The sequence below is a fragment of the Diuraphis noxia genome, unplaced genomic scaffold (assembly GCF_037042655.1).
Source record: "Diuraphis noxia isolate RWA-SAM2 unplaced genomic scaffold, SU_Dnox_SAM2 contig0003, whole genome shotgun sequence".
In the NCBI taxonomy this organism is placed as follows: domain Eukaryota; kingdom Metazoa; phylum Arthropoda; class Insecta; order Hemiptera; family Aphididae; genus Diuraphis; species Diuraphis noxia.
Genome location: NW_028301713.1, coordinates 49191823 through 49336001, shown reverse-complemented (window position 1 = coordinate 49336001; position 144179 = coordinate 49191823). Strand labels below are relative to the sequence as shown.

The following is a 144179-nucleotide window of genomic DNA, read 5'->3' as shown; positions in this document are numbered from 1 at the left end:
AGGTACCTACCAAACTACTATGTGCCATTGTGCCAATCGATAAGTGTAGCACACACGGTATCATTATTTTCGTACAATGTTTACAATAATTATATGCACCGTGCCATCTATCAAGAACATTAATAACTAAGTCGTCAACAAACGAACAAAAATAATAATAACAATAAACCACAATTATAATCAGAAACAGCAGCGTAATTAAGGGTGACGACTGACGAGGAGGATAGATGCCCCAAAACTTTTATTTGACCACCTACTAACATTTTATAATTTGTGGGCTAAGTTACAACTGTATGACCCATGAGGATTACAGATTTCGCTAAAAACATATAATCCTCACCCAAACCAAATTCCTAATTACGCCACTGATCAGAGAACCTATTGTAACTATTTTTATAAATTTATAAAAATACTACATCGATCCTTTATTCCTATAGTAATGAGTAATGACTTATAATAATTAATATCATCTTAATTATCACACCATATTATTACAATTAATAATTGATGTATAATAAATTATCTCTTACTTTATAATCTGTCTGATGTAATAATTTAACTAATTTAAGTGAGTACCTACCTAGTATCTATAACAATTTAAAAGATGAGATAAATGTGCTGATTTTTTTATGAAAAAGGCTTAAGGATTTGCTTAAATCTATACTTGAAAAAGCATGAATTATCAAAAAAGGCATCTTATTATTATCATTAGAGAGAAAAACAGGATGAACATGTTGTTCACAGGGCGACTGGATTTAAGATCCACTTGGGTGACTGTGAACCACACCGAGACCACTTGTCCACAATAGTCCAATAGTTGCCACTGATACTATTTTAGATTCTGAGTGGAGCGATGAATGTATTGATTTTACAATAATGAGTGTCTGTATTTTTGTGCCTGTCTACACAGTAAGTGGTAGAAATGATCCTTCGATTTTCAACTTTAATATTCTATAATTGAAAAATATATCCATTTATAATATCATATACCTACTTATAATCAATACCATATAGTCAATAGACTATGGACTGTATAGTTAGCTCTAAATTTAGACTCCTAATCGTGGTTGTCGTAGTAATGTTATGAATTATATCTTCTTTATATGACTCATATATAACATCGAATTTTTTATTTTCAGTCTCATTTTCATACTCATGTCAGCTTGACTTTGGACTTAAGGACTTAGGCCAGACCACAATTGCCCGGTTATATTATTTTAAACATTAAACACAATATAAATGATAAATATAGAGTGCTTATACGCAATTAAGATAAGGTAGGTACTAAGGGTAATAATATGGATTATAAATACCTACTAAAATTAATGGTAATAGGTACCTAGTACCTACTAGATAAGTATTAAGTGCTTACCTCTATATATGCTTTCATTTATTTACTTACAGTTTAATCTGAAAACATTATATTAGTTATTACCAAGTACCAACTAGCTATTTTAGGAGGTAATTAAATAATTTACAGCCAAAATTGTATTGATGATTAATTTTAAAATGACCTAGTGAAACCATCTCTACTGCGTGTGGTAGGTATTTAATTTTAAATAAAATTTTACAACACATAATAGGTATAGGTATATTCTTTATAGAATCTAGGAACAAACGACACGGAAATAAACGACAGTAAAAAAAAAAAAAATGACAAATGCATTTTACTAAAAGATCACAAATATTAGTTATAAGTATGGGTATTATCAAATTAAAATATTAAAATTATCAACTACTTATTGACTTTGAAACATAGGTATATCTATTATGATTAAATTTTTAAATTACATATATTAACATAACATATCATCATCGCGACGTCGCTCGCCGAAACAATCGAAACGTGATTATATTATGTTAGTACCTAAGCATAAACTATAAAATATTACAGACGAGATTGGAAAGTCTTAAGCCCTAATCCCCATCTAAACCAAAAACAAAATTGTCAACATTTTCCGCCATTGTTGTCAACAATGTTTCTGATTTTCCGTTTTAAGCGGTAACATAAATATTTGTCGACCCTCGGCGACAATGCCAGAAACATTATATTATGATGTATTGTTTCCAAAAAATGTTTTTTGGTTGAACTGAGGGCTGAGCCTTACAAGTATTACATTTAAAGATCAAAATTGTCCATATTAATAATATGAAAGATGAACAATTAAAAACACTCAAATCAGTGGCCTAAAACTTCGTACGGTAAATTCAGTTACGAGACATGGTCACTCTGCGAGTAGTAGCAGCTACGGCAATCAGATTATCAGAATAATAAATAATAATAATATTATTATCTTAGTCCGTGATTATTAGTTATTACTAAATTAGTAATACTAATTACTATACGACTACGTCTTTATAATTCAGCAATAATTGCCAATTAGTCATTCTCGTTTTACAGAGTTTTGTGTTTGCAATAAACAAAAACAACCCAACCAGTTCACGGTTATACGGACGTTTGACGGATGTGGATGAGTCATACCAAAATCCATCTCTCATGCTAAAATGAATAATGATAACATAGCAATATAGCATTAACATATTGTATTGTATAGAACATTAAGACGATTCATAACAATTTTGTTGCAGTACGACTGAGTTGAAGGTTGTTCTTACTTACGTTCTCATTTGTATTCTGTGCTATCTCTGGAAATTTCAAACTTTTAGTTTACAACAAAAGCGAATAAAAAAACATTTCAGTAAGTATGTATTGTCTGGTATTTAATTTTGTTCTGAAAATAATATCAGATTCTTTTTCTTTCCTAAACGCCATATTAATATCTGGGTACATAATATGATACCGTAATGTGTATATATTGTCAATTTAACATTGATTCACCTCAACATAAATATTATTGAGATCCACTATATAAGGGTTAATTTTATAAAATCTACAATTTTATTTTTTGTTTAAAATTATTATACAAACTGCCTATATTATTACTTTAAACAAAAGCAAAGAAAATTTTGCAAAATATTATGTAATAAATTCTTATGATAAGTACTTACCTAGGATACTTAGGTAAAGTATAAAAAAAACTTTTTTTAAATAGTCTCATTCATAGAAACCATATGTAGAACCATTATTTTAACTAAAGAAATATTATTTAAATTTTATTAATTGTACCTACATGATACTGTATGAAAAAATTTCTATTTTTTCATTGTTTTGTGTACATAATATTAAATGTAATTAAAAAATACCAAATAATTAGGCTAATGTTTCTTCAAAAAACAACAGCAAGTGTTTTTCTAATTGTGTTACTCATAATAATTTTTCAAATCAAATAATAATATCTCGTAGCTTATAAAATAAAAAAAAAACAATACATAATTTATACTTAAGAGGACGCCACACCCGCATGTGTTGTCTTCGTCGTACAAGTGCGTAGCATAGCAAATTTTACGCTCAGCGGATCACGTTTATCTCCGTTATTTTAAAATTTAGAGTGAATTGACCTATTATAAAAATTAAAGGCAAGATTATTACCGAGTGCATCTCATAGGCTTTTTATTATATTTTAATTTTAAGCCGAGTTATGAGTATTTTTAGATATAAAAATTATTTACAATTTTTATTTAACATTTAACGTTTATATTTAACAGTTGAGTAATACTTATTTCTGATTTTGGATCTTACAATGCTTTTTGAAATTTGCATTTTAATAAATAATTTTTTTTTTTTTGTATACCTAATTATAATTTATAAATCATAATCAATTAATAATTAATAAATATAGTAGATTTTTTGTTCTTGTGACCCCCCCCCCCCTCTGACGTATATAATTTAATATATCAGTCTATTTTATTGATTAAAGATGACGCCAAAAAAATGTACAGTTTAAAAATTGTTATGACTTACTTATTTAAAAAAATATTTATCAATAAAAACCTCCAAGATGCTCTAGATACTAATATTACCTTCATACTTTATTATGAGTCAATTCACTCTAATCTTAAAAATGATTATTATTTTGAACTTAAAATCTTACATTTTATACATCTATAAAATAGACAAAATTTAAGGTTGTGACGTCCTCTAAACAAAACACATTTTACTTTTCTAATCTACGGTTTTGAATATTGTAGGTATTGACAATTCAATTTAAACAGTGCCTATGATGGAGTCACAAATAAAAAATCAGAATGACTTATTACAGAAATTAAAATCTTTACAAGCAGAAAAAGAATTATTAGAAAAACAAGTATTTTTACTCAATGAATGTTTGTCTGTGGAGGAATTAAAAGCTAAAATATCTAATTTGGAAAAAAAAAAAGAGAAGTTGGTATCATTAGAAAATATAATTGGAAGATTACGTGCTGAGATTGAGCCGCTAAATTATTTGAAAACTATTTTAAAAACTAAATTAGTTGACGAGAATAAAGTTCAATCAAATAATATTGGGCCAGAGTTTGGTGCTGTCTTGGAAGCACATGCTGAGATTGAGCCGCTTAAGAATTTAAATACTATTTCGACCACTGAGTCAGATGTTGAGAAAAAAATTCAGTCTAATAATATTGGGTCAGCATCTAATATTTATTTAGGATCTTATCCTCGAGTTCCTAAACTTAATAAGGAAGTTCAAAACAGTCCATCTGTTGATTTTAAATTAGTACAACCTGTTGGATTCAAAACTTCTATTTCTCAAAGTGCACAAAACATTCCTACTGACTCAGGCAAAAGTTATTTGGCTTTGAACCCAAAGTTAAAAAATGTTAACCCCATTAACACATTCCAAACACCAATACCATCTAAATCTAATTCAGTTTCAACTGAAAATGATGGCTGTCTTGATGAATGTATGCAATTGTTAGATCAATACGATGTAGTTACTGATCAAGAAATATTAAACTTCCCTTCAGAAGAAGTCAGTATAATTTTATATTTTCTTAACAGTTTTAAAATTCAAGTTTTAATATTTTATTTTTACAGAATGATTTGAAAAGTCGAAGTGTTGACCAAGAACCTACCAATATTGCTATTGATGTTGAAAATGGAATACAGGATACACAAATAGAAACCAAAACAACTTATTGTTTTGATACTGAAGGCAATTTACAATCTCAAAGCCAAGTACCTATAAAAGTAAAGTTTGTTTTATCCATCAATTAAAAAAAAAAGAAAAAATGTTTCCTGTGTGGCATTTTTATTGTTTAAAGTTATATTTATCAAAATTATATTTTTATTTTTAATAGAAAGATGTAGAATTGTGTCTAAACAATTCAGTTAATTCTGTCTCTGTAACATGTGAAAATCCGAGTAGTAAAATTCATGAAGCTAGTACATCTCAACCAACTCTAAACAAAGAAAGTTTATGCTCAGATTCTAATGTTAATATTGGTGATTTGTTACTAAAAATACCACAACTATTATTGCAACAAGGAATGGACTATATTCAAGTTAGTCCATATTATCAAAAATGTTTATTAATTTATCATCTTACACTTATCCAGATCTTAATTTTAATACTAGTAGTTAAGAGAATGCTACACCTGCATAGGCTGTTTCCGTCTTACATAACATGGAAAATTGTACATTCTAAATAATTCATTTAACTATGTAATGATATTATATTGGAGCAATTATCAAATAAAGAAGTAAGAGTATTATCTGGTGATCCTCATAATGGTTTTTGTATAAGCAATTAATGAGGATTTTAAAATTGTTAATTGTCTATGCATTTAAAATAGGTATTCATTATTTTAAAATTCAAAATCTAAAAAAAGCTTTTAAGTTTCACTAGATAATATTTAAACTTTTAAATTGTGTATTAGATCAAATCTGTCTGATATTAAACATGCCCAAGTTAAATAGATTATTCAGACGTACAATTTGCTCTGTTATACTTTTGTAGAACAGAGACAACACATATGTCTCCTTAAGATATAACACAATTTACCTCTTACATTATATTCTTAATTATGTCAATTTACTTGGTAGTAGAACAGTTTTTCTAAAATAAACTAATCAAAAAAATGATAAATTAATAGTATTTTTATCACTGTAATTTTAATTTTATACTATAATAATGTATTTTTGATAACAAATATTACAGGATGAAGACGTGAATCAGTCTTTGAAAAATGAAAATGTTAGTACAAACATCTCATCTAAAGAGCACAATAAAAGCAACAAGAAAAATGAATTAAAAACATTTAAAAAAGAAGTGAATACATTTTTAAATGAATATACAAATTTATTGCAAAACAATTTACATGTATGATGTTTATTTTTAAATTTTTCTCAATTTAAAAATACTTTTTTTTGTTAACAGATAATAGGAAACAATAAGGTATCATCTAATAAAACAGAATCAGGTCAACCTGATGAATTGTCGCCTAGTGCCAGTAATTCTGAATGTAGCATTAATACCTTTAATGATATGAATCTAAAGATTGATATCTTGCGCGGCTTATACTCTCTTGGTTTTATCAATCCAACTGCTTTACAACGACGCACTGCTGTGCACTGCATCAATGGACGAGACATAATAGTTTTTGCTGGACCAGGTAATGGCAGAACAATAATGTTTACCATACCATTATTGCAATGCATTAAGACCAACTTATATGAGTGTCAAGCATTAGTATTAGTACCAACCCGAGACCTTGCTGTACATATTCAAAAAGTATGCTATAATTAAAATATGGATTTTCATAGCTTTTATGTTTGTTAGTAACCTTATTTAACTATTATAATAACACAATTGTTGAGAATAATAAGTACAATATAATTGTACTTGTTATTATTTCAATTAGAATTTATGATTGTTTTTTCTTTTAATTTAGATCATTATGTGTGTTGGAGACTTTTTGGGTGTTAATGTGTGTATTGGTGGTGACAATGTTCCAAGAAAACTATCTGTTATTCCTCATATAGTCGTTGGTACCCCGGCTGGAGTGTCCAATATGATTTCATGCAAATCTCTCAGTACTACAACCATTCAAACTGTTGTAATCAATAAAGCTGAAGAAATGTTGACTAATAATTATACTATATTAATTAATGAAATAATGGAAAAACTAACAAGGACCAGACAAGTCATTTTACTGACATCAAACAAACTTGATCAAGTATTAGACATTTACATGGAATCCCTACATGATCCATTGGTTATTATTAATGATCAAGAAATAAAATCTGATCTACCAAGTGGTATGTCACCATAAATAATTGTTAATTAGTATTTAGAAATTTAAATTGTTGAATAGCATATAATATTATTTCTTAATGATATGTGTTATTAATACCTTTCAATTTGTTCTGTTTTAATCTTAGATCTTCCAAAACAGTTTTATTTAAACATTCAAAATGAATGGAAAATGAATGCACTTTGCGAAATTAACGAAACATTAAAAATACAGAAATCTATTATTTTCTGCAACACTTTAGATAGAGCTCAACAACTGTGTGAGTCATTACAAAGATTAGAATATGCAGTATCACTTTTTCATTTGGATATGAATGCTCATGAACGCAAGCAAAACCTTGATATGTTTTCTTTAAACAATATTAAAATGCTTATCACCACAGACCCAATCAAAGGCAGACAGTTTCAGCAAGCCGCTTGGATAATAAATTATGATTTGCCTATAAATCCTATTTGTTATCTAGATAGAGTGGCAAAATGTGCTGAAAATATAAAAGTGATAAATCTCATTGATGAAAATGACGACCAAACAAAATTGGCAATTGAAACACACAACAAATCTTATATGATTCAGATACCTCTGAATATGATTGATTTATTACAATATTAGATTCATAATATGATGATTATATTATTATTTTTGAAATTAAGTAGTATTATAACCTACTATTGAACTATTCACAAATCAACTTTTCTAGTAAATGGGTTATTATTTTCCATTATTTTATTATTACTTAGATTAATATTTTAATCCTATTTTTTATGGCACAAGTGATGTTTTTAAAGTTGATTTTTTATTTTATTATATATATATTTACCTTTGTGATTGATGTATGAGTAATACAATACTATTAGAATGTTATTAAAGACATTATTTTAAAAATTATAATTTATAAAATCTTAGTTTTTTTCTTGATTATTATTCATATTATATGTAAAGTATTTTTAAAGTTTGAATATTAAAAAAATAAAGAAAATTTGCAATTTATTTTAATTAGAATTTCACAAAAATGTATCTATTTAAATCTAAGATTTAAAATTCCAATACAAGATTCTCCATAAGTTTGTATATTTTTATCAAATAAAAATCATCTACTGGAATGTTAAAATAAATTTTTATGAACAACTGAATTTCAAATTTTTATATCATTGGATATTCACTCAATTTTTCTTGTATCGATATTTGTAGGCTTGCCATTCGCCCTGGTTTGACCAGGACAGTCTCGGTTTTAACAGCATGTCCTGGTGTCCCGGACGGTCATTAATTTTGTCCCGGTTCATGGAAGACAAGAGAAAATAACTTTAGTATTATTTTGTTTAATAATAAAACATAAAATAATATTGTACATAGAATTTGGGTTTAACTTGCAAAGAATTTTATTTAAAAATTAAAAGTAATACAGCTGTATTGAAAACAATTCATTCAACCGAAAAGTATGAACATTAGGTTATTACTAACAATTAATAAATGTAAATGCAGTAAATGTAGTTTATGTAAAAAATTGTATTGGTTAATACATTTTTCAATTAAAATATGGGATATTATTAATTTCCATATAATTATACAAAAGAAGGTTTTTACTATTTTTATTTTTTATTTTTATTAGCTTCTAGTATTAAATTATGATAACTCAACTATTACAATTGAACATAAATAATAAACAAATTATACGAAAAAAAAAGGTCATTCAATATGATGTCCCGGTTTGACGTTATTAAAATCTGGCAACCCTAGATATTTTTATTTTATTGTAATTCAAAAACGAACAAATGTAGAGACTTTAAATTTACATCATAATATGTTTATTTCAATATTTCATCAATTCCTATACTTGATACAAATGTTCAAGATATTTTAGTTATTTATAGACATTTGACTTTTTCTAGTTTTTATTCTATTAATAAATATCTATAACATTTTATTAATTTTATCAAAATCTCAAAAAGCTTGAAAGCTTAATACAACGTTCCCCATAAATTTTACAGGGTGTAGCTGGTCTATTTGACTAATGGTGATGGTATGCATCATGTGGCCATGTTAAATAATCATAAAATATATGTATTTATTATTGATTTTCCTATATTTTAAATATTTTTTATGATAACAAAATACTGATTAGCTAGAAATAAATTTGAATTTCAACAAACTTTGAAAATTGTTTAAAAATCAATGACATAACCAAATTAAAAGCTTTAAACGCCAAAACTGTTTTTAAATACTTATTTTATAAAATAACTTTCATGGATTATAAGAAAAAAATTGTAATTATTTAATTTTAGTTGTAAAAAAAATATATATATAACATAAAAATTATAGCGCGTAGAGCTCTAGAAATTATTACAATAAAAAAAAACTTAAAAATATTGAATTGAAAAAAGTCATAGCATTATTCAAATAGATCTTTCAAACCCTGTGTAATAGCAGTTGAATTTGAAAATTTATAAATTATGTAGTTATTAAAAATTTATAAAATGTTTAGCTTTTATAGCTAAGGATTGAACATTTAAAATAAGGCTTCACATAAGTAGTTAATTCTGCTACAGAAAAAATCTAAAAACTATACAAACACAATTTTTTTTATAGTAATTTTAAGTTCAAATTTGGATACATAATACATAATAAATAACTAAGAATAGCAATTTCAGTTATATTGTTGTAGGTAATTTAAAAATATTATTCGTGGGTTCTCGAATAATTTCTAGAATACACATTATACTTTATAATAAATTGTATATACTACCTATGAATGATTGAGTGAGTCTGGTACTCTGGTAGATAATGAATCTTATTTGATTAATTTGGAATTTATTTTATTGGTATCTAATTTTTTTTTTTTGAAATTATAACAATATAATTAATATAATAGTAGGTATAAATTTCCTTGATGACAAACCGTCTCCGCTTAGAATCGTTTTTCGTGTAAAATGATATTATATCATTGAATTAAAATTAAATACCATCCATTACACCACAATTATTACAGTACCTATACCTACGCCACGTCTTGTAACCTACTGTACTTCGACAGTTCGACATCCACTTCCCCGCTTTTTTTTTAACAAGTGATAAAACAATTTAAATTAACTACATTATGGGGGAAACCTCCCTGTGGGTACCCATGCCTGCGTCCTTTGTACAACCAAAGGACATATTGTTCTATGATACAAAATATTACCTATAATAATCATTCATCTAATATTTTAATATAGATTAATATTTGTATTTAAAAATTAAAATAATCATTTGAAAAACATAAATATTAGAATAAATAAATCATATTTTGAGCCTATTCGTAATATATTTTAACGCTTATTATTGTAACATTAATCATTTATCATTGATTAGGTAGGTAATAATAAATGATAAAAAAATCAATATGACTGTTTAAAATGTGTTCGGGCTGCTTTATTCGCTGTACCTACCTATGCTAAATCTGTGATTATAGTCTACGCACGCCTATAAGTACCTACGTACAGATTCAGTAAAGGCTCTTAAAAACGTATCTTTCCTTTATTCAAAACACCTATGTAGGTAGGTACAAGATAAAGTAAGAGTGTTTCCCTCCTATTTATATATTTGGTGCGCAGTGATACCAAGAAAGTGTCAAAAGCTTGATACATCACACGTACATGGCTTACTGATGCCATACAATTTACAAAACAACTCTATAGTGAAAATATGTGAATAAAAAATAATATTCAAAACATTTCTTGTAGAGCCAAGAGGTTGAGAGTGTTGAGACTATAAAAGTATAAAATACATCTCCTTCCATTATAATATATCATGATTGCCAAATTCATAAAAATGTATTTCCAATAAATAAATATTTTAAATCAAACAATTTTTTAGTATAAACTAGTTAACTTTACGGATTATGGATGACTACGTAACACGTTGGTCTTACAAATTATCGCAATATTTATCACCGTGTTAAAGAGTAGTTATATCGAATTGTTATGAATCCTATAGGCTATAATTCTATATGGCAGTCATTCATGATCCTAATGTGAGATCAAGATTATAATGACTATTATTTATTAGCATAGGCATTGCCGCAACTAGGGGAGTGCACAGGGGACTTGTGCACCCCCAAGTTTAAAATGTGCACTCCCAAAAAATATATAAGCCTTTTTCTTTAATATGTTGTACCATAATGTAGGTAGGTAGGTACCTGTTTTGAGAAAAAAAGGTACCTAGTTACCTATTATGTTATGTAGTATGTACCCACGGATAGTAGACATATGTCTACTATCCGTGGTATGTGCCTACCTATATTAGATAATATACTATATAGTCATATAGACATATTGTATACCTAATATACAAATAAATACAATGTGTTCCAGGGGGAGTAACTGGCCCAACGTCATATGAAAATATATACCTCAATAAATACCCCCTTAAGGCTTTAAATAGTGGGTCTAACTTTTTTATCAAAACCAAACCTATAACTCATTTGTTTATATATCTCTAAGACTTTTCAATAATTTGACTTAATTTTGGTATTACAAAGATGTTTTTTTTTATTCTGTTAACAAAATGTCTACCAGAAGGAGTGCTTCGATTTCCACATATTATATAGTATCTTTTTTTTTAGCAAATTGGATCCAGGTGGTACTTTAGGAAGGTAATTTTTCTATTTTCTCAATAGTTATTTAACGCCACGGTATAAAACCACCGAAAAATTAAGAAAGAACGGGAAGGTTATTAGGGTTTGCTTTGTAAAAAACGCTTTGTTCATCACCTTAGTAACAAATAATATTTAAATATCAAATAAATAAGAAATGTTCTTTCGCCGTTCAGAATCGTTTTTTCATCGAATGTGATCATTGCGTTCTGTAAGATTACATCACTATTGTTATATTTAAGTATATATAGTATGTAGCTATATTAGAGTAATATGATATGTATACTGGCGGCGAAGGTGCGTGACTACGAAAACGGACGTTCGAGCTGGAATCTGTTGATCCAGCAATTCCTACCCTGGCCGTTTCGCAGAGAGACCCCTTGGTCACGGCCGCCCAGGCAGTCGTTGGGTTAGACGCACTCAGTATAAGGACCATAAATATACAGATAATCTAAGTAATAAGTCAAGAGTATAATAAGCAATAGATTACAGTTAATTATAGTTTTCGTAGTAATAAACATATCTTTTATTCATTTAATAAACATCTTTACGTAAATTCTTTCAAAACACGTCCTTACTCTCTCTCATCACTAAGGATAACAACGCGCCGGTACACATCATTTGGTAGCAGCGGGAGTCAATATTACGTTTAGCAAAATATGTATATTATATTTATTTAACATTAGGTGTTATTTTTTTTTTATATATATATAAGCGTAATATGAAAACTAATGGGATGAATTGTGTGGGAGTGTGGGGGCTTTGCCCCCACTGGTCAGTAAGCTCTTCACTATTTGTGCACCACCAAAATTATTGGTCTAGTTGAGCATAGGCACTTACGAAGCAAGTTTAACTATAAATTAAATTTAAGTACCTACCTACCTACAGATTATTACTTTACATTTTACGTAAACGACAAACGGACTTGAATTTTAATAAATTATATGTTGGTGTTAAAAAAAAAATGCAATATAGGTACATATACTTATATATAATTGTACAATTACAAGTAATTTTAATATCCGCTCATATTATAGGTAGGTACCTAACGAGTAAATTTTTCATGGAAAGAAATAATTTTTTTCTAAGCTGTTCAATAATTTGATCTCTATCCCAATTGAAAAACTGACTCATGTTTCTATTTTCAAGTAAGTGCCTGCTTAATTTATTTTTATTCAAAGAATATATAGGTTGGTTCTCATATTTCTATTTTTTATTCTGCATTCCAATTATTTAATATTTCTGTTTTTTTAATATATTTATTTTTGAGTGTTATGGGAAATCGCATTTTTTACCTTCCTGTTTTTATTTGACTTACATCCTTTTACGACGGAAAAAATAATTCCATGGAAAGAAAAAATGTATAATATCATAATAAACTAACTCTAGTTATATTAGGTAGTTAACTTAACTCTAAGATTGCACAAAAATCGTAAAAAACTATTTTAGATGTAACGTTTAATCTGTGTCACGTGTTGGTCTGAGAGAGAAAACAAATATTGCACTGATATCCTCTTAAGAATAAAAATATAAATACAAAAATAATTATTGTATCGTAAATTAAAAGTTATAATACATTTTAAAACAACAATAATTTTTACTATTTTTAATAGTATAAAATAACGCATATAAAATGCGTTGTTTCATTAAGCTATTATCGTATATTTTAATTGTAAATCACACAGTTATTATATGTTTACAAATTTCATAATTCATATTGGTACTTAAGTAATTACTAATAAGGTGTATCTTACATAAAATGACTACATAAATAATTAAAATTACATTGACTCATTTAAAAAAAAAAAAAACTATCAAGACTCAGATGCCTATTATATTTTCAATTGTGAGTTCAAGTTGCTGTGGTAATATTATATTAAAATATTTTTTAAATTATTTAACGAGCATTTAGCCCAATAATAACACAGTAAAGCCAAACAATAAATTTTAATTAAACTATACAACACAGTTAAAGAAAAACAATGTAATATATTAAATTAATATGCGGTTTGTGCAGGGGTGGATCCCACGGCATCTTCTCTCAAGCCCATATTTAAAAAAAAAAAAAAAAAATGGTATTCCTATAATGTTAAAAACAAAATTACCAAAAAAAATAATTATGACGTTCCTTCAATACCCAGGGGATAACTTGATAAGTTCTGTTTTAAATGAGTTTGACATTGAGAAAAAGTTAGTTGGCCAATGCTACGATGGAGCAAGTGTAATATGGCAGGACATTATTTGACAGGATTACTAGCGAGAGTAAAAAATGTTGCTCCCAATGCAATATTTACTCACTGTTTAGCGCATAGGTTAAACTTGGTATTGCAAAATGGCTGTAATATGAATTCAAAATGTCGCATATTTTTTGCAAATTTAACTGGCATGTCAGCCTATTATTATAATTCTACCTCACGCACTAACGTTTTTGATTCTATCGTAGGAAAACGCATTCCACAATTTATCCAAACAAGATGGTCTTCGCTCTCAAAATTTTGAATTTGTTAGTAAATGAGTGGTTTAACTTTATAACCGTTTTTGACACTATTAGTATTGATCTAAAATCATCTGCAGAATCTATTTGTGGTGCTATAGGAAATTCAAAAAATGTAAAGTCTTTTGAGATTGCTTTTATAGCACACATTTTCAATGATATATTTTTAATCATTTAATCACTACCTAACGACTTATTCAATACTTTACAAACTAAATCTTTTGGCATAGAATATTGTCTTAGACAAATAAAAACAACAAGTGATCTCATAGAACAAAAAAGGAATGATGAACATTTTTTAAACTATTTTAATACAGCAGTTAAATTAACAAAACATACCACAGAAACAAGACAAAATTCTAAAAATGAATTAAGTTATAAAATGTTATTTTATGAAATAATAGATAGTATCATAATGTAAATAAATACAATATTTAGTGATATTGATAAATTAAAATGTTTAGTTAAGTATCACAATCTTCAATATGTTTATGACCTGAATAAAATCTTTGAGATAATGGGTTAAAAGAAGTTATGCCAGAAGTCTATAAATTATTTGCATTAATTTTAACTATTTCATCAATTAGCATTTCAGTAGAAAGAAGTTTTTCTTGTCTTAAAAGACAATACGCTAAACACTATTTGCCAACAACGGTTAAGTTCTTTATCAACAATATCAATTGAAAAGTTATTAATACAACAACTCAAAAAAATCTAACCATTTTATGAAGATGTCATAAATTTATAATATGCTAGTCAGAAATAAAGCGTTATTGAACTTAGATACGAAACTTAACAGTCTTTATTTTTTAAGCTATGTGTACATAATTTTGTTATTTTTATATTAGAAAGCTTATCTGGTCAGTAATAAAATTGATGATAAAATATTTTATCTATAGTACTTAATATTTATGTATTAATTTATAACATAAAATAAGAAATCCATTTGTTTTGTTATACTTACTATTTAGTTGTCAATTAGTTTTAATAAGTAGGTAATAACTAAAAATATTTTGTTGAATAATGTTGAGATTTATTGAATCATTTTTTTTTTTTTTAATTACTTTTCCAGTATATATATCAAAGTTAATTTTATTTCTTTTTAAACAGTATTGGCCATTGGGTATTTGCCCCCAATTTAGGTATTGTTGTGGATTTTGCGACCTAACTTTTTCTCTGTATTTCAGCCGTTGGTTCCGGCGTTGACGGGCGTTCTGGAAAACCGGTGCAGCTGGAGTTGGGGCGGTGGGTGTCCTTGCTGTCACCGTGTTGACCAGCGGATTGACTGCCATCATTGGCGGCATGATGGTCGCTGTAATTTGCAGAGTTTTCATCAACGGACGGAGTGGTGGTCGCTCAGATGCGCGCGCTGACGGCCGTTTCGTCGATATTCTCGGTGTTTCGGCCTGTCGTTTCACGTGTTTGAGACTATACGAGACCTGTTATTCCGCAAGGACGTTGTCGGGTAGCCACTTATTGCTGTTTTGAAGGCCATCCGGTTTTCCCGACCCCGTTTGTAAGCGGCCCACAGCGCTGGGTCCGACTGTAGCTCCGCTGGCGTCATCTGCTACACTATAGTTCTGCCTGCATTGTTGTGTGGGTTGCCGCGTCCGTGCAGCTGGTTGCCCTGCTGATCGGTTGCTGGTCGCATTCCAACAGTTCGGCCACTTGTTGGTGGGTGGTGGCGGTGGTGGTGTTGGTGTAGCGCTGTTTAGACTGGTAATTAAGATAACTACAATATTATGCTGTTGTTGGTTTGGTGATGATCGCTTCCGCGTAAAGCGTCAATGTGTGTATATCCCATGAATTCAATTTATATAGATAAAAAAAATTCAAAAAATTCTCGTGTATCTTGTCCAATTTAGAATTCATCAGTGTCTCCGGGGCAGCCAGGCCTGCAACGATTTGTTCGACGTGCACGTCCGTTCGCTTGATCATCACCTCGTCGTTAGTGGACTGTGGGATAGCCATTAATATCGGTTTGCCGTCATCCACACAAGAACCGGTATCGACTTCACTAACTACGGGTTCTGCAGCCTGCACGCCGAGGCCACCGGAACTAGAACGCTCAATCGTTGGTCCGCCGCAACAAAATAAGCGCCGGACGAAACGCTTCGTTTTTTTCCACGATGAAACGTTCTCAGTCTTAGCCACTGTGATGTCTTCGGGCCTATTACTTCACACTCGGAATCTAATTATATTGTCGGTGTTGTCGCGGCGCATTGTTATCATTACTATGCGATATGCATAACAACACGGCGGCAACTTGTCTGTATCTGTTCCCTCTTCCTCGTCCCCAACCATTACACTCGTTAGGTATTTATGGAAATTATTTTATCATTAGTGTTATCATATGTGGCATCTAGGGGGGGGGCATGAGGGTGCAGTTGCACCCACGACAATTTTTCTGGGGTGGCAAAAGTATCATTTTGCAGTAATTTGCATCCACACACAGACAATCACAACAGTAAAAAATATTTTAATTATTTTATTGTTAACAATTATACTGATATAATGTAATTTTGATAATAAAAAATGATCATGGATCATTTTAATATTTTATATCTGCTTACTCAATTAATTGTACGTACTAAAATCTTAGTCCGTGATTAAATGTTAAAATAATAATAATAATAATAATAATATGATAATAATTAAATAATGCAGGAAGCTAATTCGTCACTAAATAACGATATGGTTCAAAATAGATCATATTGTTTATGTCGAAATAAAAAGTTGTTTTTTAATAATATTTTTACATATTCATGTAAATATTTAAAATACAGAGACCCAATTAATAATAGTTATTAATAAAGAAATTTTTTTCTAACTACATATGTTGTAGCAATAGTTATATATTAGGGGGTACTGGGGGGCAACTTTCCTATGGATTTGTGAATGTTATTACCATAAACGTTTGCACCTACATAATAGGTTTCTACCAAGTGCCGCCTATGAGTGTTATCGTTGTCGTAATATTGTTTTCGTTTTAATGTCATCTGTTAAATGTTTGTTGTGATTATGCGGCCAACGCCCTTTTTGTTATCGTTAATTTTTAAAATATGTTCATTGTATAATACGTATTAGCAATGGTCAATAAGTATCGTTTTGTTTTTTAATATATTCGTTGTTAATTGTTCAGCTATTGAAGCAACACGAAATTATCTTGTTTAATTTTACTGCCACTGCGGCAACACATCAATAAATACGATTTATACCACATTATACCTGTTCCGTCATTGCGACACCTACACAATTTGTACCGGCCGAGTCACTGCGACAAGTTATTGTTATTATTGTTCTAATAAGCACCACCACGGCCACTATTCACGTAAGTTTAGTTTACTGATGTGTGTGTAGTACTACCGCGTATTGGGCTACACCAACTCGTTATTGAGACGACGTTGGACGAGATTGAGATCGCCTAAGATTGGGATTGGTGCCACATTGATTGCGTAAGACCGCCAGCACCCACCGTGGTGTGTGAGAGGCCGCCAAGGTCTTCAAGTCCATCTGCCTTCAGTCGTCCTTGCTGCTGTCATCATCCATGTTATTTGCGTAAGACCGCCAGCACCCGCCGTGATGTGTGAGAGGCCGCTAAGGTCCTCGAGTCCGTTTGTCGTCGTTAGTCTTGTGAAGTCATCTTCCACATCGCTCATCATCATCGTAAATTTAAGTTTAAATATTAAGTATTTGCCTGATTTGTGTGAGCTCGGTGGTCATTGCACCAAACCGATTCCGACCACCGAGACATTCCCCCCATTATAACTAAACTCATCTTCCTCATTCCCGTGTATAACTTCAACTTCCTTGGTCCCGTAGTTGTAAGTTTATTTTAGTCCCTTCCTATAGTCGTCATCGTTATCGTCATTGTGTCTTGTGTTGCCGACCTCGTCAGTTTCAGAAGTCGCACATTTGGTTGCCTATGTCAATCATATCAGGCGTCGACATCTAATCGTAGCAAGCCCAAGTGGCAACAATCGGGTTAGGAGTTTCCGGCGGTTCTACATAATCGGTGCAGCTCGGTTGCTGCATGCTGGTTTCCGCTGAGCCACTGATTTGAATATCTATTTGTGAGATTCACTTTTCAGCCCACGGGCTACGATGAATTCTGTTTATCGATCTCAGAATTTGTAGTGTGCACGGCAATGTTGCAGGGCTTCGAATTAAGATTTTTGATGATCTCCGAGATCACCATGACCTACCAATGAGGCTTTGTCCGCCGGGTCATCTGTTTTATCTACAAGATCATCGGACAACACGATCGGACCGGACGACGTTTTTACACGAATATTATACATGATAGAAAAACTGATGATATTATAATATGTACTAGTGAAATATTATAATGAAAATATATTTTGAATATACGTATGAATTAATACGATCGCAATACTATAATTAAGTCTTTATCAAACTTTAGAACTGTATGAGACTGTAAAATGTAGATCACTGATCAATATTTATTTCGAACACTTTAGTTCTAATGGCGAAAATTGTCTCACCAATTGCCATTATAAACAAGAACAAAATTAAAAAAAAGAAAACGGTAGAAAATTCGTCAAAGAGAGCTCTATCGTCAACTTCAACCAACTCACAAAAAGTAAATTTTTTGTCTCGCCAAACCGATTCCAAGCCTTGGCAACGGATGAAATGGATGATCAGGATAACTTCTTCGTCACAAAAGAAGCTTACTCGTCACACAACCTAACGAAACCTCAACAAAACAAAGTAATGTTAAACTTCCGAATATCGTCCTAACAAATATAACCGATTTTAGCACAATACATAAAGATCTAACTCCGTGGTGTGCCCTGAGGGGTTCACATGTAAAGCAATTAAATCTAATATTATCATACGGTCAAATACATGGGTCAATTTCATGGCAAAGTCATACCTAAACCTAATAGAAACCGACCAGGAATATCATTCTTATCTCCCCCGTTCCTCTCAACCATTCCGTGTGGTACTACGCCACCTCCACCAATCAACTCCAACCACAGATAACATAAACTGTCTAAACGACCTCAGGCATAAAGTAATCAGCATTACAAATATAACACACAGTATGAACAAATTGCCACTTCCACTATTTAACATCAGCCTAGCCCGTAACACCCATAACCATGAAATATTCAAAATCACCAAATTATTAAACTAAATAATAAAATTCGAATACACAAAGAGACAACTTGGTCCTCCCCAATGTCATCACTGCCAAAAGTATGGACATACACGCAACTACTGCCACCGAAAACCGTGATGCGTGAAATTTGGAGCTGAACACTACACCGATAATTGCACAAAACAACTGGAGGAACCAGCAAAATGTGCTAACTGTGATGGAAACCACACTTCCAATTATAAAGGTTGTTAAACTTTCAAAAAAATATTAAGCCGCATCAAATCCAAAACTAAAACAACAAAAATAGATAATCAACACACTCAAACTCAAGCTGTACCACCTGCACCCCACAGAAGTGGGCATGATACGCTACGCTTAAACCCGAGAGAAAAACCCTCATATTCTGAAGCCACAGCAAATACACTACCATCCGATCAACTTCTCCAAATCGTCACAAGTTTCCTTAACGAGCTAAAATCAATCCTAAACCCCCTCCTAGCTGCTCTAACATCCCTAATAAATTAATTTCCACTCCTCATCACTTCCACTCCTTAACTAACACACGTATCACATATCTTCTGATCATCCATACCATATCCTAATAACAAATTCTAAATTCTAAATTCAGTTCAGCTCGAGCAACCGTACAGCGCATATGTGCAGTTCATTGTTCCCGAGCTATGTTTATACATTATTCGTTAATCTTATCGGTTTACGATCTAATTTTTTTTCAAATTCAATATAAAGTCGCAGCAAACTTTCGACTCATACTATCAAACCACTTTAGCACCTTCAATCATCGCTACATCAAAAGAAGTAATATATTTAATTCATTCATTCATTCATTACAAATAACAAGAGAGAAAAATTATACTCCAGGCACCGTTAACGCGGTGACCTTTGGACTGCAAACCAGATAACCGCACCATGCAATCAAATCCGCCTAAAAGTAAACAAGCTAAAACGGTACAACCAATTAAAATAGTTAATAATCAAGTGATTAACAACGCTCTTCCATTATCAAGCCCCGAATGGCAGCAACAACAAAAACCTTCGAAACGTAGTCTCCCCTGTTCACCAAATAGCCCGATCAATATCCAAGAGAAAAAATCAAAATTTTTTTCCTCGCCAAACCGATTCTCCGTATTATCTGAAAACGAACCCAATACAATTGATAACGATGACACTAATAATCAAAACGAACCCGCAATCACACAAACAAACAAAAAAGACCAACCACCACCAATATATGTAAAAGGAATACTTAACTTTTCTAATCTTAGAAATGCAATTGGCGATCTAATTGGTCAGGATAGCTTCACTTGCAAATCAATTCACTACCACGCATATAAAAATACAACCAGACACTCAGTGGCGGCGCTAGGCGTGGGCGGTGTGGGCCATTGCCCACGGCCTCACACCTCAAAGGGCCTCGCGTTCTATAGGGTTTTATAATTAACCATAGAGAAATATGACAGAAGTTAAAAAATTTTTTAAAAGGGCCTCTTTAAGTCTACTTCGCCCACATGTAACTTTTACCTCGACATGCCACTGCAGACACTCCTGATAACTACAGAACACTTATACACTTTCTAAAAGACGAAAAAGCAGAATATCATACCTTTCAACCTCAATCAGATAAATCACTCAGAGCAGTTATAAAAAATATTCATCATACAACCGAACCCACTAAAATCACTTCTGCTCTAGAAGAGATCGGCTTTACCGTAAAGCAAGTGACTAATATAAAACAACAAAAAACCAAAAAAGCTCTACCATTATTTTTCGTTGATCTTGCTCCCGAAACTATAAGTAAGGAAATATTTAATATTACTTCCCTACTAAATACAAAAATCAAAGTAGAAGAACCTTATAATAAGCGCCGCGAAATTCCCCAATGCCTAAACTGTCAGACCTACGGCCACACAAGGAGCTACTGTTCTAATTCTCCTCGCTGTGTTAAATGTGGTGGAACTCATCCTACCACAAACTGCACAAAATCACCTGAATTGCCGGCAAAATGCGCGCTCTGCATCGGCGAACACCCTGCAAGCTACAAAGGTTGTATTGTATACAAAGAGCTTCAACATCGTCGCCGCCAACCTTACAACTCAAGAAATAACAATCAGCAGCAACAACCACCACCAACCAATCACCATTCGCAGTCCATCAACCAGCCAACACCACATCCATCGACACAAACTCCAAGAACTCAACATCACTCATACGCAGAAGTGGCAGCTACTAATACAGGTAACACACCACCGCCAAACTTCCCGGACACCCAACAAACATCTAGCATTGATAACAATGTACTAACTAAATTTTTAGAAGACTTCAAATGCATAATAAACCCACTTATCTCTCTCCTCACAACAGTCATGACCAATCTTTTAAATGTCAAACACAACATATAACTCATTTACCAACAACTCTCTCACGATCCTCTCATGGAACGCAAATGGCCTAAAAAATTACAAAGACGAATTCTTAATCACTTTACAAGAAAAAAGAATTGATATTGCATTAATATCTGAAACGCACTTTACAAACAACTATTCACTCAACCTACCAAGTTACCGCTCATATCAAACTAACCACCCAGATGGAACTGCACATGCAGGTGCTGCTATTTATGTTAGATCATCACTTGCATCGCACCAACTTACTAATTTTCAAACAGACTACATCCAGTCTTGCGCGGTATCCATATCAATAAATAGTATTCCTATCTTAATAGCAGCTATATACTGTCCTCCCAAACACGCCATACATTCAAATCAATTCGATCTTTATTTTCATACACTTTGTCATAACTTCATAGTTGGTGGCGATATAAATGTCAAACATATTCAATGGGGATGCCGCACCACAAATCCGAGAGGAAACTCACTCTTACAAAATATCACTCACAATACCCTACGAGTCATCTCACCTCCCAACCCCACCTATTGACCAACGTCTCCTAGAAAGAGACCGGATATTTTAGATATATTTATAACAAAAATCTCTAGCACGCTCCACTCCTCAATTATAAATCTCCACGCTTCATGCTCAGATCATTCCCCCATTCTACTCACAATAGACTGCCAGCCTTTGCCCAACCAATACAAAGCACCACCGTTACATTCTCAAATCAACTGGGAAAATTTTCAAAAATCAATCCTACAAAAAACTAGTCTAAAAGTCCGGCTGAAAACCACAGCTGACATTGATGACGCGGTGAATCTCTTAACATCCAATATACAAACCTCAGCATGGGAATCAGCTCTACCATCGAAACCACACACACCCACCGCAATTCTTCCTTTATATTTACGTACCCTTATAGTACAAAAACGTTGCACTCGCTGTTTATGGCAAAGAACTACCCGGCTGATAAATGCCACTATAATGCACTCGCACAAAATCTCAAACACATCCTAGCAAATGATCGAAATGAATCTTACACTAAACACTTAAAATCACTTACGACAAAAGACGGTTCTCTCTGGAAGGCAACGAAACAACTACTTCACTTGCATAACCCTCCAGCTATCCTACGCGACGCCAGTGGCAATTGGGTACACTCTGACATGGACAAAGCTAATATATTCGCAAACCACCTAGCTGACACATTCCAACCACACAATACCATCCTTCTACCGGAAAAAATGAATGAAGCAATTTCTTGACATACCGTTACAAATGTCCCTTCCTCCTAAACACTTCTCTCCAGCTGAGGTAAAATATACAATTTCGAAATTTCCTCGAAAAAAGTCTTCCGGATACGACCTAATAACAGCAGAAGTACTTAACCAGCTCCCCAAAAAAGTTATCATACTTTTGACCACATATATAATTCGATGCTCAGATTATCCTACTTCCCATTACTATGGAAGTATTTCCTCTGTTATACTTATCCTGAAACCAAAAAAACCTCCAGTCTATCCTACCAGCTAGCTACTACCTAATTCTGAAATCCTACTTAGAAGATCGCTTCTTCTCGGTACGTTACGGATCATCCACATCACCACCGAAACCAATCAACGCAGGAGTCCCTCAAGGTGCAGTCATTGCTCCTCCTTTATTCAACATTTTCATATCCGACCAACCAACAATACCCACTTCCCTTGTTGGTGATTTTGCCGATGATAAGGCAATAATAACCAACAATATCGACCCAATCACTGCCTCCCTCAACATTCAAGAACATCTCTCCTTCCTCGAACAATGGTATAAGGAATGGAGAGTAAAAATTAATGAATCTAAATCCATACATTGCACCTTCACTCATAGGAAGAAAAATGTCCACCTATCATCTTTAATGAACAAATTCAACTTGTCGCACAATGCATTCGCTACCTAGGCATCACCATCGATCAAAGTCTCACCTGGGCTCCACATTTACGTAACAAGCTCTTAACCCTAAACGATCGTTTTCGTCTTCTCCGTTCTCTTCTTATAAATATCATATAAAATCAATTATATGATCATCTATCATATAAAATTATCCACTAAATTATTAATATATAAACTCTACTTAAAACCAATTTGGACGTACGGAATCCAATTATGGGGCTCCGCAAAACCTACAAATGTCAACCGTATTCAGCGTTTCCAGGCCAAAGTCCTCCGCGCTATAACCAAAGCACCCTTCTACGTATCAAATCATACATTACATAACGACCTAACCATCTCTCCTGTCAACGATGTAGCTAAGACCTTCTACAGACGTTTTAATTTCAACCTACAAAACCACAAAAATCCTTTAATCAAAGAACTTGCGTCTATAAATATACCCGGCAACCCACAAAAAAGGTTGAAAAGGCGGTGGCGTAGGGACCTATTAGTTTAGACCAATCTAAAAATTCAGAATTAGTTGAGCGTTCTCTAGGTTTCCATAAAATGTTAATGATGATCATAAAGCCAGCTTCAATTATGCCTCTTAAGCTGCCCCTGGGTTTATGTTAAGTTAAAGAAACTTTCCAAGAATGCCTAGTCGAACACCAATAAATGACAACAATAGCTCATATCTAATGTATTAACTGTCTCAATATGATCAACTTTCACCAATAGATAATGACTTTAATGTGCCTGCCTATTCATGATTGAGTTACCTAATTCTAATTGGTTCCATTTGATCAAACAAATAATGGTACACAGGTATGATTTTTATCTTAGAAAACATAATTTACATATTGTATATTAAATTAATTTAAAATACATATTATGAAAGTTTTTGGTACAATAATATTACGACAAGTTTACACAATTTTTAGTTGCAACGCTTGGCACAAGCAATATTCTTCTAACTAAATTCACTTATTTTGGAAGATAATTATTCATCCTAGATACTATACATAATACATACAGTACTTACAATTTGATCCTCAAATTCAATCTGCAGGACCATAATCTTCTATAAATTAATTTACATGACGTTCAGCCGTTATGAAAAAAAGCAAAAAACGACTTCCAGCATAATCCTAATTGAATATATATTTTTTATGCTCGATAAAGTTTTAAGTAGATGGAGTTTCTTAAAAATGTACCTCACTCGACAAACAATGTGAGATTTAGTATAATAAACGATGAAACACAGTATATTAAGTTTCAAGATACCTTTAGAGGAAAAAAAATGTATTTTGATATTTTGCATAATATGTAGACTACCTACAATTAAAGCTATCCGTCGCGGGATGTCTGCATAAGGGTATGGAACATCGAAATTATTTTATATAGAAAATATGCATGGAAATTGAAAGGATGGTTTGTTAAGGGAAATAAACATGGCATAATCAAAAACAAAATATGTATTCAGATGTGTTTAAGAAAAATTATTTTGTATTTTAAAGGCGCTTTAGATGTTTTGCGTGTGTGGCGTACCGGCGTCTGCATTAGACGTTTTACAATAACAAATATAATATCAAATGTAAAATTTTATATTATTATTATAGCATCATACTATCACCAGTAGATATAATCCTCACACAACGCAAAATTTACATTTTATATTGCTTGTATCAGTAGAGTAGCTTGAAAATAATTTGGAGGGGTGTTTTACGTGATGGTACCATTGACCATTGACCTATTATAATTATAGGTTAGGTATGGTTCCAATATAATAAATACATAAAATATAATAACATGCAGCAAAAGGAGAATATTTCGGGGGGGGGGGGGGATTAATGAGCCCAATCATCACCGGCTTTATTGCGTCCCTGATTGCAGGTATAATACTACGTTTCTATATATTATACTTGTTTAAGATTTTAGGACATATAATCCAAATCCATTATGACGTATTTAAATTTTTAAAATATATATAAAATAAAAAGCTATTTCAATTTTCAATATATTTAATTTTTTTTTTTTTTTTTTTTTAACTTAAATAATTATAAAACGTTCCTAGCCTATGGCTATCTACATCAATATATTTAATAATTAGGTATCTATTATTTAAAAAATAATGGGTACCTATACCTCTTTCATTTTTTTTTTTTTTTTTTGAAACGATTATTCAAAAGAAACAAAGTTTTACATATTTACCAAGCTTTATGGTTTTGTTTTATTGTTACAATGGTTGATTAAATTCGTGACGATTTTATAACTGGTAAACTGCGTAGTTTTACTACTGCTTGGACTACCATTAAATGCATGCGCGTGTATTAAAAAAGCATTTTAGCAAAATAAGAACTTATTATTATATGTACCCATGTAATAATATAACTATATAACGCTATACTTTTTTTCGTTGCAATTTTATTATACCTATTATAGTCTATTGTAATAAAAATAATTTAATGTTAAACGGTATGTTACCTCTATAACAATGTTTTACAATAATATTATAGTGCTGTTATAAATGGTAATAATTATTGTTAAATATTTAAATATACGCATCATTTACTATGTATAACATTCTAAAACGTTTATACCAAAAATCATCACAGTGGACACTTTTTATTTTTGTAATTTACAATACATAGTATATTATTTATTATTTAATAACCATAATAATATATTAATATACAATACAGTATAGTACATACACGAGCTTGGCGTTAAAATATGAACATCATAACTCACAGTTATTATGCACGCATTGGAATAATATAATTGAAAAAGGTTTCTCGTATCCAATCCGCAGGGTGCCTTTACCTATAGCGATTAATAATAATAATAATAATTTTTTTTCTCGTGTTACCTATTGTAATTTAATATTATTATTATTATTATTTCCATTCGTCCTTTTTTATCTCGTTTATTCATTACGCCTTCGCGTAGCGGCTAAATACAAATTTCAGCAGAATAATAGTATTAAAATATACCATTTTTTTTTGGTCACACGTATATAGTATCTATAATGTAGGTACATGGTGTGGTGATAGTCATAATCGTAAGTAAAATAATGAAAGATTAGTCAGCTGATAGGAAAACAGTCGACTATATAGAGTCGCAGTTGCTGCAGTCGTATATTATGTGTATCGTATCTGACCGAAGCAGCAGCAGCAGCGACGGTATAAAAGCTCAGAAGGCCGAGTGACGTCTATTTTGGTCCGCATCGCCGGAATGGTGCCAAAAAAATGTTTTCCAAACACTCGCAGTCCGTTTGCGTCAGTACGATTCGCACGCCCCTCGCTAAACTATTTTCGTATTATCATAAGTACGGTGCGGTGTTTGTAAATGTAATTAATTTTTTCACCAATATTTAAATTTACACGCATAAGTTTATACGTATAGTTCGTAATCTGTATACGTACTATAATATTGATATAGTAACACATTTGTTTGGTTTGCGAGTTTATACAACGTATTTACATTCAAATTATAATAATTTTACATATTTTTCGTCTGAAACGGTTTCCAATTAGTTTTTTTGGATGTCTTTTGACGACCGCCGGCTGTCCGAGGCCAGAAGGGGCAGCATTAGTGGTTATATCAACAAAAAGGTACAATATTGTTACTATCATTATAATTATTATATAATACATATTAATGCTATATAAAGTATATTTTTTTTTTCATTTAGTCAATATAAGAAATTATTTTCAATACTTTTTTCTGTACATCAAAATAATATTTGAATAAAAATAACCATAATTATTCAATTATAAAACGAAATACGAAGTACAATTTACTATTTGTATATTATAATGTCTATAGCATAGGAAGTAGGTTTAATTATTTTTAATGTTGTTAGACGAACTAAGTATACGTTTCTAGAAATCATTGTAGACAGTGGCATAAATTGGGTTAAATTGTTAGGGTTGCAATCAGTTTCTAGGCTGGACAGGCTTACCACAGGCTAACCACACACCCTAATATGTTTTATTTTATTCTAAATTTAACATTACAATCAGTACATAAATTCAACAAAACTTTTTTAGCACATATTGGATCTATTAGTAATTGGTTTATATTATATACATACACCTATAAACATTAAATAGGGTATATATAATTACTTACTGTCAATAAAATATGTATAATTTTCTTAAACAATAAATGAATACATAAAAAAAAAAACAATTTCTTTATTTTATAAAATTCATGTTTTAAATAACAGCTACCAATTAGATTTTTTTTTATAATATAATACTTAATACCAATATAATAAATATATATATAGGGGAATACGGGGCAAAACCGATTAAAGAAATGAATATATAATATATAATTCCTATATTTTGTAGACGCCCAAAAAGAAAATTGAAACTGAAATACGACCAATAAAATAAAAATGTCACTGAAGTTATAGTAGTTATACCTTTGACAGTATTGCATATTAAGTTACAAATTAGTGTTTTATGAAAATTAATCTGTCATTCGAGGATTTGGTCCGATTGTATTTACAGTTTAAAGTTTCCACCACGTCGACCCTGTTTGGTCCATTAATCTTGTGGCTATAATATGTTCACCCATTGAAATAGAATAGTTGCACACTTGTACATTTATATTTCGGTGTGAATGCGAAAAACACAATCTCCCACCAATCACAATGGACATGAGTATTTTTAAAATTACGAAAACTTATTAGGTTTTGTTGTTGTTAAGAATTATAAGTAAATTATATTTCATTATTCTATAGAATATAAAAATAAATATAAAATGTTCTAACATTTCTAAAGTTTCAGTTTCTATTTCTAATGATATCTTAAAATATAATTAACTAATAATAATTTATTTTTCTAATAGTAAGATATTTGTAAAAACTTAGCTGGTTGTAATGGTGGAAATTAATTTTAATTTTAAAATGGCACGGTAAAAAGTGTAAAAATGTTATTCACTAGTTTTATTTTTGTGGGGTGGTTTTAATGTGTTTTATCTAATTTAGTTTATTACCTACATAATAATTAATAATATTTTACTAGACCAGTCAGAAGTAATTTCTTATTATAATAATATATGTCTTATCGGTGTATTTATGGAGTTCCGATGGTTTACCATCACTCCTATCGATATAAAGCACATTTTATTTCTATTCAATATATTTTTGGAGTATTTGAAATAAACGATAATGATTTTTTCAATAAGCATCTTATTTATTTCAACAAAATAAATTAAGATTTTTGCTTACATTAAAAAGTTAGTTGGTAGATAAACTTAATAGAATACCTACCTAAATGGCTTGACCTAAAGATTTAAAATTTTCATAGATTATCTATGTATTAAATAATAGATAGTACAGATGAAAATTATTTTTGAAAATTATTACATCGAAGTTTCATTATAATTTGTAATTTTTAAATTGTTTATCATTTACATTCTAATAAAACTAGTATGTTCACAAAAATCTTAACATCCCGAAAATCATGATAAATAAGTATTTTCATGAAGGTTTAAATCTTAACAAACCAGAGTGCATTTTTAGATATTATTTTTAGATCTCTTTTTGTAAGATTTGTAGTTTTGGATATTAAAATATCAACATGACATTTATTATAAGATAACACATAAAAACTTAAAATATCTCACCTTGCAGTTTTTATTTTTTATTTGATAACTTAAAACAGAAAACTGTTTTAATTAATCAATAATAAACTTTTATATGTTTGTGGTGAAATATAATTTAATAATAATACAAATTTATAGTTTCATTTAATACATTTAATAAAAAAACATTAAATAATATTTTATTGATTATTTGTCGCTTTAACATTTAATAATATGAAACTGTTACGCACCGTAGTATGTGAAAACCTAAAAAAGATGTTTACTACTTATTAATTATGATTTTATACTTATATTTAAGACATATTTTTCATTTCATATCTGTTAGATGAATATAGTTTCTAAAAAAATTGTAATTATTTTACACACTGCGAATATTGAATCAGTAAAATTGTTTCTTACAAGTATTTAAAATTACGATATCAATGTATACAATTGCAGGGCATATAGTTCCAATATTTTTACATAAATTATTAAAATTTAAATACTTTTAACTAATTATTTACTGACTCAATATTTGGTATTTATACACATTAAAATATCTATAAAAAAAAAATCAACCTCCTTAAGAATTTGTAATATTAATAATAATCAATATACATTTCATGGTTAAAATATCGATGTATTATATTCTATATTCATGAAATATTTTTCTTTGTTAAAAATATTTAAAAAATAATTTGAGGTTTCACGTTATGTTCTATGATGTAGCAATTATATATATATATAAATAAAATACATAGTAAACATTTTTATGTTTGTTGGAAGTAAATTGTTGTTAAAACTCTTTAAAATTCCGAACATTTGAAAATTTTTGTTTGCTGAATTTATATTTAAATTAATTTTTTCACCAATAAATGACCGTTATTGCTGTAGGTTAAATTAATAATAATAACAAAAAAAAAATCAATTTAATATATGGAATGTGGTTTTTCTATGTGCAGATTAATCTTTGAAAAATATGTATAATACAGTTAAAATAAACAATTTTTAGAATAAAATTTTTCTGATAAGCGTAAACAAACTTAATTATTGTAATTTATTATAATTATTATAGTATTAAATGTTTTAATGAATCCCGGTTTCTACATTTTTAAAAGACAACTTTATTCTAACCATCAGACCATTGTTCATTATTACTAATATTAAGAAATAAAATGTATAGTTACAACTTACAATGAATTACAATTTATTTAAGATACCTAGGTACTTAAAAAAAAAAATATAATTAATGTAACGTTTACGACTAATGGCCGTTGTCGCCGATGTCTTTTGATCAATAAAAAAAAAAAGAATTACAATTTAGGTTAATTGAATAAATTAAATTCAGGTAAATTTATAATTTTTTTTTTTTTTTGTATTATTTTTAATATTTTTATTGTGACATTTAAAAGATAAATAATTCATGACACAATTAACTAAATAATTATTAAATTTCATTTATTCAACTTTTACGTTAATTTATGTAAAATTATTAGATATCATTTTAATGACGTTTTTTTATTATTGTAGTTTGTACTTTAGTATCGTCGTTTCGTCCAATTATACGTTTTATAACAATCATTGTTCACTCAAAAAATTAATATTGCCTTATTGGCGTATTGAATACCTTTTAACAGCAATAATACGTCTATACACAATACATCCTTAAGTTATACCTATACATTACACAAGTACAAAATCGTATCCAAATATGTCTGATTATTCTCAAAATGTAGAAAATACAATTATAATATATGTAGCCCGGTGTAGGCATTGGTGAGTGTATGATCAATATCAGGAGTGAATAGTCATCACTCATCGTATGTAACTGATCGAAGTGCTTACAATAATACCTTGAAAGATATTTGTATAGCCGTATAGGTATTAAAATGTTTTTGTGACGTTAATGATTAATTATTTATTTGTACCTATGTATATGCTACAATGTAGACATTTAAAAAAATGTGTAGGCACTATTGTACCATCATAGGTATTATTATAGTACTAATTGATAGTTGCAAATAGTTGTACTGAATTTAATACTGTAAAAATATTTTTAAAGGAACTTCATTTCAAGTTGAAAATTGTTTTTATCTAATTACACCAAAGAAGTTTAACAAATAAAAAAAAAATTAATAATGTTGTTAACAAATAACGGTTTTAATTAAACATTGCAGGTTTGCACTGAATATTAAATAACAATAAAATATAATAATATGTATTCTTTTTATGAATAAAAATTCTTACAATATTATATTGTATAATAATTTATTCACCACCTATTTCAGAAACTCTATTTTAAAGTATCAAGCAACTGGCAATCGTTACAAAATACATATTTAAGTTTTAACTCAAGGTAAACATAAAGTGTTGTTTAGCTCTAAAATATTGGTTATAAATTATACATTAACAGTAAATAATTATTTAAGTAAAATAGTTATACACCTTTTAAAAAAGGTAATCATTTCATACACCTGATCAAAAAATATATGTTCAATTATATATTTAGGTATTAGGTATCACATTTCTGAAATTGCATGAATAACATGAATAATAATAAGTCCTAAAGTAAAATATTGTAAAGAGGATGTCGTACCCATACCTATATGCTGTCTTCGTCTTACACACAATACCATTATACAACATGTCAAATTTTCGTTCACTAGTTTCAAAAATGCACTGTTAGTTTAGATATTAGAGTGAATTAACTTATTTTTTTTTTTTTTTTTTATTGGTTAAGCATCAACTACATAGGTTATTAGCTTACATGTATTAATTTCTACATTAAATGATTATATGCTATTGTACAATTCTATTTTTTTAAAGTATAAAATTATGCTATGAAAGTTTGAAAATGGACCAATTGCTTCGTACAGGTTGTCTGGGATGTTGAAATCTTTTCTAGCTTCGTTGAAGTTTGGGCAGTGGATGATGATATGTTTAATGGAGTAGTTTGTATTGCATGTTGGGCAAAGGGGTGGATCTGTCTTTGCCATAAGATGTCCGTGTGTCAGTTTCGTGTGACCGATTCTGAGTCGATTAAGAATCACTTCATTTTTTCTGTTTATGTCAGTGTATTTCGGCCAGAGTACGACAGAGTGTTTTATTTCTCTTAGTTTATTTTCCGTGGTCGTGTGCCACTGTGAGTTCCACAATTCAATACAGTATTTGTTTATGTTTCTTCTTATATCTACAAGTGAGGAAAAAGGAATGATTTCACCATCAGGACTGTTGACTGCATTTCTAGCCGCTTCGTCTGACTTCTCATTTCCCTTTATGTTGCAGTGACCTGGGGTCCATATAAATCTTATTACTTTGTTTGATTTGGAAAGAAGATTGCTAATTGAAAGAGCCAATGGTTCTGATAGGGTTTTGGATTGTAGATTTGTTAAGGCACTGAGTGAGTCAGAACATATATCGATTTTAGTATTATTGATATCGAGGGCTAATTGAACTCCTTTCAATAGTGCTAGGTATTCAGCTGAATAAATACTGCATAATTTATTGAGTTTGTACTGTTTGGTTGTATTGAGGTGTACTACTGCAAGTCCAATGCCCAAATCGGTTTTGGATGCGGTTTTAGATCTGAGTGCTGGTATTTGAAGTGTGTATTAGTTCATTAAATAGGTTATTATAAATAGTATTTGGTGTTTCTTTTTTAAGGTGTTCTGTTAAGCTTGTATCAACTAGGTAATTTGGTTGTTGCCAGGTGGGAATCAGACTGCTTTCGCGTTGACGAATTAACTTATTATAAAACTTTTAGATAAGAACATTATCTGTGCTTAAAATATGAATCATGATAATTCTCAAATATTAATAATGTTCATACTTATAATTCACTTAAAAATTTAAGTAGGTATCGTAAAAATTCAACGAAAGAACACAAAATACGTTTTTACCTAAAGTATAACAGATTAATTCACTTCAATAATCTAATACTAAAACTAACAGCACACAATTTAAACTGGTAAACTAAAATTTGGTGTGTCACGCGTGTGTAAAAATGGATATAACACATACGGGTGAGATGTGCGACGTCCTTTTAACTGTTGACCAAAGTATCTTCTTTGTTCTTGATAATAATATTATTATAATTTGTTTACTACTATTATTTTATAATGTATAAATGTTTGATTATCAACTAATAATTAGTATTGAATATATACCTATATTAAAATATAGGACACTAATTAACTTATTTAACTATTTCTACTTTTATTGAAAATAATTATATAATTTTTCATGGTCTATTAATTTATTTTGTACACCATTAGTATGTGCAGGTATACAAAGTACAAACATACCAGCCAAGCTAAATGCTACATATTAATATATTATGTTGTACTTCAAAGTCTAATTATATTATTTAAAATGTAAATGTTTAATACAACCGTTGATATTCATCACATTTTTGTTCTTCAAATAACCTTAAACCACTTTCTTAAAAATGGTTAGTATAATAATAGAATCGCTATAATTCAAACGTTCCTTAGCGTCCACTGTCCAACACATTCAGTAGTCCGTTATTATTTATCGCTAGTAAATAATACTCATAAATCGTAACGAACAATACATTATATTTACTATAGAAAAACTAAAAAAGTATTTACAATCATGTCGTGAGATCAAAAATAGAAGTAACACACATTTATGACGAGAAACCAGTTTAAAAAAAAAATGAAAATATTACATTATTACAATGATACGAATCCATGACATATGGGTAGATTATAGTGTGTTTTTTAAGTGCCTTTTTTATTTCGGAAAGTTTCAACTAATAATATGCGTTCAAACATAAACTTTTGATTTTCAAAAACTAATTATAATTTTAATATAGAATTGTTAGGGATAATTTTTTTGGACATTTTTACATAAATCTAATGAACAATAATAAGAACTGACTGCGTATATTAACATTTAGTTTTTACATATTTTTCTTGAATAGTCAAGAAAGCATGTGACTGATCATTTATCATAATATGTTTTATATATATATATTATATATTATTATATTATATTATTATATTATATTATTATAATAATATATAATATTAATATTATAATAATTATTTTAAAATTATAATTATTATAATTAAATTAATTTTATAATTAATTTTTATAATTATAATAATTTATATTAATATTATAATAATAATATTATATTATTATATTATATATCATAATATGCTTAGAACAATGGCATGACAATTTTTTTTTAAATAGTAGACCTAATTAATCACTATTTAATTTTAATTTTATACTTTTTAATAATTTCAAACGTTTATGTGAGATATTTGAAAGGTCTAACATTAGGAGGTCAAAATTGAAAATTGTACCTCTTTCATATAATCAGGAAAAACAAAAATAAAATGTAAAACCTGTTCAACTTGTTGAAATTATAATATTATTATTAAAAAAATATATTTATTGACCTTGTTTTCGCTTGAATCATCTTTGATTAATTTTTGTCGATAAAAAATTTAAAAAGTTCAAAAATGTAATACAAGGTTTCTTATAAGTTTTTATCATAGTTATTTAAAAATGTTTAGGATATATAAGCATGATTATTTTTCATAAGCATTTACAGTTCTAATTTCGACAAAATAATAATAATTGTGGCTTGGTGAGGCGCGGTCGTACGAGCATCTGCGGAAACGCACTGAGCGTACATACCGACCGCAGTTGCTAGCTCCCGGATGGGTGACCACCCGGGATTTTTAGCAACATATCCTTGCCAGTTTGCCACACATACACAAACACGTGTTACAACCCTACCCACTTAAAAACCTACTGAAAAATATACAAAATAACCCCTACCGTACCACCCCACACCCAATGGCCTATGTTTCCGCGGGTTTCACTAAAAAAAAAATATGTGTATATATATAATGTTTCTCCCCTTACAAGTAATTCATTTTCATACATCGACCAAAAAATTACTTATCATTTTAGGAAAATTGATATGCAGGTGCAATGTTTTTGAAAAAATGAATTCGACCTATCTGTAAAAGCGATGTTAAAATTACATAAAATAACCTAGGCTGACACACCACCTTTGAAAAGAATCGATTTTTGTAAACAATGATATATTGTTGAATTAAAATTGAACACATTATTTTGTGATCCATTAAATACAAACTGTTCAGCAGATCGGTACCCACTGTCCTATATAATATTGTTTATGTTTGCTATAGCCAAATCGGTATGACTCGTTTATGAAATACGTCCTCGTTTGCTAGTTGACGACAGTTGAAACGCTATAAACATTTAAAAAAAGTAATAATAATACAGTCAACGGGTGTGGGGAGGTTCACCTTTTAGCCTTCCTGCGTACGTCACTGACTTGGAAGCTATTACATTTTCAATTAATTTTGAATATATATTTTGAATTTTTTGTCAAAACTTCATAATCATGCATATTTGAGTAAATTATTAGAACAATAAATTGAGAACATATTTTGGAATTTTCCAATATAGCAAAGTTAGTGTTGAATAAATTTGGACAAAAAAAACACGTCATACACATTTGAAAAAATGTCAGTGTAAAAATTCATATAATATTAACAATTTTTGTCATACGTTTAATTAGTGTAATTTTTTTTTTTTTTTTGGTCATGTCTTTCTGTTACACTCTGTGTAGCCTATACCTTTAAAAATATTTTGTGTCATGTATGTATTTACTCATTGATTCTAGTATGACTCTTCTACTCCACTAATATAATACATTTATCATGTACGGCTAATGTCCTGTCATTAATTTTTTAATATACTATTCAATTTAAAATACTCAAAGTAATTCCAATTAATTGTTAGTAACATAATTATGTTTACAATCAATATATACGGATATTCAAAACATTAAATTTATACTCATGTTTTTTAAAATTATTAGTTGCTTAATATATCCAATGTATTTTTAGATTAATTTAATACTCACAGATACTATAGATTTGATATATTTTGAATCTATGCGAAAATGGATACAGGCTCTTATCCTTGATGTGGAGTATCTCTACATTATTATTTTTGAAGTATTAGAATGTTATGGTTTGATGACAACAAAAGCATTGACAAATACACGATAGATATTGAAAAAATTTTTATGGTTTTTGAATGCCTGACCAATTGTACACTAACTATTAGAATCATTATATTTAATATGTATATGTATAGCTAGCCATTAGGCATTATATATTTTATGTAGGTCAGACTGCAATATCATATACTTTATAAAACACCAAAAATCGGCAAATCGGCGTCCAATAATTTTCACGTACTATCGTTTATCCAGCCTACATCTGTTTTCTATAAAAGATTACAAAGTCCAAATTTAGGTTTTTTTGTTGAATAGGAGCCATAATAATAAGCTTATAAAGAATCTCTAAATAAACCTAGAGAAGCTTTATTATTATAAACTCAAAAAGTCGTTAAGAGCTTAAGTGTCTCGTACTTTTATTTTCTTAACATTTTTTTTTATTTTAGACTTGTAGCTTATCTTTTAATATATAATGTGTTAATCAATACGCGTAAGAGAAGAAAATGTACAACTTTGGTGTACTATCAAGATTCAAGAAGTACCTACTTTAGTCTGATCCTATGCAAAAAAAAAATGTATATACCAAGAAAAGAATTAGTATCGATTTATTTTATGTGTCACTTAAGAATTTTTATAAAAAATGTCGTACCTAAACAATTCCTGTCACATTAAAATTAAATCTTATAAGTATATATAGGTAGGTAGATAGGTTATATTATGGGAGTTCGATAAAATAAATTTGGTATGGCCCTTCTCAGATAGAATTCCAGTCACTAATAACACAACACCACATCTTGGTTAAATTAAAATCCGTTTTATGCGACTTGTCAATATCATATCAGAATTGTTGGTCAGAAATTTAAATTTCTATAAAAAAAAAAGTAAATTTTAAACGATATGTGTCTATGTCACCATGAGCGACTGCTGCACATAAGTAATGGAAAGCATAAATACCTAATTATAATTGAATATATTCAACTTGTGTTTTTTTTTTTTTTTTTTAAGCCTCAACAACTAAGATTATTGGCTAATATTAACATTAATAAATACATTATAATATTATAATATTATGGTTGTAAAGTTTAGTTCTTTGTAGAAATGTTATAATGTTGCTGTACTTGTATGTTTCGTTACATATATGTATGAAATATACCTATGGAGCACGACAGGGCATAGACAAATAGACTTCTATACTAACTAGATGAGGTATATTATTTACATTGTTATCAGTAAAGCTCATACGGGGACGACCACCATCTTGTTGGTTGGCAAAACATTGTTTGCCATACGCAAAATGTATTAGGAATAAATTGAATTATCTATATATTTTTAAAAGCGAAATAAAATCATAATGACAAAATTAACTATATTAAATATTTTTTTCTTTCTTTTTGTTACAATCAATAATTCTAAAAATAATAAAATACAACACAACATCAATTGATATTTAGCATAATATTTGCAATATATTGTATGTAATAGTTCTTGAAACCAAGAAGATGGCAGAACCTGGCTACAACTAATATCCGGTGTTACTTATCTAGTTAGTATAGAAGTCTGTGCAACAGGATCACAGAGTAATGTGACCTCCACTAGTGACTTATGAAGTTTAGAAACTGCAGCAGAAATATTTAACAGTTACCTGCTTGTAAGTTGCAGTCTGATGAAACGTGGTTTTTTTTAAATTGTACCACTCAAAATACATATTTTTCAAATTATATTTAAATTTACGATTCAAGAATTAACTTCGAAACAGGACAGTTTTCTATATCACTAATGCCAGCCGGAGCAGTGGCGCAACTACGGGGGTGCTAGGAGGTGCTTAAGCAATAATAACTAATAAGTGATAATACCCGGTGGTCCTCGTTTACCAGCAGGCTTGCTAGTTGTTTATTGTTTGTTTCAAATTTGAAAGTGTTCGTTATTTTTTATACATTTGCTAAGATTGACAGAAGATTATGTTTAACACTTTAATAATTTTAAATCATAAAATACAATAAATAAAAATGAAATGTGTTAAAATTGTTTAGTATTTTAATATACCTAATAATAATAGTCAAAATAAAATATTTTAAATGTGTAATGGGGGGGGGGTGTGGGGGGCGGAGCTCCCCACGGCAATATAACGGTTTACCTTTTGTAGCACCCCCAAGATTTGAACTCTAGTTGCGCCACTGAGCCGGAGTACTACAAAAAACGGTAATCTTTACATTGTATATAATTTATACTTTTCTGATCAACCAACAAACCTTGATACTCTATAATTTTAAAACACGTTGATGATAAAATAAGTAATTTATTTCTCTAACATAGATTGTCAAATAGCATATTCATTCACACAAAATCATCCACATCTAGTTTCCTCTTTGTACTCCCGCTGATGGGTAAAAAAAAACAAATCTAAATCTATCCACACAGTTTATATTCACAGTAAATTGTAATACAGAGGCAATCTCACCAAACAACAAACAGATTCCTTCTTAAAACATAGATAAGTATAAGTACTTAGGACTATTTAAAAAAATATACATATATATAAACTGGCAAATACGCATTCATAAAACAAACACCATCTTCAACAAAAGACTTCTCTTACTTAAAAATCTCTTCCATTAAAAAAAAAGTGCAATTTACATAAAATACAACCAAAAAGTAGTACAACTCAAAAATGTAATCTAAAATTGGAAAATTCGGAACAGGTATCATGATTCTGAGACGCCAATATAATAGTTCATATTTTGTAAGTTGTAATCTAACCCAATAAACTGCAGCACATACAATAAATACGTTTATCCATGTCGTGGTTTCGCATAAAATCAATCAAACAAAAGCAGGTAAGTCGTGTATGTCGCTCTGCTGTACAGTAGATTACAAGTGGGTTACTGTAATGGATGGAATTAAATTTGAATCCAATGATATTATATCATTGTATACAAAAAACGATTCTGAGCGAAGACGGTTTATCTGTCTAGGATATATTATAGATTATTAAAAATTTTCAAATCTTAGATTTAAAAGAAAAATTTTTATGAATTTCTAGTTTGAAATAATTTGCGAATTTTCGTGATTTTTACATATGTTGTCAAAATTCAAACTTTGAATGCTTGTAAAAAAAAAATTGTGGCTATATATTTATTTTATTTTTCAATTGCTATTGTAAAAATATATAATGAGCCTTGTATTAAATTTTCAAATCTTAGATATAAAAGGAAAATTTTTTATGAATTTCTAGCACAAAATAATTTACGAATTTTCGTGATTTTTACATAATATGTTGTAAAAATTCAAACTTTGAATGCTTATAAAAAATAATTGTGACTATGTATTTCTTTTATTTTTCAACTTCTATTGTAAAAATATGTTAGGAGCCTTGTATTAAATTTTCAAATCTTAGAATTAAAAATAAAAACTTTTATGAATTTCTATCTAAGGTAATTTGAACATTGCCGTAATTTTTACGTATTTAGTCAAAATTTGAACTTTAAATGCTTATAAAAAAAAATCGTGCCTACGAATTTCTTTTATTTTTCAACTACTATTGTTACAATGTGTTAGAAGCCTTGTATTAAATTTTCAAGCTTTTCTGCCAAACAAATAAATTTTTATCGATATTAATTTTAAAAAAAACTAATAATGATCGAAAATTTGAAATGCCTATGAATAGTTCAGCTTAAGTCGAAATTTTTTGAAAATTGCATGGTGGATAGAATATACTTATATAAACATTAGGTGAAAATTTCATGTATCTATGGTCGTTTGTTTTAAAGTTACATCAAAAACCAAAATCGATTTTGTCGAAAAATGAGTGTGCGTAAAATTTCCCGTTTTTCCCTTAATTTTTAGTTTATTTTTCTCAATTATTTAGAAAAGTATTAAGAATTTTTTACTTTTGACCCCCCAAAATACCAACTAGATTCACTTTCTGATCGAACGAGGTACTGAAGTCAAAAATCGAAGCATTTTTACTGCCCCAAAACGTGATGACAGACAAAAAAAAAAAAAAAACACACATCATGGTAAAATCAATACATTCATCGCTCCGCTCAGAATCTAATACAATATGGCCCATGGCCGCGGTAGACCTCCCACTAGGAGGAATACCGATGCATAAATTCCACATCTTTTATACTTTAAAGTACATACATTTAGGTATGTATATTACAATTTCTATCATTTCTATCTGTAATAATTATCATGAGTAGTTCGACGAGGAGGTGGCTGCTATAAACAAATTATACTATCTCATGTCTGTCGATAATATGGCTGTAAAAACATCGAATTTCAGATCGAAAGATTTCTTCGTTCTTATTATTTCTTCCTCTCGTGGGTTTCCTGCAGGTTCACAGCAAAAAAAATTAAAAATACACGCCTATATTGAGAAGCGACAGGATAACGTGACACAATGATGTAAAAATACTTTACTATATTCTTGTAGGAACCTACCAATATTGCACAAATGCGTAAATTATATTGTACAGTTGAATGGGTGTGTGATATTGTCACGTGCCGTGTGTTGTGTAAGATTACAACATTTAATATCAATATCGTTACGCGTGATCGCAACAGTTCAACGGTGCGAAAAGTTTAATAAATATTAATAATTATGTCCTACTCATTATAACTACTATAATTAGGAATTTTCTAATACCTAACGCCGTGCGCTCAATATAAATATAACTATAATTGGGGGTTAAGATCTAGATATATATGTTCGAAATTCACACAATAAATTATTGATATACTTTTACTAATTAAAAAAAAATAGTTGGATGACAATGAAGGCTGCTGATATCGTGGATACATCAGTGTGACAGTGTCGAATTGTTTCACAACCTTCGCATGTACAATGAAAATAAATCTATAATCAATTGAGAGGTTCCTAAACCAATCTGCACTTTGTTCCCGAGAAGATGATATGTATTTTTTATTTTTATACAGTTGATGTTGGATATGGCTTATGATTATTATGAAGACAGTGTCATGTCACGAAAACGCACATCCTTATAGCGTCCCACAAATTGGATTTAAATCACGACGATCCCAATAACAACGACATCACTGCCTTAAAACGGGTTTCGTTGTATCTGATTTTTATTCATTCGTCTTTTTGCCGTTTAAAAGCGAAAAAATGTAGTAAAACCACGTCACAAAGAGCGCGTAAAGGACAGATTGTGAGTAGGAAGAGTGGCAGACGTTATACAGAGTGGTTCACCAAACACGTTAACCCTTAGTTCTTTATAATCATACATTTATTTTATTTATTATTATTTTTTTTTTAATTTTAAAGTACATTATTAATATACCATATTTTCAAATATTTATAGATACGTTTTCTAGCATATTATCAGGAGTAATTATCAACTTTTTTTAGTTGCTAAAACTTTACATTTTACTCCAAAGTATCAACATTTACTAAATATCATCCAACTAACAATTAGAAACTTTACAAAGGATTACATTCAAAAATCCTCACATATTTGTATATAGTCATGTCGTAAGTCGACAGGACAATTCTTGAAAATCATAAAAAAATCTCTGTATGTTTCGAAATATGGTCTTCAGCTATGATTATATCATTAATATTTTAATATTTATTATAGAATGATATTATACAATGGAACACGATAATTTAAAAGAATAACAGCAGCAGCAGCCGCCATCCACTATTCAATAAGTCGACTGTACTTTTAGTATTTTTTGTGGCAGCTCGATTTTTCCAATTTGTTTTGCGCACAAGAATCTGAACTGATAGGATCTGATAAATCTTCCTGTATACACAGTATTATAAAAGGACTGGAATAGGAAACGCTCACGAGTGGGACGAACGAAGGGGGATCGTTCGGCACCGGTGGCGGCTATAATGCGTCGTTGGTAAATAAGCGCGAGGGCCGTCCGCCGCCGACAACGGCGTCGTATTTAGGTCAACGACAACCGGCCGCCGGCGCTCAGCGTTTGTTGTTGTTGTCTGCGGCGGCGGCGGGAAGCGCGTCGACCCCCGGGCTTTTTGCAACGGTTTGGCCGCCGCCACCGCCGCCGATTCAGTGTTGCCGACCGTCGCGCGCACGTGCTCACCGTTCACAGTTTTGGCGGTGCACGTGCCGTTCCTTTCTGCCGTCGCCGGCCGCCGCAGACTGCGGCCCGCAGTGGCGCAGTTATACATATATCAATATAATAATATCGTATTGTGCTATTGTGTATACAATGCCGTTGTGAAGGGTGTTCAAGAAGTGCGGCACATGCCTAGTGCGGCTTCGTGGTTTTTTTTTTCAGCGGTATAAAATAATATTTGTATTTATTCTCGATATGAACCTATCCTTATGAAGTGTTAGTATCTTAAACTGGAAACAATGGTATAGAATCGAGACAGTAATTATACGACTGTTTAATTGCCCTCGGATCTAACCTAACTCGAAAGCCTCGAATTCATAAATTACACATAATATATTATAATGGCTTGAGCCAACCCCTATTTTTCATAAAAATTCGTACTACACATCTTTTAATGTACCATGAAATAATACAGAACCGTGGGGGGTTAAAAAAATTTTATTTTTTAAAAATGTGTATAATGTATTCTGTACTATACCTATTACTATCTAGCAAGTATAGTCTTATTTATTAGTATTTAGTAGGTACACACTTTTCGAATCCGTAGTGCACACTTTCAATTTCGGATATTACACACTTTGTGTTGGGGTTCACTAAAAAATAGGGCCTGGCTTGCGCCGATATAGTATATTATAAATTATAATATATCAGGTGAAGCCAAATTTTTTTTTTTAAGTTCAACTGAGAATATCATATATATATTATGTTTCCTTCGAGTTTTTAGTTTAAGTGCTTAAAAACTATATCATGTTTCGTGCGCCGCGGCGTGCACGGTGTACGACAAGCGCAGCGGTGGCCGTGGCGGGTGGTGCAGTCTCAAACAGCACGACGGACCAACGTGTCGACCGTCACGTACACCACTATGTATCATCGGCTAAAATATTAAAAACTTGATACGCGGCGGCGACGATGGTGAAGGTACTTATGCGTAATATGTCCTACATTTTATCATCTCGCGGGATGACGAGAGATGACTCGTCGTTACATTAATTATTATATTTTAATATAATAGTAAATAATTTCGTATAAAACACTGTCCGGCCGTGTTATTATATGATAAACCTCCGGGCAGGCCACTCATCCGTCCGTCCACCCGTCGGCCACATGTCCCGGGTGGTCGATTACTATTCACTAACGTAAATAAATAATATCGTGAAACATTGTAATACGCGGACGGCGGCGGTGCATTTACCGTGAATCTCACTACAGCATAATATATGTTGTCTCGCGGGCGTGTCCGTTCCACGGTCTATAATATATTATTAATTATATTATTATTTCTTAACCTTTTAGAGGCGATTTTTTCCCCGAAAACTCATACCTAATTAGATGTTATTTAAAAAAAAATAAAAACATTATTGATTACTACTCATTTTAAACGTTGTTCTGAGATTTGTTGTCACGTTATCATCCACATGAATGAACACTGTAACCATGCGCTGGTTCGATAGATCCGTCAATTTGCATATTAATTTTATATTTTCTAAGAGTAATTATTCTACTCGGTCTACACTCGAGAAACAGCTATTCCCAACTACTGTGCCGTGAAATTCTTCAAGTATGCCGAGTAATCTTTATTTTATTCTGTGTGTTAAATATAATAATTATAATATGTTACATTACAATTAACTTGAACAATATTTGTTGGTTATTTACGTGTGTTGAAATTATTGTACAGATAAATGTTACTTTGTAAATAAATCTAAAAATAAATCACATAAAGACATGCAGTCATCAAAACTAAAACCATTAAAAAATATATTGTATTCCTTTTTGTCTCGTATTCGAATTATTTATGTTTATTGAAATTGTTTATATAAACGTTACATCTCACATTATAATACATCTGTAATAAAAAATATAGACGTATTTTTTTCAATATATGTGCCGTGAAAATGTGTAAGAAAAAAACCAAGTCCATCAAGAAAAAAAATTTAGGAACCCCTGATTCTGGAGTCTAGATGCGCCATAATATGGTAATATAATATTTTTGTTATAAACATAGTCCATAGATCTACCACCGGAGTACGCTCGTAAAAATACTTCTTTTGTTTCACAAGTGACACTCGATTCAAGATGAAAACATCATTAGCAATGATAACCAGTAACCACTAAAACTACTTATAAAAATAAAATATAATTTATATATAATATGAACATAAGTAGGTACATAACATATCGGACGGCGACTACTTATAATAAATATAGGTTTATAGGTGCATATGCTACCAGTTATACCTGCAATTAATCATAATAGGACAGTGACACATATATTAGTATAGAAATATTAACTATATTCTAAATGATAATAATAATCTGTGTATAACTGAGCCTGAAAATTGAGGTACAGCTGAACAAAATATGCGCAGTTGAATACTACATACTACATAGGCCGTTACACTTGTGTAGTTGTGTGCTCTGTGAATAATCGTTTGGGCCAACCACGGCGGTGGTACGACGTTAATGAAAACAACAAAATACAAATTATGTTACCTATGTGGCTATGTGACATAGCGAGATACGACCATCAGCGGTATATTGTACATTATTAGTATTATTATTTTTATTATTATAGTAATAAATTCGTGTGTTGATGGAGTAACTGAAAAATTTAATTTACATGTTGGTGGCATTGTTATCCTGCCGCATGAGGATATAATAAATTAGTAATTTTTTGCAACTGCCATTTTTGTTATCGGAACTATTGAACATAATATTTTCAATTACAATAGTATGCACCAATTTCTTCCGGTAATACCGACCACGATATCTGACGCATATCACGGATCACGTATGGTGATACGTCCAGACACCAGACTGGCATAAATTTATTAATATATCGATTTCACAAGAATGTGTTTTATGCGTATATTAAACAATTTACGAGCAGCGTTTGATGGTTGATATAAGAACAAATAAACACATTATCTTATTAAATTATGCTCTGCTATAATTATCCATCATCACCGCCCAAAAACAGCTATAAAACAATTTTATACCGTAGTTGAAAGCCTTTTATGAGCAGATTAAACTGTAAATGGTATGTTATTAAAATTACAAGCGTTTGGCTACTAATTATAACCAAACATAAATGCACAATTGTGTAAATATTTTTTACGTAACAGTTAAAGACTAGTATACAGTATATTTGAAAATCATCGTGGAGGCGGCTTCTAAGTTTTATTGCAACTATAGGCGGAAACGTTTGCTTTAAGGGTAAATCAATATGATATGGTTGTTATATTCAGAACTCGGATAATATTCCATTCTTAGAATATCATCTGAATGTATTTTAATAATAGTTGTAACCATTTGTGCAGTAGAAAATAAAAAACATGTTGTTGTTGTGATATTTTGTCTATAAATAAGATAATTAAAAACAATATTTATTTCTGGGTTCTTTGGTAAACTGCCAAATTAATTATTCACAGCTTATATCATTTATCCTAAAAATGTTCTAAATAATATGCATTAATTGAGACTTACGTTTTTTTAGTATTTATATTTTCAAACTCATAATTTTCTTTTCTTACTTAGAAAGGAATCGACGCTATTGTTAACTATAAATTATAATACCTATACTAAACAGTATATTAATAATATTTATAATTAATTTACAAAAAAATCTTTATGTGGTTTAAATATTTTAATTAATGATTTTCCATTGAACCTAATTATTTGTATGATACATTTTTTTTGTAACTATGTATAGTACCTAGTATGTACAATTTATTAATGAAAGATGTATTTGAGTGTACCTACTAAATAACTTCTGAATGACAGAATTATTAGGTATATGTATTCAATATATTTAAATGACTAACTTAATGACATTTAATGATAATTATGAATATTGCAATAATTACGACTAAATAAATTGTAAATATTTTTTGATAAATTTGACTCATCATTACGAAATACATATGTTGCTAAAATAATTTTGAAGTATTGAACTAATTATTATTATTATCTAATTCTACTACTTAAATTTCAATATATATTATTTACTAGAGACTTTGCAACATAATAAATATAATAGTATGATTTTTCGCATTTATAATAAATGTATACATATTGTATATCATAAATTATAATATTATATTATTATACATTATACATACATAATAATATTGTATATTATAAATTATAATATTATATTATTATACATTATACATACATAATAATATTGTATATTATAAATTATAATATTATGATAGTTATATATACATAGAACGTTGTATTTAGCTTATGTTTGGTTGTTACACAACACAATCATAATGGCTTAAAACGTATCAAACAAACTATTATGTAGCCAAATTTCTAAATCAACTTATTATAATATCGGGCTCTTCAAGAATTTGCATAAATTAGATTTAAAGATAGGGGTGTTCGGTTTTTAAATTTATATATTTTTTTCAGTAACCGTGTGCGAATAATATATTAAATTTAATTCAATCGCATATATAGGTGTAATAAAAATTGTTGTTCTAGTATAAAAAACTATTGTATACGACTATTGCACTTAAACATACAATTACATTAGAAATGTCTATAATTCATGACCATGTTTATCTATATATTATATATATATATATATATATATATATATATATATATATATATATATATATATATATATATATTGTATGTAGGGTTTATTTGAGTGGTAAATTCACGCTCCGTATTGGCAAAGTGTCTCCAAGGAAACCGATAATTGTATAGTTATTGTCATAATAAATTTTCAGCATACAGTATACCTACATATTTATAGTTGAATAATGTGTATGTTGACGCTAATGGGTTGACGTATGAAAGTCGAGTTTTTTTTTACTTCTCATTATAAATAATACACAACCTGTGGCTATCTACATGGTATAGAATTGCTGTTATTATTACTATTATTAATTATTATATACACAACATACCATTTCGAACTTCAAAAGTTTTTATAGCTTGTCAAGTACCGATAGGTATCGGTTTCTCGATATAAAATAACGCGTATCACAATATATAGAATATAGATGAATGTGGATATTTTAAAAACATAATTTGGACACACACAAAGAGGCTTGCTTACGAATATTAAATAAGCACCTATAGGTTTGTGAAAGTTCTACAACAGCAAACATTTGGCTAAGATTTTTCACCCCTTGTTTTAGTGATTTATATTAAATCATTTAATCATAAACTATACTGAATTATGTGTACATAAGTGTAGAACAACAAAAAAACTTTAAAAATTGCATTATGGAACTAATAAATAATACAAATTCTAATTTAACGAATATGATATGAATATATGATGTAGGTAATATTTGGTGGAATTTCTCACATGTCTGTGAGAAATTCTAAAAATTCTCTCCGTACATAAATACAAATATCTGTGGCACAAACAATGCAAGTAAAAAAATAATATTATTTATGTATGTGTAAAATATATGTATTATATAATATATTATATAGTATTTATAATATATAATTCTAACAAGATATTTAAAAATATTATTTACTTAGATATCTAACACGTAACCAATAGAATATTATGATTGTGCATTGGAAATAAATCTATATAGGTACATATATAGACGATAAACGGTAAATTATGCAAAACAAAAAAAACCTCGTATATAACAACGTATTTAGTAGGTAGGTACATATTAAGTACGAGTATAACGCAACGTGTAAAATGTTTTTGTATACTATACACACCACACACGATGTATACTTACACAATTTACAGGGAATACACGCGTTAAGTTTCGTGGTACAATATAAACAATATATAGAATTATATAATATCGTATTAAGTTTTTGTTGAATTCTGATGGAGTGAGAAATCTGCACCCCGCTCTTCGAGTGTTTTACGATACGGACGATTCGTCCTACGACACCGTGCGCCAATCCCAAAATCTCACGTATTATATAATGCAATCGTGGTCGGGTTGGCAACACTGTACGCCACGTTCAAATTGTCGTGTATTTCCGTCCGTGTTCGCGTACACCATCTACCCCTTCAGCATTAACACAGTAACGCACCCATCATCCGAACGTCTGCCGTCGTTGTCGCTACTACCACCGCCGCCGCCACCACCTCCACCACCGCCACCGTCATCGGAAAAAAAATATCAAAACAAAACGACCGGAAAACCCAACGATCGTGCCGAGCCATTCCGCCGTGGGCACCGTTTGCGTAAAATACGTAAACACGGATTTTTACCGACTTGGCAATCGCTCACGCAATACTAACATTGACTTAACATGAGCGACTCACAAGTAAGAGATACGCCATAGCATGATAATAATAGAAATAGTGGTTGGATGTATATGATTATAATATACCTGTTCGACGATAGTTGTCTATATTGTCATTGTTATTGTTGTTGTTATTTTTATGACAATATTAAGACACTCGCGCCATTTTTCTGCAGGTGTATGTACTACGTAGCATATGGACGAATATTATACAGCGTTCTACCCTTCAAACGATACCCATCACCCCCACTCATGTCAAAGAATCCTCAGTCTCGTCAACAGCACTACATAACATAATTATAACGTATTAATAATTAGAACAGTCTTATCGCTCCTTGAAATGTACCCATTACTACTATTTCTTCTACCTGTATCGCTATAATATTCGTTGCATGGCAATTAGGTACCAAAATTTGTTATTGTACGTTATCAGGAAAACGTTCACCTAAAATTATTTCAATGATCATACGGACGAGGTGACGTCTACAATAATTGACATAGCATACGTTTTTACACAATATGCCATGACGACGGATCTTTCTGCCATTATAAAAATTAATGAAAAAAAATAAAGTAGCCAAACGCGTTGATGAATGGTATTACTCAGAATGATATGGTTGGTGCGCGGGAGGGGTCGACGTGGTACGTAGTGTAGGCGTTTCTAGATGGAGGTGGTAGTGTTTGGGCGGGTGGTCCCCGGGGGTCGTTATTGCTAAGGCGCACATTCGGGGTATTGATTATTTGTCCAGAAGAATGTGATGGCGGGAAACGCGCATATATATAAAGAGTGTGTGTTTAAATACATTTATAAATATTTTTCGTCTTCCAGATGATACACGTAATATTATGTTGTATTATATACGTATATTTTATATTATACGTCCAATAATTATTATTATTCTATATTTTTATATAAGACGTTCCCATCGTATATGTTTATACAATGTCTAATGATAATATACATATTTCAGTACAGCGAATAATTGCATCATATATAATTGAAAAAATATGGCGAATTAATGTCGTAGTCATTGCCTATTATAAAAAAAAATTATTATATTCTATGTTAATACGAGCCGCGTTCCGTCAGAGACAAAACTCTGTTGAACGGCGTAAGCTATAGGCAATTTAGGGGCATCGGTGTTTACAATACACACTTCACGTATACATGCGTGTACACACTACACTGTACACAATACACAACATTATTATAAAAAATATTATTTTACAATTTAGGTACACTTATTAATATTTCATAACATTATAAATTATTATAATAGTATTATAATGATCCCATGAAACAAATAACCAATCAAAAATTATCGTTTCCTTTTTTTTTTATTTAAGTTTAATAATTATCAAGATGATAATATTGCCTAATCAGTTTATTTTAATTTCTTAGCCACGAGTCACGACTATAATTACTGTTTAAGCTTTGAGCTCTGCCTATTTGTACAAAACTCATGACTAATCAGTGACACACTGCACATCTCAATGTACTAGTAAACTTCCATGGTCTATATAAGAACTCAAAGACCAAATTATAATTCAATAAAATCATTGTACAATATTTTTTATTATTTGACTAAAAAATGTCATATTATGAAAATTGGAAATTAAAAATACACAAATCTATAATTTATGTTTATAACAATAATTTTTAGAATTTTGTTACAATCTTCTAATCAGTTACTACTAATCAAAACTTAATTTTCTAACACAGACTTTATCATACGTCATAGTGTTATACTAATACTGTTTTTCAAAAACTACGATAATGTACCTTTAAATTATTTTATATGAGCATTTATGGTTTCACAATAATTGATATAAATATTTTTACTTAGATTTTTTGAAAATGTTTTTTAACTTCAGTAGGCACATCTATAATCTATTATACGTTTGAAATTTAAGTATGAAATACATTCTATGTATTATTCTTATTACAGCTTACATTATTATTACAGTATGTGTGTATGAATACATTAATTCAAAACTTTATTTTTGGGAGGAATTTACAGACATAATTATGACTCACCGGGTCTGGCACGACGGACTCCTCTTTAAATTAAAAAAGTTCCTTCCAGCCCCCTATTTTCTACTATTAAAATCCTATCTATCAGACCGTTTCTTCACTGTTCGTCTCAAAAACAGCTACTCAATATGTCACCCCATAAAAGCAGGTGTCCCACAAGGAAACGACATCGCCCCTTTCCTATACTGTGTGTTCACCCATGATATCCCAAAGACTTTTTACACGTTCATTGGCACATACGCTGACGATACTCTAATATCGGCGTCACATCGTGATCCTGAAATTGCTAGATTAAGGATCCAAAACAACCTTAACATGATTAAGTTATGGGCAAATCGTTGGAAAATAAAAATAAACGAAACCAAATCAATTCACGTAACATTCATTTTACGAAACTCTGACTGCCTTCCAGTACACTCAACAACAAAGTCCTTCCTTCAGCAAACGAAGTTAAGTACTTAGGGCTCACATTTGACAAACATCTTACGTGGGGTCCACACCTAAAACTAAAGCGGAAACAAGTTAACTCCAGGCTGCACCTCCTTATACCACTTTTAAAATCTAAACTATCCCTAATAAACAAGGTTATAAATAAAGCGATAATCCGCCCGGTCTGGATCTATGGCATTCAGCTATGAGAGTCTTCAAAGCCTTCCAACACTAGAACTCTAAAAGCTTTTCAATCAATATGTCTACGCCAAATAACCTCCACCCCCTGGTACGTAACAAATAAAAATCTTCACAAAGATTTAAATCTACCTACCCTTAACGATTTGGCCAAATCCCATTATACCAAATTCTTTTCCAAACTCCACACTCATTACAACCCTTTAATCCAAAAATTACCCTCTGCAACACACGCTCCCAAAAGACTAAAAAGGCTGTGGCCCCGAGACATCATTTAAAAGCATAAACACAAAAAAAAAACAATTAAAACTATACCAAATAATTAACTTAATGTTTCTTATCAGGTGGCACTACTGAGGGCCTTCCTTTTCTAATCTCTTTAATGTCATATAAATAAAATTTTGTCATCATACTTACTGATTACTGTAAAAATAGATTGTAAATATATTCTTCTAAAAAAAAAAAAATAAAAAATAAATAAAAAATATGATATTATTATATTAAATGTATACACAATAAGCGACTTAAAAAAAATTTTAAAAATCGATACTAAGATATGAAATATTGATTTAGCTTATTAATAATAAAATATAAAAACCTTGACCAAAACTTTTTACTGGTTAAATTTTAAAAAAATGGTACAACAATTAAGATCCGTGTATTCTTAAAAAAAACATTTAATAAATATAATTCCTTAGTTTTTTATACTCTTATTAGTTTTTATATTATGTATTACTCAGTTGGATAAATAATTGGAAAACTTTTTATGATTTTTTAAGCTAACTATAAAATATAAACTTATCTGTACTCAATGTTTACTTAATTAAATGTTCACGCAAGAATGTATGATTAAATTTGTTCAGACATTTTATTGAAATTTTATTTTCACCGAGTTTATTTTCTATAAAATATTTTATTTCGACGTATCAGTCGTATCACAGTTGTTCCTATCTGTTCTTCGTTCATAATTTAATTTTTTTTATAACAATAAATACCCTTATAATTTTGTACTTTCTGTTTGATTATACTCTGCTTAAATTGTACCTAGTGTCTTGTTTGAATTAACGATTGACATAACATTCATTAAATCTAATATACCTATTACCAACTATTATTTAATGTATATTTACGAAATCATACAAATGATGAATATAAGCTAAAATTATATTTACAGAAAAATAATTAAACAACACAATATTCAATTAATTTAATTTTCTGATTTAAATAAAATTGTAAGTAATTAAGAATGTATTGTTAGTTAACTGTAAACTTTTATCCTAAAACAAACGAGAGATCGAATGATAGGTGATAGATTGCCTATTATATTGTTTGTGTAGATAAATAATAAATACAATCTCGAAAACCACAAAAAATTTTTTTATAATTTGACAAAACTATAAATATTTATTGTATTTTTACCATAACATTTTAATAATTGATGTAAAAATTTAGTACTTCACATGATTTTTTACTTGATTCGTGTCTTTAATTTACTATCGGTATTGTCATCATACTCTTTTCATACTATTTTATATGTTCACTTGTATAATATATTAATATCTATACAGCCATACAGATAGATAAAAACCTTTCCCTATAAATAATGTGACATGACATGAAAGTAAAAAGGATATCATTATCGGTTAAGGATCTTAAAGAGTAGAGTATATCTTGCTATACTTTCATTTCAGTAATTCAGTTATAAGTGTGTTGATTTTCGTGTCGTGGTGCTATGTGTTATTTTTCGCGCCGTATACAGCATAGTTCATTTTTCATATTACTACAACTTTTATTTTTTTTCAACGAAAACGGATGCTAAAATTATAAATGAATAACAATGATGAAAGTGATAAATGTATAATGTTGTCAATTTTAAATAATAATTTGCTTAATTTATTAATAGCTATTGTAATACAATTTTGATATTGTAACAACTCTTTTTGTGTTTAATTAAATTTTTTTTACTGTACTTACTTTTAAATACATTTTTTTAAATTCTTACACTTTTAACATAAAAATTTTTCTGATTGATTTTGCGTAACCAGTTAGTTTATTTTTACCTTTATGCAGTCAAAAATACACAATATAGCAATATCCAAAAATATATCTATGATATCTCAACTTTCAATGAAAAAATATCAGATATTTTTTTAAATGTCTATAAAGATAATTTGTTAGTATTTCAAAAGCATTAATAACAAACAACACATTGTTTGTGTTTTTTTGCTGTTCCTTTTTTTCGTACAGTTTTTCAAGTGCGTGGGTATATTATAAATATAATAGAGAAAATCGATCAGCCTTAGTAGAATGTGCAACCCTAGTAACAAGTGTTTATCATTTGTTTTTCTAAAGTATGTTACCGTAAGCTATATAACATATTAACATGTTCATTTATTATTATTATTTATATTTAATAACTGAGTTTAATTGAGTAATAAAATAGTATATCTCGTTATATATTAATTATTCATCTAGAGCATTTTTCAACTTACTTTTTTTTAGTTAATTATTCAATATCTGAGGTCATTAGTCTGGATTATTTAGTATTACTATAAGCAGGATAGAGTACCTATGGTTGTTTAGAAAATTTGTGTATGTGCCGAAGATTTGTCACTAAAACCCAGGCGGTCACCCAACAGGGAACTAGTGGCGACGTCCGATACTTGACTTCAGAACACGTTAATGACTGATGCCAAACACCTCTCTGTCACCACTTAACTAGACTGCAAATTTTACTTATTGTTATCAACGATTTAATAAATAACACAAAAACTATACGCTGTACGCGATACATCAATAAAGTATATTCACAATAGTCATAAGTTGAAAAATACCAAACATATTGATCAAAATTTCTAAAGTAATTTTAATATACCCATAAATAATACTATTATTCTGTATGTACTGAATCTCTATAAGTATAGTATAGGTAATTATATAATTATTTAATTAAAATAATCTACATAATTGAGTTAACTTATAATATTAATAATAGTCACTACATATTACTATTAAGATTTTACTTATAAATCATTAATGTAACATTAGTTTAATAGGATTTCATATTGGTATTTGCATAACTTGAAAAAGTGAGGCATAAATGAGGTTAGATAGGTTAACAGTTACGTATTACGTATACAAAATTCTGGATTTAAATATAAAATCAGTTATGATTACATTACTTAAATAAATACCTATAAAATCTAAGTATGCTCGGAATCTTTTAGAGGAGACTTCCCTATAATAACTCATTAAACATAATAATATAATATGCTCCTATATAAATAACAGAATGTGTGATATACTATTGATTGTATTACTATGTACTATGTAGAGTTATTTTTTCTAATTTTCGTATTTAGGTAATAGGTATACTAACACTTAATATTAATTAGGTGATAATAAGTGCCTTTACACCAAGTACCTACCTTATTATTGTAGAACATATTCACTATTCTAACCTAACTTATAGAATTTAAAAATGTAATTAATATTTTATAACGATTGTAGATTTAATATTGATAGTTTGATATAAATAATTAGTATCCTCTATCAATATTCTATATTATTTCCACAAAAGAATTTTTTTATACTGCAAAATATTCATATTAATTAATACATTGTTTTATCTTTTAAAGAAATTCCTCGTCAAGACAGAGAGAAGTGGTAATGTCTACGTTCACGTCCAGGTAAAAATCAATAATTTGAATACAATAACAGTTAAGATTTTCTTTTTTAATTTAATCAGATACCTATTAATTATAAAAATGTTAGACGATTGATTTTAATTAAGCTAATAGTTTTTAAGTTTTTTTTAATAAGAAAAATGTTTAATACATATTGAGAAAAAGATAATATATAAAACACCTGATAATATTTTTTTTAATACGATTACACATTTATATTAAGTCAATGATAACAAATTAACAAATACACTGATATATACCTAGGTATATATTATGTTTTACAAAAAAATATAATAGTAAATATGCTTATATAAAACAATGATGATAGTAAAATTGTTTGAAAATGAGCCAAAAAGAGTTTTAGTATTAAAGTTTTTTTTTTATAATTTAAAGGTTGAAGTATACACAATATATTTTATTTGTTGAATTAAAGATCATAAGAACATAATATAATATGTTATTGTGTTATTTCAATGATTAAAATAAATATTTTTTAAATATAAAAAAATTTTTTTGTTTAAATCCTGTAAGTTATGATGAGACATTTTAGATAATATATTCAAATTTCAAACAGTTTGACATACCTAGGTGCATTTAAATTGTGTAATAACAATTATTCACTTTAATTATATTTTATTTCTTAAGTTACTTTTTAAAATTATTTTAATCGTGCAAACTTTAACTTAAATTCTGTTTTCACAAGTTGATTATATATGTAGGTAATCTGAAATCATATTTTTAACATATTAATTATGATAGGTATTGTATTTAAATATACAGGTGTTCACGATGTGAACTACCTACTACTTAATATTTCAGCTGGATGATCTTGGATTAAAATGGGATTTTCGGGAAATGATAGGGAATACCTAAATACACATTTTCAGGCAAATTAAAAATGTGTAACTCTTAGTACGTGCATAATACGCAATACAACTTACATTTTTTTTAATGACTATCTCTAATTTTTTTCTGCAGATTCAAGTAGAGTACTAGATTTCTGTATTTTTTTTTTCTTATTATGAAATTGGAAAAATTATAGTATGATCAAATTTAAAATTTATGAACAATTTACTTAAAAGACATCGCACACAATCAATATTATTTCAACAAAAATGTACCAAACTTTTGTAAATCGTACCGATGGACCTGATAACATAATATGACTTCTGGAAACCTTTTTGAATTCTTTAATATTTCCACTTGAGATTTATTAGGCTACTTTTTTTTTAAATTTTGTTCCTCAGCTCAAATAAATTTTGTTTGAATGTATAAAATTTAAAGAAATTTTGATTATTTGAAAATTAAATTGAATATCTTAAAATCTGACCTGATCGATCTCAAGTAGACATAATCAGTTTTCAGGAGTCTTATCGCGTACTTAGGTGCATTGGTAAGGTTGACAAAAAAGTAAAAAAAGCAAATTAATAATCTAAAGGATTGCTGGATTAGACATAAGAAGAATGTTAAAATTGCATTAATAGAAGGAGATCAAATAAACATAAAAATTGATCATACTTTTACTTAGCCAATTTCATAATTATAAAAATACTTTTATACAACATTTGTTTAAAAAAAATTACTTTGAAGTTAATACAAATTAAGTTGTATCGCGCATGTGCATGCCTTGAAGGTAGCAAATTTTTAATTTGTCTGAAAATGTACATTTGAGTACCAACTATCACCTCCCGAAAATCCCATTTCAATCCAAGATCATCCAGTGAAATATGGTGATGATGGATAAAAATGTTATGTGGATTAATAACCAGTAGTACCTACATAGATCACTTTACCTATCAGCGACTTTCTTATGTTAACTTTATTAAACTATATGTATTTGTAAAATATTAAAATGTCTTTGAACACTCATATATTTTTTAATTTTCTTTTGAGTTGAATGTGTGTAACCAAATAAAGTATGTTTATAATATGAATAATATATGAATATTTTTTCTTAGGTAGTAATTTGATATTGCCTATTGAGTATTCATCTTAACATCATTACATATTTGCATTTGAAACGGTTATAGCATATTATAAGAAATTCATATTATATTTTAAGAAGTATATAAATAGCTATAATAATATTAGATATGAAATTTAAAATAATTTATGAAATATTTAAAAATAGCTCGAATAATTAAATCAAACACTATTCATAATGTTCATATTATAATATAAACATGTATGAATAACTAAATGTCAAAACGAGTCTTGCAACAGTTTTCAAATTGTACAGGAAGATAGGAAAAATCGTAATGCAAAAGTCTAGCATATAATAGTAAATGAAAAAATTACCTTTGTATTACATCATTGTTATTCACAGCAAAAGTATCTTTTTAACATAAAAAGATTCTACATGAAAAGGTTCTACCTATATTATTTATGATTTATAAAAGTAAACAACAAAAAAAGATTTTTGAAAAAAATGTATAAGTCTCCTTTTATAATATTTAGCGATGCATATTTATATATTTGTTATATAGTTGCTTTGGTTTGATTTTATAAAATAAATGTAGTCTATCTTTATTTCTAATTGAGAATATGTTTATCTAATGATAGTCTTCATTTTATTTAGGGAGATCTTACCCAGCAGGACAAGAGAGCAATATTTCTTACTGTTCATGACCTGGGATGCAATCGTAAGTTTAATCAAATAGTTTAAATATAATATAGATATAAATTTATCAAATAAAATAATTCTTCGTAAATTAATGTTACAATATAGATATATCGTTTGAGAACTTCGTCAACCAGCCATGTATGAGTGAAATTAAAGACCGATCAATATTTATTCATATCGACGTGCCTGGCCACGAGGATAACGCTGATACTCTATCCGACTCGTAAGTATTATTATCCTAATCTTTTGTTAGTTATATAATATTTAACTTTTTAAGATTTTTTTATACGAATATTTATTTATTATACCTAGCTTTTATTACTACTTTTTTTTTTTAAATAAAGTTTTCAGTTTCCATCATTACAAGTGTTAGGAGAAGATTTAGTGGCTGTTTTGGATACTTTGCACATTCGTTACGTTATTGGATTAGGAGAAGGAGCTGGTGCCAATGTAGTAGCAAGATTTGGTTTGGCACATCCTTCACGAGTTTTGGGATTGATACTCATAAATTGTACTGGATCAGCTACATCGGTGAAAGAAAATTTCAAATCAAAAGTGAGCTTGTGCATGATAAAATACTGTAGTTATATCTAAATTATTAATTATACACAAGTCTAATATATTTATATACGTTACACTTGGTATTATTTTAGTTTGTAAACTGGAAAGGAAAATCAACTGTGAGTCAATCAGCAATGGATTATTTAATTTTCCACAAATTTGGACATGTAAGTCAATAATACTACTTATAGCATAATAATTATCTAGTTTCTTATCCAGTATTTGTTTTACCTATAGCAACTTATGAATGAAACAAACCCGGATAAAGAGTTGGTCATCAATGAGTTTGTAAAGCGTCTTCAAGGCACTATAAACTCAAAAAATCTCAAACAATACGTAAACGCATTTCTTAAGTACGTATAATAAATTGTATGAAATTTGTTAATGCGTCAATAAAAATAAATAATTTAATTATGTTGCTTTAAAATATATTACAGCCGAAAAGATCTTATGCTTAAAGACTACAAACAAGACATACTATTGGTAACTGGAGTTTTAGGCTCTTACGCGAATGTTGTTGAGAAGTTACATCGCGATTTGAACAAACACAAGGCAACATTATTGAAAATTGAAAGGGCTGGAGATGTTTTAGCAGAAGCAGTAAGATAACTAATTTAACTCATATTAACATACCGCAAAATTAGTCTTTATAGTATTAAAAATGTATTTATACCCACTACATAAGTTGTTTCTGTCTAACAAACGTACAATATACAATTAGCACATTTGTGTTTCGCAGTAACTATTTAGATGTAATAATTGAGTAGGTATATGAATTTATTGATCTATTTTTGAAATTAAAGATATGAACACCTAATCTAAGCAGTAGCATCTCATGATTTTGATTTTTTTACAATACTTTAATTTTTCAGTGAATAATGAGAATTTTTAAGCTGTAATATTTTATATAACCATAACATGTTTATAATTATATTCAAATACGTTTAATACTGTTAAATACGTTTGTAATATGGAAACAACACATGGAAAGTGGCATCCTTTTATTATCTATAATTTAATGTAGGTATGTTTATCAAATTTTATCGTTGAAAATTAACTTTAACAACCAAAATGTTTGAGCTTATACAAAAATAAATCTAATAAAAAATTAACATAACTTATTAAATTGTATAATAATTCATATCGCAACACATTATTAACGATGACCGTCGGCCATCGTTTATCTAACACATTTTTTTTAAAATCACGATCAATTTATTTTCCGTAGCCGGCAAAAATGGCACAAAGCATCCTGTTATTCTGCAAGGGACAAGGCCTACTTACATCGGTTACGTTGCCAGGTATCGAGAGACAGCGCACATTCTCAGGCAGTTCATCGGATGGCGAACGTCCGAGGCGCAGTTTATCACGCGGCATGAGCATGGAAGACTACGATCGACCAAACATTCGACGACTATCCATATCCGTCAACGAAAACCTACCGTCTCCCAAATAAAGACTAAACGAATAAACCACCCACGCATAAACGATTGGCTAAATTGATCTACATGAGAACGCTGTTTGAAAACATAAATTAAAAAAAAAAAAATCTAGTCATTAACTTCTATTATTACTTCTATTTATACGTGTAATACATTAATCTTGCATGAATTGTCGTTAGTTCCTCTATAGTCACCCGAAAGAGCCAAATATCCTTGTATTGTATAATATATATTATATTATATTATATATATATATATATATATCTTGCCCCTCGATTCCGCCCACATATCAGTATTACAAAATTACACTTAAATAAAAGGCTCTTTTATTGTTCTTACTTTATGGAACGCGTTCCTACAATGACAATATAAGCTAGGGCCAAGAATAAAATGTTTTATTCGTTTTTACAATATTTTTTTATTTTCACCGAAAGCGAGGACGGACTAGAGATGGCATTGGTACATTTTGTCAACGGCCATATTTAAGCAAATAACCGTTGACAATTTTTTTTTTTTTATAATTATTGGTTTGTTTTTTAACAAAATGATTGTGATTTCACTTCATTTTATGCCAAAGTATTTACTTAATTTTTTTCAATTGTTGACAAAATTTTGTTGTGTGAACACATATAAATTATTAATATTTATTTTAGCCACGGGTGAGAAGCCATCTTTTTCACTTTTTTTTTTATATTCCATGATTTTGTTGAAACGAAATAATATAGTGGGGAACATATTATTCAAGAGACTGAAATTCAGTTTTTGCTTGATTAATTTGATTTAATCTAGAACACTTTATACGTAGAAGCTTTTTAAACGACAACGCTCAGTGGCTAAGCACTAACTAAGTGCAAATTATAAATAAAATATAAATACACAAAGATTTATACATGGATATTTTTAAATATTTATAAATACGGTTTATATAATAATGTAGATCTTTCGTTATATGTTTATTATAAATATAATTTTTTTCGTAGTTTTTAAGCTTTTTACACCGGTAGTTGTTATTGTTGCTAAGCTTTATAATAACATTATTATCATTATGAAATATGTAGGCATACATAATATACATACTATACATATACATAAATATAATAATTATAACTGTGTTGAAATACATTTATTATGCAATGTTAGTTGTATTATTATTTATTTATTATGATTATATAATTAATTGTTATTACATAATGATAATCAAGTCTTTGGATTGCTATATTTTTGTTTATGAACACCCCGTGTGTAATTAACACCTATCTCCACACACTTAAAACCTGAAAAAATCAATACGTATTATAGGTACCTGCCTTTATATATTTATATTACACTAATCTAACTACATACAAATGCCACATTAATTGAATTGTCTATACCATCAAAAACATTTTAAAAAATACAATTTTTCAAAAACAGTGTTTAGAAGCATTATCAAATTATATAATTTGCGATTGTTATTAATTATTATTATTTCCAAAATTTAACTATATCGAGTTATATACTACGCATTACTCGGAGTGCATCAATAATCTAATTATATTGTCGCCCAATAAAATCTAAATGAATGAGAAAAAAAACTGTATTTTAGTACCTTAATATATGTTTAATGTTTGGAGGTAAAAGTAATGTTTTTATTGCTTTAAAAATATCGAATACATTTTTTATTTGCTGGTATACTTATTGGGTCAAATTGTTAGAAAAATATATCATAGGCTATCTAATTTATAAAGGCAACGACAGCTTTTGTACTATGACGTGAACCTCCCAAAAAAATATTAGATTCCTATAGGTATAATACGAGTAGTATAGTAAATTATAATTAATTATTAGGTATATGCACATGGTCTATAAAAAAAAAATTAATAAAAAAAAGTGTTTGCAGCTTTTTGTGTTGACGTGTGTGTCTATATTGTATTTACGATTAAACAATTTGCGGAAAACACATTTTTTGTGCTCCGATCAGCATTCAGCCGTGTAAACTACAAATATTAACTACATGCATCGACACATCGGTTAGTAATACGTCATGATTGTTTTATATTTTAATGTGTGCACCAGACTTATTTTATCGTCGAAACGGTGACGCACCACTGAACATTGGTTGTCGATAGTGCGTTCACATGTGCGTCACTTGACATTCTTCTAGGGAGGGACAAAATGAATTTAAAAATTAAACGAAGATTATTTTATGCATACATTTTGAAAGTAATCTTTGTTTACCAAAATTGGCGCGTTACTGATAATACTTTGGAACGAAAAATTAAAATTTAAAGGAAGAACAGTGACCCGTCTTGCCCCCTCCCCTATAGAGGATGCCCGTGGTTCTCAAGTCAACTAATGATAATAAAGAACTGCAGATAATAACTATCTGTTTCTAACAATATTTGCTCTTGCCAAACAGGTTTATCACTGTGGCGAGACTGGCGAGTGCCATAGTTTGGGAGACACTCAGTCTAGTGACATACTTAGAGGGGGAGAGCCAGGCCAAAACAATTGCGCCGGACGACGTATTATTTTAAATTACGTATAAGAGTTCCGGTACTTGGGATACTAAGTAGATACCTTCCTACCTACTATGAAGTATGAAGTACCTACCCATGAAATACAAAATATGATGAATATTTTAATTTTTACTTAACGAGCAAAATGTATATTGTCTATGCATTTATACAGGGTGTCCCGCGAGGATTTACCCATTACGATATCTCACGAAATAATGGAGATATCAAAATTCTGGTTTTATAATAAGATTCACAGGGATAAGAAATAGGTACAATTATTTCAATTTAAAATTTATTTTAATGTTTTTGTAAAAATTTAAAAAATACCTATATTTTTTTATTTAATTATCTCCAAAAAAATTAAATATACCTAGCCATTTTGTAGTATTTATTTTTCTGAAAATATTGACATTTCAAAGTTGTATTTCCATTAACTTCCTGATTTATGATATTTTTTTTCTATAGTTTTGACGAAATAAAATATGATTATAAATGTATAACTATTAGGAATACGGGAGAGTATTCGATGACTGGTTGTATGAGAATGCGCGCGGTGCGGCGGGTCAGATGTTTGATAACATTATGGTGTTAAATAATTCGCAATTTTTCTCGAAACTAAAAAAAATATTAAAAATCAGAAAATTAATGAAAATAAAATGTTGAAACGTCAATATTTTCAGAAAAATAAACTCTACAAAATGGCTATCTTTAATTTTTTTGGAAATAATTAATATAAAAGTATATTTTTAAACTTTTTCACCAAAACATTAAAATATGAAACAATATTGTAGTTCTTATCCCTGTGAGTTTTATTACCAAACCAGAATTTCGATATCACCATAATTTCGAGAGATATCGCAATGGATAAATCCTCACGGGACACCCTGTTTATATTACTATTGTGTTTGTTTATACAGATTTGAGATTATAAATATTGTTTTTATAACAAATAAAAGTGCGTTACATTAATTATATCACAATTTAATAAGCATGAATAATTTAAACGTTCGTGAAAATAAAATGAAAATATATAGGTACAGAATGAGAGTCAAAAGTAAAACTCTGACTGCATACCACTGAATATACCTATCTATTAATTACGTATCAACGATAACTACGAAAAAAAGTCAAACTCGAATTGATTCCAGGTATTTGTTCGTAGAATCAGAGTACCTATTTTGCGTTACACCTGAATTGTGGAAAGAATTTCAGATTAATACTTACTGGTGTCTTCTAGTTGAGGTAAAAATCAAAAATTACTTAATAGTTGCGGTCACCCCTTAAAAATGATAACTTTAATCAGTTTAATCTAAAATTATTATTTGCTACGCTATTTTATTATTTTCCGTTCCATCATTTATATCGATAAGATAACAGACTATTATAGGACTGCCTATAGGTACACTCTTAATAGTTATTTATTGAGTAGATATGGTTAAAAATGTTGATACTTGGTTTATATTTAAATTAAGTGGTTAGACTTGTGCCAGATTGGTTTGTAGAAAACACTGCATTTGAACGGAAAGATTAACTGCACTCTGGTTCAAAAAAGGCGTTGAACTAATGTTTAAAAAATAAAATCAATTTAAATGTTTGTAAAACACTGACATCGTTTCCCGCTTAAAATGCAATAATTAGCATAGGTTGTTATAATTTTCATATTTGTAAATTATATAAATATATTAATTATAATGTATACCATCTATAACATATAGCCATATAGGTATAAAATAAAATGATTGTTAGTCCTAGTAAGTGAAAAGGGAAATTAATTGAAGCTTTTTGAACTATCATCTTTTTTTTAACCCAAGTGCAATTTGACTTTACCCCATTTACAAATGTAATTATGCAATTGAAAAAATATTTTTGAATTAGGTATACCTAACGAAATATTTAGAACAATAATTGTAATCTTCATTTTAACAACTAATTCCCAACAAATTTAAGCTTATTTTTTTTATGTTGTCTGCACATGATTTATATTTTTAAATAGCTACAATAAAACTTAAAAGGAACTTGTCGTGTGAAATGCATATATTATACTAATAAACTTATCCACTTATACATTAAAGTACCTACTGTTACAACACTTATAACCAGGACCCTACACTGCATAGGGCCCACAAAATATCTTCATACGGGCCTAGTTATAATCATTAAAGATACATTATGAAATCATTAACACCAACAAATTATTTTTGTAACAATTATGATCGTTCAAACTAGCATTTAAACCAAATGTACAATACTAACATGAAGTATGAATATATTCAAAATGTTTTAATAATCTAAGTAGATTTAATTAAATACATTGTTTAATTGATAATTTATAAGGTTATATTAAGTCTATTAAGTATTAATATTTTTTGATGAATGTGAAAATACAAATAATTATAATATTTGATAAATTAGAACCAATGTGATATTATACATACAAATGCATAATGCATACTCAAAATGTATTTATTTTTTAACACAATCTAAAAAAAAATTCACAATATTTGGTTTTTAGAAATCCATAACTCTGGCCAACTTCTTTAACCTATTCAACAATATATCGCCTTTTTTCACAGTTGTCTGATATAATATACCACGTTCCAGTCTAGATTCTGGTGCTCCTAGTTGTAAACTATTCTTGGATGTACTACTGGTCACCACAGCTCCAGCAACATGATCAATCTTGCAAGTTAAACGTCCAGCAGCTGCAAACCTGGCTACTTCTTTTTCCACAAATTCTTTAGTCACACCAAATGATTCAGCCATGTAATCCAAACTCAATGATCTATATGCTTGTAATATTTGCTTGTAAGCTAATAGCCTCATCTCTTGAACATAATATTTGTAGTGAGGGTGTAACAACGGATCTTGTTTCATGTTCTTTTCAATGCGTGCTAAATAGACAAGGAATTTAGAGTATTGACCTTCATATAATGAGACAAAGTAATCTTTGAGTTCTTTAGAATCTGAATTTAAAGCCTGAGCCATAACACCATGATGCATCAGTGTTTTTTTCAACTCATATCTAGGAAAAGCTATCATTGATGAATATACAGTGTATTTAATGATAGTGCTGAAATCTGCAAGTTCGTACGATTCAAATGTGGGTACAACGTCTACAAACAGCTTAGCTGCTCGGTTAAAATCACGTATAGCCAAACTCCAAATACCATCATATGCTTTAAGTTTATTTCTGGCACTCCAATCTCCGCCAGATCCTCCTTCAATTAGCTCAGTCGCTTTGTCTATTGCTTTTTTCATTGCTGGAATATCACATCCATGAAAGTATGCAACTCTAAATAGAGCAAACACAGTATCAATTTGCTGTGACTTGGGTACATTTTTTTCTGCTAATTTTGACTCCGCCAGTTTTGTCGCTTCTTCACGGTCACCAATGGAACATAAATAAAGCAACTTTGCTTGCCATATACCAGATACTGGGTCATCATCATCTACCATAGTGGGATTTTTTTCTTGTTCAAGTTCTGCCATTCGCTTAGCATTATTAGCAGCCATTTTATCATAAAGAGTTTGGTCAAATACCCATGACAAATCTGTGCATACTTCTTTGTAATAGGGGGCCATATTATTCTGAACTATACCGGCTAATAAAGATGAAATTAAATCTGGGTCTTCTTTATACTGTGGGAGTGTTAAGCAAAACTTTATCTGAGCCAATTTCAGATAAGCTGGCGTAACACCTTCAGCTATGTCCATATTGGATCTGTAAAAAAAAATACATTCTTTATAACTATATAATGAATTTCTAAAATAATTAAACCATTTTACAACAGTTTTCTCAAATATCGACTACAAATCATCATTATAAATAATTACATTAAATTAGGACAGGATAGCATTATCATACTAAAATTAGAACAATAAGTACAATAAAATCATTTTTATTTTAAATATAAAATACACAAAAAAAAAAAAAATGAAATAAACTAGCCAATCATTTGTCGTTTACGACCTCGAATTCGAACATTTAGATATTGATTAACAACAGCTTGAACATCTAATTCGTAAGAACTTTTATAACCATCCATTATCACTGAAAATAAATCTGACAAATATGAATGTGTACTAACAAATGCTCTTTCTAAAACATATAAATCAACAGCCTTGTCTTCAATACTTGGGTTAAAATGGCTAAGGCCAAAATCAATCAACACCAAAGTATCGTCTTCTTTAAGTATGACGTTAGAAGTTGTAAGATCACCATGAAATACTCCAAGAGAATGCATTTTTCCTATGATAGCTCCATAGTTTGTGAGTAATTTTGTTAACTTTTCCTTCTTATCTTGTGTATCATTCATATTAGTTAGATAGTCATTTACTGTTTGACCATTTATATGTTCCATTATTATTTTGTAGTTTTTTAAATCCAAAGAATATATAACAGGAGTTGCAATTCCACCCAGTTTACATTTCAAAATCGCTTTTGCTTCAGCTTTAGTGCGTTCTTTTCGTATATTTAAATCCAACAATTTGTTTCTATATTGTCTTGAAAATCGTTCTTTAACAATGGCTTTTCGATCTGAGAATGTAGTAGTGAATATTTTTGATTCTGCTCCTTGTTTATATAATTCCATGATTGGGATGAGATAGGTATTTGAATTACAATCTGTCATTAAATATAAATTACAATAAATAATACATAAAATTGATAAAATAGAATTTTCAAATTTAGTTAAAAACTAAAATAATTAACTTTAAAGTTTATTATATTTTCGAAATTAAGTTAATAAAGATATAATATTATAAAGCATTTAACATTCAACAAGATCTCGAATTCAAAATACTATTTTAATTTTTAGTTTTTGTATAAGTAATTAGTAGGTACTAGGTACATCATACATTTTATATTGATATGCTAAGCAGCTAATTTAAAGTTTTCTTATTTCACACTTATTTTTCTAATAATACTTGCCAAACATAAAGGTGATAATACATTTTTAACTGTTGAATTGTTGACAGATATTCATGGTTCTTAGGTATAAAATATAAAATTTCTGGTTATTTTTTCAGAATTTCTAAATACCCAAACTATAATTTATTATAAAAGTTGATAAAATTAATCTTCTTTAAGTGTGAATTCAAAAAAAAGTATACTCTAAAATTAAATCAATAAAAATAATAGACTATTTAGAATTCAGTACCCATACATGAATGTTAAATGGTAGTATTGTTTCATAATATTATGTTACTATGTTATCTACAAAAAATGTTCCACAACATTAACAATAGGTAGTAAAATAAATACCATGAAGAAAAGATTTTTGGAGTACATAATATAAATTAGATGAAATAATAAAGCAAACCAAAAGTATAACATATTTTACATATGCATTATAATATGTACTTATCTATGCTAAATAATATAAACCTAATTATTATACTACAAATTATTATACATAAATAAAGCACTTACCACTTATCAATAAAATCAATTAAAGTGAAATATATTGAAAACAATTTGGTCAAAAACTTATTTCTTATAAGAAACAAATGAAAGAAATCTAACACAATAACAATTCTAAAGCTAAGCTATTAAATGAATTTGATTTTGTTTACTTTGTGCAATGTCATTTATCATAAAAACTTTGGGCTAACCTAAAATAATTTGATCAGTTGTACATTGTACAACCATGGTATCAACTTAACCTTGGACATTTGAATAACTGGTTTTCTACTATGGTAAAAATATGAGAAAAATATTTAATAAAATCTCCTTTATAAAAATAACAAGTGTAAATAAACAATAGTTTCAAGGATCTAATAATAATTGACTATAATTAAAAATTCACAATTAATAATATTACTCATTATTATAAATTATATTTCTATTTTCTTATACCTAAACTACCTAAGTTACATTTACAAAAATAAGTATTATCAAACAATGTGGTTAGCCAAGGTTTTTAGATTATTATCTAGCGGTTAGCGGATGTTACAGATTACACTATCACAGAATAACTCTTACCCTATGGTTGATAATCACGTGTGTCTTAGCCTCTTAGGAAGAGACGAGAATACAGTAACAGCAACAGCATTCAGGAATCAGGATATTCAGGATACAGATTGTATTGTGAGTTGTGTTTACTGTTTAAAAAGTTATCAAAGATATAATTGTAGACGTCATAGTTTTATGTATTTATGTTTTAAATTTTCATTAGGTTTCAATATGGTTAGCTCTCTAGCCAAAAACGAAGATGCTGATGAAGACATGGATGATGTTTCGTATGAGAAGCATAGACAATTGTTACAGACAATTACATCAAAGACTAAACGAAAGTATGTAATTTACATAATCTATAACAATTAATAAATTAAAATGAAGTACAGTTACCTATTATAAAATGTAATTTTAGAATCCAGCCAACTACTCGGAATGAACCAAGTTTACAAGTTTCACAATTTCATTTGTCAAGTGGACAACAAACAACAAATGTTGATGATTTAACAAATGCACTGAAAAAAAAAGCACCATTAATAAGTCAAAAAATTCAAGTTGCCAAATCAACAAAAAAGCTATTGCAAAAACCATTGGATAAAGTTCATGCTGAAAAAGTAATCTTTTTATAGTAAATTATCCTAATATCATTGTTTATCAATATTATATTAATCCATCTTAATTATTAAACTAGATAATTATCCTATTTATTAATGTTAGAATTTTATTTGCTGTTAACATTTTACTGATTACAAAATACAAACCTGAAAACCTTGGTAGTGTTCTTTTATTTTATGAGAAGACACAGTTTAAAAGTTTCCTCTAATAGGTTACCACACATTTGAATGAATTAATTAAAAATCTCTATATTCTCTCATAAATGAGATAAACAGAATAAAAACCCGTAAAAGACTCATAGTTTTTGAAATTAATTTTTATGAAACAAAATATTCATGATACGATAAACCTGCCAAATTTAAATCTTTAATATTTTTAAACTAATTTAGTAATTAAAAGATTAAATTAATGTATTTATTATTACTGATTTTCTTACAGATAAAAAGAGCAGTTGCTTATGATAATTTTAAAAAACACATAAGCAGATGGTCTGCTGTTATTGAAAAAAATAAGTCTGCCGATCAGTTAAGATTTCCTCTAAGAAGTAGTGAAGTTGAAGTGTTTGATAATCGTATGGTTGATTTCACCCGAGGTTTCTCTCACCCTACAGATTTACAACAAAAAATTTCCGCTGTATTACAATCTAGTGAAATTATTCAACAAAAGCAAAAAGATTTAGTAATAATTAAATTTAAACTATAATGCAGCAATTAATTAATTATCATCTAAATTAATTAATTTTTATTTTTAGAAAATGTCTTGGATAGAAAAAGAAAAAGAAAAGTATCCTTTAACACTAAAAGAGTTGTTAGAAAAACGTAAAAGTATGGCTAATTTCCGGGCTAAAGAATCATATAGACATGCTAAAGCTCACAGACAAAATAAAATTAAAAGTAAAAAATATCATAGATTATTAAGAAAGGAAAAGACAAAAGAACAAATCAAAGAATTTGAAAAATTACAAGAAACAGACCCAGTAGCAGCATTAGAAAAACTAAATGTTATTGAAAAAACAAGAGCTGAAGAGCGTGCTAGCTTAAGACATAAATCTACTGGACAGTGGGCTCGGAACCATGTTATACGGGCCAAATATGATAAAGACGTAAGTAATGAACATTTACAATTTGAATCTGAAACCTAAAAAAAGATTAGAAATAATATTTCCTAATGATTAATAATAAGCAATTTTGTATTATTATTTTTCTTTTTTAGCAAATGATTATTACGTATAATTTAATCTATCTCTCAATAAATAAGTTTTTATAATCAGTGTTTGTTTTCAACAATATGTTACTGTCAAAAATCCCTCTTTCATGTTAAACTTAGCAACATGAAAGATAATAATTGTTGAATTATTCAAGAATAGAAGTTTCATATATTTAACATATTCTAAAAATAATCATTTTACTAAAATTAAAGTATGTTTCCAAGCTATTTACTGTTGTATAAGCTACTACGTTTTTAATATTTTATGTCATAAAATATTATTATTGTATAAAAATAGATTTTTATTTATTCTCTTTTGCATGGTTTCGTTTTAAATAATTTGGATCAATAGTAGGATCACTAAATTATTAAATTATCTTGTGTTGTGTTTATTATATACTGATACAACTGTATATATGAAATAGACAATGGTCCTACTACTTAACCTAACCGTAGTATTAATACAAGTATAATTTGTACTAATTAATCTATTAAATCAATTTTATATAAATTAATAAATACAAATAAAAATATTGTTATGGTTTTAAAAATTTATATTTATATTTAACAAATTATTGTTATAATTGATAGCTAAGTAATTTAACTGTAGATTTTTCATTTCAATTATTATATAAAATTCTTATACACGTTTTATTATTATGATATAGTATATACTATACTAATTGGAGAAGCTAAAATAATTCTATAATGTACTATGAACAATACTAAACTAACTGTTGTTATCTATAATAGCATACATTTTATTAAATTAACACTGAAATATATAAGTATAATATGTGTTTCAACTATTAAAAATTATAAACAATTGCATTCTATACTTATATTTATAATAAGATAATACACAAAACAGCAGTAGATCCCATATTAGGAGACAGCTAATATTCAACATATCTGTACTTACCATTGAAGTAAATAATAAAGATATAATATGACATAATTCGAAGAATTTTATAGTAGATTCTAATCTTTTTTCAAAATATTTTTCAGAAAACACTAATCGATTGATACATTTTATATCATTAATATTAAAAACAGGCTGTCCCTTAAATTATTTAAAATATTTATTAATTATTATTATTATATGTTTTTATATATATAGAGCCGGATAGCTTTGGCAGAACAGTTAAGAAAAAGTAAAGAGTTAACTCAAAAAGTACAACCATCATTGAATGAAACAAATGATTCTGAAAGTTCTGATGAAGAACAAATCGAAATTTCTGAACAAGAGGTTGATCCTGATAATCCTTGGCTTGCCGAACGAAAGGAATTCAAAGATTTTATGGCTGGTTATAATAATTTTGTTCAAAATAATTCTGAATCAAAAGACATAAATGTTAAATTAAATACAAACAATAAAATTAATGATAAAAATCATGAAACAAAAGAATTAGAAGAAAGTAATGTAAATGAGGTAAAACATGATAAAATAGTAGAACCTATAGTCAAAAATAAAAATAAAAAGCAAAATAAGGTTAAAAATATTACAGTTCAAGATCTCTCTACATTTGATGAGGAGGAGAGCTTTGTTGAAGTTCTAAAAATTGTTTCTCCTAAAAAAAAGAAAGTTCATTTTTCCAATGATACTATTAAATCAGAAACTAAAATTAATGAAATTGATACAAATATTAAAATTAACTCAATGGCTTCGTGTCATAAAAAAAATAATAACATTGGTGTAATTAATACAGTTGCTGGAACTTGGTATGTATCATCAAATAATATTAATGATGATTTAAACAAAAAAAAAGTACACAAAGATGTTGAAAAAACATTTAAAACTGTTGAAACTGAATTAAAAAATAAAATTAATGAAAAATTGCTTAATCTCAAAAAAGTTAAAGTTAAACAACCTTCTAAAACAGATTTTATTAAACGTAAAAATCAAGAAGTAAAGAGTGATTATTTAAAAATGAATAATAAACGTATAAAAGCTGAATTTAATGAACCTTTGTATGAAGATAACAGAACATCAGTTACTAATAATATGAGCAATACTGAAAACATCCTAGGATCTGCTAATAAAATTATTGAAAAACCCATAAAGCAAGTACAAAATATAGATCCTACAGAGTTTTTACAAGTAACTCAAGTAAATTTAGAAACTGATGAAATGGCTCAGGTAGAAGATCATTTAGATGATAAGGAAGAAAATGAACAAGAAAAGTTGATTGCAGAAGCTTTTGCTGATGATGATATCGTTAATGAGTTCAAGTATTAACCATCTAATCTTTATATTACATCAACAATCTTTCATATTATGGTTTTATACTTAGGGAGGAAAAGAAAAAGCTGGAAGAACAGTCTAAGCCAAAAGTAGAAACAGCACTTCCTGGTTGGGGCAGTTGGGCTGGCCCTAATATCAGGAAAAGAACATTTAAGAAAAGAACTAACATGGGAATGTTTAGAACACCCGCTAAACCACCACGCAAAGACTTCAATCGAGAAAAAGTTATTATTCATGAGAGTGCCGATGATTCTATTAAATCACATTTAGTAAGATTTGTTATTTTTTTATTTAGTATTATTATTTTATTGACATAAAAAAAATTGGGGTACTAACTTGAGTAATGGATATGTTAACTGTTAAATATGAATTTAGCAATAACTGTTACATACTAAAAACGATTCTGGGCGGATTTGGCCTGTTGGCCTATTTTTTTTAAAGATATTTGATTATATATGAATAATTTTATATGCTAATTATATATGAATATTTTTTTGCTAATTTTTTTTAAGTGCCTAGATTAGACAAATTTTTGCCAAAAAAAAAAATTAGCTATATTATATTTATTATACTATTAACTTATAAGAAGAACTGGGATTTCGATGCACCATGCATTGTTGTTTTCCAAAGCTTACTGTGCTTTGCTCGTCTGGTCACAAATTTGTTTTATGCACTTATGAATGAGAATAAGAAAGTTTAAATTGCATTTTTTGGGATTTTTTAGTTTTTAGGGCATTTAGAGTTTTTTGAGCTTTTGGAAACCAAGTATAAATTTGAAATTTTAATTTAAGATTTTCACACCAACATGGTTTTTGTATAAATATAACAGATTATAAGTAAATAGGTACTTGTAATTCATATTATATTATCAGACAAGGTTTGAGTAAATACTACCCGCATTTTCTGTTAAATAATCTTAAATTGGTAAAATCAACATCCAATAATATCGTTTGAAGTTTCTGTACGAGTTTTGTCGTCGTAAGCACCGTTTTATAACTCTAGTTAATTTCTTTAGGACCATTTTAGAGTTTTTAGGTCATAAATGCTTTTTTTGGGGCATTAAAATCCCAGCCCTACTTTTAAGTCAATACCAATGTATTCTGTAGACCAGCTTTTCTCAATTATATAGTTGAAAATACTTTTGAATGGGTCACCTAAAAATTTAAGTCATAATAAAATATAATTTATATTATGACTTGCTATTAATATATAAGTAATATGAGTAAAAATAAATAGATCAAGTATTAAAATTTCTTTTAGTCATGGGAATTGAAAAAATTAAAAGGATCAGGGGCGCCAAAATATAAAAATATATGTAGGGCAATTCATAATTGATAACCCACCCACCCACCCGCCCACCTTTACATAGGTACCTAATATATTTCTTATATATCTTTCTTACAGTTAACATCAGTCAGGCATCAGCTACTGACCACTCGGCACCCACCCACCCACCCACCCATTTCAATATGTGTAATAGGTCAATATAGGTCTTTGTGCCCTTGAAAAGGATGAGGGTGGGTAGGTTGCCTTCCATTGAATATTATTTTTAAATAGATTGTATGAACAATTAAGTAGATAATATCTTGTCGGCCAACACAAAGGTTTTAAAGCGAGTTATGCTTATGAGTATTTTAAAATTGTAAATTGTTTATCTCAAATTACACATAACTCACTTTAAAATTAAAATATATTAAAAAGCCTATAAGAAGCCATAAATAATAATATTATCCTTTAGTTTTTATAAGATGTAAATTCACTCTAAATTTTAAACTAATGGAGCTAAACGTGTTATGAGCATGAAATTTTTTATGTCACATACTTCTAAGACAGACAACACATGTGGGTCGGTGTACCATCCTCTTAAATTTTTTTTGTATAAAAATTGAGCATATGAATTTTAGCATTTTAAAATTGCTATAAGAATATCTTTTATAAGTTCCTAGTGTATTTTCAAGGTATTTGAGCAAATTTACATTTTTTCATTAACAATTTAAAAAATTTTTTTAAATAACTTGGACATTTTCCAAAGCCTATAAGTAGTTAAAAATTAATTAAAATTATTTTAAACTAATTTGAAATTGTATTCTGTATAAAAAATTTCAATCATAATCAAATGTTTCAAGGCTCAACAATTAATACTTTTGAAAAATAACAAAAAAACTTTAAAAGAAATCATTATTTCACAAATAATGCCATCAAAATTTGAACTTCAATCATTTTTTATGAATGATATGGCTTCAAACTAAACTTATTTCAACTAAAAATCATTTTTTTTTTTTTTAATTAATAATAAAACATTCCTAGCCTATGGCTACAACTAAAAATAATAAAAACTATTGAATAATCTTATTTTACAGTTTCAAATGTTAGGTCAAAATATTAAGCTACATACTTTCAAGTTTGAATAGTGTTGTAAAAAACCGACTTTTAGTGTTTATAAAAAGAACTTTTCTTTGTGTGGCTGTGTTGATTATTGACTTGCAAATTTATATCGCATACAATTCTTTTTTTTCTCTATTTTTTAGTTTTTTTTGATTATTTTGAAAAGTATAGAGAATGTTTTACTTCTAACTGCCCAAAGTATCAACTAAATTTAATTTTAAATTGCTACCAAAATCATATACACACAAAAAACAATATTAAATCAAAACATTCATTGATCTGCTTAAAATCTTAAATAAAACTTTAAATATTAAAAATATAGGTATCAGGTAATCATTAGATTATATATTCGAAAAATCTTTTCATCTATTATTTTTATTATTTGTTTAAAAATGTATTTTCATTGTTTTTTTAAAGGTTTCTGAATTGCCATATCCATTTAAAGGTGTTGAAGAATATGAAGAAACAATCAAAGTGCCTGTTGGGAGAACATGGGTACCTGAGACAGTTTTCCAAAAACTTACTGCTCCTCCAGTTGTTACTCAAATGGGTCAAATTATTGATCCAATTGATGAAAATTCTGTTGTAAAAATTAAATTAAATGATTAAAATTTACTTTGAAATTCTTATTTTTATTTAATATAATATAATATTATATATTTTTATATAGTTTATATGATCTTAAGTAGTAATATTCCAATTCAAAATCATATATTATGTATATTTAATTTAAAAATGTTAAATTACACACTATATAAATTAATTATAAACACTAAAAAAAAACTAATTCTATGAGTGAGTTTCATTAATTTAAAATAAGCTTTAAAACAATTTGGATAATTTATCGGGCCAATGTAGCATCAATTTGAGCAATCCATGGTAAAATTAATTTAATTTTCCTTCTATAAGCACTGTCCTTGCTTAATGGATTGTGTTCCAAGTATATGGTTTCTAGCTTCTTCAAATGTTCCAAAATTTGAACACTATTCCAATCATTTATTTGGTTGTCATTGATCTAAAAAAATTATCATAGTATAAATATTATATTTTTAAAGATTTTTATTTGTTCTTACCCAAAGTTCTGTTAATTTTTGTAAATGTGTTATATTTTCGATTTTAGAAATTTTATTCATAGACAAATCTAGAGTTCCAAGATTAATATTATCTTCAAGATTTTCAATTACTGTGATTCCATTTTCAGAGAGATACAATTCATCTAGCGATTTCAACTTGTTAAGATTTTCAATTTTAGTCAAACTATTATTTTGTAAACTTAATATTTTTAAATTAATCAATGTGTCTAAATTTTGTATTTTATCAACTTTATTTTTTCCCAAGTATAATTCTGTAAGGCCAGTAAGACATTCAATATTTTCAATTGTCTGTAAATCATATAAATTTAAACAAATTAGAACATATCAAGAGGCAATGGAGATCAATTAACATGGAGCTAAAATAAAATGGCACAGTATAAAATATAACTAATAACTAAGACATGCAACCTAAAACACCTTAAATCATCAAAATTATTGCTCAAAAAGTATTTAAATACATTAAATAAAAAACAATCTAAACAAAAATAAAATATCCTAAAAAATGGAAGTTTTAATTTTCACAACAGCAACATAACACAAAATTTGGATTTCTATAATACTGCTAGATTTTATATCAAGCCAAAATAGTTATCAAATACATTAAATACCTAACCCTGCTTATAAGATAATATAAGGCATTTAAATATAGAATGTATGTAAATTAATACCTTGAAGTTGCCTATAACTTTTGACATTTTATATCTTTGCTTTGGCACATAAAATCGTAATTGAAAAACGTTACGTTACGAAAAAAAAATTGCAAAATATAATTTTTCTCGTGTGAGATTTGAAGTTGATATATGCGCTTATCAGTTATCACATGTTAGTTAGGTGCGACTGCACCGATGCTCAATGTGTTTGTTACTTCGATCATTTGAGCATATAGCGAATGTCCAAAAGTGGGACATGAACGGTACGCCGCGCTCCAAGAGTGTCACTCCTCTACTAACACACGCACACACATATGTGCTACATATGATAGCAAGGACAACAAAGACATAAAATGAGGTACTTTATTGCAGACAATATGTTTAGTGATGTTAAATCATAATTATTTATAGACTATAACATAAATGAATTTTTTAGAAATAATATTGCAATTAAACTACAGCACGAAATAGAAACTAAAAAGCATACCAAACAAATTAAATAAAATGATAATTTTAATCAATATTTATAACAAATATATACAATATACTATATAACAATTTTTGAAAATCATTTGTACCTTAATTTTATTGTCTCCCAATTCCAACATTTGTAGATTTGTTAAATGATTAACATGTGCAATTTTAGTTATTCGATTACTGGATAAATATAATTTTTCTAAATTGATCAAATTTTCAAGACCTTCAATTTCTTTTATACGGTTGAATGATAAATCGAGCACTCTAAAATTATAAATAAAGATTTATATCAGAATTAGGTATATATAATGCATAATTAAATTATTTTACTTTAAGTTAATAAGACTGGACAGATTTTCAATTTTGATTATTTGGTTATCATACAAATCAAGTTCATTAAGAGAAACAAGCATTTGAATGTTTTCAATTTTCTTTATATGGTTCCAACGAAGACATAAAGAACGAAGGTTTAGCATATGTTCAAAGTTTTCAATTTTATCCAATCTTTGATGATTCAAATCCAACTCCTGAAAAACAACATAAGTTTAAGCAATGTATTGAGAATTTTAGAAAATTAAAAAAAAATATTAAAACAATAAAAAAATATATAAATATAGAACTTAAAACAAAGAAAAATGTTGGTAAAAATAAAGAAATTTTATAGTTTATTTATAAAACTGTATTTTCAAAATGTACCTATTCATCCTCTATTCAGATTAACACTACACTGCTAGCTTGCATGTCAATCATGTGAATAAAACTGTAAAAAGGTTGAGTGTGCAGAGCATTAACATATCCCTAAAAGTGTGTGTTTGTATAACCTGAATAGAGTTTAATAGGTTCACACAGATTACAAAACTGTAAAATGTTACACTTTAAAAAAATAATAATATTAGTTTATTGTCAAGTAAGTATTCTTGATTCCTAATAATCTATTAAACAATGATTCTATTAACGCCAAGCACTCATTAATTGCATGAAGTATATTTTTAATAATTTACAATTATATTATTTAAAATCTTAATAATACCTAATGTAATCAATATTAAAAAGATTTTAAGCTACATAATTTAATGTACCAACTGCTAATATAATAAAATGATTACTGAAGTTGTACCCGTGAATATTTTACAAGTAAAATTTTGTGTGAAGGTGGGGGGAAGGAACATTTATTACAGTTAAGACAGTGTCCGTACGAAAATGTAGTTCCAGAACCATCTACTGCTATTGTAAGTTATAACAAATTTACAAATTTTAAATTTTAATAAATATTGTATTTAATTTTAATTTTTAGACATAAATATCACATTTTTTATGAATTTCAAACTAAAAATAATTTGCAATTTTCAAAATTTGTAAGAATTTTCTTTTAAATTTCTAACATTAGGTGCTTATAATAAAATACTATGGGTTGACTACTCAAATTTATTTTTAATTTTAACTAAAGCCGGGTTCATACTTGTCAGTCAAAATGTTCATTATGACTGATGACGCGATACTGATCATTAGAAATGTCGCAAATTAGAAATACAGTCAACTCGCAATATAACAAAATTCAAGGGACCGAGAAAAAAATGTGTTATATCAAAAGTTCGTTACATCGAAATTCATAATGCTATACATCGTTATACCACAATATTTTCAAGGGACCGGTAGTTTTATTCGTTATATCGAGATTTTTGTTATATCAAATTTCGTTATATCGCGAGTTGACTGTAGTTTCTATACGACTGATATCAATTTTGATGATTCAGTCATACTGAAACAAGTGTTCACATGTTCATAACTTGTTCAGTTTTGATGAACGTTTTGACTGACACATGAGAACTTGGCTTAACTACAAACAATGAGGAACCTTGTACAACATTATCAAGTTTTTTGACTGAGTGAAAAATTGTTTATGCCTATAAATAGCTTTGAAATAGTCAAAATACTTTGAAAATTAAATAGTACCTAAATATAAAAAAAAATTGGTAATATTACCTAATATTACGTTAAGACTTTATGTATGTGAAATATACAAAATACATCACCACCCTCTCCCCAAAAAACCTGAAGATATAACATTTCATATGAAATTATACCATATATTAAAGATTTTCATTTCTATATAAAAATCATTAACCTTCTAAGTCTCAAAACACTTTTTGAGCCTATGCATTTATAAGACAAAATTTAGATGTTTTTTCTTAAATCTAATAAATCAACATTCACTATAACATGTTACAAATATTAAGGTACAGCATTCCTTTAAGATTCAAATGAATATTTTCAATGTAATTTGAATGTAAAATCAAATATAAGAATATTGTGATTACAATGGCTCCTTCAAATTCTGGCTTAAAAATATACTCAAATTATAACTACATAACAAAGGATTTTGTATGTAATATGTTAAATAAAGAATTAAGTTGAAATTCAAAACTATTAATAACTAAAATTCCGTTTATCAGAAAACATTTAAATACTTACAAATAAAAGTCTTGTAATCTAAATCGATTAATAAAAAAAAATATTTAAAATTTGAAATTTACTTCAGCATTTTCGTTAATTTCCACACTATTTTCTTCATAAATAATATATTTTACTCCATTTTCGTCCACACCTGTAGCACCTTCTTCTTTTATAGTTTTATTAGTCTCTACATTTTCATTACCTCCTGGTTTGTTTGATATATGAAAGTTAAATAAATCACTTAATCAATATTTTAACAATTTAACATAAATACATTTCTTGAATAAATCTTACCTTTATTATCATTTGAGTCCATCTTATTTAATCGAAAGTAGGTAACAAATAATATTATCCTTGTTTAATAATAGGTAGGATTCTTTTTACACCAAAATTATGATAGTTTATTGATCTACGTTCAAGCTAATAGTTCAAAATCCAACAATTAACTAATAACTAAGACTACCTAGGCCTATAATTTATACTAAACACATTAATAATTTGAAAACTAAATAGATTATTGGATTTTTTAATCGGTACAAAATAATTGTTAGTAGTTAATAAGTAGTCTCTGGTCTCATAAAGTCATAAGTCAGAATAGTAAATAAACTATCAACGGCGTGGATTCGATGATCTTTCATCTTTGTCCAGTTTGTCCGTGATTTACGGATAAGCAAAAATGATATGAATCATGATAATAATATATTCCGATGATAACATTTATGACATGCTTTTTTTTTTTTTGTTATTTTAAAGAATAGGACTTTTTGCCCTTTCGGATTTTTATAGACTCTACAACTGCTCTAGACTCTATTTTTTTTTTTATAGTGCTCTACGCCTATGCAGCTCTCGTATGGCGTATGATTCTATCACGGACTACGGTCTTATTAGGTTTATTTATTTATAACTATCTTAGTTCGTGGTTTATTCATAGAAATATAAACATTTTTTTAATATCTGTGGGTTTAATGCTATTCATTAAATGTATATTTTATTTTATTTATTTACGTTTCGAAGTCTGAGCACATTAAATATTTAAATATTGGTTCTGCGTAGAATAAAGTTGCAAATTTCAATCATATACCTATATATTTAACCATAGTTTTGCCAATCTTCTCCATTCGGCATTTCAGCAATCATAGTCCACAGATATTAATTATTAATTGATTTTGATTTTTCTTCATAATCATAGACGTATAAATTTATATTTTATATGTCTACTAAATGTTCATATTTTCATAATCCATAGATTTTTATCCACTACTGTAGATTTCACCATGGGAGAAAAACCTAGATATTATCAAAGAACATTAAAAGTTATTGTTAATAAGTTATTGTTCTGTGTTAAAAGCAAATGGGAAAATCTGCTCTACGATCGTTGTGCATTTGAATTAGTGATGGAAACAATCGAATGATTTCAACAATCGAAAGATTCACATTTCACTGTAAACAACTTCGTGAATCGTGATAAATTTAGTATTTACTATTTTTAGTATTTCGCATTACACATTTACACCACTACACCAGTTTCTTGAGTTTTCAACATTTTGTAACAGCTCTATAGTGATTCAAAAATTTAATGATTATTAGATAATTAGTATTTTTTATAAAACATTTTAGAAAAGTAATAGTGGCGCCAAAGTCCAAAATGTTACCTATGACATCAGACACCTCCACATAAAATGTTGACACCCACCTATTTCATTACCTTACCTATTACCTTACCTTATAGTTTTTATGGAATATTATCAACTTTTAGTTTACAATTGACAGTAATGTCTAATACATGCAATTATATCCATATCGTAATATATTTAGAATGACAAACGTAACTCTCCTAAACAGAGGCGGATTTCCCATTAGGCATTGTAGGCAGCTGCCTAGGGCGGCAAATTTTGTAGTCTTTTATTAAAAAACATCAAACATATAGTACATCGTATATTATGATATTCAGTATACCAATCTATTTTGGTTCATTATAATTTATAGTCATTACCTATAAATATTATAGTAAACAATTATATATAGAAAACAGTTTTTGATAATACTATATATTTATTATTGATGAATGATGGTTTATAATTAATAAAAATTATCATTGTAGGTTTTTATTCAAATTCAGTGAACAACCATTGACATTTTTTTCAAAGTAGGCTAAATAACTTCAGGCGAAAAAAATAGTCTAAAAATTAAAATGGATGTCCACTACTATTGTCTATATATTAAATATTTAGAGTAGGTATTTTGGAGGGGTATTGTAACTTTTTCACCTATTATAGGAGCGGCAAATTTTTGGTGCCTATAGCCGTAAAAAAAATAAATCCGCCCCTGCTCCTAAATATATTTTGGCGCCACTGAAAAGTAATATCACTGAACAATAGTTATATATACTAGTTTATTACTCTAACATCTATAATAACCTGTTTTAAGTTTTAATATAATCTAAAAAGATAGATATAGTTTATTTATATAGTTAAATGTATTATAGTTAATTTTAAATTTTAAAAGTATTATAAAGTTTTAAAATTTTTGTTTAGGTACCTACTTAATTGAAATAAAAAAAAAGTTTATTGGAATGGACAACTGAAAAATAGAACCAAATAAAAAAAATTAGAAATTTATATACTTATTAATTGATGATGAATTTATTATTTTGAATTATACCGATTTCTAATTGCAAATATTTTAAAAGTATGAACGAAATAAGCGAAAAAAATAATCTAATATATAGAATAGGTAGATAATAGACATTACCTATAAGGCTATAACGGTTATTAATCTTATATAATAATAATTTAATAACCCATTAAATAATAATTAGTAATTTTATTTTCATTTAGTTATTAATTATTAATGTTTTAAATGTTGACATATATATATATATATATATATATATATACTGATTATAATCAGTCGAAAATTTACTTTCGTGAATATCATTTAAAATAATAATTGTATCATTGCTAGATTACGTCAGTTGATTTCGATACCAAAAAAATCACTCGAGAATTTTCAAACAATCGAAATAATCTAACAATCGAGTATTTCGAGTGATTTCTCTCGATTTCAAACAATTTAAAAAGAAAAATGCCGCCAGAATTAAATTTTGATAACCGGTTCTCTGTCTCTCTGATAACTTTTATATTTTACATTTGTTATTTTTTACTTCTCATAGGTACGGTACTTCATCAAAGTTCTCGAGAATTCTTTATAGTTTGTTTCTTGTAATATATTCGATTATTTAATGGTTTTAGACATTTAGAGAATCCATATTCCGTGTACTAAAAACATTAGATCATGCACCAATTATAAATCATAATGCCGTTCAATATCTGTATACTTTGTTTCTGTTTTCTTTGGATTATAATTCTCCGTTTTAAGTCTTGATTCGTAATTGTAGTTTAACAAATATTTAATTTCTTATAAAATGGATAGTAATAAAAAACGTAATTTGAACAGTGATTTAAATAGTTGCTTGCAAAGTTTAGACTCAAATAAAATAACAGAAAGAAAGGTAATGATATGTAACATAATATTATAAATATTGGTATGGAATTTAGATATAATACATACTTGTATGGCGTTCCACATTTTAATCTAATGCATGACTAAACAATAAGTAATCCATCTGTAATATAAAAATTGTACGTTTTAACTAATGTATTATAATTATTTTTCATAACAAGACCAGAGTATTTTATATTAATTAATCAATGACTAGATTTTTTAACTTTTGTTTTTAATTACGAATCAACAAATAATGGAAATTAATTTCCATATACATGTTTGACAATTATTAATTTAATTACACTTTGATTATAGTTATTATTTATCTAATGTCAGTTTTATAAAACCAAATCAAAACTAATTGACAAGTTATTTTGATTTTTACAAATTGTGAAGTTGTATAACTTAGACTAAAAGCTCGACTAAAAGTTAAAAGCTAAAATATTTAACAATATATAATGCAAATAAATACATTTAAAAATATTTAAATTAATATATAAATATAATTCAAATCTTATAATAATTTATATTACCAATATAAATTTAAATAATATAAAATTAAATATTTAAAAAAAAAACTAATATTTTATTTTATTTTTGGAGTTAACGTAATGCACTAAAGCTATGATTTTTATTAGTCTTAGATGTAGAAAGACTTGTTTGAAGAAAAATAATGTCCTTGCCTGCCCTCACTAATTTATGTAATATTTCTAAACATGATAATTTTAGCAATATTTTATTTTTTTGTATATTGTTATTTATAATATAGACGTATAGTACTTTATAGCAATTGTACAAAATATAATACACATTACTGAATGATGTTAAAATATTTTTGATGCAAGTCTTTATGTAATATAAGTATTTTAGAGATATTGAAATGTCTATTTATTTAATGTATATTTATTCATCTATTATGAACCATCCTATTTTTATTGTAGCAACATATTTATAGCATGATATAAATCAACTTACAATCATTTATTATAAAAATTAATATTTATAATCAATGATACAACCACACAGTTGTATTATTTTCTTAAAACAGTTTTAATATCTTTTGAATAAATATATTTATAGGTGAAACGACAAGAACTACAACAGCTATTGGAGAATGATGAAATTATTGAAGTTTTGAATTATAACAGTAGTCTGATACATTTAAATAAATCTCAAAGTAATGATGGTAATGGTTACCTTGTAACATGGATTTCTCTTCTAAATTGTTATCACAGAAGCTTAATACTTGTTAGTAAATACTAAATATTTAAATAGTATTTTAAACTATTATTAATAACCAATAATAGTTACTCTTATAATTATTATGTTTTATTTATCAGGATGTTGAGAATGAAGCAAAGAAGAAGCAAAAATCGGGTATCAGTTATAAACAACCAAATTTTGAAAACTGTTTTATTCTGCTGAGAAATATAATCAATAAAGCTAACAAAGGTACAAGTGAACAAGTCATCTATTATTTATGTATTTACATTATAATTTGACAAAAATAATTTAACATTTTTCATGTATGGTTGAATAAGCCTCTTATTGAGTTCCTGAACAGCTAACCATTCATAATCTGTCCATATGTCTTTTTCTTCTACATTTCCATCCAACAGTTTTGCTTTAAAAAAAAATATTTTTGCCCCTTCTACATTAGATTGTTCTCGTATTTGTTTCGGATACTTATACTTATAAAATCCACATGGAGCATTGCCATAAAATCTAACATTAATGTTATTTCCGCACGATTCTCTTAATATTCTTTCTGATGTTTCTCTTAATGTTTCTCCATCATTCCATAACCCTTGTGGTAAGACCCAAAAGTCTTCATGTCCAAATTTTTGTTTAACAATCAAGACCAAATTGTCATCCAATTTCCTTTTTAATGATTTAGTATCATTTATTGTGTCTGCCTCAGTTGAACGACTAGCAAATTTAAAATTTAAAAGTTCTTCTTTGTTCTTATCTACATAGTCTTGTGCCGATTGATTTGATGTCTGATCCATTTCATCGAAATCAATAACCTTACCGTTTTTCAATTTTTCCATTCTCTTAACATCTTTTTCATGTCTAAGCTCATGATCTGACTTCAAACTATTTTCAAATTCAATTTCTTGTAACATATTTTGAAATTTTACCTCTGTGTCAGTTAATGATTTAGTTATAATCGGTTTACGTTGTAGACATAAACCGGCCATGATATCCCATTTCACTTGCTTTGTTGAATGCATTCTCCTAAAGAAGTTTTTTAAAATCATTATATTACGAATTGTCTTCATGTTTTTAATTTTTGTTAACAATAGGTAATAAGTAGGTAAGTACTAAATAGTAGTTTTAAAAATAACAAAAATACACATACATATAATAAATATTATCGTTTATAATTATATTAAGTTTTTCACAGTTCACAGACTAAAATAATATAATCTCATACTGTTTCTTTAAAAAAAACAGTGATAACTGATAAGTTGATAAATGATAATATTAAATTATAAATTTATAAGCAACTTAATAACCTAAAAATTTCTGTTAGTTTTTTTCTTCTATGAGGTTAATTTAGAAAATAAAAAGTTGTGAAGCCGTGAATTCAGAAGCCAGTAATGAACAATGTTCCACCATGGCTAAATTTAGCCATGTGTTCCACTTTCCACTATTAGTCCGTAGCACAGTTGTTTATGTCCGTGGAGAAGTAATTGATATAATATTGTTCTGTGCTGATATCTAGTATCTACCCTAATTTAATCACGCCTATACTCCTATAGAGTCATGACAAAATCTATTTTGTCATGTATAGAGTATAGTATAATGGAAAGTTAATTATACCACAGATTATATAATATAAATAAAAATAATATAATTATATAATAATATAAATAAAGATTATACTTTATAATTTATCTTAAGAGGACGCTACACCCGCATGTGTTGTCGACGTCTTACAAGTGCGTAACATTGCAAAAACTGTTTCGCGCGGGAAAGAACCGAGAAAGATACAGTTATAACCTTATAACGAAGAAACGAAATTTTCACCACATAAAAAGGAGAATTTTTTCTGTGAAATATCGTTTTTATTTTTTCGATATCACTTATACAAAAAAAATTCTTATTGTTTTATAATATGTTAATTTTTGTGTTTGTAATTTTTAAACATGAATAACTTTTTTTGTAGTTCTAATATCGAAAAAATAAAAACGATATTTCACAGACAATATTCTCCTTTTTATGTGGTGAAAATTTCGTGTCTTAGTTATAACTGTATCTTTCTCGGTTCTTTCCCGCGCGAAACAGTTTTTGTAATGTTACGCACTTGTAAGACGGAGACAACACATGCGGGTGTAGCGTCCTCTTAACATATAAATATTCAAATTTTTTCCATTTGGCGTGTTAACCTTAGATATCATAGAAAATAGCCAAGACATTATTCTGTTAATTTAAATTCATCGTCCTTATACATTAAGCGTTTCAAATATTACATCAGTTGATCTGACATGTTAATTTAGCCATTTTAAAAATATCTTGAGACTTGGGTGACATTTTACATTTTTTTATTTGATATTTCTTTATTCATTCAATACTATTATATAGAAATCTAATAAGAAATTATGCAAAATTAATATTTTGAGGTTGGAATATTATTTTGACTTTGTATTCATATTTTTTATAGTTTTATTATATGTATTTTCCAAAAATTTGTTAACTGGTACCTATCCAAATTCTTTATTAATTTCTAATTACTCTTTATTAAATACTTGTATGTACTTTTAATAGCACCAGGTGTGTTGAAGCATTTTAAATTATAATCAAATTTTCAAAATATTTCGATTAGTTTTGAGCTGTTTACTGACATTTTAATTTTTCAACCTTTTTAGTTTTTTTTAAATTAATATCGATAAAAATGTATTTGTTGGGTAGAAAAACTTGAAAATGTAATACAAGGCTTCTTACACATTGTTACAATAGCAGTGGAAAATATTAAAAATACATAGGCACGGTTTTTTTTATAAGTATTTAAAGTTCAAATTTTGACAAAATACGTAAAAATTATGACAATGTTCAAATTATCTTAGATAAAAATTCATAAAAGTTTTTCATTTTGTGAAATGGCCTATAGATCTTTAATATTTCTCAACTACTATTATAACTACTTTTGACAAATCTAGCATTGAATTTTCAAGCATTCGCCATCTCCTAAAGAATTTTTCAACGTTTATAGGAAAGAAAATCTAAAAAAATTGAAAATTAAAAATCTCAACTAATAACTTAAATAAGTCAAAGTATTTTGAAAATTTCAAGTATTTAGAAATATTAGTTTTTGAATTACAACAAAGTAAAAAAATCATTGCAAGAGAATTTGCTAATTTACATGTGAAAAGCAATATCTTGATTTCCAAATTTTTGTAGAAAATTGATTTGACTTGCCTACTTTTTTTTTTTGTCAAATGTAGGGAAATTTAGAGGACTTGTATTAAATTTTCAAGTTTTTCCAATAATTTGTCAATTTTTATGATTCATTAACATTAATTTTAATTTAAGTAACTCATAAAAATGATTGTGGATTTAAGCCCAACATTTTTTATGAATTTCCACTATCAACCACTTATAAAAGTTATATTAAATTTTCAACTTTTTGACCGTGTTAAATGTTTTATCTGTAATAATTTGAAAAAAAAATAAAAAAAACTCAAAATTTTTTTATGCCTATATAAAATCAAAAAAAAGTCCTAATTTAAAAAAAATTATGATGCATATAAATTGCTAATATAAACATGCAGAAGAAATTTAATTTATCTACAGTTAGGATTTAACTAAAAAACTAATAAGAGGTAATCAACAATTTCATATGAGATATGACTATAAATAGTTCATTTACAAGCCACAATATTTTAAAAATTTGAAAGTGTTTTAAAGATTCAAGTTTAAACATTCACTAAAAATTTCAAGTATCTAATATATATGTAATTTTTTTTAGTGTTACATTGAAGCTAATATCGATTTTTTTTAACAATAGTTTTGCATAATGAAATCTCTTTTTACTCTAAATTTTTAATTTGCTTTTGTCGACACTTTTGAAAACTATTTATGAATTTCACTTTTACCCAGAGTAACAGCAAGATTCACTTTCCCGTCAGAAAAAATGCTGTTGAAGATAGTCAAAGCATTTTTTTTTTTTACCCAAAAAATGATGAAAGACACAAAAAACTTAATACATCATTGTAAAATCAATACATTCATCATTCTAAAAAAAAATTAAATATATTACATTGTGTAAAGTAATAAAAAAAAAAAAAAATAGTAAATCTAATAAAACCATGCATACCTTATAATCTATAACTTACTCTAATAAATGATTTCTATATTTTAGATCAACCCTATCTACCCATCAATGATTTTCTAAAATGTATTCTTGATGTTTCACAAAATAATATTTTCCAATTGTATATGGGAGAAGTATACTATAAAATATTGGAACAAAGTATTTTGTCACAGAATTATTATTGGCATTCATTAAGCAGTTATTGGAATGGCAAGTATATATTTTTTTTTATAAACAACCAATCATTAATGGATATATTTTAGATTTGTTTTCATTGGCTTACAATTTATACTATGAAAATTTTGCAAATATGAGACATGTTTCGATAAAAATCATGAAGCACGTAGTAGTCAGAGGTGATGCCCATTCTAGTGTATCATTAGCAATTAAAAAAAAGTAAATATTTATGATAGTTACTGTTATAATAATTACTATAACACACTTTGCTACTTATATTCATAAAAATTCTATAATCAAAAATTGATAATATTAAAAAATTATTATCCACATGATTAATAGTTTTCAAGTTTCTGTTAAGATCAAAATTTACAATTTTTGAAAATTATTTTTATTAATTACCTTTTTTTTTGAATTCACCATTCATTAATGTTATATTTTAAATTATCTTGTAAACTTAAATAAGCAAAGTTTCCTATTTAATTTATAACACTTTTTTTTTTTTGTAAATGTATTTCAATAAATATAATATTATCTGTTATGACATTTATTACTGTGTAAAGTATTAACCTTCTTTTGTAAACATTTTGCCTGAGAAATTCAAGTTATGTGCAATTCTAACATTTTATATACATATATTTATTATATTTGTTGATGTCTATTATCAACTTGATTTTTTAAAACATTTCTATAAATTGTTACTAATGCAAAAAGAAACGATTCTTCCAGTGTCTAATACATTTAATATTCTTAAAAGATTTTAAGTAAGTATTTTGATTAGTTTATTTCACTAAAATTATAGATAGACCTCTATAGTTTATAAATTGATAATAAATAGTGTATTCACCAACAAACATAAGAATTAAAAATACAGGCAAAAAGGTAATATAAAAAATTTAATTCCAGAAAGTTAATGCTTTTTGTAATGAGTGTACAAGATTAAAAAAATCACAATATTTACTAAATTTTAAATATTATAAACTTGTATTTAATTTATTTGACATGTATATATAATAATTTGTATTACTGTATTATAGAATATTTCCATACTTAAAACACGCAATAATGGACACACTTAAAATGAACAATGACTTTTCTTTAAGAGAAGATTTAATTATTCTTGTATTTGGGGTTTGTAAAACGGTAAGTTTATTTTTTAATATCTTACGAAGATTATTAAATAATTAAATATTATTAGATCTTGTATTTCTAACTAATACGTTTGTAATGTTTATTGCATAATAATATTCCTAATACACCATTTTGAATTAAAAACTAAATGTTTATTAAAGATTTGAATAATATTTAAATATAAAAAATATATTAAAAAAGTGAAAAAAGTATTTTTGCTTAAAAAAAAATTTTAAAAAATATGAAAACATAATATATAGTATTTTACAGTTGTAAAAATACTATATCACTTACAATTTGATAAACTATAAGATGCAAATTACATTTTTTTTATTTTTAATAATTTAAAAGCTTAGTTACTTTAGGTAGATTTAAAAATTTCTTATTACCAGGGCTGTGAATTTAATGCACTTAAAAACTATTAAATATGCATGCATGTATGCACTAAAATCTGACAAAATATGTTCTAAAAATTCTTAAAATATGCTAAAAAAACTACAAAAATTAAATTTTTATTTTTATTTTTTTCATTAGTAAATGTTTTTTTTATTAATTTTAGTTTAAATATTAGTATTTTTACTTCTTGATATGAGTATATGAGTTATTGATCTTAACTAGTCTTGGTCTTCGTCGAGTTGATATCAGCAAATTAATTTAATCTCGACTTCAATAGTACAATAGGTAGTCAATAATATTATACATTAAATACCCGAGTAAAAATAGAATTATTTCGATAAAACTATAAAAGTTATAGTTTATACCTACTATAAGATTGACCGAAAAAATGTAAATATTACGAAAAAAAAAGCATTTAAACAAAAATATTATTAAAACATGCATTTGTATGCCCTAACCCATGAAATATGCGAAAATATGCAAAATAAAATTTAGTATATGAATTACAAATAAGTCAAAACAAATTTTGACCGAATCCATTTTTTTATAAAGTGTAGCAAAAAAAACATGCAAATGCATTAAATTCACAGCCCTGCTTATTACCATAACAATAACCAGAAGCGGTTTGATGATTTTTTTGCCTGAGAATTATGAACCACATGAACCATGAACCACAAACATTATTTTTATTTTTTGTTCTTTTAGCACATGTAATAAGGACTCCCTTAATTTACAATTTGAAAATTTGTTTTGTCTTTTTTCTAAATTAGTAAAATATTTAAAAAGTTTAATTTAAATATTCTTAAATACTTTGTAACCAATATAAATATTAACATTTAATGTAATATCTATTTAAAGTTTATTAAATTCTCTATTTCTTACATAGAAATATGTTTATTATATCTCTTGTTTTTACTGTACAATATATTATTAACATAATTTTATCCAAAAAACACAAATATTAATTACCTATATTGGCTATTATAATGTATAGATCATTAGTTATGTTTTTATATTATCATTTTAAGAGGATGCTACACATACATTTTTTTGTCACTAGTCACTGCCTTCCAAATGCATAGCAAAGCAAATATACTCTTAGCAAATCACTTTATTGATATTAAGAGCATTATCTGTGTTTATATGCGAGTATATCTCGAATTTGTAAGACAGGGGCAACAAATAATGTCTCTGTAGTATTCTCATAATATGATTTTTTTTCTACCAAGACATTTGTAGTGTTCATTATTGCATAAATATGTATTATTTATACAGGGTGATTCTTTTATCAAACAACACTCATTATTTCAAAAACTATTGATTTTTTTCAAATTTTTTTTTTTTCAAAATTTTAGAACCATCTTGTTCTAGAACTATATATTTTTTTAAATATATTCACCCTTATATTTATCAGGTTAACCATTATCAACTTTTGATTTTCAAATGACAACCTATACTTAAAATTTCATAAACTAAAAAGGCTATTTTTTCAATGAATTTTCACGTTTAAATTTTCATTTTTCGTTAATCCGTTTACAAGATATAGCCTCCCAAAGTTGAGTGGTTTTGGGTGGTGTTTGTGTGTTATAGGTGTATGTTAGGTGGTATTTACACACAAACACCATATAAGTGTTGTTTGATAAAAGAATCACCCTGTATATATATATATTAATCTTCTGTACATAATTTATACAAAAATAACCTTTTTGTAATCATTTAACTGTAATTTATTATGCAGTCCACACAAGGACCAGTTTATTCAGAAGATTCTCAATTTTCTGATAAGCCTATCTGCCCCTGGCTATTACCTTGGTTGTTTTTAATTTACAAATAGAGTCATTTAAAGTATTTAGAACAATATTCTACTCAGGGCCGTGTTAAGCTTTTTGGCGCCTTGGAGCACAAATAAAAGTTTAGAAATCAAGCTCGAGGCGCCCCTTGATTTTACTAAGCCGTGGCATCCAGAGGCAAATATCTCTTTCAACCCCCCCCCCCCTTTAACACAACTGGTTCTACATGTAAAAATAAATAACATTACTTTTATATAACTTACATTATGAAATAAAAAATAAAATATCCTACATTTCAATAACAGGGTATTCCTGAATTTTAAAATGTATACAAATAATTATTTATTTAGTTAAATTTAATTAGTTATGGATAGAATGTCGTAATTCACTTTGCCAGTTCATTGAAGAAAACTGCACACATTTGATAAATTTTTATGAAAATGATAGGCTAAAAAAGGTAAGTTCCTTTTCAATTATGCACCAACTTGTTTAATTTTTTTAAAACTAAAATATTTAGGTTCAAGATACACTGTATAATTTGCTAACTTTGTTCATAAAAATACACCATCCAAAATGCCTCGATTTCAACTATAAAGAGTCATATACTTATAACAAGAACATGTGGATTGTTCAATTACATCAAATATATGAATTTGTACGTCGTGAAATACAACAAATAAAAAATAATTCTAATCCCAATTTTTTCAATTACATTTCGGAATTGTCTGTTACAATTTTTTGTACAGTAAGTTATTGTTTTTTACTCAAAAAATGATTTTTAAATACAAACATTGTTATTTAGGTATATTTTAATAAATTACATTCATCAAGACTGGTTTTAGATGAATGTTCTACTCCAAAACGAAAAAAATATGATATTAATGTATTATCCTTTGTAGATGATCTTACCAACTTAAAAACATCAGAAATATGTACCAGGTAAAATTATAAATTATTTTAAATATAAAATATAACATAAATAATATCATATCATGTCTAATAAATAAATTTCTAGACTTAATATAATTACAAAACTACTTGAAAACCATTCATTACCATTTCATGATACGGATTACATAAATTTGTTAGAAAGTATAATCAAATGCTTAAACTCTTATAAGGATACCAAATCAACAAAATACTTAATTATGTATGTTCATTGTTTATTAGTTATTTCAGAGCTTCTATACTTATTTTCTATTTACTATTAATTTATAATTTAGTTGTTGCCATAAATTAATTAGATCAGATAAAATTTGCAAATTGAATCAAATTGGACTTTTCTTTAAGACTGTTTGGACATATGCATTAAAGTAAATACTGTTTTTATGATACTAAAACTTTTAAAAAATACTGCCCCTTTTATCCCTCATTTATTACTTATGTATTTATTATTATTTTAGAACTGTATTATCAAATGAAAATTCTGGTGTATCTCATAATCTTTTGCAGTCATTAATTGTGTTAATAGATTGGCAAGATGAAATGTATTCTGATATACTTAGACTATATTTTAATAAAACAGTAAAAATTGATGATTCTAGTTTGAAAACTTTAGTTGTTTTATTTAAAACAAGGGGATTTTGCAGTGCTTCTTTAAATAAAGCAGTGAGTATAACATGCTATAATAAATTACCAGTATATATTTTTATGTATCTAATTATTATGTTATTTATAGAACATGATGTTATTGCTCGATTGGCTGTTACCACTTAAGATATCAGATAGCTTAATAGTTGAATCATTCTCTAAACTGGATCCCTATCTTTTATTTGAAGTAATTGATTTAATATTGACAAAACCTAGTATTAAAAAATCATTTGTGAATCACAATAATTTTAAAACAAAAAACTCTAACAATTTCACATATACATATTATAATATAGCGCTTCAAGATAGCCCAAATCTTCAACTAAAATTTACTGAACCTGCAATAAATAAAAGTATAAAATGTTTAACATAAGAATTTTATTGAGTTAATAAATTAATGGTTATTTTTAACAGAATTAAGACAATCAATTGATGAAAATATTTTTGAGAGATTAATTAATTTCATAGAAAAATGCATAAAATTAAAGGAAAAAGCAAATATTGTAACACTTCAATGTTTTTTTTCCTTGACTAATTTTCTATGTTTTCTTGAAAATCAATTTCCTCAATTCAATAATGATTTTAATGAATTTAGGTGATTATCAATAATAAATATTTTCATAATTTTGAATGAATATTTTACATTTAATAAGCATTATTGAATTTATTTGTCTCCACAGATTATATAAATTTAAATACATGGAGATAGTGAATAATATAGTTTCAGAACTCAAAGCTGATGTAAACCAACTGAATAATGAAGCATTTGTTAATGTGTGTTCATTATTTCATAAACAATTGCAATTGGTTGATGGTATAATAGTAGATGATTTAATGAATCACAAAACAAATAAAGTTATCTTGAGTGAACTTTATAATTTAAGTAAATTGAATGGTAATAATATTTTTTTCGTTACATTTCATTATACAATAAGTTATGTACAATTTAGTGTTATATTATGTCATTGTGTTTTAGATACAAATACTATGTATCAAGTGTTAAATTATGATAATCTCACAAAAGAACAAAAACTAAGTATTCAAGCAATTAAGGCATTATTACAGACTTGCTTGTTCAAAGTTAAGTATTTCATAAAAATAACTACATTTTTATTAAGAATTTTTAGATCTGTATTGTTATTTATTTTATTTTTAGCCTACAATTTAGAGATAATTGTTATTTATTTGATCATTGATGTATCTTTCTGAAAATAATAAAATAATACTATTATATTTTAAAAGATTTTTTTGGAAAATTTACTACTCGGCATTAAATAATTTTTCAGTCTAGGAACCATTTTTATATGATTATTAATATTTAATGTTCTTAATAATTATTAGTACCTATTTATATATATTTTGTAAATTTTATTTAATGTGACATTGTGACAATGTCATAGAGATAATTTGGATTCTATTTCAATTGATCCCATAAAACTTTTTAAGTTTTTTAATAAATATTATTTGGTTTAGGTTTTTATAAAAATATGATTCTAATTAAAGGTGGATTCTATTAACTAGTGATAAATAACAGTAAGGAACTCAATTTGACCTTATTGTTTTTTATTTTAAATTTAGTTTTGCATATTAATTAATTACACAATTCTATTTGTACAGGTGAATATGGTTATCAAAAATGTTTATTAGAAACAATAGTAGAAGACTTAAATGAATTAGAAGGTTCAATTTGTCAATCATATGCCTACTTCAAAGTACTATAGATTTATACTAATTATATAATAATGTATTTACATTAAATTTAGATCAGTGGTGCCGAAGTGTTTAAAATATACTATCACGTTGTACATCAAGGGGCCCCATAATCCCCCCTATCTTTTTTTTTTAATCATCAGATGCAAATCCAAGCATCTACTTATTAGTAATGTAATGTTTAATTGTATATTTTTAAGTTTTAAGTTTATCCTGGATGCAGTACGCGAAATTATCTCATAGTATCCCCTCCCCATCTAAAAAATCTACTACAACATGTTGATATATCATCTATAAATTGGGTGATTGGCACTACTGAATCAGGTTATTTTGTTCTATATTTGCACTTTGTTTCTTAAGTCTCAAAACCCTAATTATAAAAAAAAAAATAATAATAATAATAAAATAAATAAACTCAAACCCTAATTTCTTGTCAGGTGGCACTGCTGGGGGCCTTCCTTTTCTGTAATTAATGTTATTTTTTTTTCTTTTTCTTTTTAAGTCACCACACTTACTTATTATACACTGTATTTATAGATTGTAAATACATTTTTATCTTCAATAAAAAAAAAAAGTCTCATTGCATATCAGCAGATATTTGTTAACAACTTTCAAAGGAAGGGGCTTTGTAAAGAAAAAACATAGACTTATAAGTGTTATGGGCGGATTTTAAAATATTTTTGGAGATGCCTAAAACCCTTCAAGTTCTCTAAATATCTGCTTATGCCTTGTATGTTGTACAAATATATTTTCAATTATCTAGTATCCATCAACCTGGGTAATCATTATTTCCAATAGGTACTCTTCTTATCTTCTATACTATTTATATATTTATAATTTTACTATATCATGTTATTTTTGTAAATTATTTGAATATTTACGAATAACCAAAAAAATTTATTTTAAAAAACTAGAAAGATTTTAGACAAAATTATTTCTAAAACATTTTTAAATAATTAAATTAATCACAAAATATGTTTTATAAAAAAAGATCATTGGGCAATGTAAACTAGTTAAAACTTTTTTTTAAAACTTTCCCAACCTTTTAAACCACTAATATTTTTATCATTTTTAATGTTGTTCATACTAAGTATAGATAATTAATTGTTAAACAAGAACATTTAATTTTCAGTTTACCAATTTCCTTCATATAGCTTTCAGTTTGGAAAATTTAACAATAGATTTGATAGTCAAAATGAATAAGTTTATTAAGCAACTAGCCAAATCTTGGTGTTCTCGTCAAGAAGGTTTTATCCAAATAACTCAACTTTTAAGTGGTAAACTAATTTGTTAATATTTTATTTCATGTATAATATAATATGTTTATATTACTTTAATTATTTAATTTTAGATGCACTTGAAATAACTACTAAAAATAAATTAGATAAAGTTTGCACTACTAATCTACTTATGTTAATTTGGTCATTACAAAAAATAACTACTACCGAAAATTGTGGACCAAAAATGGTTTGTGCTTTTGTTGACTTACTTGGACATTTTGCATCTGTAAGCTAATTTATTTAATTTTATAACTTTTTTTCTTTAAATATTAATATTGTATTTGATGTAACCCTAGAAAAATAATGGAAGTTTTGGTTCGACTTGGAATATTGATACTAATGTGGTACAACCCATGAGTCCAAAAAATATATTGTTTTATCTAGACAGTCCATTTTTTCAGGTTTGTTTCAATTGCATATACATTTAAAGTTGATTTTTAGACCTTTGATTTAATTTTAACTTAATATTACAGGTGAGAACTGCTGCTATTAGATGTATGAAAGTAATGTGTGATGTTTATGAAAATATTCCAAATACATATATAATATGCTATGAAGAAATGTTTGACATTATATTACATAAACTACAAGAAGGATTTATTGTTGATGTAATTTTTTTACTATTAGATTATATTATTGTGTTATATTATTTGAAGAACTATTTAAAAAATATTTGTAGTACGATATATGTGAAGAAGAACGTGAAGACGAGTATACCAATAGAATTTCTACTTATTTATTATGCATGCAATCATTAATAACGTCAAGTGTTAAGTTTCGAAAAAAATGTTTATTCGAAGTTCTTCAAACAGTTAATATTAAACAAATTAACCTAGGTTAGTATTAGTTTTAATAATGTTTAATTTTTAAATTAAATATTATTTGGTTTTAGATTTGGTGATTAATCTGTTAGAATGTGTAAAAACCGAATTAGAAATGAAATCATATATGGAGTTATTAGAAAATAATTTAAAATTTTTAGTATGGGAGTGGCATTTGAAGTATTCTACTTTTAAAGTAATGTTTTAATATTCTTTATTTTTTTTAATTATTGATCTGTTAATTATTTGTTTAGGAATTTCCAGTTAAATTGTTTTCTTGCACAACAATAGAACAATTCTCTAAAAAATACCCTTTAGAAACCATCCCTATTTTAGTAATCAAAAATGACTTGGATATTTTAAATTCCATAGGTGTTCTCTGTGATTTAATTGAAGTAAGTAACATTTTCTTATTATGTATATATATATTTATTTATTACAATATTGAACCTTTGGTATTAATTTTTTTTGTTTCTAAAATCCCAATTCGTTGAATTTTTATTTATTATTATTATTATTAAATTATTTATTTAGTTGTATTGAACCATGATCTGTAGAAGTTGTTTTAACTAATTTTTATATTTAAACTAGCTGAACCTGTGCACTTCGTAGCTCATAAAAAATCCTACTTATTGTATGTCTCAAACTGTGTGTTAAATACTTAAATTTGTCACCTGTGATTATGCCAGCAGTATATTTTTTTACATTCAGATAGATAACGATTAAAATATATTAACTAATAATCTTACAATGATTTTCAATTTAGTTTATCATCATGTAATTTTATTCGTTTTATCGAGAAAAGTCTTAGACAATTCAAGTATTCAAATGAATGATATTTATTGAAGTGCATTTGGATACACAATATTTTTTGTTCTTCCTTCTGGTGCATACAATACTAAATCAGAATGTTTTTACGACACATGAGCATGCCATATAAGCTGTCCATGTAAAAAGCATGAATTTTCCAAATCCAATCCATAAACTTGTAGCAATTGTCCTTGTGTTTTGTTGCCTATCTTCTGCCTATAAGTCTATATATCTCTGTACCAAATTTTGTCGCAATGGGTCCAACCGTTTAGGAATGCATAAAATACCAATAGATAGACAGAAATCCATTTGTATATATATACAGGGTGATTTTTTTTTATCAAAGAACGCTAATTTTTTAAAAAGTATTGACTTTTTTAAAAATGTTTTTTACATAGTTTCAAGTTGTTAATAAACCATCGTTTTGACAAAAAAATTATTCTTATCATTTTTTAAGTTTTTTACTTTTTTGAATGACAACATAGAGTTTTAATTTCATATTCCAAAGCAGAATATTATTCTAATTATTTTGATTCATAAAAATCGAATTTAGGACGAGTAGTTTATGAGTTTTATGTATTTAAAGTTTAGACAAGCAGAGTTGTGGACAAACATTTTGTGGGGTAACCCCGCACCAATCCACTCTGCCAATCTATAAATACTTATAACTCAAAAACTAATAGCTCTAAATTCGATTTTTATGGATTTAAATACTTAGAAAAATATTCTGCTCTGGAATATGAAATTAAAACTCTATGTTGTCATTCAAAAAAGTAAAAAACTTAAAAAATTATAAGGATAAAAATATAATTTTTAAAAACGTTGGTTTTTTAACAACTTGAAACCATGTAAAAAAATATTTTGAAAAAAGTAAATACTTTTTTAAATAATGAGTCTTCTTTGATAAAAAAAATCACCTTGTATATATAGATGTGTTACTAAGGATTATTATGGAATATGGACTATGGTTACCAGGTGTTTTATTTTCTAGGCAATGGCACATCATAGTCTGTACGTAGCAAGTAACATTGTGCACTCTGGGGTTTGCAAAGGGATTTCCTCTCACTCATAACCCTCTCCTCCTCCTAATATTTATTATTATTATATTAATAAATATTATGTAAACTATAGCTTATGTCTTAGATATTTATCAAAAGTGTCAATTTACAGGAAAACTTTCCTGTTATATTTTCATATTTGTTGGCTATTAATTTAGTAGAGGTACCATTACTTAATCATGATGCAATTAAAAATCTCATTAAAAATCAATTGGGTGAAATGCATTTTAATGAACTAATAAGGTTCCAGTACTCAGATATAATATTACAATTTATCCAAATGGTTGTCATAAATACTGAGCAGCCAATTGTTCCAATACAAATTAGCAGCGATCAGTTTCTGATTTTAATTAATATTTTTCAAGTAAATAATTTGTCTACTTATTCTATTTATTTATATTACTTATTAATTTATGTTCTGTTAACTATAGGAGACATATGTAAGAAGTAACAATCCTTTTTTTACTCACATGGCTACAAAAAAACCCAATTGTATTCAAATAATTGTTCACATATTGTATGTGAATATTTTCAAAACTTTAACATCAGAATTATGGTACAAATATTAGTTTGCTTTTAAATATTAGCTTATTATTTATTTTATTATTTATTTTGTAGGTATCAGTCATTTTTCCAGTATACAATTTTTATGAAGGCTCTTATCGGTCAATTATTAGATTCTAATCAAATAGATGAATTTTCTCATTTTCTAATTAATCAATCTGTACAGTCAATTATCACTTTATTAAACCAAAAAAAATGTGAAATGCATTATTATGCTATAGAATATTTAGAATGGTTATTTATTAATCGAAGATGCATTTTAAAATTTAAAATTAGTCAAATTGGATCTCTGACATCAACTCTACGAATATTGACTAAAAAGCAACATTCCTTAAAAGAAAAATTATTACGTCTATTAAATATTCTTGAAAACTTCAGTAATCAAGTTATTGATTGTGAAACAAATAAAGAAAATAAAACAACACTACATAAAGATATCAATTCTTTTCTTTCTCAACAAAATGAAAACACTAACATAGTTCAATCTTTACAATGTTTAAGACAAAAGGTTAGCCAGTACTCAAATAAATTTTACAAAATAGTAAATACATAGACATTTTTTTCTTTTAGCTACAAACAAATGAAAAAGAACTTCAATGTATGTACCAAGAACTGTTAAATATGCGTGGTTTTTCAGAAGATTGCGTTAAAAGCATTTTACATTGCTTAATTTGTACACTAATAAAGCTTACAAAATGTGATGAATTTGAAGTATGTATTCAAGTTATATGTATATAATAACCTTGAAAATGTTTACAATTATTGTATTATTGTATTAAATTATTTCCTTTATTCATTATTTAATATGTTTGTATTTTAGATTCAAATCTTAGCTGCCAGTTGTTTGGGTATATTAGGTCCAGCTGATTTAACTACCTTAATACTGCAACCAGAACCTGAAGTATTGAGATTAGAATGCCATATATCTCTAGAATACTCATTTATAAAGCATATAGTTGAATTGGTTTTAAATTACTTAAATGACGATAATGTTTCAGTTTTGGAATCAAGTAATATGACCTTATTTCAAATTATGGCAACTCGTGAAGGAAAAAGTTTATATGGTAATACAACTAATAGCTTTCATTCAATCATTGTTCAATTGTATTAACCTTACATATTTTAAATGTAATTAAAAATTTAGATGAATTAGGTGCAAAGGTTTTATACCCATTTAAACATGAATATTCTCAAATAGTAGAATTGGATGTTGAATTATCATTTAATATTCAACAATTTAATCTACTTATTGATAAAAATGAAATCTGGTGTCCAATAGATGAATCCATCTCATACAATAATTGGATTACAAACATTACAAAACATTTATTGGAAACACTTGAAGGCTTTTGCAAAAGTTTATTGCCTATTGCCGAAAATAAAGTAAAAACTATAAAATGATATATTTACATCTATGATATGAATTAATGTAAATATAATTTTAGCCTGTCTTTTGTGAAAACATTTTACCACATCTAGTTTATTTCCTTCTTGAATACAAACCATTGACACGGCCTGTATTAAATAAACATTTGAACTTTTTTTTTCTTAAACATTATAAATTGAAAACAGAAAAAAAAAGTGAAAAGATAAATGGAAATTCTTATCAAGGTAATATTACAAATAATTATTTATAAACAGTATAGATTTGTATTAAATTCTCTAGATAACTATATCACAATTTATTATATATGAAATTATTTTAATTGTATATTTAAATATTTAGTTTTCTAGGTTAGGTTAGGTTAGGTTAGTTCTCTTGTTGTAAATGATAGTATAATACAATAAAACTTCCATATAACGGTCAGCGAAAGGACTGTACATAATTACCGTTATTTAGAGATGGCTGCCCTATAAAGGTGACTGTTAACAGTAGTTCAACATCTTCAAGGTAACCGCTATATAGAGTCCATGCAAGTTTTAAAAATAAATTATTTAATAATTCATATGAATATGGGTATTTAAAAATGAATTTATGATTTGCGAAATACATACTATAGGTACTGTTAACAATTTTAAAAGAATCTCAAGCTTTTTTTAAGTATGCACTAAAATTTAAAAATTGAGTTATATTAGTTTGTTTTAGATTCATTTGATTACTTGAAAAAATTTTTTCAGAATAAATTTCTGCGGTTTTTAACAGATAATAACCATCTATGTCATCTTTTTGAAGAGTGAAAGCTGATAATTGTTTTATTTGATTTAAAACCTCAGAATAGTTTGATACATTGTACTTTGGTTCTTTAGTCTCTTCATTTGTTTCCTCCTCGTTATTATCTGCTGTTATAGTGTTATGAATGACTTGATATCAGTACTATCTTCTTCAGTTCTCAGATTTTTTCAACCAAAAAAAAACTCTTCACCTTGCATATGAGTTGGCAGCATATTAATTGTTCACCAACATTTTTTTTCGTTTTCAAGATCTATGTTATCTAAATCTACATGCAAATTTTCCAAAATAAAATCTGATTTTTTAAAACATTTAATAACACAATGGTTTGTTATTTGTTTTACAGACTGTTTAATCCACATCTAAGTGTCTAATACAGTTATGCTTTTTGCTAGTTCATCAGCATCTTTTATTACGTCGATCTATGATAATATTCATCTAAGTTTTATTTATCGGTAAATAACTTTAAAATTTTGAATTATACTTTGATCTAGAGGCTGACAGTGTGTATGTGATGGTAAAAATTCTAAGCTTATGTTTTGTAATTTTAAATGAGAATGTAATTTACATTATCTAAAACCAAAATTATTTTACATATTTGTTTTTTCATTTTTTTGTCAAACTCCATCAACCACTCAATCATTATACATCATGTCATCCATGCTTTTTTATTCGCTTCCCATATAGGTCTAGACCAGTGCTTCTCAACGGGGGCGATATCCTCCCCTGGTGGGCGGTGAGCTCGTTTTGGATGTTGGGGAGCGGTGATCTAGACTCTAGACGTAGTTCCACATTCTTAAAGCAACGAGGTTTTTTTGATTTGCCTTTAATTAGTTTTTTTTCAAATTCACCTAATAAATTAACACATAACATCATGACAGTCAATCTTTCTTCAGACTTTTTCCCAGAAGTACTAATTTCATTTTTAAAACTGTGGTTTATCCGGAAGAATTTTATAAAATAATCCTGATTCATCTGCATTAAAAATATTTTGATGCTCATAAGAAGAAATTAATTGTTAAACTTTTATACGCCATTCATCCACTGTTTCCTTATCAACCAATTTGGTCTCACCACAATCCACTTTAAAAGAAATGTAACGTGATTTAAATTTATCAAGCCAACCATTTTATGCTTTAAAATGTTCACATTCAAATTCTTTACTTACTTCTAAAGCCTTCTCTTTAAGTATTGGTCCACTGACTGTAATATTTTTAGCATAAGCTGCACAAATCCATTCGTATATAACTTCATTTATATTGTCTGATTCGGTTTAACAACGTTTTATAGTTTTCATATGATCGTTACTATGGGATTTCCACAATTTTAAAATCATTCTTTATTTTTTTTAAGTCAGTGGCTTAATATCTTCCTATTAAAAATTATCAGCAAGAGTATGTGCACTCACATTTTCTTTTTGGTAAAATTCTAACAATTTTATTTTTTCCGCTAAAGTTAGATGTTTACGTTTAGAGGTCATGGAAACTATAGTACAAGCGTACTTCAAAATGTTTTCAACTTACTTAACACTATTGATGAAATACACAGTCACAAACAAGTGTTTGTCGCGTCATCAACATCATAAATTGACCGTTAATTAGAGTGCTTGTTATATAAAAGTATTAATGTATTTTAACCATAACACTCGTCAGGACCAAAAAAAAATTACTGTTACGTAGAGCCATAGAGGTGACCATTACGGAATTTACGGAAGTTTTACTGTAGATGCCATTATAGTCTTACTATGTCATTACTTCATAAACATTCTGTATGTATAAAACATTATGTACTAATATATTATTTAATTGAGTCTATATAGGTATTGATTGTTCTAGTTTTGACTGGAACAAATGTAGTTATTAAGTAACCATATAAAATATTACTTTTTTTCTTGTATGTAGATAATTAAAATGTATAAAAACGATCGACTCTGTCACAATTTAGATACAGTGATCTAGCTATATTCAACATAGAAAGATTAATTTATAACTTATGAATACCTAATGGTAATAATATCTTAGGTTTTCTAGATCAGGCATATAAATTTATAAAATTAAGATGCATACAGTATAATAAAAAAATAAATACTTATTTAATATTTTATTGTTTATGTTCAAATTTTTAACATATTTATTTTATAAGGACGGAAGAGGACCTATTGACTATGAGCTCATTTTCAACTTTGATTCCATTCAATTTTTTGTGATAACTAAAAACTAGTCAGTGGCATTCATTCTCATAAAAGGTGGTGTTAAAAAGACAAGTTCCGCGTGCATGGGTTAATAAAAACCTTAATTTTTTTAAGAGTTAATTAAATTAAATTTTTTAATTGAAGTCTGAAGAAAATATTACCTTTTGTTTTTAAAACCATATACTGTTAGTCATTTGATATGCTACCTACTTACCTTCACATATTTATCCAGTTATAAAAAATATTGTATTTAATTTAATTATCAATAAGCAATTCAAGTCAGAAACCATGTTTTGTCAGTAATGTTCTGTGATACTCTGAACATATCTTTATACCTACTATATTACCTATTGATTGTTACAGTTTATGATGCCGTTGAAAATAATATTTATCATAACAAATCAGCTGTACAATGTCTTCTAAGCATCATTAATTTTATTAGACTTCAACAAAACAATCCTTTACAGTAACTATTATTTTTACATAACTTAATAGTTTTAAAAATGTTATTCCTTTACTTAATAAGAAACAAATTAAAAGATTTTTTAGAATTGTGTGATATCAATATACTATTAATAGTTTTGTATTTTTAGAACAATTTTAGATATAGATTACTTATATGTATCCCAAGCAGCTCAATTTTGCTCTGCATATTTTACTTCTATCCAATATTTAGAGCTATGGTGTGAAACTAAATTTAAGTAAGTTATTGATTTTATTATGTTTATCTCAGGCCTTGTTGATTGTAAACATTATTTTACGAAGTTCTACTAAAAAATAGTATATTTTTGGTATTTTAATTTTTTTAACTCATGATGAATCAAAAAAATTAATTTTATAAATTGCAGTTAGTTATTAACTAACTTAATTTATTAGAAAAAAAAACATTTTAATAGAAAACTAACAATTATTATTTTTGAATTTACTAAGATTATTTTGTTAAAGTAATTCGTTCTATGATCAACTAGGCTGTACTTTTTTTATTGGCTTCTTAATAGTTGCTATTAACCATTATTTATGGAATATCCTTATTGTATTTATTTACATAAAAGTGAACACGTCATAATATTGTATTACAAATGATTATCATAATTTTTTTTCACATTTAGAAAAATGAACAAAGTTAAAGAGTCAATGGTATTTAATCCTGTGGATGTGATCACAGAAATATTACCAGAAGAAGGACTTTTGTTGCAATCAATTCTCAATGAAGTATGTTATTAATCTATTAATATTATTCTAAATATAAAGTACTACTTATAATTATTAACAATCATAAATACGAATTGATGCATATAATTTTATAAATGTATAATATAATAGGTAAAAAAGCGGGAAAGTGAATATCGCTCTGCTGTACAGTAGGTTACAAGTGGATTACTGTAATGGATGGAATTAAATTTGAATCCAATGATATTATATCATTATATACGAAAAACGATTCTGAACGGAGATGGTTTATCTGTCTAGACTCTAGAATATATCTATATTATATAATATATATAGATTATTAAAAATTTTCAAATCTTAGATTTAAAAAGAAAATTTTTTATGAATTTCTATCTTAAAATAATTTGCAAATTTTCGTGATTTTTACGTATGTTTTCAAAATTCAAACTTTGAATGCTTGTAAGAAAAAATTGAGACTAATTATTTCTTTTATTTTTGAACTGCTATTGTAACAATATGCTTGGAGCCTTGTATTAAATTTTCAAGCTTTTCTACCCAACAAATACATTTTTATCGTTATTAATTTAAAATAACTAATAATGATCGAAAATTGCATATGCCTATAAATAGTTCAACTTAAGTCTTAATATTTTGAAAATTGCATGGGGAATAGAATATATTTATATAAATATTCGGTGAAAATTTCATGTATCTATGGTCATTTGTTTTAAAGTTACATCAAAAACCAAAATTGATTCTGTCGAAAATTGATTGTGTGTAAAAATTCCCGTTTTTTCCTTTATTTTTAGTTTGTTTATCCCAATTTTTAAGAAAAATATTAGGAATTTTTCACTTTTGACCACCCAAAGTACCAACTAGATTCACTTCCTGATTGAACAAGGTACTGAAGTCAAAAATCGAAGCACTTTTACTGCCCCAAAACGTGATGACAGACACAAAAAAAAAACACACATCATGGTAAAATCAATACATTCATCGCTCCGCTCAGAATCTAAAAAATAATTGAAGCCAATAAACAAATAAAAATAGATTTATAGATAATTTTATTTTATTATAAGAAAGTTTGAATTTATTTTTAATTTCACCAATTGGGTTTTCTTTTTTCAACAAATGACTGTAAACCTTCTTTGCAATCATCGAGTTTTAAATTATCAAGCATAGTTTGTTCTCCATTCCTGTAAATACATGATAAATAAAGTTGTTAAATAAATGTGGCCTATACAGTATTTTTTTAAATGTTTAAAACTATAACAAACATTTTTTTTAAATACAAATTACCTGTAAGCCAATTTAATATTTTCATCGATTTGTCTGTAAAAAAATTTCTTTCCCAAAGAAATTACAGAACGGCTTTTTTGACCAACTAACATCGTCAACTTGGTAATTTCATCATCTAAAGGTAATATTAATTAATAGAAACAATAACAACCAAATATGTTTTAAATAATTAACCTAATACTTCAGGCGGAACAACCTTACTAACAAGACCAGTTCTAAGGGCTTCTTCAGCATTAATTGATGTAATTCCTTGCTCCTCTCATAATCTAAAATATTAATATTACCGGATTTACATTTATTTGTAACATTCTTCTTCTTCTAAAGGCATTTCTACTCTCTAAGAGTTTTTGCCGCCATTACTACACTTCGCCACCTGTCTCTATCTTGAACTGTCTCCCTCCAATTCTCGACTCCAAGGATTTTTAAATCATCTTCTACCACGTCTATCCATCTTTTTCTCGGTCTACCTCTTGGTCTTTTACCTATTGGCTTCCATTCCAATGTCACTCTAACTATTTCATTCTCTCGCCTTCTCATTATGTGTCCTAGCCATTGTATCCTTTGGCTTTTAATGAAGCTTGTTACTGTTGTTAGTTCCAACATATCGTACAACTCTCTGTTGTACCTCCTCCGCCAATTCCCCGTTGTTTCATCAAAGACAGGTCCACATATTTTCCTCCATATTCTATGTTCAAAAGTCCTTAGTTTTCTCTCTGTTTGTTTGGTTGTCGTCCAAGCTTCGCAACCATATGTTAGCGTCGGTCTTATAATGGCTACGTATAATCTTGCTTTCGTCTTCCTTGATAACATTTTGGACGTGAAAAATTTTGTCAGTGCGTAGAACGTTCTCTGAGCTTTGTTTATCCGAATACTTATTTCCTTTGACCAATCATTCTTTGTACTTAATGTAGCTCCCAGATATTTGAAATCGCTAACTTTTTCATAGGCTAAATTCTCCGACTCACTAGGGTCCTCCCCACTCTCAATTAGTTCCATTATCTTTGTTTTCTCAGTGTTAATTTCAAGAGCTATTTTTTTTGCCGCTTCTTCTAACACTCTGGCTGCGTTGGCTGCGTCTGAAAGTGAATCGCCTATTATATCTAAATCATCAGCAAAGCCTAGGATCTGTATCTTATTCTGACCGATTAGTAGACCACCTTCATTGTCCTGTAGTACCCTTATTACCTTCTCTAAAGCAAGATTGAAGAGTACTGGGGACAGGTGGGGACAGGGCATCTCCCTGCTTTAGTCCGGTTTCCACTATAAAGGTTTCTGATGTTACATTTTGTGTTCTCACTCTGTATTTCGTGTTTTCCATACACATTTTAGTTAGGGATATTAATTTTTTTGGGAAACCGAACTCATACATAATGTTGTAGAGGCTCTCTCTGTGGATACTATCATAGGCTTTTTTGAAATCTATAAAAATTTGCCACATATTCTGCCGATATTCGTATCTCTTTTCAATTATTTGGCCTATTACGGATAGTTGTTCCGTGGTTGAACGTCCTTTTCGGAAACCACATTGATATTCACCTAAACAGTCCTCCACATAAGGGACCATGCGATTTAGTAAGATTCTAGAGAAGACCTTGTACGCAGAGTTCAAGAGCGATATCCCTCTATAATTATCACATTTTGTCTTATCTCCTTTTTTGTACAATGGTATAATGATTGCCTCATTCCAGCTATCCGGTACCCGTTCTTCCATCCATATTTGCTGGCACAGTCTGTATATTACTACATGTAGCTCCTCGCCTCCATATTTAATGAGTTCTGTTGGAATATTATCTGTACCCGGTGCTTTCCAGTTTTTCAGGCCAATTATAGCACTTTTTACTTCATCTAGACTAACATCCTCTACATAGGGCTCCGGTCTTTCATATTCGACATGCGTTACAGGCTGGGCTGGCATGTTACCATTTAGTAGTTTTTCAAAATAGTCTTTCCATCTCTTAGCTCTTGACTCTGGCTCCATTAACATTTGTCCGTCTTGGTCTCTGATTGCATTCCATATAGGGTTGAATTGTTTATACTGTTTGATGACTCTAAAAAAATTTCTAGTTCTCCCCTGCGTATGATCGTTCTCTGCGGTATGAAGTATGTTGTTAAAGAATTTTCTTTTTTCCCTTTGAAGGTCGCTTTTGCAGATTTTACGTTCCCGAATGAAAGCTTCTTTAGTTGTTTGAGTGTTGTTCTTAATAAAGTCATCTCTCGCTTTGCGACGTTTGTCCACAGCAATTCTACACACATCATTATACCAAGTGTTTCTTGACCTTTTTAGCTCACCAATGCTAGTGGCCGCTGCTTTTTTGACAGCATTACTCACTTTTTCCCAATCCAAGTCTACATCTATTTCTATTTGTACGCTATTTTCTTTAAGCTCTTTCCTTACTTCGCTCTCATATTTTTTCCTCACGGTTTCATCTCTTAGTAACTCTAGATTGAATTTAGCTCTTTTGTTTTTTAATCTCGATTGGCTTTTTAACTTTGATCTAAGTTTGGCAATCACTAAGTAATGATCCGTGTCACAGTCAGCACCTCTGTGGCTTCTTACATCGTGGATTGTACTACGGTATCTAGTCTGTATGAGAATGTGATCGATTTGGTTCAGGGTTTCTCCATCCGGTGACCTCCAAGTGGCTTTGTGAATATTTTTATGTGGGAAAGTGGTACTACTAACAGTCAAACCATTTGATGTCGCTAACGCTATCAATCGCTGACCATTGTCATTGCTGTTGCAATGCAAACTTTCCTTCCCTATGCAAGGGAAGTAATGTGGTTCCCGTCCGCATTTTGCATTGAAATCACCTATTACAATCCTTATCATGTTCCCATTGATACCTTCATATGTATCAGTCAGTTCGTCGTAGAAGCTATCTTTCACATTGTCATCTTTTACTTCTGTTGGTGCGTGACAATTTATTATACAGATATTAATTGGACTAGTGTTGATGGTTAAGGTTGATATCCGTTCGGATACTGGATTAAACTCCTTAATGTACGGTACTAGTGTCCTATGAACTGCAAAGCCATTGCCGAGATGATGTGTATTCTCCATTCCAGAGAAGAAAATTGTGTACTCTCCTATCGTTAGTTGTCCTACTCCCAACCATCTTATTTCTTGTATGGCTGCTACTTTAATGTTGTATTTGTTAAGGACGTCAGCTAAATTTTGACTTGCACCTGTTCTATACAAGCTTGTCACATTCCATGTCGCAATCTTAAAATCAGCATTCCGTTTCCAAAAACCAGTCTTGAATCCGTGTAATCTTGTCCGAGGCTTAGGTGTAGTTGGTTTCATAACAAGATTCTTTTACTAGGCAGGGTTGTTAACCCTGCGCTTAACCCCCAACCTGGAGGACCAGTCTACCCCAACCAATCAAGGTCAGGGTAAGGCTACTGCAGTGTACTTATAGAAGTGCACTGGGCGATGGGAGCGCCACTTTCCCTACGCCATTTTATTTGTAACATTAATATTTTAATATTTGGTTGAGTCCAACTAATATATTCAATAGTTAAAGCTTAAAGTTCTGCTCCTAAAATAAGGATAGCAACATCAATATATCAATATTTTCTGAAAAAAGTATTACTATTTGTTACATTGATATTTTCCTTTTTTTTAAATAAATATTGCTGTTCTGATATTTACCTAAAAAATTAAAATCTGACGAGTATTTGTACTGATTGTGTTAGTTTAAATATCTTATTTGACTTTATATATCGGGAGTGTAAATCTATAGCACGCGTGCCAAAATTGGCACGTTATCCAAATTTCAATTGAACATTATTTAAGTTGAATTGTACAATTTAGGTACTATATAAATAAGCATGTCATTTGCATCTTAATAATTATTTCTTTATTCAAATAAATATTTACTTCAAAATAAATAATTCAATAATTATGTACATTTAGTCTTATAAAAGTATTGGCGATTCTGATGCAATTGAAGGTTGTGGTTCTAGTTATTTGTTAAATATTTCCTCTCGTACACAATACTATCAACAACTCAGAAAATGGGATCGTGTTATGGAGAATTGTGATTTACAGCAGACCACAGGAGTCATTTCCAAAGGTAATATTACAATTCAAGTATAAACTTAGTTTTCATAAAAAATCAAAAATTTTTATTCAAAATATGCTCATATAGTTTAATGTATTTTTTTTTTTTTTTTTTAGATTATTTAGAAGCATTTTCAAACTCTGGATTACAAAATGTTGCTCACATATTGGCTTCCAACAATGATAGTTTAAAATATGACTATTGTTGGCAATTAAATAAATGGGATTTACCAGATTGTGGTGACAAATCTTTTGAATCATTGCATTATCATGCTTTACGACATGTGCATCTAAACAATTTAAATAGGGCAATTCCCATGATTAATGAAGCGAGATTAGTAGTTATTGAGTCTCTATATTGTGCAAGTCTTGAATCGACAGCAACAGTTTATACTCCATTAGCCAAGCTTAAAATAATTGAAGTAAGTATACCTTAACATACATATATTTAATAAATAACACCTAATTGTATTATTTTTTATTTTTTTATTAATGATACAATAAAGGACCTTGATGATTTTATCTCTACATCAGATAAAAATAAATTATTTTGCAACTGGTTAAATCAAAAAACTTTAAGAACTAATGATTTTGAAAACATCAATAAAATACTTTCTCAACGTTGTAAGTTATTGGATTTTGTTGGTGATGAAAGATCAGGCATACTAAGAATGAAAATAGCAGAGCTAGCACAACAAAATGATTGGTTACTAGAATCTGGAAGACATTTAGCAACAGTTGCTACCTTAAGCATTTACCATAAACATACAATTTTATGGGCAAAGGTGGAGGAGACTAGACTTTTATGGAAAAGAAATGACTGTCATATGGCAAGGTAAATATTATTATCTCGATGATACATTTTAATGCAATATTATCATTTAAATGATTCATTTTTCAGAGTTTTATTAAAATTTGTTGTTGAAGAACTTGAAAATTATGATTATCCTTTCTTATATTCTTTAGCATTACAACTTTATGGTTCTTGGATGGAAGAAACAAAATCAGAAACATCAAATGATATTATAAAAAAATATTTCCAAAAGGTAAGATGTTTTTCCAAAATGTTCTTAACATTTCAAAAGTTAGATTAATAAAAATAACTGTTGAGGTCATAAAAAAACATATTAAAATCTTATTAATATGGGATAATATTTTATAATATTTTGATCTTATAAAAACATATATGGTAATTTATTATTTAGAAGCCTTTTTGTAACTGTAACAAAAATATTATCACAACACTATGCTTATAAAACAAATATGTTTAACTCAGAATTTGTATGTGTTGACTATGTTCAATATGTTATATTTTCTTATAAAACAACATTTTCTGATTAACCTAACCAATATAAACCAGTTATTGAAAACATGAAATAATTTTACTTTTACCAAACAAAAAAATAATATTATTATTACATATCAATTAATTATTTTATTTTAGAAATTTTACCACAACACAAATTTATATGATAGTTACTAATTAAAATATTTTAAACCATTTTAAATTATTATATTATAAATCAAAGGTCTTTAAAAACTATTTTTTATGAAGCTTACACAATTTTTTTTTTGTATCATAAATATGAAAAAAGTTATTCAAGTTTGAAATAATAAATTTTTAAACAATAGGAACTTTTTTAGTATTTTTAATACTAAATTATACTAAATTAATTTTTAAAAATTACAACAATATTGGACACTAAATGTTCTCCTATTTACAGTGTGAAAATTTGGCTGCTTAGCCTAGACTACAACATGAATGGTTATATACCGCGCAAAACAGTATTTGCTATGTTGTATGTTTGTAAGACAAAAAAAACACATGGCATCCTCTTAGAATTATATTCAAATGTGTTTTTATATACAGTGAGTGTAAAAAGTATTCGTACACTCCGTGTTTTTGAATAAATATACACTTTTCTTTATAATATTTTATTTTTATCAATAAACCAACATTCACATAGTAATTGATATATTACTAAATGTATTACAAAAAAAAATCATGACGACAGTAATAATTATAATAATAATACTCTTAATCATTATCATAATAATAATAATAATACATATTACTACAATAAATATTCGTACACCCAATAATTTTAACTAAATAAATATTTTTAAATCATTACATAATCCTGTTTAATATTTTGTAGGGTAGCCTTTGGACTTTAATATAGCCTTCAGTCTCCTAGGCATTGAATCAACCAGATGAGATGTTGTTTCTGCAGTTATTTTATTCCATTCCTCTTTTAGAGCGTTTTTTAGAGTTTCTTTGTTTGAAATATTATGCTTTCGAATTTTTGTCCAAATGGTCCCACAAATTTTCAATAGGATTAATGTCCGGAGATTGTGGTGGTACTTGTTACAACAAGGTATTCTGTTACATTTTTAGATAACCAAGCCTTGACTTTTTTTGCAGTGTGCTTGGGATCATTATCTTGTGTAAACACAAAATCGTCCTTGATGCTCATTTTTTCAGCACTTTCTGTAAGATGTGACTTCAAAATATTTAAGTATATGTCTTGGTTCATAATTCCGTCAATAAAGTGCAAGTTTCCAACACCCTGAGCACTCATACAGCTCCAAACCATTACGGAACCTCCTCCGTATTTAACTGTAGGTTGTAAATTCTTTGGTTCCATTTCTGCATTTGATTTTCTCCACACAAAACGTCTTCCATCTGAGCCGAAAATATTAAATTTACTTTCGTCTGTAAATATTACTCTGTTCCAAAAATTAATAGAGCGATGTAAGTTGCCACTTGCAAAATCAAGCCTCTTTTGTCTATTTTTTTTAATTACAAAATATTTTTGACGAGCTATTCGACCATGGTAACCACTGTTTTTCAAACAATTTCTAATTGTACATTCACTAACATGTACTCCAGAAAAATTTGCAAGATTGTGTGCTATTTTAGGAGCGCTAATTTTTGGATCCATCTCAACTGTTCGTATGACTATACGTTTGTCATGGTCCGAAAGTTTTTGTGGCCGACCAGGCCATCGCTTATTTTCGTGACTTTTACAGTCGTCATGGTTTTTTTTTGTAATACATTTAGTAATACATATATAAATTACTATGTGAATGTTGGTTTATTGATAAAAATAAAATATTATAAAGAAAAGTGTATATTTATTCAAAAACACGGAGTGTACCGTGTACGAATACTTTTTACACTCACTTTATATTAAGAGGACATTGTACACATATATGGTGTCTTATTAACACAACATACCAACATTTACATCCAGCAGTTATAATTTAGTATTATTTGTTTAAGTGTTGGAGTGGCCTGACATTTCATTTAACTTAAAGGTTCAAACATCACCTAGGTCCTCTTTTTGATTTTTATAATATTTGTATTTTTAAGTGGGATGAATAATATGTAAAATAATAATATTTAAAAATTTTCATAACTCACTTAAAACTATTGAAAGAATAACAACCCACAATTTAACATAAATAATGTTCTTTGAAATTTTATACTTGGTCAATTTACTATTATTATTATTTAAAGCTAACAACTTAAAATTGTAACTGCTGAATGAAAATTCGATAAGTAGCTTATTTGTAAGATAAAGATTAAACATACAGATGTGACGTCCACTTAACATTTGTATGCATTATTTTAATTAATTTTAAATATGTCCTTAATGATGCTATTCAATATTCATAATACTGTTTCTACATATTTAATTTAAGATTTTATTTTGTAATTTTCTATCATATGGTTATTTGCCCACATTTTTAATAATAAATAAATAATGTTTACTTAGTCTATCAAAAAATTAGAATTGGAATCAAATAATAAAGAAGAATTTGGATTGGATTGTAAAAAAGTACTGTCAGATGCTTATAAACATTTATCCCAATTTACGGATACATTATATCAACAACTATACAAATATATTAAAACAGATGATTTTCAAAAACGTATGCTTGAAATTGAAGACAATATAACTAAAGGAAAAGCATTGGTTGAATTAGGAAAATCAACCAATAACAAAGAAAAAAGTAAGGCTGGTTTTTTTTTGATTTCACAAAGTACAATTGATAAAAGAGATATAAGTAACAAAAACGAGGAGAAGAATAAATATTTGAAACTAACATTGCAGTAAGTAATATGAATAATGCACTTAATAATAAAAAAAAAATATTTGCTATACAATGTTGTAAATTAACTAAATTGAATCATAAAATATTTATTGAATGCATGAAAATTTTATATAAACTTATATATAATATAGCATCATAAAAAGTATGACGTTTAAAGTATAAAAGATATTCCCTGTAAATAGGATAAGTATTTATTATATTTATTTAAACTTTTATAAAAACAAAATATGATAATAATAATGTAAAATTACATTATACATTATTGCAAAAATATTTTAAATATTAAAATTTAATTGCTAATAAATAATATACTGAGTGATCCATTTTAACATAAGATTTCATTTCAAAAAACACTAAAATTTTTAAGTATAGTTTAAAGTCACTACTAAAAAAAATATTTGGGAAAAAATTAAAGTTTTAAATCATAATTTTAAGTGTTTATTCTTTTGAATGACAGAACATTATTCTGAGTATTTCAGACAAGTAGTTTACTAGTTATAACTTATAAATTGAAAGAAGGGCATGAAATGTCTTAATATATCTTAAAATATCCAAAGTTATGCATATCCTTGATGTTAACATTTTATTTTGCTAATTTGTTTATTTCAAAGTTTAAGTGAAATTTTTAGCTATATTCTCATATATAAATGAAATCATGGTATCAAACTCTATTGTTAAATTTTTTTAAACTTAATCATCAATAATATCTAAAATTAAAATTAGACTATTTGGAAATTTATTAGAAATCCTCACACAATGATGTGAAATATTTTTTTGGTAAATGATCAGACAATTCATTATTCTGAACAGTGATCATCATCATACCATAAAATATATTATTATATTATATTATTTTACATAAATTATGAATAAAAATGTAGGTAATGTTTTTTTTAATTTTGTTTTGCATATTTTATAATTTTTAGTGCTATATATTATAACACTTGACTTTGACTTTGGCATATTAAAGCACTAAAAAGTACCAATTTAGTGCTGTAATTTCTGAGCTCTACCTATAAGTATTTAGAATTTATATGAATGAAGTAGTAGTGAACCAACATTTTGTAATACTTGTAAGTTGTAACCTGGGTTGGGATTTTATAGCATTTGAAATTGGATAAATATGTGGTATAATATTACCTTAAACTTTGACATGCTCAAATTTATTTATTTAGTACCTTCTAAGTGCAATTGAAACATTAATACTTAATACTTGGTGAATTTTAAGTTTATACACAGTTTTATTCTTCAAATTGGTTGTTAATACTTAATGCATATATTAGGTATATAATTAAATTAAATTGCAAAATAATATTCTTTTAAAAGGTATATTTTTTATCACTATAATTTAATATCAAAACTCAGTCATAATTTTTTCAGATATTTTAAATAAACAAAGAATATAATTCAATTAACCTTATTCACTTATTCAGTATAACTAAAACTTTTTATTTATTACATTTTTATTACATTATTTATTAACACAAAATCAAAAATGAAATATAAATAATTAATTTTACTTGGTTGTTAATAAATAGTTATATCAATATATTTCATAATGTTAATGGTTATATTGTTTAAATTTAGGAACTATTTGCAATTGATGACATTAGATGATGAAAGCAAACTTCCTATTTATAGAATTGTATCTTTATGGTTAGAAAATAAAGGAAATAACGAAATAAATGATATTATTTACCAAGGATTTAAAAAAAATCCTTCATATAAATTTATCTTGGTTCTTCCTCAATTGGTTGCTCATTTAAATTGCACGTCTGAACACTCTTTTCATAAATCTTTGGAAAAAATCATAAGTATACTATTTATATAACTTATTTCTTATTTAGTTGGGTGTCAAGTATAAATTTGTTGTTTATTATAGATTGTTGTGCATTGGACCACCCATTTCAAACCATCCCGATTGTTTATGCTGTCGCAAATACAAATATAGATCATAAGTTTAATCAATGTGAACCATCTTTTAATGATGAAGAAGAAGTATTTTATACTACTGTAGTTTCACTAAATATAATTTTTAATATTTGTTTTGATTTTTAGTCTAGAGTATTAGCTGCTAAACGTTTAATGTTAAATTGGAAAAAAGATAAAAACATTAGTTTTATTGTGATAAATACAGAAAAATTATATGAAGCATTTATACAATTAGCTTATACAAAATTTTCTTGTTCACATGACCAACGTATGATTTATCTATTTGAAATAATATTAAACTTAAATGTAGGTACTTTCTTTAAAAAATTTCTTTATGATTGTAGGAATTACAATTCCTAATGAACAACCTCTAATGAAAATACAAAACTCAGAATTTTATATGTATCCTACAGCAACATTGCCACTAAACAAACTTGGTGACTATTCAAACATTATAAGTAAGTAAATATTTATTGAAATAAAAATAATAAAACAGTTACAAGAAATGCAAAAATAATTTATACTTGTGACACTTTGAAGTTGACCAACAGTTAATTAATTCCCTTTAAAATTGTTCTCTGGATGCTCCAGATGTTCTTGAAAGTGTCTCTTGGAATTCTAGTTTCCACACACTGCAGTAAGTTGTAGTGGTGGTGATTATGTCAAAATAAAGCCAGACTCAATTTTACCACCACCTCTACAGTGTGTAGCGACCTTTATTCTACTCGCAGGACGCAACTAGATTATAAGCTCTCACTTCAGTACATGCTCAAAACTAGTGGCATATTTTCAATAATTTCTTGGGGAGAACTAAATTCTTATTTGCTCTTATTCATAACTTCCATTTGGTATTTTTATTATTATGAAAAATAAATAATTACTGTAATTATTTCTCAGACTTCAATGTAATAACTTTTACTACTAATACCTAATTTTAATGGTTGATTTCCTTACCAACAAATAGCTTTTATTTTAAAATTAATTGAAACTTATCTAATAAATAATTTCAATTATAATTTATAAACATTGAAAGTCAATATATGGTGGCTGGTATTTTTTTATTTATGGAAGCAGATAATTCTAAAAACACGGTACTAACATGGTTAATGAATTGCTTCTCAGGATTTATTACTAAAAACAACAATATGTTGTTGAAGAGCTACTTATTTGACACTTTTCGGCCTCAAATAGGCGCAATTCATAGTTAAAGATTATTATTTACCTAGTATAACTAGTATACTTGCTATTATAAGAGTATAATTAATACAGAATATTTTATTAGGATTTGTCTTGAAATATATTACTTAATACTTACAGGTATTGTTAGATTTGAAAATTCATTTTTAAATTGTGGTGGAGTACATGAACCAAAAAAAATTGATTGTTTGTGTTCTGATGGTATTCAAAGATCACTTTTATTAAAGGTGAAGTAGATATGCATTTACAGATTTTCATAAGTATATTAAAAACAAAAAAAATTTATCATAATGTTTCAGGGTAATGAAGACATGCATCAAGATGCAATTATGCAACAAGTATTCGTATTAATGAATAAATTACTAAATTCTAATAAATCTACAGCTAAGAGAAAATTGACCATAAGAACTTATAAAGTACCTTATGATTATTGTTTTGATTAAGACTTTTTTCCTAGCATTTTTATTTTACAGGTGATCCCATTTTCACAACAGAGTGGAATTGCTGAATGGTGTGTAAACACAATGTCTCTTTCTAACTACTTAACAGGGAAAAATTTGATTACAGGTGCCCATCAAAAATATAGGCCAGAAGACATAACACCAGCAGAGGCTAGAAATATTCTTAAAGTATGTATGAGCTCCAAATAATTATATTATGTTTATATTTTATATAAATATTTATCTATTAATAATAACTCATTACTATATTATTTTTATTTGTAAAACAAAAATTTGGTACACTTATAGCTACTTTGAATAGTAAAAAAATAATAAAATGTATTACAATATTGCACTAAAAAATTACAATATTTCATTATAAATATTTTTAATTAATTGTTTATTTATTGGTTATTTTTCTTTTACTTTACAGTTAACATTAAACAATATACATGAATAATTACATATTTATTTTTATCTTTCTTTTTTCTTAAATACCATTTCAATTCTATATATATTCAACCTTTTATTTTAAAAAACTAAACTACTACCTAAAATTTAATTTATTAAATTGGAATGAAAATGTTTATTTTTTTATTATTTTGTTTGATTTAACCAAAGTAAAATAATATGAACAAAATTGAAAAATTGATAAAAATTAATAATTATGTATAAATAAGTAATTTTTTTTTTAGATATTAATTCCTACTTACATAAAACATATTTAAAACTTGCAAAGTTGCAAATAAAAAAACATTTGTGCCCTACTAATGGCAGTACTCTAATTAGTTTATTTCATTGACTTCCTAACAATGAGTTCTACCTGTAAGATAAACCATTGCTATGAGTTTAAGAGAACATTGTACTCTCGCATGTTATTTGTACTTTACTAGCTCATAACAAGCATATTGTGTATAAACATTGTATGATATTTTAATTTTAAAGCAAATTATGTGCATTTAAATTAAATGATTAAAATTAATTTAACTACATTATATGATTTAGTGTTTTATTTTTATTTTTATTATTGTAATTAAAAAATACTTAATAAATTACAAGTTATTAATTTTTTCATCTACTTTTCCTCCAATTGAATGATTGAATATCCATGGTTGTGGAAGGATGCTGCACTTATTAACATTTTGTTCAAAATTAGCTTACAAATTATTTACTGAACTATTACTTTTTCTTTTCTGTAGTTATATTTATGTACTATTTAGTATTATAAAATTGTTATTTATATGCAAAAATTTTATTGTTTCATACAGTCGTCTCAGGTAAAAAGAGATTGTGAATTGACTAAACAAAAAATATATTTGGAAATTTGTAAGAAATTAAAACCAGTATTTCGATATTATTTCTTTGAGAAATTCTTATCACCTTCAATTTGGTTTGAAAGGAGGCAAGCCTATATACATAGGTAAGAAACATTGCTTAAAATATATTATAATAGTAATGCTGTTAGATTTATTGAGACAGATAAGAATTCAAGAGTGTGTAACCCTATACATGCAACATGGAAAAAAACAACCAGTCGGCGATCGTATTACAACAATAAACAATTAATGCTATTTCCGCCACTATACTGCAAAAAAATTTAACTAGCTGACTGTTTTTTTTTTAATGTAATATGCGCTCCTGTATTTTTATCTATCCCAATACTACTAACACAGTAATAGTTTATTTATTAAATTAAAATTTGACAATTTGATATCTAATAAGTAATGATACAATTTATTATATTTGTGAAGTGTTGCTACTACTTCTATGGTAGGATACATATTAGGCTTAGGTGATCGTCATGTTCAAAACATATTGATTGATAACATTACTGCGGAACTCATTCATATTGATTTCGGTATGTCTAAAAATTTAAAATATTTCTCAGTGAAATTTTAACATGACTTCATATTACTATTATAATTTAGGGGTCGCATTTGAACAAGGAACTTTATTGTCTACACCAGAAACTGTTCCATTTAGACTGTCAAGAGATATTGTTGATGGTATGGGCATCTGTGGCATAGAAGGAACTTTTCGAAAGTATGAATAGTTAATATATTTTAAAATTATTTTTATTATTTATTATGTATCTTATATATATATATATATATATATATATATATATATATATATGTTTATGTGTTTATAAAATAGGTGCTGTGAAAAAACTATGTCTGTTTTACGTCAAAACCAAGATGTAATTGTCACTGTTATCGAAGTCTTATTATATGACCCGTGTTATCAATGGGCATTAACAGGAAAAAAAGCTATTCAACTTCAAAATCAATCAACAAAAAAAAATTCTAGCATTAATGATAATGGTAAAAAATTAAAAAAATAATTATAGTTTAATGATTTTTATTAATAATTTATTTTAGCTACTGAAGTAAATAAATTAGCCGAAAGATCACTGAACAGAGTACGTGTTAAATTACGTGGAATGGAACAAGCTGAAACCGCTGCAGCCAGTATTAATGGGCAGGTTAATTTGCTAATACAAAAAGCAAGAGACCCGAATAACTTAGCACTGTTATTTCATGGATGGCAAGCTTACTTATAGTTTTTCAATGTAAGTATTCTAAATTTTAATTTAAAAAATAAGACTTCAACTAAAAATAGTATAACTTACTTATAAATTTGATGTATTAAAACTTACAAAAGACTTATTGAGATTTTCAACTAAACTAGACTTAGCTTAAATTTAAAATAAATACTTAGTATTCTTGGTTCATAAAAGATGTTAAGTTTTGAATTTTGTACATGTAAATTAATTTAAATATACTTGTGGCTGTTATTAACAGTTGAAATGTTTCTTCAAGTCAGACAGAATGCAATATTTTTTATTATTATTATTATTATTATTATTACCTACTTAGATTAATTTTCGTTGCATTGTTTACTTAAACTATAAATAATACAATAATTCATAACACTGAATTATCTAACCTAACCTTACTATATTTATTACAAATGTTTGATTAATTTCAAACTTTTTTTAATAATCCAACGCTATGTCCTCATATGCGACTTGGCTAAGAATCAGATTTTATTACTTATTAATATTTCAAAAAATGATATCAATCTTTTAATTTTTTATTTGAAGGCAATTTGCAAAATAATACGATTAGAATCTACAGGACATTTTAAGGATCAGTGTTGATATTGGTATATATTACAAGCAATTCCACTAAATCACGCAATTCAGCACAGTATCAAATATATTATATTACTTAATAAAGAATAATTCGATTACTTAAAATATACATTTTTATACTAATAAATATTTTTTATAAATTTATAAATTACAATAAATAAAAATAATTTATTATTTGTTTTTTTTTTTTTTTTTTGTAAAATAACTAACCTAAAACAACAATTTAAATTATGACACAATAATGAGACTTTTTCCTGTATTGTTCAAACATTATGTTAGAACAATATTAATATAATATAAATTGTATTAAAATAATTTTATAGTCTTTAACGGTATGGTGTAAAAAATGGGGCATTGCTTGGAGCTTGTTGTTGTTGTGGAGGCTGATCAATATCTTCGTATGATTGTGGGTTAGCAGTTCCTCTACCTAAAAAATACATTTTTTTTATTTAAAACACGGGAAATACATTTGAAATAATACTTTTAAAACATTTCTTACTAATATAATTTTGTAAAGGAGGTGGTATGCCATCAGAGACTCCATTACTGGTGTCTATACACATTTGACTAAGAATTGATAGTGTTACAAAACGCAGGACCAAATTTGCCATGGCACAAATAACACTGAATATTTCCGACAACCCTGTAAGAATGAACTTTAATTATTAGTACCCTAATTTACTAATCATAATCTTTTACTTACAAAATGAGGAGGGAAAATAACAGTAAATAGTAACAATATCTAAACATACTGTAGCCAGGTTTACAGAAATAGCCTGAAAATATAAATATACATAGTAGATAAGACATTGTAAATTAAAATATATATATAAAAGCAGGTAGATAATGAAGTTTAAACTTATGTTGTAACAGTAAAGTAAGTTAAGCTTACTTAAATATAAACTGATACTGAACTAGATAACTGGTATACAAAACAGGATATAGATACCAGGTTTTAAGTACTTGTAACGCTTCATTCACCATGTGAAACTAGGTGGTATGTTATGAATAACATAATATCAAACTTAAAAATCATCATAATTGATTATTTTATAAACATAACTTGCTGATATATCTTTAAAATATATTGATGGTTTTTGTGGGTGCTTTCAAATACATAGGTTAACAATGAAGAAAATCTAAAAAGTATCAAGTAAATCTTCAAATTGTCAACTAGATAAATATTATTTTATAAACATAATTACTACCAGAAAGTTTGAGAGCATTTGTTCTATACTGAATACCTATTGCTATAAATGTGCACGAAAAAAGATGTGACAACAATGCACTCCTTGTTTCATCGAAACTAATTATCCAAAATGAATATATTATAATATAGTTATGAAATCGCACATATAATATAAAATATTATTATAATATTAATGGACAATAACAATTTAAAAACTCAACTTTGAGATTTATTATAATCATGGAATATGATAAATATATAAAATATTAGATTTATTTTTATTATTGACAAAAATTAAGTTTAAATTATCAATATTTTAATTTGGTTAAATTTCATATTTTATAATAGTATTACTAAGTTTTATACATCATACATTCAAATAATATTTTTTATTATTAATATCAGTATCAGTATCAGTTATTAGTTGTAATATAATACAGTGGTTTTTTCCCCATGAAAAATGGAATCGCATAATGTGCCTGTATAATTAATAGGACATGATACCTGCAGCGTTGTCTCCGTCTTACTAGTGCATAAAATTTCAAATTTTATACTTATCAGATAACTTTAAGTTCTATAAGTTTAGAATTTAGAGTGAATTGACCTCTTATAAAATTTAAAGGTAATATATATATATATATTTTATTAGTTAAGCATCAACTACATAGGTTATTAGCTTTAACAAATTATTATTATTATCTAGTCAATCTCAGGATTTTTATATTTTAATTCAAAAGCGAGTTATAAGTATTTAAAAATTGCAATTGTTTGCACATCTTAAAATACTCAAAACAGTAAAAATTCAAGTTGAAATAAAAATATGATAAAAAAATCAATGAGATCAACTAGATGATAACTTTACCATTAATTTTATAAAAGGTCAATTCTCTCTGAATTCTTAACTAACAGAGCTAAACATGATATTCTGAGAGTAAAATTTGGTATGTTACACACATGTAAGATGGAAACAACACAAGAGGGTATCACGTCTTCTAAACCAAAAATATATACTAGTTGTGCTGGTTTTTCATTTTCTGTTTGATGCATTGCCCACAAAACGCAGCCCATGAATGTTATATTGTAAAAAATATAAGAATCTGGACTCCATTGTCCTTGAACACCCCTATAATATAAGTATAACACGTTAGGTAAGGGGATAGATTATATTATATTAGAAAATTCATACTTACCAAGTAATTAATATGAGGTGTAAAACAAATGTTGTTTTTGCTGGTAAGGCTGGTATTTGATTCAAATCTAAAGCCATTACTAACCAACTGGTGTACTAATAATAATTATTTACCTTTTATAAAATTATTGTTTATTAGTAAAAAAAAAAATAATAATAATTTTGAATAACTATTAACTCATTGGAATAGTTTAGTAGTTTACATTGGTCCACCTTTATTGATCGGTATTGAGCTGTTATATAATAGAAGAAGAAGTGTGATCAACAAGATAAGAATATTTTTGTAGTTCATTTATCATTTTTTCTGTGTGAGAAATAATCATTTGACTTATCTCTAAGGCTCTAACTATGGTTGGTTGAAACAAGTAAGAGTAACAATCTCATTTAATAAACAAATACAAGTGGATTACACGATTCTAAAATATAACGGTTAACGTTTAACACATACATTTTTTCAAAAAACACAGTTTTTAACAACATCGTAATAGCTATTGAAGCGTAATATTATTTTTATCGCTTTTGCGGCAATATTCATCAACCTGTGGGCTGTGGTTTAAGTTTCTTATCATTTATTTATCAATATTGTCATATTGATATCAACGCATGTTCCTACGAACCAAACAAATCTGTGTGACGAACAAGGAATTAATTAAATCATAAGTATCATGTTATTTGAATAATTGAATGTTTCATCTGTGATCTGTCTAGTGTTTCAACTTCTCTAATGTTCAGTGGGCGTGTTTTGGGATACGGATTACGGATAATGGACGTCAATGGAACGCATAATGGTGAACGTAAACCATGATTCATAATAGTACATACTAATTGGTAATAATTAATTAATATTTATTGCGTCTTGTCAGTAATATTACTCGTACTGCTGTATGTCTAAAATTCAGCAGTATAAACACTATAAACATAATTACAATATCCACACACAGTCCGCGTCACTCTACGATACCTACCACTAAGTGTAAATGTAATACGTTTGTACTTTGCCTATGTCTGTATACGTAAAACTTTGTCTATAAAAGTTATAAAATTTCACGATTCAATTCCAATGAACTTTTCGCCATTTAAATTTAACCAATTATTACATTTTGTTCATACCGCGTGAACAAAACTTGTGTTCGTAAATAATTGTTACACAACTAATAGATAATTAACCATTGATTTTAATATATTCTAAAATCAATGGCTTAACTAGTTTATACTTCATAATTACCTACAATCTAGATAAATAATGTCTATTCATTATTGGCAGCTAAGGTCCTCTCGAAGTTGAGAATATAGGTGTTATCTTAATGGTTAATGCAATGGTCGAAGTTCAACATAATTATTAATTATGATAATCAAGTTACGGATAGCTAGGCCATATCGCCAAATAGAATTTTAACTTTTACGATTAATTGGTGTCCGATAAATATATTATTAAATTTTAGATTTTGAGCCGAGCGATGATTGATAATTGGGAACAAATCTAGTTTAGCGGCTATGCGAAAAAATGTATTGGTTTTATATTGATGTTTTTTTGTTTGTCCTTGGCCGAGCCTCATGGCTCTGAGAGGTAAAAAAAACAATTGAATTATAAATAGGTTGCTATGTTATAACTGTTTTGGTTTAGGGCGTAGAGGCGTTTGAAATTGCAGCGTTGTGATTTGTCAGTTTGTGATCTAACGTATGGTCAGAAAGGTTATGTTCTTATGTATAACCAATAGTCACACCCTAAGTCTGCTAGTTTCAGAAGCTAGTCGCTATATTCGAGATCCTGCAGAGTGCGGACGTCTCGGTTTAGGACTTGGCCCCCAACCTCACAAGTAGTAGAAATAATCAACCAACCTAGAAGGGAAGGCGCAAAGTAAGCTCTTCGGAATCGTGAAAGAGAGTTAGATTACCTAGGAGTTTTGATTTTGTATTTATTTATAATTCATGAACTTAACTATATAGTGTAATTGACAGTTGAAATAACTTTTCTCAGTTGATTTAAAATCAATTTTCTTGATAAAAAAATGTTTGTGTTCTCTTAAACTTCAAACCTATTCATTGAATTCTGTATTTAATTGGTCTAATACTCAGTGGTTGACATTATACAATTTTGATGAGTGGGAAATGAAGATCAAGTATTTCCCGATTGAAATGTCATTTTGATGGCTGAAAAAATGTTGACTCGTATTTTTTTTATACAATCTATGAAGTATAAAAGCTCATAATTTTTCTGTATAATAGTTCAGGTGCACAAAAATAGCTAGTGAAAAAATATTAAAAACCATTATACAAATAATTAAATATGAAAAACCTATTGATTCATCAACCTTTGTCACGTTTTTGTTACACGTGGATCAGAAAGGAAAAATGAAGCACTGATATCATCTCAAAAACAAATTTAGATGTGTATTGAATCATATCTTTGATCCGAGATAATAATCAACTAATAAAAAAAGGACATAATAAAACTAAAAATATTTATTTTAGTGTTGCTTTGCAGTACAATTAAAAGTTAAAATTTGTACAATTTCGAAATCTTAAAGATAAAAAATATAAATATGTAAAAATATAGATCAATCTTTAAATCACATAGGTTTAGGAGACCACAATAATTATAGTATGTAATATTATTATATAAAAATTATTTTTATGAAATCAAGTATAACCCAGTTGAAATATAAAATATTTGGTTTTTGAACATTGAGCAAATCTCAGAATTTTAGGAAATTTTGTTATTCCTTAACTTAAGTAAGAAAATAATATTAGTAACCCTCATCTGTATCAGAGTTGTTGGAAGACTTTTTTTCATCATCTGTATCTGTGCTAGTGTCTGTGTCTACAATAGCAACTGATTTATACCTTCCTTTTCTGTCATATTTAGTGAAATCTTCTAGTATAAACTGCTCCGATTGATTACTACTGGTTAAACCTTTAAGACTCATCTGTAACAATTTTGTATTAACCATACTTAAGGAAGATATTGAAAGAGTCTTCAAAGTTTTCATCTGCTCTTTAAGACTCTCATCAATGCCAGCTGAAGCTGCTCTTCTTTCTAAATTAGGAATGGCAGTTTTTTGCAACTCTACATCAGGCTGTGAATATACATTTTGAAATTCAGGAAATGTCAACGTCAACTGAAAATATCAATAAGGTGATTAAATTTGTTTAAAAAAAAAAGGTACTTCAGAGGTTAATTAAAGGAGGCATTAAAGATTTTATCAAAAAAAAAAGTTTTAGGTTCAAAATCTCTGAAAAAGGACCTAAAACTTGTAGTGTAAGTACTATATTATGGTGATGGCGATCCATGAGGTTCATAAGGTTAGATACAGCTGGTGTAGATCACACCAATAACAATACATAATAATAGTACTTGTGAATTCTGATATTGTGATTAGTCTCAATAACCAGGAAATACCAAAAGTATAATAATGTTTTATATGCTTAAATATCTTACTTGTCGATTTATATCTTGTGAAGTGACACTTCCTTTCTGAGATGATGGTAGTTTGCACACCAATTTATTACTTCTTTTATGTTTTTTTTTTACATGTTTGGAAAATCGTCGTACTTTGCGAGTCATTTCAAATGCTTTTACTGATATAGTAGAATCTAATGAATGACTACGAGATTCCACAGAAACTCTACACATACTATAACTAATCTCTGAGTCTGACTGCACAAATGAAGAAGAAATTGATAAATGTTCTTCACCAGTTAATGCCCCACGTCTTCGAATAAATTTGGGCAATGCAGCAGCCCAAGTAGAACTTATGTTATCTGTTAGGTTACTGTTTAACCCAAACACCAAACCTGAAAGTACAAAAATGTTTAACATTAAATTTCATTAAATTCATAAGTATCATTATTATACATCAATATTTATAAATTATTATAAAACTTTTTTTTATAGCAAAGTTTTTTCATATCAACTTTCCCTCCCTCCTTAAATGGAATATTTTGTGAAATATAAACTAAAAATTTATTGGTTTATTTTATCCTGGCTTAAAATATTTTATTCAAAAGGTCTCAATTATCCCAACGTACTTGTTTTTTCTATTAACAAAGAAATCAATAGTCACTTTAAAAAAAATTTAATTAAGTTAAAATATTATATTATGTTGTTAATACATATTCATTAGTGTAGCCAATACTTATTTGTTAAATATAAATTAAATTAAATTAAGGCTTTTAAATTATTCATTTTTATATTTTAATGAAATTAACTAGATATAATTTGTTTATATTAAAAATAATATTTTAAAATAGTAATTTATTTTGAAGATTAACTTGAATTGATTAAACCATTTATAAATAATTTACCAAACGGATCTTCTTTTGAAAAGGTAACAGTAAAATCATTACTATTAAGTTGATGTCTTTTAGCAAAAGCACTAGCAATCAACTTATGTTTATTATACTTAGAAGAGTCTTGGTTTCTCTGTTCATGACCCCGCAATTTCTTTAACCTAAAAATCAAATTAATTAAAATTGAATAATTAATAACAATACAAGTACACACCAACGAATTAAACACTCGCACCAAGCATTTCCAATTTGATTAGTCCACACCCAAAATGACATTAGAACTGCATTTCCAAATAACACTAATATATAAAGTTGTTTTTTAGATACACTTGGTCTAAACTCGATACGACAATTTCCAACATCTGTATCTGGTATAATACCAAGTTTGCAACTGAAAAATTATAAATACTTTAAGCACACTAACCAACTAAACAATTATAATCATATATATAAAGCACTTAACTATAATAATACTTACACAATATATTTTCTTAGACTATCTTTCCATAAATGATCATTATTGTATTCGTAAATATAACACATAAACATTGATGACACAAATACAACAATCAATATCATGAACATTATAACTTTAATTGCTGCTGAATGAATCTTAGACTTTGCTTGTTTTGAAATTACTTGTGTGCTTTCTTTTTTTAAAGCTAATAGTCCAAATAATACTCGAACCAAATAAAATAATCCAATCAGGACAGATATTAAAACTGGTATAAGTACAAATATAATACTATATATTTTATTATTAACACCAACAAAACACGTGCCAGTTACACTATCGCCATCAATCTCTCCAAGTACCATTACAACAACACAAAACACTAGTGGTATAGACCATGCTAATAAATGAAAATATCCACCTTTTTTATCAACTCTTTCTTGTATTTTCCCTAAAAAAAAAAATTGTAAAAGAAAATATTTATGAAAAAAATATATATTTCAACTTACCAAAGGATTGAAACGTTGTGTGAAGAGAGTATGTAAAAATAACAAACCAAATAAATGCAGCAATTAAGAAGTAGTATGAGAAAACAAAATTTATAACACACGAAAGATCTTCATCGCTAATGAAAGAAAATAATCAATTTTAAATACTTAGTATAAATCATTCAGTTATAAGAATTTAGGTTTAAAATCCTACCTAGGTTCTGATGTTTTTCTAGCACCATTTTTTCTACAGACAATATCATCTCTTGTGCCAGACCAAAATTGTGATAACCATCCAAAACATATGAATAAAAAACATACATTTATGTAGAGTATTACAATGTTAGGATAACGATTTAATGATTGCCATTCAATCATGAACGTAAGCTGAAAATAAAATTAAACTGCTCAAAATATCTTTAAAAATCAATGAACTATTTACTTACAATAGCAAATATATTACAAAATCCAGCTATTGTAGCAGTCCACGCAATAAGATTATGTATCTGACGGTGTTCATCCATAGAAAACAAAGGGTCATAACATTGAAGGTCACAACCCTCAAAATTAGGATAATGATAAGCTTCAGGTCTATAAGTTTGTACAAGTGGAGATTCACAACGACCAGCTGTTGAGTTGAACTTTAACTCTCGTAAATCATTCTGAAAATTTTAATAAAATATTGAATAATTTAAAAGCAGTATTCAAAACTGGTAAAAAAATGCCAGTAACAGTAGTAAGAATAATGCTCAATTTAGGGAATTATTTGCTTTTCTCTCAGTGTTCATTTACTAGTTAGCTAATGAAATCACTGTCATTTTTTTTCATTAGTACGAAAATGTGTTAAATAATTTTTTTAGTAGAAATATACCTATTTATTACTTATTAATTGATAGGAAAATGAGTTGTTGCAAAAATAATAAAATTTAATATTTAAAATACACAATGTACAATTTTTTCAAAACTAAAAATAAAACACTTAAGTTGTATGTTTAAAATAAAGTAAATCCATTATTTATATTGAAATTAATTTTTTATATGTGTTTTGTATATATTAGGGTGTTCCTTAACTATTTTCATATATGATGAAAAAAAAATGTTATTTAAATATAAAAAACTAATTTCAATACAAATAATGGATTTAATTTATTTTATATATAAAAATAAAGAGTTTTAATTTTAGTTTTGAAAAAATTCTACAACTCAAGATATTAATTACAATAACAATTAATTAGGTACCTATATCTATATCAGTAGTATTTTGAGCAGTGTTGCACAACAAGGGAGAGGTCACAACCCTCACCCACAAAAAAAAGTATTTCTAGAATCTATAAGATACCCTGTACTCTGTATCAATAGTTTTAAGAAAAATTGTTATTGGCAAAACCCGCTCTAATAAAAATTCAGTACAGGCTACAGATATTGAAAAAAGAAGTGATAAAATATTGAAGTCGATAAGGGTGTATTAAGTCTTATACGTTTTAGTTAGGTACCATTAGTAGTTTTTACTTGAATGAATATTATTAATGAAAATAAAGTAGTTTACCTTGCATAATTTTGCGGGATAGAGGGTGTCATTTTCACAATTAAATTCTGCAGGCCATGAATTTTCAATTTTGAGAATTTGACAGTGGTTTTCAATAAGTTTACACATTTCCTGTATTAAATGACATTATCAATCAATCATGTGAGGTGTGAAAAAACACCAATTATATAAATATGTATCAACAACAACAAATAGTATTTTGTTGACACAAAATACTACAAACTTTTGATGATAATAAATAATATATATATATTACCTGTGGTGGTAAATGTAAGCTGCTATTTTCACAATTAGGCATATATAATGCACACAACAGTGGTTGGATAGCCGCCCAACATTTTGGAACTTTTTTGAGCCCTTGCCAATAGTGCAATCGCTCCTATAAATAATAATTAAATACTGGTGAAAAAACCACATTGAAACTACCTATATACAATGTAGATATATAGTGCACGGTCAAATATTACAAGTTTTCAGTAGGTGCCTGGGATTTTTCTATTGTTAGAATTTGATATCCAATACTCAATACTTTTAACTAATGTTACCATGCTTAAATTGTCATAAACTTATCTTTATATATCGGTAATTGTAGATAGCCTACTCGGCTAGGAATGTCTTATTTTAATAAAATAAAATACTTTTAACCATTGATACCATATACCTAGCTGTGACTTGTTTGTATTGATATAAGTTCTTCTACAAATCCAATTGTAATTTTGATAAATTCAACTCCTCCTCGTGGTTAACCGCACACCAGAGATATCTCATAATATGATGATGGTGTATAAATGTATAATATAATGTACCTGAGCTTCTTCTGGAGTTTCGGCGTCCGGTACGAGATCTGTTGAGGTAGACGTGTAGGGCAGTTTCACCCCCAAACAAGACAGCGAGTGGTTCATGTCCAAGCATCGTGAGTGCGACCTCTCGCAATACTGCAACTTGCTCTTCGATTTCGACAAGCCTAACGACACCTGTGGCTCACCAAACAGAAGAAACAGTTGCAGGATGACGATGACGGCGGTACTCCGCACACGGTCGCGTTTCATCGTGTCTCGACGTAGTTGTCGTCCGAGTATAGCAATAATGACACCATTCTGCCGAGTTTGCGGCCGGCGACGAATACGTAAAATATTGCAAAATTAAAACAACGTTACGGTGCGCGCCATGTGTGGATATAGAATAGTAATAATAATAACAAAAGGAGTACTCGGCACACGAATACACGATAATGGCGGGCCTGCAACTGGCAACAGTGAGTGGCAACCGGCAAGCGATTTGACGGTTCTGTACTGTACTACTGTGGTGATGTCGAGGTGGTCGCCGGTCGGTGGTGGTTGGTGGGATGGTGTGACGGGTAGAGAGGTGACCACGTGTGTGGTCTCGGCGTCTCGCTGCCGGCCCGCCACAGAATACAGATTACAGAATACAGATCCATACAAGTGTCCGAGGTGTCGACGGTCGAGGTTTTATTATTATATTCCATTTGTGTTTTACCTCTGTGGCTCTGTGGACAATTGGACATTGAACACCGCGGTTCAGGGTTTCATGTCTCCATGACAGTGGTGCGGCGCGGATGCAAAAAATATTACTCGGCCAAGTATTATATATTATGTTTTGGCTTTATGGCTACAGAATATAACACATTAACAATGGCGTATACTTGTACCTATGGGCTATGAGTACCCTTTTTAGTTTTTGTAATTAATATTTATTAGTTATTAGGTATTATATTATTACGGACGTGTAGTGTAACTGTGTACTATGTAGGTACCTAATACGGCAATACCCATTACCCATGTAATTATTTGAGTATTTTAAGATATACAAACAACAATTTACAATTTTGAAAATAATCATAACTCCCTTTAAAATAAAAATATAATAAAAAGCCTTTGTGATAACCTAGATAATAATGTTACCTTTTATTTTTATGAGAGGTCAATTCACTCTAAATTTTAAACCAAGTGGAGAGACTTTAAACAGAGCTAATACTAAATTATTGGAACTGCTGAAGTGCAGAGCGCTGAGTATAAAATTTGATAATCGTACGGAAACAATAACACATGCGGGTGTGGCGTCCTCTTAAGAGGATAGCGCACCCGCTACCCGCATGTGTTGACTAGTGTTGTCTCCGTCTTCCACACATACAACAGTACCCAATTTCCGTTCGCTTATTTCAATAGGGTGCTATCAGTAATGATATTATAGTGAACCTAGCATAAAACTTTTATGTAAGAAACTAAGTAAGAACATTATTTTTTGTTCTCTCCATCTGTTTTTTAAGATATTTTAATTTTTAAGTGAGATGTGATCATTTAAAAATATTTATATTTTACATATTCATAACTCGCTTAAAAATTAAAATATAGTAAAAATAAATCGAGAAAACAGAGAACATTGATAATGCTCTTACCTTTATATGTATATTTATTTATAAAATATTCAATTTCGTTAAATTAGTGAAGAAAAAAAATGAGATATGAAACATGGGCTTCCGCAGGCAGATACATTTCAAGAAGAAAAAAAATATTTAGAAAAAATTATACATTATAAATACAATTATCAATTAGTATAGTTATCATAATTCATAATACCTTATATTATCATAGATATACGAATACCTGGTTTGAGGATAAATCGTTATCATTACGCGATTTCATAAAAATTTAAAACACAAACGCTCAAAACATTTTTCCTATAATGACGCTTCAAATTTTCTCTATAGCTATTTGAAGCAAAACTTATGGAAAACTTGGTGTTAAATTGTATAACCTTAGATATAAATACAAACAATATTATGAATTTTGAACTACAAAATAATTTGCAAATATTCATGGTTTTGACGAATTTTTGTCAATATTTGAAATTCAAATGTTAATAAAAAATTTAATTTGAATTTCCGGTGGACATTTTTTTTGTGATAAAGATTGAAAAACTTGTAAGGAGCCTTGTATTAAATTTTCAAATCTTAGGTATAAAAGGAAAATTTTTTATGAATTTCTAGGATAAAATAATTTACGAATTTTTGTGATTTTTACGTATGTTGTCAAAATTAAAATTTGAATACATGTAAAAAAAAAATTGTGGCTATACATTTATTTTATTTTTCAACTGCTATTGTAAAAATATATTATGAGCCTTGTATTCAATTCTCAAATCTTAGAATTAAAAAGAAAAACTTTTATGAATTTCGATCTAAGATAATTTGAAAATTGCCGTAATTTTTACGTATTAAGTCAATATTTGAACTTCAAATGCTAATAAAAAACAATTGTGCCCATGTATTTTTATAATTTTTTAATCACTATAATAATAACTTATGAGGAACTTTTTATTAAATTTTCAAGTATTTTGATAGGGCCAAAAAATTTTTATCGACACTTCAAAAAAAAATTTTCAGACAAAGTGAAAATTTCAGTCGTCTATAAATATCTCAAAAAAAGTCAAAATATTTTGAAAATTAAATCATGGAAATAAAATGCCAATCCTAATAACTGGTAAAATTTTCAAGTATCTAGGACTTATACTTTTTGAATAATAACAAATATTTAAAATCGTTTCAGGATAAATCGTTATCGGTACGCTATTTCGTAAAAATTTAAAATTCAAACGCACTTAAAATTTTTCCTATAGTGATGCTTCGAGTTTTCTCTATAGCTACTTGAAGGAAAACATATGGAAAACTTAGTGTTGTATTTTTAATCCTTAGTTATAAATGCAAACAATTTTACGATTTTTCAACTTCAAAATTACTTGCAAATTTTCGCGTTTTCGACAGATTTCGTAAAATTTTGAACTATAAACGCTTATTAAAAAAAATCGTGACTTACGATTTTTAATTTTTTTTAGCTACAATAAGAACAACTCATAAGGAACCTTGTATTAAATTTTCAAGTTTTTTTGGTCGTCCAACATTTTTTTACCGACACTTCAAAAAAAAATTCTCAAAAAAATTGAAAATTTCAGTGGTCTATAAATAACTCAAAAAAAGTCAAAAAATTTTGAAAATTAAACTGTATATAGATAACACTAACATAAACATTTGGTGAAAGTTTCAAGTATTTAAAGTGATTAGTTTTTGAATTACAACCATATAAAAAAATCGATTTGGAATGGATTTCGAAAACTGATTTTGCGTAAAAATTCCCGTTTTTCTGTCATTTTTTTTTTGTTTTTCTCGATTTTTTTGAAAACTATTGGAAAATGTTTACTTTTGACCTCTATAATGCACATAATCTTCAATTTTACATCGGAAACCACCCCCAAAGTTTGAAACCGAAGCATTATTTCGACTAGTTATGTTGTACACACACAAAAAAAAAACACATCATTGTAAAATCACTTCGTTCAGAATCTAAAATAATATAATCATCATTAAAAATTAAAATTAATAATATCATCTACAAAATAGCTAGGTTGGTAGGTACTTAAAACAATGATTTATATAGAAGTTAAATATAAATTAAATATAAACTTACTGCTATCATTGCTTTCATTTAAATTAATATAAGTTCTTTTTCTTGATGTTTTTGATATCTTTGAAATATTGTTCGAAAAGCAGTCTGGCTCAGAGGCTGAAGCAGAAATAAATAACTCTCTTTCTTTTTTTGCAGCTTCCTTGTAACTGTCTAATAAATTATACAAAATAAATTATTGTTATAACAATAATAAATAATGAAATTAACCTAAATATTTTTGTCTCGTAAGAATTGATAGGTTATTCATTAATTAAATTTATAGGTAATCAAAATATTGGTACAAATAGCTATTATCAAAAATAAAAACATAATTTATTCTCAAATAAGAAAGTAGATTTATAGTTTATAAAGTTTATAAAATTGTCGATAGATACCTACATAGTATTATAATAATATAGTAATCAAGGTGGATTCAAATCCATTTTGATAGTACTGAAATTATGTACAATGTACATAATATAGTAAATAGGTAACTATTTTTTTATGATAATAAAATATATAGTTATACTTCCATACATCAAGTTATATAAACTAATATAGTTATATTAAGTACCTAAAGTTAAATATAAAAATAATAGTTTATAGGCGCAAATTGGTTCAATATTGTGGAGGGCTTAAACCATAGGCGTGCGCAGAGTTTCAAGTCAGGGGTAGCGAATATTTTTACCGGCCCATACATGGGGTATTAAGTTAACATTTTTAAGCTCAAAATAAACATTTAACCTTTGACCTTTAAATAAAAATATTTTAAACGATAATCATTGGTTAATCATAGATTGTTTTTGCTTAACACCGGTATACCATATCAAAATTAAAAATACATCAAATATCAATAACACATTATTCTTTATTATTATAATACGGTTATAAAAGTATTATTATGTTATGTTATTATTATGTAGTTCGGCCCATACAAATATATTCAAACAGTCCAGAGGCAGCAAGAGCACACCTTGCTGCCCCTGTGCGGCGTGCGCACGCCTATGGCTTAAACCCTGACTATTTATACATTGAGTTTTTAATAATTTGTGGGACACTAATAAATTGGTAGGGGAGTTGCGATTTGTGCTTGTGTTTATATACCTCGATGGTTTATTGGTTTGATGCTTTTATTTTGAATTTTTTTATATTAATTTATGAATTTAATCAGTGATTGAGTGATTATTGTATTATTAGATAGTATTATCTATTTAGTAATAACCTTGCAGAGTGTATAAATACGCATAAATATTATGATAATACGTCTAGAAAAATAACTGAATACTCTGAATCTCTGAATAATTATAATATGATATTTTGATATCAAATTTATGTCTTAAGCAAATTAATTATTGACTACTAGTTACGACTATCTCAAGGTTCAAACTGAGACAACGAAGTTTTAGTTTTTTGAATGTAAGTAGGTTTTTATTAATTATTACTATTTTTAGATATCGGTTTAACGCTATATACGCTTATAAACTAAATTAATTGTCAGCTAATAAATTTGTCAATGTCTACTATTATTTATCTAGCAATTAATAGGCAAAATATATATCATATAAATCAAATATTGGTTACTTACCGTAAATTTATGATTAAATGTATGAATATTTGTTTCAGAAATTGTAGTACTCAAAAAAATGTTGAGATCAGTTTTGAGGCAACTTTATAGACATAAGTCTTCATCAGCTTCTGAAAATATTTTAACAACTATCAAGTCGGAAAATTCGTGTCGTATAACTCTTTCAGATCCTAAAACTAGGTTTGTATGAATTATTACTATGTATATGTCGCATATCATAGGCATGTCCACGGGTCATGCCTGTCATGCACAGGCATGACCTGCAAATATGATCAAACTTACATAATACATTTTGATGCATAATATGAACCTTTTTTTCGCAATTTCTATTTTCATATTAAATTTTTTGTTTTTCATCATGTCCATAATTCAAGGTCATATCCCCAAACCCTAACAGAAATTTTTATTTTTTTTTTTGAGTGGGGAGGATTGGCAGTTTCCCCATCCCCTAGATATGCCACTGTTGTGCATGACCTGCGAATGAGGTCTGGACCCGCCTATGTCGCATATCCACATACTGAAATCACTTATTTCATGAACTGGATACCCAGATAGTGAAATTCATCCAGATCGTGAATTTTAATGAAAATTCATTATATAGACATCCATTTCATGAAATGGACAATACCTACCTATATTATGTACTTTGTGTAATTATTATGAAACAAGATTATTATGTGATTTAGTAATAAATAATTATATCATAGCATAATATTGTTATAAATTATAACTATAATTTTCTATATTGTTCTATGAACAAAAATATTAACAAAATAATTAATTGATTTACTTAAATAACAATTAATTAACTATAGATACTTATACATTTTTCTTCCTTATTGCATGCCGATTATTTATGACATCAATTGTTACATACCATACACGAACAAGACAAAATTCCTTGCCCTCTTGAAATTTTTTAATCGTCTCTCAAACTTAAAATTTAACACTTTATTCAACTTGGCCAGTAGGTAGTTAAAATTTGAGTTGTTGATTTTTCAAACATTCAATACTGAACCATGCCTTCAGTAAACCATATTTGGAGTGCGCATACACCCTTCAACATCCGTCGTGGTATGTGAGAGACCACCCAGGACTTAAGGACTTAGGTGTCTGCAAGTTCCAGCATAGGTGAGTAAATTAACATCAGAAAATCATTTTGCATTGCACTTTAATATCATTAGAGGAACTGCTATTACAAATTTAAAATGCATACACTTTGTAGTTTTTAAGATGTTGCGATGAATGACTGAGTGACTTGTATTTGGCTTGTATGTAATAAAAAATAATTTAAATTAATACCACTTTGTAGAAAGTACTTATTATGTTTTTTTTTTTTTTTTTTGTCGTTTCCATGTTTAAATATCCCACAAAAGTCTTTCGGCCTACTTAAATGGTATGATATAATTATTTATTGCTAAATAACATAATAATCTTGTTTCATAATAATTACACAAAGTACATAATATAAGTAGGTATTTTCCATTTCATGAAATGGATGTCAGTTCCATGAAGTGGTTGTCTATATAATGAATTTTTGTCAGAATTCACGATCTGGATGAATTTCACTATCTGGATACCCAGTTCATGAAATGAGTGATTTCGCTATGTGGATGTGACATATATACTTAGTGATTATCTATAAAATATGTTTGCAACAGAATAAATATTTTTTAGTTGAATTTTTCATCTTGTATAATTGTTTCCATAATTTAAATCATAGCACTATAATAAAGCAATTTTTAATTAATGTAGTACATTGTACATATATAAACTATAAAGTATAATACTATAATACATAATTTAATCAATTCTAATTTTTATTACATTATGCATTATTGTATTTTCAATTACTCATTCTTGTGGAGTTAACAAATGTTATTGACACTGACTAGTTTTTAAAGAGAGCTCTATATAATAATTAAGGAATTATAAGGAGTAGGACGAGTACTTTTCCATACAGTTTTTGTAGAACTACCTATTTATTTTCATCCCAAATGAAAGTTATCTTTGTAGATAATATAAATATACAGACCTAAACCTAATATTTAAATATCAAAAATTTAATAATTTAATAAACTTAAATTATATTTTGATCATAACTATATACATCAAAATATTTATTATTGTATGTTTATAGAAATACATTATCTATTGTTGCACTTCAACATTTAATTGAAGAAATAAAAAGTGCAGGGGATGATTTATCTTTAAAAAGTATAGTGATATGTGGAGATGGGCCTGTTTTTTCGGCTGGTCACAACCTCAAGGAGCTTGTAAGTTATAATATATCTTTTCTTTTCTTATTATTAGGGGTGAGCCGATACCACTTTTTACTGATACTCCAATATATGCTGCGGATATAAAACCAATACCCTATAATATATGGAAATATTAAAACAACATTTTTGAATAGATTTTTTTTAAATATTCTATAGTATTTGATATTGATAACTTAACCTGTGTGTTTGTAAATTATTGTAATATACTATGCTGTTTGATAGGTTTTTTTTGGTATCGGTTGAGGTATCAGTTTTGAAAAAAAAATGGATACCACCAATATCAGCTGATATATGGTATTTGTTTTAGTATCGACCCATTCCTAATTATTAAAGTATCAATTTTCTTTTTATTTGCTTATTAAGACCCTTTACAGCCTTTTTCAAGGTCATTTAGATTTTGCCCTTGCTGGCCTATCTACCTCTGGTTAGTATAACTTAGGGTGACCATAATAAGAAAATAAAAAAACGGGACATCTGAAACGTCTAACCACAAAGAAAAATTCTACAACTGTAGAGAGTTAAAATACAAATCTAAGTCATATCACAAACAATTATTTTCTTATTACTTTACCGTCTTTGAGTAAATAACCTAAATATAATAAAAGTTTTTAAATATTTATGAATTTTTTCTTTTTTTGTGTTTTATTAAACAACACAATGTTACATTTTAAAAGTCAAAACCATTATAATTCTTTAAACAATCAAAACATGTACTTTTAAATATTACAATTGTAATTGATGATGGTGTGATAATTCCTTAGATATAAGTCTGTGAGATTGAGATAGTTGCATATATTACCAACAGTGCTGCATAAACCACAGTTTTATGTTTAAAATTTTACTTTAAAATTATTAGTTATCATTTAAATAGAACAGGGCGCTCTGGATTTCATATATATTATAATTTAACATCTGTGTAAAAAAAAGGATAATATTTGAAAAATATGAAAAATAAACTGATAGCCATTTTGTAGCCAAATTATACATATTATATTATACTTTACCTATAATTATATTAATATAAAGGATAATATTTCATTGAAACTTATTTATAAATTTAGCTTTGAATTTTATTTTATGTAGAGTGGAATAAAGATAATATTCCACTAATAAAATAATCCGTTTTTTAAATTTTTGAAAGTGAGTGTTAAGCAAAATTATCCTTTATCTATTCAGCTGTTCAATTTATACATGGTTGGCTCTAGGAAAAATAGTGGACTAGGCAAAAATCAAATTTTGACAATCCTAAAATGATAATATTATCATTATTTTAAAATACTGCCCCCTACTAAAATACCACCCTAGGCTTGGGCCTATGTCATCTATATATAATAATTAATAATTAATATTTGCATAATATTATAGAGCATACCAGAAAACCAGAAATTTGTATTCTCATTATCTACAAAACTTATGAATACAATAATAGATTGTCCTATACCTATTATAGCATGTGTTGATGGTATAGCTGCAGCATCAGGTTGTCAATTAGTAGCAGCTTCAGATATGGCGATTTGTTCAAATCGCAGTTCTTTTTCAACACCTGGGTACAGAGCATATTTAATGTTATACTTTGATCTATTGTAGACTAAAATACTATGTAAAAAAAACTAACTAACATAATAAATAATAATATATACATTTTACTTTTAGTGTAAACATTGGTTTGTTTTGTTCTACTCCAGGAATTCCACTAGCTAGAGCTGTGTCAAAAAAAACTGCCGCTTATATGTTATTTACTGGTTCATCAATTAATGCTGAAGAAGCCCTTAGAACTGGTCTTGTTAGTAAGGTTGTTCCGCCTGAAGAATTAGGTAAATTATTTAAAACATATTTGGTTGTAATTGTTTCTATTAATTAATATTACCTTTAGATGATGAAATTACCAAGTTGACGATGTTAGTTGGTCAAAAAAGCCGTTCTGTAATTTCTTTGGGAAAGAAATTTTTTTACAGACAAATCGATGAAAATATTAAATTGGCTTACAGGTAATTTGTATTTAAAAAAAATGTTTGTTATAGTTTTAAACATTTAAAAAAATACTGTATAGGCCACATTTATTTAACAACTTTATTTATCATGTATTTACAGGAATGGAGAACAAACTATGCTTGATAATTTAAAACTCGATGATTGCAAAGAAGGTTTACAGTCATTTGTTGAAAAAAGAAAACCCAATTGGTGAAATTAAAAATAAATTCAAACTTTCTTATAATAAAATAAAATTATCTATAAATCTATTTTTATTTGTTAATTGGCTTCAATTATTTTTTAGATTCTGAGCGGAGCGATGAATGTATTGATTTTACCATGATGTGTGTTTTTTTTTTGTGTCTGTCATCACGTTTTGGGGCATTAAAAGTGCTTCGATTTTTGACTTCAGTACCTTGTTCAATCAGAAAGTGAATCTAGTTGGTACTTTGAGTGGTCAAAAGTGAAAAATTCCTAATATTTTTCTTAAAAATTGGGATAAACAACCTAAAAATAAAGGAAAAAACGGGAATTTTTAAACACAATCAATTTTCGACAGAATCGATTTTGATTTTTGATGTAACTTTAAAACAAATGACCATGATACATGAAATTTTCACCGAATGTTTATATAAGTATATTCTATCCACCATGCAATTTTCAAAAATTTTCGACTTAAGTTGAACTATTCATAGGTATATGCAATTTTCGATCATTATTAGTTTTTTTTTAATTTATTTCGATGAAAATGTATTTTTTGGGTAGAAAATCTTGAAAATTTAAACAAGGCTCTTAACATATTGTAACAATAGCAGTTGAAAATTAAAAGAAATTCATAGTCACAATTTTTTTTTATAAGCATTAAAATTTTAAATTTTGACAAAATATGTAAAAATCACAACAATTCGCAAATTGTTTTAAGCTAGAAATTCATAAAAAATTTTCTTTTTTAATCTAAGATTTGAAAATTTAATACAAGATTCCTTACAAATTTGTCAATCTTTATTACAAATAAATAGTAGTCCACCGGAAATTCAAATTAAATTTTTATGAACATTTGAAATTTAAATTTTTACAACATTGGATTTTCACTTTTAGCGATTTCCTTATTTCGGCGTAACTCTAAAACAAATGACCGCAAATACTTGAAATTTTGACTGAATGTTTATACAGGCATTTTCTATATTTGATAACATTTTTAAAATATTTAAATTTGTTTTAAGCTGTTTACTGACATTTTAATTTTTCAACTTTTTTGGTTTTTTTTTTCTATAAATATCGATAAAAATTTATTTGTTCAATAGAAAATCTTGATAATTTAATACAAGGCTTCTAACACATTGTAACAATAGCAGTTAAAAAATATTAAAAATACATAGGCACGATTTTTATTTATAAGCATTTAAAGTTCAAATTTTGACTAAATACATAAAAATTACGACAATGTTCAAATTATCTTAGATAATTAGAAATTCGTAAAAGTTTTTCTTTTTAATTTTAAGATTTAAAAAAAAAAATAAAAAAAATACAGTCACAATTTTTTTTATAATTTTATATATATTTTTTAGTTATTTTCATAAATTTTATAATACTGTATACTGTATATTTAAATTTGTTATAGCTTATAGGAGAGAACAAAGGTTGATAATGTACACATTATTCTGGTAAAGTGATCATGGGAAACTAGCAAATATTTGAATGATCAATGACTAAATTTGAAAATATCTTAATGGTCAATTTAAAACTTAATTTTCATATTCAGTATGACGGAAGCCGGTGTTTCACTTTTTTTCTAATGCTTACATTCAAAGCTCGTCTTTACAGAAATTTGATTCATGAAATAATGAAATATAAAATGTAATGGCACAATTTTTATTTTGAATTTTATGCTTTATGGTAATTATTTTAGTATTTTTGGTGCATTCTATCCATTTTTGTACTTTTTTAGATACATTGCATTCTTCTTGTTAAAAATTACACTTTATTGTAACATGTTCAGTTTCCATTAGTTTATCCATTATCAACGTTCATTATCTTTATTGTTTGTTGTTGCGATCTACGATTGTTCCCCACTCCCTGTGCTTACTAGGTGGGGAACATGGTTAATGGTAGCCTTTTATAATTGTGAAAAAATTGGTGCAATTAAAAATATACCTAATCATGAAACTAGACAAAAATGATGCGACTTCAATTGCAAAAGTGATTAATTTGATCTTTGATCTAGATTTAGAATTCAATTAAGTTTATATCAAATAAAATTTTGGATCACACCAAATTCAATCACACAATTAGTATCGTAAAAAATATGCCTTGACGATTCTATAGTATTAGTTGTAAAAGATGAAAAATATAAAATTCAATTAGCTAACACAAAATATAGTTATGCGCGAAATTCAACTTAAATTTAAAACTGTTAGTTGATTTTTTAATTATTGTAATTGATACTTTGATAACCTGTTAACCCAAATAATTCGTCTATGAAAAACTAATTTTTTTGAATTAAGAATTTGTAGTTTACAAAGTATTTAAATATTAATTTAGTTTTTAATTTTTATATTTTAGACTTACGGAATCTATACCCTAACCTTCAATTCTATATTTTAATAAAATATATACCTATATAAAAAGTTTTAACATACATGTCCCTAAAATTGAACATTATTAATAATATTATTGTTATATAAATATTGTATGAGTAAGTATATCCCATTATAAATAACTCAAAGTTCAGCCTTTAGATTTTCGGAATGTGGTGGATTGAAAAAATGAATTTAGAGCAAAGCGGATAGGTTAATTATTGTATCTTTATTTTATACTTTAATTTAAAAAAAAAAATTAATAACCACATAGAAAATAAGAAAATAATTTTTTTTTTAAGTGAAATTTTAAAGTAATTTAACCTAACCTTCATCAGAAGAAGTAAAGTATCTAACTGGAACTCACATCTAAAATAAAAACAAAAATCAATGAACTTAAGACTACCTACATCTTCTGAGATCCCTTAGAAGAAATATTCTCTAGCCAACAAATTAATGATATACAAATCAATATTTTCACAGGCTATTATGTCTATATGTGTGGTATATATGTCACAAGAATCATAAATATTTTAAAATCCATTAAGTTTATTAAGTATATGTAAACAATTTTTTTTTTTTATGAATTCAAAACAATTTTTCCAAATTTATTTTTGCTGCTAAAAATTATAGCGAAGTAAAAATGTGTTACTATATTCAAATATCCAGCTGCTCACTCAAATAACATTTACTTAACTTAAATTAGTCAAAACACGATTAGGTAAGAAATATTATGAGCTAAACCAATTAGAAGATTTGAAACGCATTGCCTATCTACCAGACATATATATAAATATAGATATTGTTATTGTTGTAACTAGAGCTCTAAAATATTAACCAATCGGCAATCAATAAATTAATACTTCGATCTAAAAAATGTTTAAAAACATAATTTAATAGACGTAATATTATTCTATTTTTATTAATTTACCAATTTATTTAGCCCTTCGTGCTAGACGCTAGTATATTTGATAAGTTACTCGATTTTTGGTCT

General features: G+C 27.7%; 13 protein-coding genes across 21 annotated transcripts; 6 read left to right on the top strand and 7 right to left on the bottom strand.

Annotated features, from left to right (window-relative positions):
• The first annotated feature begins 2290 nt into the window (after nt 1-2290).
• LOC107164241 (uncharacterized) lies at nt 2291-8139 on the top strand. 3 transcript variants are annotated; one of them, XM_089223860.1, is made up of 8 exons: nt 2291-2699; nt 4090-4868; nt 4934-5086; nt 5197-5400; nt 6057-6218; nt 6276-6629; nt 6790-7156; nt 7280-8139. In XM_089223860.1, exons 2-8 carry the CDS (start codon nt 4119-4121, stop codon nt 7759-7761), a joined length of 2472 nt encoding a protein of 823 aa, XP_089079986.1. In that variant the 5' UTR covers nt 2291-2699; nt 4090-4118; the 3' UTR covers nt 7762-8139. The 3 variants fall into 3 exon arrangements, with proteins under 3 accessions (XP_089079986.1, XP_089079987.1, XP_089079988.1); XM_089223861.1 differs by having other exon boundaries at nt 2291-2703; XM_089223862.1 differs by having other exon boundaries at nt 2292-2699; nt 6057-6167.
• A 7121-nt stretch (nt 8140-15260) lies between these two features.
• Nucleotides 15261-20942, top strand: LOC149057480 (uncharacterized). 2 transcript variants are annotated; one of them, XM_089222982.1, is made up of 2 exons: nt 15261-15992; nt 16139-20942. In XM_089222982.1, exon 2 carries the CDS (start codon nt 20326-20328, stop codon nt 20851-20853), a length of 528 nt encoding a protein of 175 aa, XP_089079108.1. In that variant the 5' UTR covers nt 15261-15992; nt 16139-20325; the 3' UTR covers nt 20854-20942. The 2 variants fall into 2 exon arrangements, with proteins under 2 accessions (XP_089079108.1, XP_089079107.1); XM_089222981.1 differs by having other exon boundaries at nt 15261-16062.
• A 6066-nt stretch (nt 20943-27008) lies between these two features.
• Nucleotides 27009-60890, top strand: LOC107164237 (uncharacterized protein ZK1073.1). Of its 2 annotated transcripts, none has more exons than XM_015511985.2 (9): nt 27009-27332; nt 55013-55063; nt 57639-57702; nt 57789-57906; nt 58028-58238; nt 58337-58411; nt 58482-58597; nt 58682-58844; nt 59473-60890. In XM_015511985.2, the coding sequence occupies exons 1-9, from the start codon at nt 27264-27266 to the stop codon at nt 59698-59700; spliced, it is 1095 nt and encodes a 364-aa protein (XP_015367471.1). In that variant the 5' UTR covers nt 27009-27263; the 3' UTR covers nt 59701-60890. The 2 variants fall into 2 exon arrangements, with proteins under 2 accessions (XP_015367471.1, XP_015367472.1); XM_015511986.2 differs by lacking the exon at nt 27009-27332 and adding an exon at nt 48481-48733.
• A 3310-nt stretch (nt 60891-64200) lies between these two features.
• Nucleotides 64201-67757, bottom strand: Rpn7 (regulatory particle non-ATPase 7). Its single transcript, XM_015511965.2, has 2 exons — nt 67616-67757; nt 64201-65905 (listed from the first exon to the last, which is right to left on the bottom strand). The coding sequence occupies exon 2, from the start codon at nt 65896-65898 to the stop codon at nt 64693-64695; it is 1206 nt and encodes a 401-aa protein (XP_015367451.2). The 5' UTR covers nt 65899-65905; nt 67616-67757; the 3' UTR covers nt 64201-64692.
• Tcs5 (TP53 regulating kinase) lies at nt 66068-67755 on the bottom strand. The gene is made up of 2 exons (XM_089224018.1): nt 67616-67755; nt 66068-66808 (listed from the first exon to the last, which is right to left on the bottom strand). Exon 2 carries the CDS (start codon nt 66774-66776, stop codon nt 66129-66131), a length of 648 nt encoding a protein of 215 aa, XP_089080144.1. The 5' UTR covers nt 66777-66808; nt 67616-67755; the 3' UTR covers nt 66068-66128.
• A 383-nt stretch (nt 67758-68140) lies between the features above and the next one.
• On the top strand, nt 68141-75214 carry LOC107164227 (U3 small nucleolar RNA-associated protein 14 homolog A). The gene is made up of 8 exons (XM_015511969.2): nt 68141-68272; nt 68361-68478; nt 68556-68754; nt 69194-69433; nt 69507-69857; nt 71082-72193; nt 72256-72475; nt 75009-75214. The coding sequence occupies exons 2-8, from the start codon at nt 68369-68371 to the stop codon at nt 75198-75200; spliced, it is 2424 nt and encodes an 807-aa protein (XP_015367455.1). The 5' UTR covers nt 68141-68272; nt 68361-68368; the 3' UTR covers nt 75201-75214.
• Nucleotides 75215-75291: 77 nt separating this feature from the next.
• On the bottom strand, nt 75292-80400 carry LOC107164228 (uncharacterized). The gene is made up of 6 exons (XM_015511970.2): nt 79561-80400; nt 79347-79471; nt 77143-77339; nt 76914-77076; nt 75665-75973; nt 75292-75606 (listed from the first exon to the last, which is right to left on the bottom strand). Exons 1-6 carry the CDS (start codon nt 79580-79582, stop codon nt 75433-75435), a joined length of 990 nt encoding a protein of 329 aa, XP_015367456.1. The 5' UTR covers nt 79583-80400; the 3' UTR covers nt 75292-75432.
• Nucleotides 80401-82412: 2012 nt separating this feature from the next.
• Nucleotides 82413-136524, top strand: tefu (Serine/threonine-protein kinase tefu). 2 transcript variants are annotated; one of them, XM_089222998.1, is made up of 52 exons: nt 82413-82777; nt 83851-84018; nt 84111-84222; nt 88136-88297; nt 88351-88483; nt 89302-89407; nt 91946-92038; nt 92099-92326; nt 92384-92520; nt 92597-92731; nt 92805-92894; nt 92985-93189; nt 93260-93524; nt 93586-93766; nt 93852-94066; nt 94148-94252; nt 94789-94883; nt 96014-96158; nt 96233-96387; nt 96458-96562; nt 96635-96769; nt 96841-96997; nt 97054-97178; nt 97237-97377; nt 98963-99214; nt 99282-99406; nt 99469-99922; nt 99985-100125; nt 100235-100478; nt 100559-100797; nt 100860-101025; nt 104139-104241; nt 104369-104476; nt 104885-104987; nt 110161-110320; nt 110425-110729; nt 110814-111142; nt 111209-111353; nt 114090-114427; nt 116017-116243; nt 116312-116427; nt 116488-116629; nt 116706-116819; nt 117679-117785; nt 117858-117974; nt 118032-118187; nt 119267-119418; nt 119750-119856; nt 119927-120041; nt 120156-120322; nt 120380-120570; nt 136395-136524. In XM_089222998.1, exons 1-51 carry the CDS (start codon nt 82691-82693, stop codon nt 120559-120561), a joined length of 8394 nt encoding a protein of 2797 aa, XP_089079124.1. In that variant the 5' UTR covers nt 82413-82690; the 3' UTR covers nt 120562-120570; nt 136395-136524. The 2 variants fall into 2 exon arrangements, with proteins under 2 accessions (XP_089079124.1, XP_015367470.2); XM_015511984.2 differs by lacking the exon at nt 136395-136524 and adding an exon at nt 121105-121331.
• Nucleotides 84170-85205, bottom strand: mRpL46 (mitochondrial ribosomal protein L46). The gene has a single exon (XM_015511973.2). The coding sequence runs from the start codon at nt 85050-85052 to the stop codon at nt 84249-84251; it is 804 nt and encodes a 267-aa protein (XP_015367459.2). The 5' UTR covers nt 85053-85205; the 3' UTR covers nt 84170-84248.
• LOC149057479 (enoyl-CoA hydratase domain-containing protein 3, mitochondrial-like) lies at nt 105993-106357 on the bottom strand. The gene is made up of 2 exons (XM_089223000.1): nt 106245-106357; nt 105993-106141 (listed from the first exon to the last, which is right to left on the bottom strand). Exons 1-2 carry the CDS (start codon nt 106334-106336, stop codon nt 106048-106050), a joined length of 186 nt encoding a protein of 61 aa, XP_089079126.1. The 5' UTR covers nt 106337-106357; the 3' UTR covers nt 105993-106047.
• On the bottom strand, nt 121202-124022 carry LOC107164235 (uncharacterized). 3 transcript variants are annotated; one of them, XM_015511982.2, is made up of 6 exons: nt 123712-124022; nt 123535-123647; nt 123299-123467; nt 121859-121931; nt 121655-121798; nt 121202-121582 (listed from the first exon to the last, which is right to left on the bottom strand). In XM_015511982.2, exons 2-6 carry the CDS (start codon nt 123609-123611, stop codon nt 121482-121484), a joined length of 564 nt encoding a protein of 187 aa, XP_015367468.1. In that variant the 5' UTR covers nt 123612-123647; nt 123712-124022; the 3' UTR covers nt 121202-121481. The 3 variants fall into 3 exon arrangements, with proteins under 3 accessions (XP_015367468.1, XP_089079125.1, XP_015367469.1); XM_089222999.1 differs by having other exon boundaries at nt 123535-124022; XM_015511983.2 differs by having other exon boundaries at nt 123356-123467; nt 123535-124013.
• Nucleotides 125979-131610, bottom strand: smo (smoothened, frizzled class receptor). 2 transcript variants are annotated; one of them, XM_015511976.2, is made up of 11 exons: nt 131118-131610; nt 130568-130690; nt 130312-130422; nt 129212-129427; nt 128980-129152; nt 128787-128902; nt 128302-128728; nt 128038-128214; nt 127839-127984; nt 126973-127328; nt 125979-126652 (listed from the first exon to the last, which is right to left on the bottom strand). In XM_015511976.2, exons 1-11 carry the CDS (start codon nt 131358-131360, stop codon nt 126281-126283), a joined length of 2460 nt encoding a protein of 819 aa, XP_015367462.1. In that variant the 5' UTR covers nt 131361-131610; the 3' UTR covers nt 125979-126280. The 2 variants fall into 2 exon arrangements, with proteins under 2 accessions (XP_015367462.1, XP_015367463.1); XM_015511977.2 differs by having other exon boundaries at nt 128059-128214.
• An 826-nt stretch (nt 136525-137350) lies between the features above and the next one.
• LOC107164234 (enoyl-CoA hydratase domain-containing protein 3, mitochondrial) lies at nt 137351-140878 on the top strand (the record flags this gene model as incomplete). The annotated part of the gene is made up of 6 exons (XM_089223431.1): nt 137351-137487; nt 138497-138632; nt 140004-140185; nt 140292-140452; nt 140512-140626; nt 140730-140878. Coding segments are annotated over 6 exons (825 nt in total), but the record flags the coding sequence as incomplete, so codon positions are not given.
• Between the last annotated feature and the right edge of the window lie 3301 nt (nt 140879-144179).

Coding starts and splice junctions, on each gene's coding strand:
- LOC149057479 (XM_089223000.1), bottom strand. CDS start 106,336: ATGTTAGTTGGTCAAAAAAGCCGTTCTGTAATTTCTTTGGGAAAGAAA. Junction 106,142..106,244: donor AATATTAAATTGGCTTACAG/GTAATTTGTATT, acceptor ATGTATTTACAG/GAATGGAGAACAAACTATGC.
- LOC149057480 (XM_089222982.1), top strand. CDS start 20,326: ATGCAATCAAATCCGCCTAAAAGTAAACAAGCTAAAACGGTACAACCA.
- mRpL46 (XM_015511973.2), bottom strand. CDS start 85,052: ATGAAGACAATTCGTAATATAATGATTTTAAAAAACTTCTTTAGGAGA.
- LOC107164237 (XM_015511985.2), top strand. CDS start 27,264: ATGTCTTTTGACGACCGCCGGCTGTCCGAGGCCAGAAGGGGCAGCATT. Junction 57,703..57,788: donor TCATGACCTGGGATGCAATC/GTAAGTTTAATC, acceptor GTTACAATATAG/ATATATCGTTTGAGAACTTC. Junction 58,598..58,681: donor TACGTAAACGCATTTCTTAA/GTACGTATAATA, acceptor AATATATTACAG/CCGAAAAGATCTTATGCTTA.
- LOC107164235 (XM_089222999.1), bottom strand. CDS start 123,611: ATGGCTTTAGATTTGAATCAAATACCAGCCTTACCAGCAAAAACAACA. Junction 121,932..123,298: donor GTGTTGTTTCCATCTTACAT/GTGTGTAACATA, acceptor TTATATTTTCAG/GCTATTTCTGTAAACCTGGC. Junction 121,799..121,858: donor TTATTTTCCCTCCTCATTTT/GTAAGTAAAAGA, acceptor TCATTCTTACAG/GGTTGTCGGAAATATTCAGT.
- smo (XM_015511976.2), bottom strand. CDS start 131,360: ATGAAACGCGACCGTGTGCGGAGTACCGCCGTCATCGTCATCCTGCAA. Junction 130,691..131,117: donor AAACTCCAGAAGAAGCTCAG/GTACATTATATT, acceptor TATTATTTATAG/GAGCGATTGCACTATTGGCA. Junction 127,329..127,838: donor TTCAAAAGAAGATCCGTTTG/GTAAATTATTTA, acceptor TTGTACTTTCAG/GTTTGGTGTTTGGGTTAAAC.
- tefu (XM_089222998.1), top strand. CDS start 82,691: ATGGATAGTAATAAAAAACGTAATTTGAACAGTGATTTAAATAGTTGC. Junction 93,525..93,585: donor TGAACCTGCAATAAATAAAA/GTATAAAATGTT, acceptor TATTTTTAACAG/AATTAAGACAATCAATTGAT. Junction 94,067..94,147: donor TAATTTAAGTAAATTGAATG/GTAATAATATTT, acceptor ATTGTGTTTTAG/ATACAAATACTATGTATCAA.
- Tcs5 (XM_089224018.1), bottom strand. CDS start 66,776: ATGGAATTATATAAACAAGGAGCAGAATCAAAAATATTCACTACTACA.
- LOC107164228 (XM_015511970.2), bottom strand. CDS start 79,582: ATGGACTCAAATGATAATAAAG. Junction 79,472..79,560: donor GGACTCAAATGATAATAAAG/GTAAGATTTATT, acceptor CAAACAAACCAG/GAGGTAATGAAAATGTAGAG. Junction 75,607..75,664: donor AAAAATTAACAGAACTTTGG/GTAAGAACAAAT, acceptor TAATTTTTTTAG/ATCAATGACAACCAAATAAA.
- LOC107164241 (XM_089223860.1), top strand. CDS start 4,119: ATGATGGAGTCACAAATAAAAAATCAGAATGACTTATTACAGAAATTA. Junction 4,869..4,933: donor TAAACTTCCCTTCAGAAGAA/GTCAGTATAATT, acceptor TTATTTTTACAG/AATGATTTGAAAAGTCGAAG. Junction 6,219..6,275: donor TATTGCAAAACAATTTACAT/GTATGATGTTTA, acceptor TTTTGTTAACAG/ATAATAGGAAACAATAAGGT.
- LOC107164227 (XM_015511969.2), top strand. CDS start 68,369: ATGGTTAGCTCTCTAGCCAAAAACGAAGATGCTGATGAAGACATGGAT. Junction 68,755..69,193: donor ATAAAGTTCATGCTGAAAAA/GTAATCTTTTTA, acceptor ATTTTCTTACAG/ATAAAAAGAGCAGTTGCTTA. Junction 72,194..72,255: donor GATATCGTTAATGAGTTCAA/GTATTAACCATC, acceptor TTTTATACTTAG/GGAGGAAAAGAAAAAGCTGG.
- Rpn7 (XM_015511965.2), bottom strand. CDS start 65,898: ATGGACATAGCTGAAGGTGTTACGCCAGCTTATCTGAAATTGGCTCAG.